This window comes from Melospiza georgiana, chromosome 1, assembly GCF_028018845.1.
Source record: "Melospiza georgiana isolate bMelGeo1 chromosome 1, bMelGeo1.pri, whole genome shotgun sequence".
Lineage (NCBI taxonomy): Eukaryota > Metazoa > Chordata > Aves > Passeriformes > Passerellidae > Melospiza > Melospiza georgiana.
The window spans coordinates 130,509,232-130,652,733 of NC_080430.1; the positions used below are offsets into that span (position 1 = coordinate 130,509,232).

The window sequence follows — 143,502 nt, forward strand, 5'->3', positions numbered from 1 at the left end:
AAGGGCCATCAAGCTGTAATTATCTTCCAAAAACAAGTGGCCAAAGCAGTTCAATGCTTGCCTCTTCCTGGTAATGCAAAAGTCAACCAGTAAGATGCAGCCTGACATCCCTGAGCTGGAACTTCCTCCATATTCCAAACTCCTGTCAGAATAACATCACCAGCTGAGCACTTGGCTTTGTGTCCTCTCACCTGTGCTTCACTGCCATTTTAGACACTTTAGCAGTGTAAACTTCCCGTGAACAAGAGCTGACACTTGCACTACTCCAGTTTATTCTGGCTCTGAATACAAGTTCCAGTGGAATCCATTTTAATTTTTTTTTCAGTTTTGGTCACACTGAGTGTTTGCCTTGGCAAAGCCACAAGCAATGCTAAAAGTGGGGTTTAGACACAATGTAAAATAAAGCTACAGAAAAGGATTGCATGGAAATGGCCAGCAGCAGAATGCTGAGGCCTAACAGATGTGCACCCCCTTAGGACTTTCCCAACTCCTTTCCTGTATCTAGCAGGTTTCCATAACTCATCAACTTTTAAAGGCTGTGTGCTAATGGTTGAAAGGAAAGAGCAATGGAAATCTCTTCCTTATACTCATCCCCTTGAAGCATTCCAATGAACAAGTCATTGCATTTGGAAATGTAAGGACTTTGGAGAGCTACATCTTGAACAGAAAACCAAACATAATTATCTGGAACTTCCCAAAACCTACCAAAAATTCCTGACAGCATTCAGAAGGGCTCTGTGGGAATTCACATGACCCATCTTCCTACTGTTCAATGGAAAAAAGAAATAACTGCCAAAGGGAAATACTTATTTTTTCATCTGGGAAAAAAAAATCAAGTTGAGGAGCAAGGCTTTTCAGGTGCTTATCAAAACATGCAAGTGATTGTGATAAAATAACTGAAGTCAACATAGCTCATGAGAATCACTGTGATAAACACCACAAATATTTTCAGGGAAAACATTAAGACTGATTTCAGGAAAAAAAAAAAAGTTAGAAAAACACCTAACAAACTTAGGTACAGTCAAACACAGAACTAAATAATAAATAATCTCTCTGCTCTGTCCTAACAGGGAAAAAATGTAAAAAGGTAAACACGAACCTACTAGTTTTTAAATGCACAGCTACTTCACTGTCTCACTACCAAACAGAATGAGTGCTATTTCATGCCTTGTAGATTCCAGAAATCTGTTAATATTTCCCTCCCAGGATAAGCTAAATTACTTATTTGTATTCTTGAAGGCATTCGAGTACCAGTGCCACTTGAGAACAGAACATATGGGGAAACTTCATCTAAGAAATCTGGAATGCATCAATTGAGTATTTCTACTCTCTATGACATTTCCTCATGTTAATGATAGTTTGGAAAAAACCTTCACAAACGCCCCAAATCTCTGGGCAGCAAGCAGCTGCATCAGCCTATTCTTGGATTAGCTCCTTGCAGCTGAACTGGAAAAAGAGCCTAGGAAGAAAGGGGAGTGGAAGATGGGAAGTTACAAAGTTTCTTAAGGTCTGAAAGCGGGGAAACAAACTGAGATTTTTAGTGTTCATGATTATACAGACACAGAAATCAATTCTAACTCACTGAACTAGCTTCCAGAGGCTTTTTGCCACCGCTATCATGTGATTACCATCATTCCTCACATGCTAAAAAATTCCAAGTCAGTTTTCCAAATTTCTGATTTCCTGAAAACAAGCAAGAGCAGGCTGCAAAAGCAGTAAATTCCAGTTAAAAAAAAAAAAATCACCAAAATCAATGCTTGGTACAATCCCTGCTAAGGTGCTTAGTTTCTATAGAAACAAATGGCTGTTTTATTGACTTTGCTACTCAACCTTCGGTACATTGAGATGTTAATTTGTTCAAAGCAGCTCCATTGGCAAGGTGTGGAACAGTTGAAGCCTGTCCAGAGGGAGGGCATGCAAGGCCAGAGGCAGCGGGAGTTTCACAGCGTGGCAGCTCTTTTTATTCTTATATACCACCAACCCACTGCTTAGCCTGGAGAAGACTGAAGAGGGACCGCATCAAAGATATTTATGTCTTAAAGGAATGTGTCAAGAGGATGGTGCCAGACTCCTTTTGCTGGTGCCTAACGATAGGACGAGGACTAAAGGCCAGAAACACAAGTGAGAAAACAAGTTCCACCCCAATGTAAGGTAGAGCTGCTTTATGCAGAGAGTGGCAGAGCAGTGGAATTGCTGTGGGGCTGCCCAGGGATGTCGCTCCCTCTCTGGAGACATTCCAAAGCCACCTGGCCACGTTCCTGTGTCACCTGCTCCAGATGACCCTGCCTTGGCAGAGGGGCTGGACTGGATCATCTCCAGAGGTCCCTTCCAACCCTAATGATTCCGGGAACCTCCCTGAAATACGGTGAAAAATCCCGGCTGCTGCAGGGAAGGCTGACTAGAAACGCATCAAGAAACGCAATTCGAAAGGAATGCATCTCCGCAGCGGCCGCGGAGAGCGGGTGCTGACGGGCGCTGGGCTTGAAGCACCTGCGGGCATCGGGGGAAATCCCTGTGCCCCCTACAGGGCACCCCTGGGACGGGCACATTGCGGCCCCACACGCCGCCGCCCCCGCTTCCTCCCGGGCCCAGAGGAAGCGGCTCCGGCTCCGCTCCCGCCCCGCGCCTCAGGGGAAGCCGCGCGCGCCGCCCGCCGGGGAGCCGCTCTGGGCGGGGGGGGGGAAGAGAGCGGGGGGAGGCACGTGGTGCTTTACGTCCCTCTTGCGCAATGACGTCATCGCGGCCCGCCGCGACGAGGACGCACCGGGCCAATCGGCGGCGCGCTTAGTGGCAGGGGAGGGAGCCGCGCGCGCCAGTCAGCACGAGGCTTGCACGCGCGCCGCCGCGCGCGCCGGTCGAGCCCCGCCCCTTCCCCGTCGCGGCGCACGGAGGGCGGGGGAGGGGGGAGGGAGAAGGGCCCGCTGGAAGCCAAGATGGCGGCGCGTGCGTGAGCGCGGCGCGGGCCCAGCTCCGAGCGGCGCCGTTGCGGCCGTTCCGCCCCGCCCCGCGCCCGCAGCGCCGCGGCCGCCGAGCGCCCTAGACTCCGCCGGGCGGCCCCGAACCACCCCGGGGGAGGGACGGAGGCCGAGAGCCCCCTCCCCCGCCGCCCCCATTGTGTGCCCGGCCCCCGCCCGCCCGCCTCCCGCCGCCGCCGCCGGGGGGGGCACCGGCGCGGAACATGACCTCGATCCACTTCGTGGTGCACCCGCTGCCGGGCACCGAGGACCAGCTCAACGACCGGTGAGGGGGGGCGGAGGGGAGGGGCCCCCCGGGGGCGAGGGGAGGGGCCCCGGGGCAGCGGGGCCGGCCCGACCCCCCCCGCCGGGCCGCGGTTCCGCCGGGTCCCGGCGCGTCCCGCTCCGAGCGGCCTCTCCCGGCCCCCGGCGCCGCCGGCTTCGCCCCGCGCGGGGCTGGGGGGCCGCCGCTTTCGCCGCGGGCCCGGCGGGGGCTCCGGCCGGCCAGGGAAATCCCGGCGTCCGGCCGAGGAGGGGGGTTCCCTGGCCGAGGGAGCGGGTTCCCGGGGATCCCTGGCGGAGGAGCGAGAACGTGTCCATGTTAATGAGCGATGGAGCGAGGCAGACAATGCGGATGGGGGATCGCGGTGTGAGAGAGAATGACGGGAGCGGCGATAAAGGCGGCAGCGCTGTCACACGCAGCGCCGGTGTGCGCTGCCTTCCCTGCTCACGCAGCCGGTGCTCCATACAAAAGGAGCCCCGATCTCCGAATCACTGGTGGTGTGCGGCTTGGCTGAGATGGGGATGACAGCTGCCAGCCTGGAAACCACGCAGCTAACTTTATGTAGGATTGGGGGAGAGAAATTGCAGGGAAACTGGAGTGCTTTGAGAGAAAATGAATCCATGAACCAAATTTTCTTCACTGCTTGACGTTTATTTGACAGATCTGTGTGGCTGTCAAATATTTCTTCTATAGCAATTGGTAATGGTGTGTGTAATAGCTTGCAAATTTTACTTCTGCTCTTTTATACAGGAATTCTTAAAAACTTAATCTTTAATTTCTCAGAAATTTATGTGTGAATAAATCGTGATGTTTAATCATCACTGGATAGAAACCTAAAGTGTTTTTGCACTAAAGATAAATGATATTTAATGATTCTGAACAATATTTAAGTATTTTTAAGTCCTAAAAAGCATGAGCTCTTGGTTATACTCTCCTGATTTTGATACTACTGTAGGTCAGGGTCCAGGTTGCTTCACAGTCGTTTGTAGTTAGGTCACTTTTCCTGGAGCAGTCTTTGCTGAGATGCCTCTTAAAGCAGGTGAGGTTTGAGTGTGTACAATGAGGAAAATAGGTAGTTTTGAAGACAGAAGTTCTGCCTGACTACATAGTCTATATGTTTACACAGGGAGAAGATAAAACAAATCTAACACTTGAAGTGTGTTAGTGTGGACTGTACTTTTTTCCCATAGCCTGATAATGCATTTTACAGAATCCTGCTTCCTAGGAGGCCTAGCCATTCCTACAGAATCGATTTGCTTGCTCCATAGGTACTGCATTCAAATTTGGCATAGACCATCTTCCTTTAGAGTGACAAACTGAGAGATGATGCTGTGTTAGGACTTATTGCTTGCACTCTTGTGGTTTGGAGTAAGATCTAGGCCTTTGAACTTGAAAGGACCCCAGTGGGTTTTCTTTTTTTTTTTTCTTTTTATGTTGATAGGCCCTTAGAAAACATTTAGCATGTAATTATCACACTTTGCTCCAAGTGAGAGAGCTCATCTGTTTTTTCTTTAATGTTACCTCTTCTGTGGACATATTTATATAAAATACCAGTCCCTTTCAGTCTTCATAATGCTTTCTTGTTTTTTAAATTTTTTTTTCTTACAACAGCAGCAGCTCTTACATCTACTTTTTGATACAGGAAGCTTCAAAATGGGTGGTAATTAATATATGGAGAAAGCTGCAGCAGGGCTGTTAAATAGTGACTATTCTGAAAAATAAAGTGACTCCTTGATCTGAGCTGAAAGTCAGAAATTGCGACTTCATAAATGTAATTTTACTAAAAGTGCAGTCGCTGTGTATCAGAACTTGTAATACAGTGAAATCAGAATGATTCATAAATAGGGTTGAGGCACACACATATGTGCTGGAAATGCCAGTTCAATTTTATCAGTAGCATTGCTGCTTATTACTATTCTGTCAATGTTGATCAAGATCTAGATAGCGTAATAAATTCTCATACTGATAGAAGTTAGGATCTTGGAACATCTCGTGTCTCTGTGCTGGTTCTTTTCTCTCTCACTTTATGGGCTTTTTTGAGTCTGTGCTGCAGCCAGTGGTCAGTCAGGGTTTTTTTCTGTCCGTATTCTGAAGGATAGTTGTTTCTCAAAATCAGATTTTGGGATCATATTTCTGTATTGTATGCTTTCAGTGATGGATTTGTGTTCTGCTCCTGAGGAGTAATCACTTAAAACCCAAGGCATTTATTGCTGCAGTTCCATGTATTCAGGATCCAGGACACTGTTGAATTTTGTAATTAAGTATTTAATGCATTATGCTTAATAACCAGTGTAGATGTGTAAAGGCAGTAGTTTTTGGAAACCATCCTTCACCTGAAGTGTTGCCCTGCTCTTAAGTAGTCGAAAAAATGTGAGGAAGTAGTTCTTTCCAGTTTGGTTTGGTGATTTTCTGCCATTCTGTTCCACAGTTCTTACTAGGTTTTCTGTGTAATTTGTTATCACATTTATTCATGCAGCAACTGTGAGAATGGCAAAACACTTCAAAGAAAAGAGGAGAAAGTAGCTGTAGAACCACAAATAATCAGAGGACTCCTGAGCACATCTACTCATCATCTGAAAATACTTCTTAGCTAGTGTTTTTGAAAATGTAGGTTAATATTGCACCTTGATGGTAATTATTAGTCCTCTCTTGAATAAGCTGAAACACTCGTGTCTGGGAGCTGTGACACTGAAGAGAGTTCACAGAGGACAAGGTCATACTTAATTTTGTAGTTGTATTAGGATTCATCTTTTGAAATGGATACTAGGCTAAGCTTTTGTTTAGGATGAACTGAGGTAATTAAGGTTTTTCTAGTAAGTTTATTAAGGAGGACAGGTAACTTGGAATTTTTTCCCCAAGCTGTGTGTTGTCTCTAAATTGAATAAGAGGAGTTTAACGGGAGAAAAATTCAGTATGGCCTGCAGTTTGAGAAACGACTCCATAGGGTACTTGGGATGTAAATAATTAATGGCTTCAGTATTTGAAAAAGAGGTGTCCAGCTTCTGTTGCAATGGGTGTTAGGTATATTTTGTCAATTATCCACCTCTTTCAGGGTGGGATACTTTGTGCTTTGTGAAGGAAGTTTGACACAGTTTCATAGATAAATTAATCTGAGTAAATTCTTAGTATATTTCTTAATTTTATATTGGGTGAGGAAGTGGGTGTAACCATGACAAATAGCCTTTTCTTGGCTGTTATGAAACCTCACAGGAGCAGTTTAACTTGCTTCTCTGGGAAGGAGAAGGGGAGTCTTTCACCTTACAGAAATGGCTTTCCATACATGAACTAACCTTCACTAACAGGATTTATCTCAAAGCTTTGACTTTGTTTTTACCTTGTACTAAAATAATTCTTGTCAGCTAAACCATTTAAGTCTTAGCATAGAGTGAGATGTAATTTTTGAAGTGGTCATTGACACAGTGTTAATGTGGTCTTTTCTCTCCTGAAGATGAGATGTAATGAATTTGGTTAAACAGAGGGTATTCTGAATATGAGGGTTTAGAACTGTCATGTTTTAAGTTTTCTGGCAGTGACATCTTTGAAACCAGTAGCACACCTGAGAAAAGTTAATTTGAAGCTTCAGTGAGTTTGTATATAGAGTCAGCTTTGGGGGAAGAAAGGATGATCTCGTTCTTTACATGACTTTGTTTTCCCTTAATAATACATTCAGTGCCTGTCTCTGTTATTTAAACTTTACTTACTTTAGGCCGTGCCTGAACTGAAAATTTAAGTTGTGTACTTTGCATTGCCTGCATTGTTTGCACTCTCTGAATTTATGTGGAAAAAATAGCTAGCAAGAACATACCTTTTTAATCTGCACATCAATTTAAGGTACTGTGCAAGTGATCTGTGGATTTGTGGCTGCTGCCCTGGCAAACACCACCCCCCTTGCATTTACTGATGAGCAAATCTGTTAAAAATCTCAAGCAGATGTTGCTGGAAGGAGCTGGCGGAGGGTGTGGTGTGGCAGTGCAGGGAGCCAGCAGGGATGTGGAGCTGCTGCCCTGGCCCCACACGTGTGCAGCAGCCGTGCACAGCGAGGGAGAGAGTGCTGATGATGGAAGTGTTCCTGTTGCAGTGATACTGCACGGCCTGAACCCCCTCTGCTACCTCTGGGGGAGTCCCTGTCCTCTTTGCCCAGGAAGGCAGCCTGAGCCCAAACTTCTCTGCTGGTACTGATGCGTGATCTGCATCGCTGCCCCGAGCTGGGGAAAAGAAAGAATTGACAGATGTGTTCTTAAATGGAGAATCTGCAAGTTTTGTGCACATAATACAGTACTTCTTTTATCTTAAGTGATTTACTTTGGTGTGCTTTGAACTCTTCTTAATCTACTTAGCAAAAGTGCAGGTAGCCCACCTCAAACAGGAATAGGTGGTTTAATTACTGGGAAGCCATAACTGATGTATTAGTTGAAGCCCCCAAGTTACAGCTGCTTGATAAACTTTAGGAACAGGCAACGTGTTGAACTTGGTTTTAGGATTAATTTCTTGAAAGCATAGCCAAATTTAGATTGTGCTCTTTCAGAAGAGAAGAAGGGAACGGTATGACTGTCATGACATTATTATTATAATCACACTCTTAGATGGAAACACTTTTTAAAATATCAAATAGTTTGGCTGCCTCAAAAGATTTGCACCACCACTATAGTAATATAGACTGTTACAGGATTCATATGTGCAGCAGTGCATTAAGATTTGATCTTAGTATTGTTATTTAAGAACGGTAATTTGGGAGGTTAAGCATCAGAATGTACAGTGTTATTTCATGTCCGGTTGAATGTGGAAGGTTACTTTTACATAGGCCGGTATTCTAGGCCTTTTTGGACTTTGCTCTGCCAGGGTCCTCTTGTGATTACAGCTGCGTGCTACACCCCAGATGCTGCTCTTTAGAGAGCACGTATGTAATTGTCTGTGAATGTTCTTGCTGAAACTTTGCTGAGATGTTGTAAGTCAAAGTAATTGCTCTCCTCTGAAGGCGGAGGTTTGTTTTCCCCGCCTCTCACATTGCACGAACTGTAAGTTTGTGATCCCGGAGGAAACTGACTTCAGTTGCTGAAATGATACAAAGATAGCCCTGGTAAAGTCAAGTAAAGATAATTTAGTGCGTTAAGAAGTTGAACTGGTTTATCTCCTTGTTGGGTGCACATCAGAATATTTTGTAAAGTGCTGCAGGAGGGAGAGTTGGTGGTGAAGAACGGGAAAGAGGAAGCAGGGTTGAGGTCCTTCCATTTTGAAAGCAGCAAGTTTATTTTGGCTACTGTAATGTGAAACTGTACTGTGAATGTGATCTGGGCTGAGAGTAGTTGTGACCTGTCACATGGAATTTGGTAAAATAGTAATTGGGGCACAAATGTTGCTTTCTTTTTCCTTCTCAAATCGGATATGTAAGGTTTGAGCATATTTGTTGGACCAATAATAAAGTAAGACTAATTGACTAAGATATTAGAAGCTGTATTTTAAGGTTGGCACTGCAAGTCAAAGCTGTCAGAGAACAGCATTTTAAGTCAACAACATTTATAGACTAAATATTTGTAAAAGTTAAAAACTATAAACAATGACATGCATTTGAGGTAATTTTGGTATACTATGTATTTATGAAATATTCTGATTTCCATGTAGGATCTTTGTCACATTTTTGATTCAGTCAAAAAATAAATGTGAAGGGTGTGACGCTTTCTTTCTTAAACTATCTAAAGTAGATAACTGTTCAGTACATAATTATACTTACATGAAAAATGACTTGACACTTGAGGAAAAACAACCAAGGATGTACCTAAGCTTGGCAAACTGCAAGGTGTTGTAGCTGCCTTTTCACATTCCTGGCACAAGTAATAATTTGTGACTTCAGTAGGTGACATTATATATTTGAAACTTATATGAAGAAGAGAAGGGGGTTCAAGGTATTTTGTTTTAGTGATTACACTAGCAGCAATCTAATTTGCAGTTACTTTTGCAAGATACTTAGTGTAAAAGCTGCTGTTTTGTCTTTCTTTGCATCAACAGCCATTTATACAGGAAAAAACATATACAGAAAAACTACTTGTGCTTTTCAGTTGTACGGATTTTTTTTTTAAACCTTGAATTCATTGAAGTCCGCTAAGGATTTGGTTCTTAGCAACAACTCCACATAGGAGACTGCAGTAGTTGGCATCTGTGTGCCCCAGAGAAAAGGTGAGGACAAGGCCTGGTTGCAGTAGTTAGAGGATTTTAAATTGGGAGGAACAATTTGGAGAAAAAAGATGTTGAAATAAATGCACAAACCTGATTTTCACAGTGCACACATGTATTTTGTCCAAACCCTTAAGCTTGACAGTTTAAGTGAGGATGACACAGCATTAGTTACTCCATTACAGGAATAATTATCCAAACTTCAGATTGTATTTGCTCTTTCTGGCATAGAACTATTTTGACAATAAACTCTGTGATCTATTTCTAAAAGTCTTTCTGTGCTTAAAATTGCAGGTCACCAGCATTGCTTTCTTTTCTCTTACCCTTCCCCTCTAGGGAAATTAGTATTTTGCTTCAATTTAAAGAATGTTTTAGTTTTATAGGAGAGAGAACACATACTCACTGATACAAAGGCACGAAATGTGACAATTCTAAGCAGTTGAAACATACTTAAACCTAAACAGAAAGGTTTAAGGTGGGAGCACTGGTTGTCTGCATTTACACCTAAAACTGCACTTGGTTTCCAGGTGAGGAGTGATGTAACCATTCCATTTGCTGTCTTTGAAAATTTCATCTTCATCTCGCAAGTCTCACTGCTACCCCCAGCACTTGTCAGGGGAATTTCTCATACTAAATATGTTTCACCCAGTCTCTCAGCAAATCCCAGCTGCTGCACTTTAAAGTGCAGTGTGTTTTATAGCAGCAATCCATGTTGGTACAGTGAATATTTAACATCCCAACTTGATCATTTTGTTGCAGTTCTAAAAATGATTTTTGGTGTAGCATCTAACAGTTTGTCTAACTGGCTGGTTTTTGTAATCCCTGGTTTTTGAGGTGATTTCGCAAATTGCTTATATCTACAGGGGAGGTGAAACATGTATTTTCTGTAATGTTGTTTTGGACAGCTTTTGATCATTGAACTGGTTGATCATTGAACTTTTATCAGAAAAGATGCCTGAAGATATTTTGGTCTGTCTTCCTGATTTAGTTTTTACATTATGGTGTTTATGAAAGAGTGCAGAATAAAAACTTTGAAAACATTTCCCTGATTAGTACTATTTTGGACACTAGCTGTGTTGGGATTTCTTGCTATCATTGTTTTATTGCCAGCTATGGGGTCTGCCAGTTTAGTTTGTGGCAGCAGTAGTGTAATGCAGCAGATAAAGGTACCAAGGCTGCTGGAGATTTCAGTAATCTTACGAAATTTGTCTTCAGCAAAAAAAAGCCCCAAAAATAATCCACATTTTAGAGAGTGTGTTTTTTGTTTGTCAGAGGAATCAGTTCAAAATATCTCAAATAGCTGAGGGTGATAATAACCATGCAGCTGTCGTTTGTCTATTCATTAGGAGCTAGCCCAGAAACTGCTCTGTACCCAGGTCCTGCTGGTGTTACTTTCTGCAGCATGTTTGCCATCATCTCTAGTTAAACTGGATGCTAATTTTGTCTTTTTTTTTCTATAGAAGTAGTAGTTGACTACTTGAATCCAAACCTGTGATAAAACAGCATTTTAAAAATTTGCTTACCATCTTTCATTGTGTTTCATTGTCTATTATCTGTTATGTTTCCTCAACCTCTCACCTTTTTCACCTTTGGGATGAATTATCTCTCTATACAGGCAGCGAATTCTGATACAGAACTCTATATAGGTAGGGAGTTCTGAAATGAATCTTGGTTGTCATCTCTGGATTCTACTGAAAATTGTAATTTCACTGGATAGGTGTCAGGGTAGAGTCTGACATTGACTCTACATAAACAAATGTTTGTGTTACAGTGTTTTTCCAAAAACTTAACTGGAGAATAAGTATTTGCCTGTGGGAATAATTTGAATGTACACCTTACTCTGCTTTTGCTTGAAGCCATTGGAGTTTGTCACTTCCTTCAGTAAAGATGGTATCATTTTAATTTTTTGTTCATTTTGCAAAATTAATTTTTTAAAATGTCTCTGTATTTATTCTTTCATTTATTCTATTTAATTCTTGCTATTCTCTATCTAGCCTAAAAATAGTCAGAGCTGTATTTTTTTCTCTCTAGTAAATATCAAGATACATTCTTCTAAAGAGAATTTATGGCTTTTAATCTATTTCATATTTTTTTAGCGTGAGTTATTGTTGTCTGATCTTTAATGAAGATCTTTCTTAGGTTGTTGGAATTCTTCTGCTTTGAACACAGTATATTATTAACAGCCATTTTTCTTCTCTCATTTTTCATTTTTTTTAAGTCATGGTATACACAGTTCACTGACTTTCACAAAATGTATCTGTCTCTAGAGCAGTAATTTAAAGGTACTTAATTAAACCTTCAAATGAGATGGATCATTACATCTTGTCATTGTGGGGCAGATTGGGTAGGCAGGAGGTGATCTGGCAAGGAGTGCCCTGTTCCTCATGGGAAGGCTCGGGACTAACAGGCTGTTTTGCTGGAATGGCTAAAGTTAATTTTTTTCTCTTGTGGTGCAGAATCTGTATCTGGCAAGATTGTTACCAGAAATACTGTGGCCCTAGGCAAAATGTGATGCAGGAGGTACTCAGTGTGCTGCTTCTTCTAGGGGAACCAAAACACTGGTTAGTTACACTGAGGGAAGCACCTGGGGTTTCATGGCTGGGGTACAGGCAGATGGAAAAAAGAATTTTTTTTTTTGGCAGTGCAAAAAAGTATTGGGATGAGCTGTGCACCTCAGAAGCTGGGGTTTCTTACTTTGCCTGCACTGTGCATCAGACAAAGCGATTTGGCTGCTTGTTTTTCTGGCGTGGTGCATGCTCTTTACTCTTTATTCCAGGCCTCAGTCCATTCCTAAATCAAAGATGCAGAATGAGAGAAAGGTTTTGAAGTTGTGTTTTTAGTGGAAGACAAAGCACTCTTCAAAGTCAAGAGGAGGTCTGGTATTTAAAAGGCAGTTTTTAGCAAGTTTGCAAAAGTGACATGCAGATAACACTGTGATATCAGAGTTTTGTTTAATATTTCAGGGCTTGGAATTGGAAGAATTGGCAAGTAAAGGACTGGACATGCTAAGTGATCTTTCCCTGTTGCTAAAACTAATTCAGAATGAGAATAAGGGTTTGGACTTCATAGCAAAGCAATTAGAATTCAGTTCTTGCTTGTGCTTTGTTTTTAATAAAATCACTTGTACAAAACATACAGTTGCTTTTCTCTAGTCAAGACACTGAGCATTTAACAATGTGGCAGTTCTTACTTTAAAAAATATTTTTATAGCAATTGAATGTTCTAATCAAAGAGCATTTTCCAACTTTGCATAAAAAGTGATCACAGCTCCCAAAAGCTTAGAGCAAAGGAAAATGGTGAAGAGTTGATTTGGGTTCCTGCAGTAGCCTCAGCTGGGACCAGAACCTGGCTCTCCAGGTTTAAGCTGGTAAATTCACAGCCTCCCTGATGCCTCGTCATGAGCTCCTGAAGGAACATCAACAATCTTATCACAGTGGGACACAAAGAGATTCTGTGATTTTCAGTGACTGGATTTTTATTTTGATAGCATTTTTTAATGGAATCAATACAGCACTGTTCTGACTGTAAAAATGGGATTTTTTCTTTTCTTTGCCTTAATGGGGTCTTTTAATTTTCACTCATTCTAGTTAAACAAGTATACAGCTTCCTAGCTGTGTTTTGATAGCTAGCATTTTTTTGTTGTTCACTGTAGTAACACTGCTCATGCTCTTACCATGTGTGCATTTTCCAAGTATCCTTGAATTTAGAAGCATGGGGTTCTAAATTCCCATTATTCGTGTTTTAGTATCACAAGAGGATATACTTCCTAAAATGATGGATAGTTGAATAGCTTACAACCTTAGTTGTTTTAAGAGTCAGAACTCACCCAACTGAGGTGGTTAATCCAGTTATTTAGCTCTGGGGTTCTGGCTAAAGAAATGGTCTTCTGCTAAATGTTAAACAAAACAGCTGCAAGGACTTTGTGCAGTTGAACAGAATGTGGGACCACAAAATGATGATTTGATGCATTCTGCACCAGAGAATGGATTTCTGTCTGGATTTGCAAACTATACTTTTGGAAATCTACTGCCATAGAAGGACCTCAAATTGAACCTGACTCATTCTCCTATAGTGTATTTTTCTATTTTTCCCCCCAGAAATGATATTAGGTGTTTAGGCAACTTGTAGCTACAGATATACTTCACTACCAAATCCTCTAGATAAAGTGCTAAATAACATGTAGCCATGATGTTAACTCTGTGGCAGTCCTGTCAGGATCATACCATTTGTGATTTCTTCCTGTTTGTATTCAGATTGTTAGCAGAAATGGTGCCATGCTGTTTCAGGGTTTATGGGTATTTGCTTATTTAAAAAGCATGATTGACTTTGTATTCCCCTTGAGCTAGGCTATGGCCATCCTCTGCACTGTGGTGTGGGGTTATGGTTCTCTCTTTTTTTTTTTTTTTTAATTCAGTATTCAGAGGGGTTGTTTTGAGTGTCACTGAAATCTGAAGAAGGGGTGTAAGTAGTTTCTGAGCTAGAGGAACCAGTCACCCAGCTTAAGAATTCATCACTAGATAGAAGCACAAATTCTACAGGTGTCTGCCCCTGGAGCTGCTGTTCCTGCTAAAGAAATAGAGTACTTCCAGCTGGATATTTAAGTACCTATGATTTTTTTTACTGAATGTGTAACTCTCTGACACTTTTCTGACTCATTGGTGTAACTTTTTTCCTGTGTTACTGACCATAGAGGGATTCTATGCAGCAAAACGTGAGCTCCAAGCTTTTCAATGGCAAATCCCCTCCTTTTGCTGCTGTGCCTTCAAGTCAAATAGATGGAAATCACATCCTGAAAGCATTAAGTCCTCAATATCAATTGCAGAATGGCTGAGGTTGGAGAGACCTCTGGATATCATCTAGTCCCATTACCAGGCAAGGCCATTTACAGCTGGTTGCCCAGGACTGTGTTCAGGTGGCTTTTCAATAACTCTCAAGGGCTGGGACTCTACAACCTCCCTGAGGAGCCTGTGTGAGTAATTGGTCACCCTCACAGCAAAGAGAGTGTTTCCTGATGTTCAGAGAGAACCTCCTGTGTTCTGGTGTGTGTCTGCTGCCTCTGGTCCTGTCACTGGGTGCCACTGGAAAGAGCCTGGCTCTGTCCCCTTTGCTGCCTTTGCTTTAGGTGTTCATGTATGTTGAGAAGATTCCCTGCAGAGCTTTGTCTTCCCCGTGCTGAAGTCCCAACTCTCTCAGCCTTTCCTCTTGAGAGAGAGTCCCTTAATAATTTTCGTGTCCCTTTGCTAGACTCTTTCCAGGATGCTCATGTCTGTCTTGTAGTGGGGAGTCCAGAAATCCAGATGTGGCCTCATGAGTTGTGAATAAAGAGAAGGATTGTGTGCCTCAGCATGCTGGCAGCACTTTCTTTCTCTATTGCAGCCAGAATGCTGTTACCTTCTTTGCTGCAGGGCATGTTGGCTCATGTTCAACCTGGTGGCCACCAGGACTTGCAGCTCCTTTTCTGCCATGCTGTTCTCCAGCTGGACAGTCTGTGGCATGTGGTTGTTCCTGCTGAGGTGCAGGGGTTTGTGCCTTGCCTCCCCTTGGTTCTCATGAGCTCGCTGTGATGTCCTGCAGTTGGGTGCCATCAGCAAACTGGCTGAGGTACCCACTGTCCATCATCTGCATTGTTAATGAAGGTGCTGAGCAGGACTGGACCCAGTACTGACCTGGGGCACACAGCTTGTCACTGGCCTCCAGCCAGACCTGGTGACACTAATCACCACCCTCTGGACCCAGATGTTCAGACAGGTTTTAGTTCACCTCACTGTCTGCTCATCCAGCCTGAACATCAGTCACCAGCTTCTATGTGAGGATTTTGTGGAACACAGCACTGTAAGCCTTGCTAGGCACTCTACACTGCTCTCCCCTTGTTCTTCTGTACAGTGATACAAAATCTGCCTTCTTTCCTTAAAACTGGAACTAAAATACATGTTCTATTTTTGCTAATTTTTCTTGTCATGCTTTAACCTTTTTGTGGGCTGTCTTATACCGAACTTAGGTCATTGTCTGTATCAGTGTTGTTATTAAATAGTAATGGTCTACTGTTGGAGAATTTTCATTCTACAATCACTGTATTACCTGAAGACTGTTCAGTGACAGAAAGCTGTTTTCAGGACATTGTTTGGTCTTTTCCATTAGCATTCTACTGCAGGTTCAGCACAGTATGTTACCATTGCTCCAGAGAGAACTGTGAAGTGATAAGAACTACCTATCTCAACCAAACTGACAATCCTGCAAAATAGGAAATAAAGTTTAGGAGCCATGTTTCGTAAACCTGTGCTGGCTGATACTATGAAATAAAAGAACAGCTGTTCAAGTCAGACAGGAAGTCCATCTTATTTTCCTCTTGTTTTCTGCTGACAGAGACCAGTGCTAGATGAACAGGAGAACAGTGTTAGAATAGGGCAAACATATAGTGATGCTTTTCCAACTTCTAAGAATTTGCAGCCTGGGGGTTTCCTGAGGAGCAGGTGTTGGTTTAGTATATAATAACCAAATAGTCCTAATTTATAATTCTTGAAATGTAGAGAGGACACAGTGTAAGTATCGTGGTTCCCCTGAGTACTAACTGAGTAGAGCAATGGGTTTCTTTGTCATCTAGTTAATTTCAGTGATCTGTGTATTATAGTCTAAACACATTATCCCACTGCCCTGATGAGCAGTGTAGGTTACCTTGGAGCCTGTCATTTTGTACTTCTGCTTGGGATTTCTTTTTTTTTTTTTAATGTGCATTACTTTATTTTTACAGATAATCTTATTGCCTGCTTTTGTGTGGCACTTTAGCATTTGATTTTATGGATTCTTCCCCCTTTCTACCCAGAATGACTTAAAGCACACTCTAAATCTTCATTTATTCCAGCAGTAGAAAGGTGTAGCTGTGGAAGGCTGCCTCCTTGGAAGCTGCTCTCTGATGTTTGAGATGGCAGTCAGGGTCAGGATCCTTTTGTATGCTGTATTGTGGCACAGAACATAGCTGGGTGTGACTTTGCATCAATGACAGTATCTAGTGTCAGAGTGTTATCCTGGGATTAGGAAACAAATGTATTTGCTTAAACTTTTCATTGATGTCCATTTTCTGCATTTTTGAGACTTTTTGTGACACTGATAGAGTGGCACAGGAGCTCATTTCCCTGTGATTGAGGGCAGGCAGGTGAGAGAGGTCCTTGATCTGGAGGCTGAGCAGCTCTGCTGGGCCAGGTCCTGTGAACTGGCCCAGAGGGGCTTCCCTGGCTCTGGCTCCCTGTGCTCAGAGCACTTGAGGATCAGGGACAGGGATGAAGCTTGTATTCACCTTTTAAGTGTTGATAGGTGTGTAATACTGTTCTCCACTGCTTAAGTGGATTGTGTCATATGGGTGTGTCCCCTTGGCTATCTGCTTGTTATTTTTATTAGTATTAGTGTTGGCCTTCCCTTGGAAAAGCTTTGTAGTGGTACTTGAATACTTCTGCCTGCTCTGGTGTGGAAGTGCCATGTTTGTTGGCATACAGACGTCATTGACATATTGTTTTAAAGATCACTTAAAAAAATCTACCAGGTCTGAAGTAGCTTTATTTCTTTTTTCCCTACTTGAAGTTGTTCATCATACCAAGCTGGTTTTGGGGGTTTTAGGGTTTTGAGATGTGTTGTTTTTTTTTGTTTGGTTGGTTCTTTCTGCGTGTGCCTGTGTGGTGTTTGTTTGGCTGGTTTATGTTTTGTTTATCTGGTTGGTTTTTAACAAAAGTACCTTTTCTTCCTCTGCAACTCTTACCTTCAGTATTTTGAAATTGAGTTTCTCTGTAACTCTTTTGCATTTTTGAGCCTAACTTGCTTTTGTAAAACCAAATATGGTGGCAGGATGGCTCCTGAGATGAACTTGTCTGGAAATAGAAATCTTCTTTGAGAAAAGTAATGTCTGTGATGAATAAAAGTGCCATGTCAGAAATCTGAGCTGTGTAGTCCTGACCTAGAGCCTTTTTGGTTGCTTAGTGTGAGCATAGATCTCTTCTATTCTGATCAGTTTCTAGAGGCTAGAAATAGGAGCTTCAAAACTTGAAATAAAAGAAATCTCTCCTTGTCTTGGACAAACGGAATTTATTTTCCAAAAACAACTGTTTTTGGATTAATTTCACTAATAATATTTAAAGAATGTGTGTCTTGATAGAAGCCGTCATCACTAAACTTTTTGTCTAAAAGTGTTGCCAAGCTAGTGTATTTCTTCAAAAATGTTTGTGCTGAAAATGCTTGTTGCTTCTAACTTTGTCCTTTGAAGTAGTTTAATTGCCTTTAATGAGACCTTTTGAGGTGTAGTCTGTCAAGGCATTTATATTGGAGATTTCATTTACCACAGAAAGGTCTTATGACCTTGATGTGAGAATTGACTAAATCATCTCTGCATTTACCTCTTCCTCCAGAGCACCATCAGTTGAAATTACTGCACTGTATAATTAAGATTAACCTGATCTTAGATAAGCTTTTCCCTTCAGAGGGTCAGTGGTACAATACCCTGCAACTGTGCAGGTAGAAAGGCTTAGATTGCTGCAGGAAATGATTTCAAGTTTTTATTTTCACAGAGAGACTCTCCATAGAGAGTATACAAACACATCTTTCTGCTTTGTTCTTGTTTTCCTGCTGGTTTGGTTTTGTGATTGGTGTTCATGTGAATGCTGATGCCAGCACAAGAAAGGGGAGGAATGAGGGTGGAACAGCAGCTCAGCAGGAACAGCTCCAGTGGTGTTCTGCATCAAATTCAAGCCCTCGTGGACTTACAGGAGCATATGAGCAGTACTTGATAATTTTGCTGTTATAGCAGTTGCATATGAGGTGGTTGAGGCATGAGATAGTTTTTACTTTTATTTTTCTTTCTATAGAAGAGTTTAGTGCTTTCAGCATTGTTACTTATAGCTTTCTCTGTTCCCTCCTGTTAAAGATTGACAACAGCCTTTTTTCAGCACTATTAGATCTCTTTTGGTTTGTGCTTGTTGCAGATAGACCTGCTCTCTTGAGATTGATGTTACTCATGGATTCATTGCCTATTCAAGTTTTAGCTTTCTGAGCATATTTCTTTCCTATTATTTCATTTTTTACAAGTATAAAAGGAATGGGATGATATTTTTCAAATTTTAATGCTGATTTCTTTGGCAATGGTCTGGTCTTGTGACCAAGGCTCAGTAAGGAAGCTTTAAATGTTTCCCATAGACTAGTCTAGTAACCATCTCCAATAAAGGGCTACTTTTTTTGTCATCAGCTTTTCTTGAAGGCAGTGCAGTGAATTTAAAGGTAGATTTTCCTATTCTGTAATTATTACTCCTGCTTGCCAGGAGAGAAATGTTAATGGGAAACTGCTCAGGATTCCTGTGGGAAATTGTTAGGTGATAAACTCAAGACATGGAACTTCAGGGATGTTTAACTTGTCAGATATCACACAGCAATCCCTGCTTGCTGTATAAAACCGTATGATAAGGTGAGGAGTGTATGCTGTTCAACTCGGGGTTCATTCCATAGTCTCCCACAGTAGCTCACTCTTGTGGGGTGCCTTTTGCACAGATAGCATGGGAAGTTTGTGTTTTCTCTTGCTTTTGTGCGTTATCTTCACAGAAACCTTGTCTGCCTATGTACTCTTGGCCTGTGTGAATTAGTTGTGGCTGGAAATTGGGAGTGTGAAATCGCCTACTTACAGATTGGCAGCTTGGCTTGGATAGCAAAAGGCAATTCTAAACACATTCAATTCCATCCTGCTGTCTTCTTTTCACTTCTCCCTTCTTCTTGGGCTGGAAGTTACTTGTATCACTATAAAATACCTTGTTTCTCAAACAGATTTAGAGATTTATTTTCTTTTTTTTTCCCCTTAGGACAAGTACTTTGGAGTTAAACACTGTTGCTAATGTTAAGATTTCTCTGTTTGGACCTCTAGCTTGTTTTCTTTCTCATGCTCAGGGTTTGCCAGTAGCTGAAGTCTGATGTCCATAGTCTGTGTGTAGAAACTGAAATTAAGCAAGTAAAAATGGAGGATTTTAAGGCATGGATTCAGAGGAAGACAGTGCTGGTGTGCCTGTCTTTTTGCTAGGTTTAGAAACATGTTCCTGATTTATGCTAGGATGAACATAGTACCAAAGCTGAGATTTTTTAAATCTTATTCAGAAGACCTTACACAATTTTTACCGAATTAGTCATGGTTTTATATCTTGATAAAATGCAAGTACTCTGACTATAATTGGAAGCTCTTTGGGGGTTTTTCAGCTTGCTTGTCCTCTTTGGAGAGAAAGGGACCCAAGCTTTAATTGACATGCTTCCTTGATAGTACTCCAGTGTCTTTGCTGCCCACAGAGGATCTTTCCTCAGTGGATTGGAAGTTACCTCAGAAATCACTCTGTTCCTTTCTGGTTTTGGAGGCAGTATCCTGTAAGCAGGAGTCCTATATGGGTTGGCCCTTTCTTGTGCTCTGATATTTTGAGCTTTTGGAAGCACTGTCTACCTTAAGTAAAGGTAATGTTCCACATAACCCTATAAATAGTGATGCTTCTCTGGTTTCTTCTGTTAGTCAGAATTTGTTTTTGTCCCTTTTGCTGTTGACTTTTGTTCACCTATTTCTTTGTGTTTTCTGTTTTGAGGAATATACTGTCATATTTTTGGCTCTCACGTGCCACATACTTGGATTTCCTAGAAGATTATAATCCTTTCTCCTCTGGGATACTGTATTCAATCTTATACAAGGAAATACAAGTATATCTACAGTTCCTGGTCATTGCTTTTAATGTTTATTTTGTGCATGAAATTGTAAATGGTTGTAACAAGGCAAGAGTAGTGTTTTTTGATAGTGACTTGCAAAACACACAGAAATGCAAGCAAACATTGGTTCTGTGGCAAGGGTTAAACTCCAAAGTAAAACAGCCTCCCAGCACCAAGTAGTATTTATATTAAACTTCAATAAATGTGGTGGTAAGTTGTTCCTATAACATCATAAATATGCTGTGTGAGTGGATGTTGTGGACTGTGGAGTACATAATCAAATAACAGCTTTGTTTCTTTCTGTTTCAGGTTAAGGGAAGTTTCAGAGAAGCTGAACAAATACAATTTAAACAGGTAAGGCATATCATATGCTGCTGTAAATAATTTAGGAAAGTACATTTTTTCCAACAGCAACAAGAAGCAGAAGATTTTACAGTAGGTGATGGAGCCTTAGAAATCCTCAGTGCTACTGATACTGAAGTCCAGACATGCTTCAGATAACACAGGAAGAAAATGAGGGGTTCTCAGTTATGATAAATTGTATTATTAAATCTTCATTACAGAATGACTTCTTAATATGAGGTATAAACCCTGTTGTTTATTGCTGATCAGATTAAGTGAAAACTATCATCTTTTAAGATCTTTTCCCTGGATTTTATGTGCTGTGTGCTTCAATTAATGCATGTTTAGTAATTTTTGAAAGTTTCTTTTGTATTTGTAGCCACCACTGCACATTTTTTCTTTCATGTAGAGCTTGATTTTTTTTTTCCAGACTTCAAAAGTTCTAAAATACTATAAATTCTCACTTTTTATTTTCAGCCACCCACCTTTGAATGTATTGGAACAGGCCACTATTAAACAGTGTGTGGTGGGACCAAATCACGCTGCATTTCTTCTGGAGGTAAGTTCCTGAAATCTTCTCAGATAACAAACTTGAAACCATACAGTTAAATTAGTTATTTTAACATTAAATTGATTAATACTCTTCAATAACTGAGGACTCATGTTTTAATTTTTTGGGTAAACTTGACTTACATTTCAATTTTGAACACTTGCTTTTCTTTTTCTAAATACAGGATGGTAGAGTCTGCAGGATTGGTTTTTCAGTTCAACCAGACAGATTGGAATTGGGTAAACCTGAGAATAGTGATGGGTAAGGAATGCTTTTCTTCTAAGATATTTTTTGAACTCGCTAAGCAGCTCAGCTGCTTTTCTGGTTTTGTTTTTATTTGTTTGTTTTCAAAGTAGATTTTGGAATGGGTACTTTGAGTAGAGACACAGTGGTTATGGTGATGCAGCCAAACAGCCTAGCTTGACAAACTGGTGTAGGAAGAAATAGTATATGTGATTCTGAAAGAAGTGAGACAGGCTCTCTTTAACTTGAAGAAACAAGCTACTCCAAAAATAATCCTTAAGAAAGAAGCTGTGTTAAACTGTTAAGCTTAATGTAGAATCCACTCTGAAAGTAGTCCCATCTGGCAAGGCTCACTTTCTAGATCTGTGGTCCTTAGTCCAGGTAAGTCCCCCTTAACAGGACTAATTAATGGTTCACATTTGAATTTAAACCACTTAATATTGAAGTAGCATACTCAGGCTCAGGTTTATAGATAGAACACCTGCTGATTACAATTTGTACATATACACTAATGGAGAATTTAGCACAGTGGCTAAGTCCAATCACTAATTAGCTTAATATGTATTTGCATCTGTGCTATTATGGATTGCTGATGTACGTAAGGTCTGTTAGGCATGCTTTCCACTTTCTTTTTCCAGTGTACTTCTTAATATACAGTTAGATTAGTTTGGAATATTCCCCAAGGGTGTTGCTTAAGCTGGTATGTTACCAGAATAAGTCCCTGAGAATTTCAACCTGGGATTCCAGGTTTTGTTCTTAACCCATTTGGGATTGTTTTGTGACTGATTTACCATCTTTTACTTTCAGTTCAAAGTTGAGCAGTGGCTCAGGGGCAGGAAGGACATCCAGGCCAGGCAGGACTAGTGACTCCCCATGGTTTCTGTCTGGTTCTGAAACTCTGGGCAGACTGGCAGGCAACACCCTTGGGTAAGTTTTGATAGGATTGAGGCTGCAATCTGTTTGTTCCATATTTGAGTATATGTGTATACACATATATAAGTTGTATGCAGTATGTCTAAGGAAACGTATAACCACAGCAGTTGTGTAGGTAGGGTATAACAAAAAAAAACTTGATTGACTTGGTTAAAATAACAGACATTTAAGTGACCCTTCAGCACATAGGATACAGAGAATTTTTCATATATGTGCGAAGAATAACTTGGCTTGGGCTGTGTTGTCTTCTTTTGAATGTTTTTTTAGTTCCTTGATTTTTGAAAAACAGTCTTTTAGAGGGACACTATCAATTTAAACCATGATAGGCCAGGAGAATGCAGTGAAATGAGTGCATTTGTGCAGGAAGAACCTTCATTATGGGCTCCATTGTTTTGTGCCTTCCATTCCCTTGCCCCAAGTCATAAATGGTGTTTTGATAGCCAGGGTCCTATACATAGTAATGAAAAAGGAACATTTGGAAAAGATTGTTTCTCAGAACGTTTAAAATTGTACTGTATGCAAAATGTACTGTATAGATCCAGATTTCTTGTCATTACCTTTAAATTGATGGTGTCCCTTTTTATAGAAATGTGATTTACATTCCATAATGACAGTGATCTCTTTGTTATGTGTTTTTGTAAGACATGTCTAACTATGCTGCTTCCTAATTTTACTGACTACAGTAATAAGAACTGTGGTTTCTGCATGTGAATGATTTGTTAAGAGGAAGGAACTACATATTTTCCGTGATTTTCCAGAAATTTTTTTGGTTTTTTATTACCAAATCAACTAATTTCATTTGGGCCTTAGTTGCATGAAGAATAACCCATAACCTTCCCATTTTTTTTTCTGAAATCATTATGCATCTGAACCTAAAAATCCATGTGTTAAACATCAAAGACAAACTAGTATTGTCATGTTTAAGAACTTATTGTGGGACATGTAACACTTTTCTTTCCCCTCCTTATTCTTAGCTAAGCATAATGTGTTAAAATTGTTTGAATCTTAGAGATTAACCCTAAAGTGTTCCTAATGTCTTCTCTTGAATGTCTCAGAAGTAGGTAGTTGAAAGTCACTGAGCTAGTAGAATAGCAGTAGGCACTATAGCTACTCTGTTAAATGGAGGGAGTAATTATCTTAATAAATTGAATCTAAACCCATTCAAACTGTAGTGCCATTAGAGTAGGTAACTGGATTTGGAAAATTGCCAGCATGCTGCTGCATAGTAGAGAGATGTGGTAAACTAGTAGGTGAACAGAAATGAGAAAGATTTCTATTCTATATTAATGTTTATTTTAGGTTTAGATGGCTTTAATAGCAAAGTTGTTTGCCTTAACAGGGCCAGGGTAGGGCTCACAGGAAATGTTTGGATTGTTACATAAATAGAAATGGTTTTAACTGTTAGATGTCTGAATGATGCCATTGATAGTTTATAACTTAAACTAGAAATCTCTAGTGAGTATTAATATCTAATATAGAACTTTTTCTTTAACCCCACACCTCCCTGCAGAGTGTTGAATTGAAAGTTGCTCTATAGGTAGAATTTGACTTCCCCTCACGCCAGTTCTTTTCCTCTCAGCCACCTTCCCACCTTTGGAACAGTTTAGGTGGCTCATTTTATTTAAAATGTCACATTCTTTAGTATTTTTTCTTTCTTTTATTCTGTTTTCAGTAGTATTTTTTTATTTTTTAGAATTCTGTTTCTAACTCTTGAGACAAGACTTCTCCTAAAGACATAATTGAACTGCTTTTTGTCTTGTCATTGTCTGTGGTTGCTAGCTAGAATTCTGAAAATGTAGATGTCTGACAGAGCCTTGTCTTAAGCAAGACACTCGAGTTACTCTGTGATTGCAGGGGGGTGTCAGGAGGAAAAAGAAAACTCAATTAAAAAAGGGTGCTAGTAATCAACTGAAGGCATACAATGCAAGACAAGTATTCTTACATAATTAGCTTTTAATAGCTTTTGATGGACTTTTAATATAAATTTATTAGATACTGTTTCAGAGAACGTGTCTTTATTTTCATGTCTGATTTTAAATGTATTTATTGAAAGGAGTTTGAGACTTCAGGTGGTTGATAGCAGGAAGGGTCTGCTGATACAGATTATTAAGTAGCAGTAATAGCATATCCAGTAACCTTTAAGGTGTATTACAAGATAAAGCTTAGCTAACCTTGAAGAACAAGCTAGAGTCTCTCGTCTTTCATGGCAGCAGATTATCTTGTCTTAAATTCAGAGCAGATTCAATTGACATAGTTCTGTGGTGATAATTATTAATGGATAATTGTAATGAAGGTGAGATGTCTATTTCTACAAATCACTGTCTTTTTGTTGCCTTATTTTGATGCTGATTTGTAGAAACAAAGAAACTGTTCAGTGAGTTAAGGCATGTTTTTGCAATGTGTGCAGTTGTTGATTTCTGCAATAGGAATATGTAAAAAGTAGAGTATCTCTTGAAAACTATTCCTGAGGATCAGAGAACTATCTAGTGTCAGATTTCTTTTGCTGTAGAGAGGATTACTTGATTTTTCTAGTATAATCTTAGCCAATTTCTTAATGTAAATCAAGTATCAGAATCTTTAGAAGGTCCACCTAAGCACAGTGATGTTCTGTCAGAGCCACTGACAGTGAAGTTGGTGCATGTGTGCTTTTATAGCAGGAAATTGACAGATAAGTGTTAAATGTTATGCTGCTGCTACTGCTGCTTTTAGAAAATCTGGGAATTGATCCTTTTATGTGTTCATGTGTGTGTTCATCCACACAGCTATATGAGTAGGAAGGAATGCAAGTTCTAGCTGGAGTCCTTTTTTTTTTTTATTCTGCATATTTCAGAACTTTATCAATTTCCTGGCGTTCTTGTTCTTTCTAGTTTTGAGAGTTACTTTTATAGCGTCTGTCTGTGAAATCAAGCTGCAGTATTTTTCAGAGGGTGTTAATAAGTTATTAGTAATAAAACTAAAGATGTTTGAAGTAGTCCCCAAGGTATGCTGCTGTATTAAAAAACCAAATAATCTAAATCTTCTAGAAGTCGCTGGAGTTCAGGGGTTGGTGGAAGTGGAGGAGGATCTTCTGGTAGATCATCTGCTGGAGCTCGAGACTCTCGAAGGCAGACCAGAGTCATACGCACAGGACGTGACAGAGGATCTGGACTGCTGGGGAGTCAGCCACAGCCAGTGATTCCAGCATCAGTCATTCCAGAGGAACTGATTTCACAGGTGTGTGAACTAGAAACTGCTTGTTGCCCAAAACTTGCAGAGCTTCTCAGAGCATGTGTACCAGAATGTGTTGTAGTAGTACCTGTTCTCCAAGGAGTAATGGCATGCAATTGAAGAAATTGACTTTCCTTATCTGACTTGGTTTTTTTCTTAAGTACGTAGTGGAAGTGATAGACTTTTGGATTAGAATTAGAATTTTCATTTCCAAACGTCACCCAAGACAAGGTATATGTTTAATGTAGATGTGGAGGGCTGTGTTTGATTGCAGAGGGGAGATTTAGTGAAAGAATCAGATATTTGAGAATAATATCAAATATTAAGTTTCTTGAAGGAATGTAATGAAGGAAGGCAGATTGACTTTTTTTTTGTGATTGATAGAAAGAATGATCCATTTCAGATGTAAATGAAAGATAGAAAATGTGACTTTTATGAATGTTGGGTATATATTGCTCTGCTTTTGCCTTTTAATGCACTAAAGTCTGAAGAGGCGCTTCAGTCTATTAAAACATTTTCTTCTATATTTGAAGAAAAGAATACGTTCAAAATATGTGACTAGTTAATGCATTTTAATTATTAGATTAGAACTAGTTCCTGGTTGACATTTGAAATGCAGAAGTTAGTTGCTAGGCAAAAGATAATCTGCTTTACTTCCCTTGCTATGATATTTTGCCTTCTTTGTTTAATTTTATTTTTAAATAGCGTACTTTGTTTACCTTCAAAATAGAAGGCGTCTGAAACATTTTTGAGGTAACTTGAAAGCAGAACAATGGAAAAGGAAAAGATCCTAGCAGATGGTCTGTAGACTCTAGGAAGTCTCAAAAATCTGTAAACTTCTGGCATAAAAGTTTATGACAAAAAATTTACCTTTGCGTGTTATTAGAATTCTTTTTTTGCTTGCCAGCAGACCATTTTATTTGGTGCCTTATTTTTACTCTGTTGTTAAAGTACTCAGTACTTGTTTCTTACATTTTTTTGTTTCTGGTCTTTCAAAACTCTTATAATCTCTGACATTTGGTAGAGGCTAGTCTGGAAAAACAAAGTGCTCTGAGTCCTAGGGTCAGTGGAATAAATCAGAGTTTCTCTCTTTTTTTGTAAATTCGTTGCACTTGATGTTTGGGAGGTTTTATCTACATTTGCACTTTGTTAATAAAAACTTCAGTGTTGCAGAAACTGCTGATGATAAGCCGTTAGAAACAGAATGATGAGGAAAATAGAGTCATTAAAGTGGTTTTGTTTGAAGGACAGTGGAAAGAGAAACCAGTGTAAAAGGGATTGAAGTCTAGTTTTGGCACAGCAATTGGTTGCAAACACTGTTGAGTGACATACTAAGTTTAAACACTTTTATAGAAACATACATAAACTCTCAAAACCAGATTATACTTATTATTTAGCTGCAGCATTAAACATTCCAAGAAGTAGATTCTAAGATTCTCTTAGAAAATGTAGTGACAAAGTTGGGGTTCAGTGACCTAACTGGAGCTGAGAGAAGGCTGGATATCAAATACATGATACTGTGAAAAATTGATAGGAGCCTTTGTCTGTATGTACTGTTATTGACTTTTGATTCTTATTGGACTTTCTTTAGACTTCAGCATTTTCTTATGAATAGGGGTTGCTGATCTGAGAATGGCCAGTAACCAATTCACTCTGCTCTTCTAGGCACAAGTTGTTTTACAAGGGAAGTCCAGAAGTATTATTATTCGAGAACTCCAACGAACAAATCTTGATGTAAACCTTGCTGTAAATAATTTGTTGAGTCGTGATGATGAAGATGGAGATGATGGGGATGACACAGCAAGTGAATCATATCTTCCTGGAGGTTTGTATCCTGCAACTTTTAATAAAAAATCACCAACATGTTCTTATTTTTCTGTATTTAAGTACTGACAGTGAGTTCTGTGCTGTGCACGGTACACAGTGAAGACAATTGTTGCTTATAGAAACAAAGTCTAAAGATGTATAAAACAAAAGATGGACTGGGATGTCTTGAGGGATTAGAATAGCCACAGAAGAATAACTGTTGATAGTGTTTGTTGAGGGGCATGAAAGTTACGGGGTTTTTTAGGATCCCAGGCTTTGTAACACTGGCATTACTTTCGTTTATTTTGCTGCTCAGTGAGATGCTGAGACTGCTGTGTGGCTTGCTCATAAAAGCTAATTCTAAAACTTTCTAGTGACTTGCATGTTTTTTACTACTAACATATATTCTTAATATTCATAAAAGTTTTTAGAGCAAAAATTAACGTGCTTTTCTGAAATTAAGAAGCCTTAATAGAGGGCAAAACACTTTACAGTGGTTAGAGTTAGATCGAGAATTTAGTCTTCATCTCAGGTTCCCCTTATAAATGCTGTTCTGGCTATAATGGCAAAATCCTGTAATGTAAGTGCAGCTGTTTTTGAAATACTGCCTGTCCCATAAAATTGCTTTTTATAAAAGACTTTGAATCTTCTTTTACATTGGCTAAATAATTTAGGCAGTCTTTTCTTGCTGAGTGAACAGATTGGAAAACATAGCAGCCAAATCCAGGGTTGTGTTAGTTGCACTGCACGAAAAGAACACATCTGAACTCTGACTACATAGTAACTTTTCTTCTGTGTGTCAAAATGATGTTTTGATATTTTTCTAATAAATGGTTGTATTTTGGTTTTTTCTTTCTGCTCATCTGGTTCACCAGGAAGGTTCATGGGCTTCGTCCATCTTTAGTTTGTCAGTCATGTGATTAGAGAATGAGTTTTTTTTAATTTCTGCAACAAAAACTTTGCATTTCATTTTGCTTCTTTTAGTTTTAGTTGCATCTGTCAAACATCTTTATTTTGCTGTAGAATCAAGACTCTTTTGGTGAAAAGGGTGAAAAATCTTTAATCTCAGTCTTATTTTTTGGTGATCAGCTTAATAGGATTAGACAGATGCACTGGAGGAAGTTAAATCTCGGAAGTTTCGAAGTGTTCAAAGCACTTCTCAGTCTTAAGGATACCCAAATGCATTCCTCCAGAACTGACCTTAGGAAGATAAATCAGTTAGGAACTTCTACTGTAAATTAGTGCTTTTAACCATACTAACCAGCCTTCAACAGCATCAGCTGTTCTCCAAGTACCTCTTGTGATTCTAAGGATCAATTAATAGGGACTGTCTGACAACCCGTGACTGGTAACATTTATTTGAAGGTGCCTCCACTACAGTCTGAGTCTCATCTATTTGAGATGGGTTAAAGTGATATGCAGAGTTTCCTTGTCCTCACTGGATGTCCAGAGAAAAATTTTCTCCTTGGCTTAATCTTTAAATCTTCTTCCCTGTTCAGAGTAAATTTCCTGTAAGAGATTGCAATGTCCTAAAATTAGGCTTTTTCCCTGTTTTGCCCCACAGAGAAATAGGGTTATTTTTTTTCCCAGTTTTTATGGGAAAACATATGGAAATGATGGCTGAAGTGACACTTGATCTGTCTTAATGCCACTCTTTGGAGATGTAATTTCTGATTTGTAGAATGTGCATGCCTTGTCTCTCCTAAGTTTTACGGGTGTAAAACAGTTTGTTGCACAGAAATTAATTAGTTTGGTATGATCAGTTTGAAACTGATCAGAAATCTAGCTGAACACTAGGCAGTGCTGTTTCTGTTGAAACATTGAATAGTAAAAATTAGCAGCTTTGCTTGTGTCACATGACCGTGCAAGCTAGTTTTCAGGAAAACCAAAATGGCCAGAGAAAGTTGCCTATAGCTCTTTATAAAAGTATTTTTGCTCTAGAAACTTTGCAGTCTTCCTGCTTTCACTTGCCAACTCCCATCTGGGTGCCCCTTTGGAAATAAAACATCATCAGAGAAAACTGTGGATAACGGATACATGCTATATGCATTCAATTGTTAGGCTTTTTTATTGTTCTGAAAGATAAAGAACCTTTTTTAAAATTATGCCAAATTATGCTTTAAAGCTTTTTGATTTTCATTTCAAGCACAAAAAAAGCAAGCAAAAAGACAGAATTTGCCTCTGGACTTTTGAGGCTCTTGCATTTCAATTAAAAGCATATGTTAATTTTGTCTTTCTGCCTTTTGCATGTCTGATGCTTTGTGACCCTTAAATTTGGGGGTTAGTTCTCTAAGCTTTCCAAGCTAGAGAAATTTTTTAAAGCACTTTACATGTAATTAAAAAAAATAAATCATTAATAAGCTGAGATACTTTCCAAGTACTGTGAAATTAATGTACTCTTGTTTAATGGATTATATATTATTAGTATTGTAAACTTTATGCATCTGACTTTTTTTTGAGGTAGCAAAGAACATGTTTCAATCCTTCCTGAATTCTCAAAATGTCTTAAGTGAAGAGCAGAATGTTACTTTTCTGTACAGATTGCTGTCAATGAGTGTCTCTTAAATATTTATTTTTGAGTCCCAGTGTACTTTGATTTTTGGCTTTTCTAATCTAGTCCTGTTTCTTTTGTTCTATGATAGTTAGGAGAGAGGACTGTGGGTTCATTTGTTTCATAACAAATACATAAGGAGAATAATCAAGATAAAAATATATAGAACAAGTTCATTTATCATAGGAAAGACTCAACAGCCTGTGTGAGGCTCATACCAGGCTGTATTAGAGGGTTCTTGTAGGCTTTATGTTCTGTTAATGGTTGGGATAGAGATGCTGTAGGTGTTAAAAGTTTTTGTTGTTTGTGCAGTTCAGAGAAGTGCATATTTGCTCGGTAACTTGTGCATGGTACAATGGGTTCTCACTGGTGGGACTTGTGAAGTGTGGGTTTGACAACATCCAGGCTGCTTTGCAGAGGAGAGAGAGATGAGCTGATGTTGCAGCAAGGCTTCCTGTGCTGGCTTCCAGGGAGGGGAATGGGAACTGCAGCCTAGTGTAGGATCAGCTCAGTGGTTTGCCTTTAGGGAAAACAATTAGATGATGGGGTTGGGGGTTTTTGTGGTTTTGTTGTTGTGGCTTGGTTTTCTTTGTTGTTGGGTTGGTTTTTTTTCTCTCTGTTTTTGTGAACTTCAAGTTGGGTAATATTTTGAATAAATATTATCTTATCAAGAATGAATTCTGGAGTTCTGTTTTAGTCTAGTTTCCTAGGAAACCAAAACAAATGTTTCTCTCCCTTCACTGTCACAGTTTTGCCAATTTAATCCAAACTTGAAAGAGGAGGAGGAGGTACTGAAGACATTGAATACTTGAATATTTCATAAAAGTGTGCAGCTGAGAAGAGGGGAGAGAGCTTATGATTGCACCCTTAAGGGAGAAGGTTTAAAGGGAGCTCTACTTGAGATCAGAATTGATCTAAGCAACGCCTTCAGTTAATGAATCCGGTGATAATGTTATTTGATGTTTTGTTTTTTTTCCTCTGATCTGGATATCTTTTTCCTTCCAATTTTCTTTGGTATTTAGTAGTGAATCATAGATATTTTCTTACAAAAATAGGTTCATGAGAAGTATCACACCTAGATGTGAAGGGAGCAGTCTGATTCTGGTCTAACACTGCACAAGATGAATGATATAATCCCACGGGATTTGTCTGAAGAGCAGGAAAATAAAGACATAGAGAATGTTTTTTGTTTTTTTTTTTTTTTTTTTTTTTAATTTTGTTTTGTTTCATTTTTTTAAAACTCTGGATTCTTAAACTGGATGTAGCCTTGCAGTATCTGTGTTTTCACAGCGCTAAAAAAATTCCAGTGATGTTTGAAGGGGAGTGGATTTGGCTCCTATCCCTACTGGTTTTAGCACCTTTCTTTGCTGATATAGAAAATGGAAGAAGGGGGATCTCTTTCAGAAATACTGGAAGAAAATTAAAATCTGATTTGAAGCTGAAATAAGAGGGTAAGAAAAGGCTTCATTTCGTTACTCATCTTAATGCGTATTTAGCCCAAAGCCACATAGTTTTGGTTCTTACGTCTGATACTTGAATTTTTACTTTTTTTTTTGGAAACACAGCTAAACTCAAGATGCCTGAGCTGGTGGAAGGTGTGTGTGTATGTGTGTGTTAAAAGTTAGTGTGTTTTCTGTCGAGAGGATTTCTCACGTAGCTTACCTTAAAAAATCCAGTGTTGTCTGTTTTGAATGAGGGCAGAAAGTTCTTTTCTGTACTGGGCAATTTGGTTCCTAGAAAGAGGTCAAAGTTCATTGCAGTTTTTTTTCCTGGACACTGACCAGAAGATATCAGAACTAGTTGCCTAGAGTATGGAGGGGTTGGAGCTTACCTAGGAAAAGATGGTTGTGGGAGGAGGGAGCAATATGTCAATATTGGGAAATACAGCAGAATCTCATCTGTGTTCCCAGCTCTGAAAGTCTGTTACTTACAGGTTGACGCTGAAGGTGAGGTGTACTGCAGGTTTATAGTTGTGAAAAGCCAGTAGCAGGCAGGGTAGGGGTACTCTCAGTGATCTGAACTGTTTTAGATAAAGCCTGTTTGCCAAATGTGAATTTTCTTTCTAAGATCTCCAAGCAGCCTGTCATGGATGATTTTGTAAAGTGTACTGTGTGAACTATGGAGTCCCAAATGGTGTGCTTTTAGAAGCCCAGCCTACACTTGAGTGGATTACTTAATTAATGCAAAAAACATTTATGTAGGTCTTGCCTTGAACCCACTGTGCTCGCTGGTTTGCAGTGCTGTTTTTCTGTGGACGTTTGGTGGTATGTGTTACATTTCCTGTAGATGAGAATTTAGAAATACAAGGATGAATATTCTGATGTGCAGGCATGTGAAAGTCTTAAGTGAATTAATACCATCTCTAAGAGCAGACTTCTGGCTCCTTTCAATTTTTTGATACCCTCTACTTTGGGTTCCTCCCTCCATTTCATTCCAGACACTGAGAAAAAGACCCATAATAATCAGATTCTGCTGTCAAGAATGCTTGTTTTCTAGCCACTGTTTCCTTTTATGCCTATGAGATAGAGGCTGAGAACTGGAAGTGCAGGAATCGTGCTGCTGCCAGGTTTCCTGAAGGGAGTCTCTGTATAGTCTCACATGGGATTTGTGGGTGGTTTAAGCTGATGAGGTTGTCTTGCTGCCAGAAGGCACTGTCCTGCCATTCCCTTGCTTGGGGATGAGATTTTTGGGCCTGTATAGGCTAGTAAAACCTAATTTGGGGAGCCTGAGGTTTTTTTTTTTGGTTTTGTTTTGTTTTGTTTTGCTTTGCTTTGTTTTTTAAAGTCAGATTTGCTTGAAGGTTTGGGAAGGGCAGAACTATTTCCTTTAGCAGGAAGCAGTAGGGTCTGGTCAGCTTTGCAGCATGTGGTGAAGCTCCACATTTGGGGCTCTGATTACTCCATTAAGTCAGTCTGAAGATCCATCCTCACCTTACTTCTAAACCTAGTGAACTTGTGTTTCAAGCCAGGTGAATGCCCTAGTTAGATTTAGAAATCCCCCCTTGTCCCAGGGAGGTGCCTGCCACAGGGATAAAGGAGGAGGGAAGTAGGACTGACCTTTTGTGGTAAGATGGTGGTCAGGTTCAGTTGTCTTGACAGTCCATACTGCTGGCCTTCAATAAGTCACATGAATTTCCAGTAGCCTCTTTTGTGTGTGGATAGAAGCTTTAGGTTAGTTACTGGAAGGAGATTGTTTTGCATTTTAATGATGATCATTACTTCACGGAAACTCAAGTTTTCCTGCACAGAAGCGAGGGTACTCACAGTATTGAAGTTCAACCTTTAGGTTTGGTTAGGTCTTTTTTTTAAACTGCATGGTATTACAACATTGTGCTTTTTCCAGATAACTGTTGTTGTTCATGTAGCTACCATTTAAAGATTTGTATTGAGAGCTGCAAGTTGCCGGCTTGTGAATTAAATGAGTACATCATTCTCTGAAAGAGACATTGCATGGGGAAAGGTGCAGTCTTTGGCTCAAAGACGTGGCTGTGTGAAAGCTGCCTTTCTCTGTCAGCTCTGTCCTCCCTCCATTCTAGGTCATCCTGGGAGTTCTGCATCGCATGCATGAGTGTGTGTGCACATGTGTGTATATGTCTCCATCTTACTTTAGTGCCTTTAGTTCTTTCAAGTGACAGTCAAAAGTTTGAATTTCTGGGATACAGAACAATATGTTTTGAGAAAGTCTTGTTTGGGGAATGTAGTTAGGTAAGTGACAGAGCAGTTCTTGTAGGGAAGCTGGTATTGTTCACTAGTTCACCAAGCTTGATTGTAAATGTGGTTGCATAGGAGGCACATGAGTTTGCACTGGTGAATCTGAAGAGCAGAAATTCAATTAATAGATAGGATTTTTTTTTTTTTGGTATTTGTTTAGTGATGGTCTCTCTAGCTGATGTTTTAAGTAGCTGATTATTCACTTAAGACCCTTGTCTCCTCTTATAGAGGATCTTATGTCTCTTCTGGATGCTGACATACATTCTGCTCACCCAAGTGTCATTATTGATGCTGATGCTATGTTTTCAGAAGATATTAGTTACTTTGGTTATCCATCCTTTCGGCGCTCATCACTTTCCAGGCTAGGCTCATCCAGAGGTAATTTTGCACCTTTTTTCTTTGTAATATGTAGTTTGCTGTGGGAAAAGCTAGTGATAGTAGACACTGGTGGTTTAGATGCTGATTTAATGTGAAAGTAGACTGTGCTATGTTGTCAAATATAGAGTAGACAAGTAGATTGCTGCTCATCAAAATTTTTATGAATTCTGACTGTTAGCAGGTAAGTTCTGCAAGAACGTTGGTAGTCATATATTAAAAATATAATTGTTGATCATTGTAAGGTGTTATAAAATTATTGCATGTCAAGTTTAAAATAAACTGTAGTGTATGTACCTACTAACATAGATTGCCGTATAAATATATAATTTGGCTCAAAAATTAGTAATAATTGATGACATGCAGCATTCTTAATACTTCCTTTTTTTCTTCTTCTTTTTCTTCTTCCTCCTCTTCTTCTTCTTTCTTTCTTTCTTTTGGGTTGCTCTTTGTACGCTGTTCTTCATGTTTCCTTAGTTGTTCCATTACAGAAGTTACCTTTACGGAATGAGGAACTTTAGATAACAAGGAGGCAGAAGAAATCTATCTAAATTTTACTTTTTGAAGGATTTTTGTAGTTGGATAAGGAGAACTATTGGCAGGTGATAAAAAAAGCTCCTTGAGCAGTGTTAGGGCATTTTTTCTTTTAAGCATTATACATTTGAAAAATTTATAACAGACCATGGAGCAATTTCTTATATTTTTGAGGCTGTTGCCAGAAATACCTAGAGTATTTCCAAACTGTTAATCCAGCCTCTGATGTGATTGTTTATTTAGTACAGTTTTGTTGCCTTTCATGAACATGTTTTAATATATTAATTGCTGAATATGTAAGTTCCTGTTACAAAATTATTAGTCAAGGGCCAGTGTGATGTTTGCTAGAAAGTAAGTACAGTACTTATATGAAATACATCTGTAAGACAGGCTGTCGTGTTCGGCTTATGTAAAAACTTTCCCATTTGTCTAATACAGCAAAAGACCCAAGACTTGGTGTAATCCATTGAAACTATGACATAATAATGCATCATCTCATCAGTATATGTAGTTCCAGTTGATTTTTGTGAGCATAAGTGAGGTACTTCATAGGTTAAATACATTTATGTGCATGTGCGAATATTCAGCATCTGACATAACTCCTTCTAAATTCCTCCTTTTTTTTCCTTTCCTACGGTTATTCTGTATAAAAGGTTGTTCTGTATAAGATGTTACCATTCTTTTCATAGTCCTTGTTTTCCATGTGTAGTTGATTTGTGGAAAGTTAGTTTGATTACCTGATATAAAATAATTTTCTGCATGAACAAACTGCAGAGTACTGGCTTTAGACAGTTTATAGGTTAGTTGGAGGGGAAGCATTTTGGTAAGAACATTTTTCTGTCAGGATCCTTTTAAAAACTTGTCTGACTCTTGAAAAGTTTTCATTTAATCTACTCAAAGCAGATACACTTAAATTTATTAAATCCAGTCCTATAGTATATTGCTTTAAACGAAAGGGGTTGGATTCTCAAATACGTATGAGAGCTTTTTTTAATGCTTTCTTTCTTTAACCTTTTCAAATTACTGTTTTTTCTGGGAAAGTTGCTATGAAACTCTCTAATAAATACTCTTGTTTGGTTTGCATAAAGCTATCTGGCAGACTGTATAGATTTAAGATTTTTCTGTTATTGTAACTACATTGATAAAACTGCAGAACTGCATATTGTACTAGAAAACTTTAAATAGAAATGTTAAATGTATTTGGCCTCTTATGATGTAAGTGAAATTTCTCTAGCATTTTCATAGTGCAAAAAACTGTAAGCCTTTATTTCTAGCTTATTTTATGTTTAGTGACTCTAAAGTACATATTCTTGAAAGAGTTAATATGTTGAATGTTGCATGTCAGGACTATGTTTTTAATCTGTGTGAGTAGATTAAACTGCTGTTAGTTGCATCCTGAAGGGTCTTTACTAGAGAGTGGCTTACTTTTATCCCACTGGTGTGACCCAATTGCATACCAGTTCTCCTTCTTCCCTTAGAGAGAGACTCTGAGCTGTTGCGTGAACGTGAGTCCGTTTTACGTTTGCGTGAACGAAGGTGGCTTGATGGAGCCTCATTTGATAATGAAAGAGGCTCAACAAGTAAGGAAGGGGAACCAAACCTGGACAAGAAGAATACACCTGTTCAAAGTCCTGTTTCTTTAGGAGAAGACTTGCAGTGGTGGCCAGATAAGGTATGGAATTCTTAAATCTATTATTTGCATGCTGAGCAATTGATCTGTTTATTTTTTTTTCTGAATAAATACCCTGAGTTGCCTTTTTGACTATGACATTTTAGTTTTGTGAGATAATGTAATAAAGCATATTCCTTATTATGCACATAGTTAAATTACACATAATTATTGACACCCTTCTAACTGCCCTTCTGTTACTACTGTTTTAATTTTCTTCTCTGTGTATTTTCAAGATACTGCTGTAGATCATAAGGCTTAGGGTTTTCTGTTTCTTTCTTATATTTATTTAGGTGCTCAAAGCATTGGCAGTAGGGAACTCATGAAACAGTCTAAACTATGCTTCATCAAAGAAATGTTTTTTGTTAAGCATTATTATTCCTGGAGATACTTTCAGTTTGAATGGATTGGGCTTTTAAACTACAGTAGTAGAAATTTGCATTTAGTTGCAATTGTGTTTTGAGTTTATCAGTAACTTGGTTGCTCCTTCAAAGTCCTTTGGCTTTGATTAGCTGTTTTTCTTTATAACCTTAATTCCATTTTCAAGGCAAGAAATAATAACTGCAGGATATAAAAGTAGTAGAAACACCAGCTATATGTTGGTAGTTGAATACCTGTGGTCATTGTCTTTGTGAACTACCTAAATGTTTGGGGAAATGAGTATTTAAAAACCTAAATAAAATAAAACCCAAACCAACTAACCAAACCAAAGAACTTCCTAAGAATGGAAGTGATCATCGATGTTTAGTAGACCAAATTTTATTGACTTGCTCTAGTGTTCCCATTTCTGTCTGTCCATGGGGTCTGTGAGGTTCCTTTTTTGATCTGTCACACTTTCTTTCTCTGTGTGTCTGTTCATTTTGGACTAAATCTAGATAGAAAGCTTGAAAACAGAGGTGAATATAGAGGCTTATTTCTGCTAACAGCAGCAAGACTTCAGATGCAATTGTCTTCTTCTGGGCATTCAGACTGAGAAATTAAGAGACCTAAAAAGAATGTTTGTCTAGTAGTTACTCTTTACCAGATCTTTTATGTCTAAAGTGTTTTTCCTTTGTTTGTTTTGGGTTTGGTTTTGTTTTGTTTTTCTTTATCTAGTAACATTGAACTTCTCTGTCAGTGAAAGTTGGCAGCTTTCGTCGCCCTAGCTTAGAATGAGAAAATCTAGCTTGGTAGAGAGACATTCCAGGAATTTAACATCAATGAATAAATGTAGTTTAGATTTGGAATACTGACTCATCATCTTTGTTTTGGTAACGTTACTATGGCCGTTGTTACTAGTGTGGGTTTTTTTTTGTTTGTTTTGCTGTGATATCTGACTTTATTCCTGTGCACTTTGTGTACTGAACTGATTCCCACTTACCTGTTTGCATTGCACTCATATAAACCCCAGCTTCTGGGCTTCCAGATAAATCAAGGTGTCTAACTGGAAAGGCTTTCCATCTGTATTCAAAAGTAATTTAATTTTGCGTCATTTCTTTCAGTTGAACATTCATAAGAAATGGTTCTGTGTCTTCTCCTGCTGTAAATCCAGTATGAATTTTTGTTGGTAGTATTTTTCAACAGAAATTCTTCAAGGGGAAAGTCCTGGGAGAGACAGTTTAGCAGAGAGATCAGTTCAGACGTCTCTTCCACTTTGGAAAAATGAAAGCACACAGGAAACCACTACAAAAGAACCAGTCATGTTTGCAAATATTTTTCCTATGTTTTTCATTATTTGGACCTTTAGCATTTGGGACAGAAGTCTGTAGAAGGCTGTGATGAGGGTGGTTAACTTTTGTTTGCGGGAGGTGAAGTACCAACCTGGAAGGCACGGGTGAAACTTTTAGAAAGCTGATAGTGCTCCCAAGTGCATCAGTTTCACCAGCAATCTGAGGCTGACAGTGTATAGACATGTTGCTCATGTACTGCATTTTCTCCACCAAATAAACATCATCAACTGCTCAGGAATCCAAATCAGTGAGTACATTCTTCTGATATTTCAAATATCAGAATATTTGTTACAGTGTAGCACTGTCAGTCTGCACTTGCACTGTATCAACCTTGTGCCACAGGTATGGGTAGTGTAGTAAAGGCAAGTATGGCTGGTCTTTCTTTTCCTGCTTGACTGTAATTTAGGTGCAAACCAAGCCTTTAGTTTTTTCAAGTAGGTGCATTCTGCTTGAGATACTAAGATTTTGCCAGTAGTCTGCATCATCTTCATGTGTGTTAATTTCTCGGGTCTGAAATCAGAATTTGTTGTTGAACACGAGTCTCAGGTTTACAGAAACAGAGCTGTTGTGTTGTTTGTGCATCTTTGGGCAGTTGGCTGAATGGCCCTCTGGAGGTGAATGCAGCATTGATCCTGAAGCACTTAGGTCACAACTGCTAGTATTTTGATGAAAGGGAATGAAAAAATTTCAGTGGCAGGTCTCTCTAGTATTCAGCTTCTGGTACAAAGCTGTTTGTTTTTAAAAGATCTGTTAGCAAGATGAAAAGTCAAAATGAGAGTGTCTTGGAGCAAAAATGAATTGCCTTCCATACTTAATTGTGAGGCATTAGGCCAGCTAACTTCTGAAGATTCATCTATGCTGATGAAGTCAAATGCATCTCATTAGACTACAGTAGGTTCTGATGACAGTTCTTTCTCAGAATGTGCAATGTTTATGTCATAGCATGTATTAATAATCATGATGTGGATTAGTAGTTGTGTTACTTCTTTGCTATGTTGGTAGATGCCCTCCAGAACAAAATATTTCTCTAATGATTTAACCAATTATAGAGACTCTTATCAGGGTATAAAAGAAAATTGCTTGTGATTGCTTCTGTCTTTTCCTCCTGCTGCTTTTCTTTTTCCCAGAAATACTGGTGAGCATTTGGTAAGAGCTGTACTGAATGAATCCTGTGTCACTCAAGGACACATTCACACCTTTTGGAATGTGCACTTCTGGGCATGAACACTGTGAAAAAATAGTGTAAATCCAGCCTTACAAAACTAAAAGTGTTTCCACTTTTAAACTTCTGTGGTGAAAAGTCTGCTAATTTAGAGGACAGGTAAATGTACTAGATAGTGGGACTTTTTAAATAGCTGACTGAGTTCAGTTTCCCCTCAGATGGCTGAAGTACTTAAATGTGGTGAATTGTAATCAGAGAGTCAGTTAAAGATACTGATCTGGGGAGATAACCACTGCAGAGAAGACCAGATATCATCTTTCAGATCTGTAGCTGTAGAAGACAGCATTTGATTTTATGCTAGTTTAAGTTGGGTTTTTAAAAAAATTTTTGTGAAGCTGTAAGTGGAAGAAAAATTTGAGTTATTAGTAGTAAGGAACTTCAGAAAGAGCATGTGTGTCCTATAGCTGCACTTGCTGAGGAGCAGTGAAATGTTACACATGTTTCTCGGTAAACAGAATTTAATATTTTGGGAAATCATTCCAATTCTCTGTAGCTTGAGATCAGTTTCAATGCAAGGAGGAACAGGAATTTGCCGAGGTGAGGTTGTAACATTGTATAGTTGCCTTGATACAAAACCCAATCTCAGAGGGAGGAAATCAGACCACTGAAGTCCCTGTAGGTACAGGATGTAGCAAATGAACAAACTGATGCCATATAAATAGTAGGAAGATACCAGCTGAGTTTTGATAAAATGTTAAAAAGGAGGAAAGGGCAAGAGGAACAGCCAATAATTAGAAACTTCCCCAGCATGTCAGGTTATAATGATGCATTATTGAGATATAGCATACTGATTTTTTAAAAACTTGATGTTGTTTGCAGTTACTTACTTTCAGAAGTGAAAGATAAGAGTTAATTGACAAAACAGTGAATTTGATAATTGATTTCTTGGGTAGCTTGGAAGATACTTTCCTGACTATACTTAGTAATGAAATAGTGGAATTATGTTGCTTTTTTGTTAATTTCGAACAGCCAGAATTTCCAGCAGAATTTTTTTTTTCAATGTTGCAAGTCAAGAGATCTTCTCATTTCTAATTTTATGGGCTGTGTTGTGTTCTCAAAGCACCATGTAAGCTCTTAATAAACTGTCCAAGTTAATTGCCGTGTATATGCTATTGATAAAGGTCTTGGAAATAATATCTTTCTTTATTCCCTCACTTAATCAGAAACAATGATTTTTTATGTGAGGGGGCATGATGATCTTGAGACAGTCTGGATATATCTTTATTTTCAGGTTCAGCATTCATGGGTGCTCTGAAAAAAAACAATTCCAAGTTCATATTTTGCATTTATAGATATATTTATAATATCATTGTCTTAGATTTTGTATTTCTGTGTTTGTAGGATGGAACAAAGTTTATTTCTATTGGAGCTCTATATTCTGAGCTCGTAGCAGTTAGCAGTAAAGGAGAACTCTACCAGTGGAAATGGAGTGAATCAGAGCCTTACAGAAATGCACAGGTACTGTATAGCTTTAAATATTCCCCTTCAGAATTATTTATATGCTTTGAATATCTAAAATACTTTTTTGTTTCTAAAGAATCCTTCACTGCATCATCCACGAGCCATGTTCTTGGGGTTAACCAATGAAAAGATTGTGCTTCTTTCTGCAAATAGTATTAGAGCAACTGTTGCCACGGAAAATAACAAGGTATGAAATGTTTGCTGGTTGCTGAATTTGACAAAGCTGGGTTTTTCAATTGCTTGCAGTATATTGTAGAGAAATTGTTTCTTCAGCTTCATCTGCACCAGAAAGTACTCAATTCATTTGCTCATTCCTTTCCTTTTCCTGCCCATGAAATGCAAAATGTTTTAAAAAAAGATATCTATCAGATTTAGAGCTGAAACAGCGAAAAGGTTGCCTGATGATATGAAGCACTTGACTTTTTGCTCTTACAGTAGAAACTGACTGGTTTGAGAATAGAGAAGCTTGTTAATGTTCTGTAGAGATTTAGTAGAAAAGCTAAGGACATTGAAGCTTTCAGTGATGTAAAGTAAGTTAGCTAAATATGCTTTTCAGCCCAGTTAGAGTGAACTTGAAATTGATTTGGTAAAGACACCCACACATCCATATACTTTGACAGGTTTCTTCTTTGTTTTCAACGTTTTTTGTTAAGGTTGAGGACTGGAAATAGAGGGGAAAACTAATCTGGAAAGCTCTTCTGGGGAAAGAAAGATGGTAGGGGATAAATTTCTGAAGGGTATAATTGTTTCTTTGTTTTGTGATACCTTTTTCCCCCCCATTCCAAACCCAGTAAATATTACATTAAAGATGCAACTGATGTGCAACTTTCCTTTTTCTTTTTTTTTTTTTCCCCTCTACCTTCTTTGTTCCTTTCTTTTCCTCTCCCCTAGGTTGCTACATGGGTAGATGAAACTTTAAGCTCCGTAGCCTCTAAATTAGAACACACTGCACAGACATACTCAGAGCTTCAGGGAGAACGGATTGTTTCTTTACATTGTTGTGCTCTTTACACGTGTGCTCAGCTAGAGAACAACTTGTATTGGTGGTAAGTGAATACTTTGGTTGTGTACAACAGTGTGGATGCTCTGGATGTCTTCGTGTCTCTGAGAAGCGTTGCAAAACTGCTGAGCCGCCATTGTTGATTTTTGGTTCCCTTTATAAAATATATTTATTCTCTTTTTTAATGCCTAAAGCTTCCAATTATAACATCTTTAACAGAATAAGGTCATTCTTTTAGGAGATGTGTTTAAGTGCTTTAGCATTCAGATGTATCAGTACTACACAGGATCAGAGAGTAATCTCTGTGCCTTTTGGGTCATTCAGATTATAAATATGGAACAAACGTACCCACATATGAGGTCAATGTTCCTCTGTCTGGCTCTGTTAGAAGATTTGGTCTGTTAGTTTGTGGTCTAAATCTTAAAGAAGGGAGAAATAACATCAAATGCTCCCTCTGCAGTTTGTTGTTAAAATATAACCCTTTCAGACCCTTTCATAAAAAATGAAATGTTAGTTAAAACATTTTAACTAATAGCTTCATGATTAAGAAGCTTACACCAAAAAACCACAGACAACACAAAGCAGAAAACGAACCGTCAAAAATAATATTTCCAAAGGGCTCTGAAATGAGTTTCTAATTTAAGGGAATTAATTGAGTAATACTAATGCATTGTCAGCATGCATTATTTTTCAGTGTGTCAGGAGTCATTGCATTATGTATCATGCTTAAAGTTCAAGTGGCTTTGAGGCATGGAGGAGCTCAATACTCAATGATGAGCTGGAAATAAGAGCATTGAAAATTAATTGTATGAAACAGCTTTCTCATTAAATTCTACTAACTCTGGAAAATATTTAAGTAGACTTGAAGCTATACTTATACACTTCTGGTTCTTGGCTCTTTCGTTATTCCAGGCTGACATGGCACACTTTAATTACTCTTTGTAGAGATACTGCTAAGCTGTAGCATTGGAGATACTTGGCTATTGAACCTTCTATACTTACTGGAATAATCTGTGCCAAGTACAATAATACTTTTAGTGTTTACATGCAGTCTTTGGAAGCAGTTTATGATGTAATGTGTCTTTTTGTGGTTGAATGTCAGCCGTGGTGATTTTATGTTACCAGATTGATGCAGACAGAAGCTTTTGTTACTATTGATACCCTGAGTTACAGTGATCTGTAGTACATGAGACAGGATTTCAATTTCCACTGTTTCACAGGGCTGACGCTTTTTACATTTTACTTAACATGAAGGAGCTTCTTGAATCAAAGCTTCTAACTGCATAAGCCACTGACTGAAACATGAAGTATCAAAATAATAAGCATGCTTAGCTGTGTATGCAGGCATGATTTTCAGCTAAACCAAGCAAATCCAATTACAAAAGAAGTGGGATTTTCCCCCCCTCTTGCAGTGGAAGTTGTAAGAGCCCCAGACACTTTCAGCCATGTACCCAGAGAGGAAGTGAGGCTTTTAGAATTCAGAAACAAAAATCATGTTCCCCAGAGGTTGCAAATTCTGGAAATTATCACTATTTGTGGGAAAGATATCCTTAAGTTCATCTTGAAAGCTGTGACTGGAGTATACCACTTGTAACAGAGGTTTTGCAGCACTTCAGACTGGAAGGAAAGACATTTGACAATGAAATAAGTCATGTGCTCTGCCTCCTCCTCTGTGTAAATTGGGGTAGTCAAGATGAATTCGGAAAGTTGGGGTACATATGGAAAAAGATGGCATTTCTGCAGTGCTTTGAGATTTTGGAGAAGGTGGCACACACACTTGAATGTTTGCTCATGATTACATTAAGCAGAAGGAATAAACTGTTCAAAGTTCTGAACAAAGCTTTTCTTTCACAGCCTTTTAAAAATAACATGCATTTTTCCACAGGGGTGTAGTTCCTTTCAGCCAAAGGAAGAAAATGCTAGAAAAGGCCAGAGCAAAAAATAAAAAGCCGAAGTCTAGTGCGGGTATCTCCTCTATGCCAAACATAACTGTTGGAACCCAGGCAAGTACAGCTGTCACCAGTGGCACTTTCACCATGCTATATGCTGAGTTTACAACGTCCTCTTAAAAAAAACACAACAAAAGTTATTAGCACGAAAAGTTATGCACAAAAGTGATAGCAATTATGGGAAATTAAAATAGTATGTTTGAATTATATGGCTGTAAATGGATGTGTCCTATTAGTATTGTTGCTGTTCTACAAGTGTGACTCTTGCTGCACAGAAGAACAAGCTGTACTCATGCAAAGTACTTCTATTTTAACTTACCTACTGATACTATATTTTGAGAGAAAGTAAGTATAGAAATACAATTCCCTGTAGAACAAAAGGCTTTGTAAATGATGAGGCATTTAAATGCCTGCAGTATTAATAACTGGGTTTGATTTATTTATGCAGTGTGATAGATCTTTGGTTTGAAGACTTTACCTTTACCAAAAAGACTAATAACTGATACAGAGGATTTTTTTTTGATAAGTACTAGAACTAATATGAGACAAAGCAGCCCTTTCCCAGGGAGCACATTTCTTTTGATTGCAGAGCCATTCTAATTGACACTGTGATGAGTCTCTGTTATTGGGTTGATTGTTCCTTTTGTAGTTGAGCATCTAAATATTGTATGTTAAACAGTTTCAATGCTAAAGCTGTTGCCTTCAGCTGTGAATTTCACAACAGCTTCTTTTTTCATACATAATGCTGACTTTCCTCTTCACCTGATTCCATAAGTTTTCTATTTTGACTACTGCATATGCCAATGCGAAAATAAGGTACATATGATTTCCCTCAGTAGAATTCATTTTTCTAATAGAAATTAATATTTCTATCTCTAGGTGTGTTTAAGAAATAACCCTCTCTATCATGCTGGAGCAGTTGCTTTTTCAATCAGTGCTGGCATTCCTAAAGTTGGTGTGCTAATGGAATCTGTTTGGAACATGAATGACAGCTGTCGGTTTCAGCTTCGGTCCCCTGAGAGCTTGAAAAACATGGAGAAGGCCAGCAAAACTACCGAGGCCAAGTAAGTGTGGAGACCATGGGCACATAGACATAGATTGTTCATGTGGTAGGTACTCTTCTGAACTGGGGAGCAATAATGGAAAAGGAGGGTCAGACTTTTGTAATTTTGAAGATTTTGTGATCTTTATGAGGTATTAGGTTTCTTGTAAACTTGGCTCGATGTGCAGAAAGGCTCACTGCAGGAAAGGTGTCTCACTTCTGTGAAAGCACTATGTACATGTGAAATGCAGGAGGAGTATTAAATGAAGGCCTCCCTACAGTGTTTCATAAGGTTTCCAAGATTTTATATTTTAATAGCTGAAAATGGAACCAGCTGTTTCTTGGCTCTTCATGAGATTAAACAGATCTCTTTCAGCCCCTCCATAGCTTGAAAAAAAAAATCTTTTGAGTTGACAGTGCCATTTACATGTTTCTTAAAACAGTTTTAAACAATTTCAAGTAAAACTTGAGAATGTTTAGCAGCTCCGGAGTTTCAGGTTTCTGTATAAAGCTAATAAAAAAGTTCAAATGTAGCTCATCTTGCTTATTTTCTGTAATAGTGTGTCTATGCTCATTTAATGTTAAAAAGCTAATCCCTGATTAAGCAGCATTGTACCATCCCCAGCTTCAAGGTTTATAGCCTTGTCACTTCGGATGGTTGTTTGCAAGTGTGGAGTTACTTCTTTAAGGTATTGTTAAAGGAACAATGCTGGGATACCCTGGTGCTTTGTCCACTGTCACAGAAAAGATTCCACTTTTTTCTTTTTTCATTTCTGAGTGCTAACTTTTGTTCTAGACCTGAAAGCAAACAGGAACCAGTGAAAACTGAGATGGGTCCTCCACCGTCCCCAGCTTCCACTTGTAGTGATGCATCTTCAATAGCAAGCAGTGCATCAATGCCATATAGTAAGTAATGTGTAGCTCAGAGTAAACTTAAATAATTATGTAGATAAGAAGTTTCCATAAAAGGCAATTCTACAGTGATTCTGTACTAATTTCAGAATCCTTTGGTCTTTCAGTCTGTACTGCAGTGTAGGTGAAGGCTTTTGTAATAGACTTCGAATAATCTGTGAATTGTCAGTGTTAAATAAATGTATAAGCAGTGACTCCTTGATGTAAGGTGTGTCTGTGCAAGCGTAACAGTTCTCAGAATCAAAAGGATCTTTCAGGAGGTGATGAAGAGGAAATACTAAAGATAAATTTATTTTTAGTTGCAATGTGATAATGAGTTTCTTTGCAGCCAGGAAGTTGAACTTGTTTTGGAAAACTTCTTTAAAGATTAAGCTGCTGTCGAACAGCTTGCCTTGTTGTTGAAAGTCAGTGCAGAAAGCAGTAGTTTGTATCTATAACAGAAAATGTCTAAAAGGAGACATTCTTTACTAACATACAAAAGCAGTCAGGGAGGTTTCATAGTACAAGTTGTGCTTAAAAACCTGAAAGGCTACATGTGAATTTGTGCAACTGGACTCCTTTAAGCATTTCTTTCTCTCAATTTAAACACATAAATAGATAAAATGCAATTACAATGCCATCATTTGAAGAAATCTTCTCTCTACAGCTTATTCTTCTAATTGGTCACAAGCTGCAGTTTTAAGCAGCATTGACCTAATGACTCAAACGGCATTGTCAGTGACTGAGAATCTCATCTGCTCAGATCTGCAGTACTCACTTATTTTACTAGAAATCTTCTACTATTGATTTCTTTTATCATTCAGTTCGTTCAGCTGTAATTTTCCACTGACTACAACTTTGCTTGGGCATTTGAACTCGTGTTTGGAATTAACTGTGCAATTAGCTTAGAAGTTCTCTGCTTCTTACTTAAAATATGTTGGTAGTATTAATTACACTATATACACAACTTGGAAGATTAAAGGTTCTTGTCAGTGTTTATTTAGCCATGTTATGTATTTAGATTTGACTCTAAGTGTTCTACAGTTGCAGATAAAGTCTGCAGCAAATCTAACTGTACTGCAATTGCCATTAGCCCAAATAGCTATTTTCTGCCTCATTTGCTGTTCTTCTAGAAGTTTACCAAGTAATCCAAATGTGGTAGGCAAGCAGACTTTTTGTGAGGTTGATACAAAGCGCTGTAGCAGGGGTGACTGAATGTTCTCAGTGTCAGCCATTTCACTTACAGCATGAGTATGTGTGAGCCCTGCCAGAACAGAGCTTGTTCCTTGTATTTTAATTTTTTGTATTCTAGTTACTGTATTATTTAAGATTTTAAAAAAATACTGTACTCTAATCACTTTTCTTAAATATCTTTAAAATTGCATTGCTTAATATATAGGCTTTATTAGTTTCCAAATCCATAGAAAAACATGAAAGTCACATGATATACTTGTTAGGTAGCTCTGACTCCTAAAGTTGTCTTCTTATTAACCTCTTGTTAATTTCTACATTTGACTGCTGATAATCTTTTTGGGGGAAAGGTTTGGTGTTTACTGAACATTGGATTTTGATGCTTTGATGGAGTATATCAAGTCTTTCTTTTTGGTGCTAACTTTTCTGTGTCAGAGCGGCGACGATCTACTCCTGCCCCAAAAGAGGAGGAGAAAGTGAATGAAGAACAGTGGTCTCTGAGGGAAGTTGTATTTGTGGAAGATGTTAAGAATGTTCCTGTTGGCAAGGTTTGTCTAAAATACACTGCCCCACTGTTTTTGGGGAGGGGGGAAGAAAGGGTTTTTCTTTTAAGTAAGCTAACTGTTAAAAAAAAGCATACTTTCAGGGATGCTTGAGAATGTTTCTGATGAGTATGATTTTAGCTGTGTTTATAATGCAATGATAATAATAGAGCGGGTGTGTTGTGAGTAAAAGGTGATAAATCTTAAAAAATTCTTGTATTTTAAGTTGAACCACAATATTACAAAAAACAGACGTGGTTTTATCCAAAATACTATTTTGTTGTCTTGAGAAATAACTCCCACATGTCCAGTGATAGTGTGAAGGGTTCCACCTGTTATGACTGACTTTTACACACACATAGGTAGAAGATTTGGATGAATCTCATGTTCTGGCAAGCAAAGAACATAAATATTTTTGTTAGAAATTATACGCTTCATTAATATGATTAAAAAGTTATTTGATTTATTACTCCAGAAAATCCCTTTGTTTAATCCTTGTAATATTTTCATTTTTTCTGTAATAAACCTTTGCTCTGACTCAAGAGCCACGTAGAGGAAAATACTCCCTTTTCTCCTTTGGCACTGTTGTGTGATGTTAGGAGGGATTAGGTCCTCTAGACGGTTCTCTGGTGTGCTTTTCAAAAATAAAAGCAATGAGAAAACTAATAAGGTTTTCCTCAAAAGGAAAAGATTGGGTTGCTTTCTACTTGATTCATAAAAGATTTTAAAAAATGTTATCAGAAGAGGATCAATAACTGTCCAACAGAAGGCAGCTGAAGTTAGTAAGAGTTATTTTACTTGCATCCCTAATGGATTTACTTGTGTGGCAGTGTAAGATTTGCCTTCAGCAGTATCTTTGAAAGGAGCAGGCTCACAATGAATTTTCATTATCAAGTTTAGGTCATTTCTGCAAAAGGGAATATGGAGCAACTTAGCTCATTGTAACACTTCAATTTCTCAAAATAAGATTTTGAGATCTAGTTGAAGTTGCCGAATCCATTGTTTTCTTCTGACACCATCTTTGGGAAAGTCCCTCTTGTCCTTATTCTGTCCTTCTTGTTTTAGATCCTAAGATTTTCAGTACAGAGACTGTTCCTCTATTTCTGTATACAGTTGCAAAGCTGTCTATGCATTGCATCAAGAACTACTATGATCAGTATAAAAGAGCTTGAATTTTTATGTTTACATTTTCACTGGAGTGCTAAAATCATTATGGGGCATGTCTTCTGAACAGAGTTCAGTGGTGCTGAGTCTATTCTAGATCAGTCATTTATGGCAAAAATGCTTCTTTTCCTTTATAAAGCATGCTGTCCTTTTCCAGTGTTGTATACTGCCCCTCATGTTTTTCCTTTTGCAGTTTTGTAATACTTAATCTTTAGAGCTTAGGTAGAATCCAGCAGACAAAATCAACCACTATTTTTTGTCTGGTGGTGTCCAGGTTAAAGTCAGAAATGCAGTTTATTACAAGGCATTTAACAAGTTTGAGCCTCGTTAGATGTTCTGTTCGTAATTTGGATCAGCTGTGTGATTGTAAGAAGGAAAACCAGAGGCACCTCAGTCTGCAGAAGAGTTATCCTTGGCAGTTTTCTCCTACAGATTCCAGAATAACTTGTTCATTATGGAACAGTAATGTTTGTAATTGAGCTTGTTGTGAGCTGAATTATACACAAAGAGGATTTGAATTCTGAATAATCTGACTATTGTATCTATAAGTAATTTTTGAATGTGTGTGTACAGAGGTTCGGACTGCAAAAACATGGTTAGATGGGTTTGGGCTCTTAGGACTTCATGAATTAAGAAGTTCTACCCTTTTATAGTCCACCCAGATATACATTGGTCTGGTCTTCCGTGGTCTACTCTTTACTGACTGACAGTCTGAAAGGTCAGATTTTGATGTTTTGTTATGGGAGGCTTCAGTGGTATGAGCATCTTGCACGAGAATATACTATTGCAGTGTAACCTGGCAACATGTTAGCCTTGGTGTTTCAGAAAATTGGAAAGGCTTTGAAACAACTTTGAGTTTTAAGAACTTGATGTTACAAATTGTGGTGTCAGTGGAGCAGCACTTAGCTTCTCTCAAAGTGTCATTCAGTAGAATATGTGGTCATGGAGCATTTGGATACTTGGGCATCTTTGAGAAATACACACTGGTAATTTGGTGGATATTTTTCGAGCACAGTATGAAGTCAGTTGCACTAAACAAATTGATTTCTGAGGCCAAAAATCTTGCTGCATGTAATGATTCAGATTTGAAGGAGTAAAAGGAATAAAGCAATTATTTTTGTCCTTTTACCTGCAAGAGCATCCCAAAGTTTAAACTTTTATATTCTTTAAAATAAAATGAATAAAGTGTGGTAGCAATGAGCTTCTGTCAAAATGTTTGCTGTCTTTTAAAATTATTTATATAATTCTTTGCTTTACACAAATAGAAAAAATTTCACTTAGTCTTCAGGAGGTGGAATTTAGAGGTAGGAAAGGAAGGGGTTGAGATTTATTGATGTACAGCCTGTGTTCCTGAAATGGTTTTGTTTCTAGAAATTTTATGTCCCCATGCTTTTGGATGTATGCAGCAGCTTCATGAAGTCTCTAAAAAATGTCTGTTTAAAATCCTTCCATGACCCTTGCTGTGTTCTGTAGAATGATGGGCAGGTAGAAGGTGGTGACTACTAAAGTGCCCCTGTCTCTCTGGGCGCTTAGTTGGTAATGTAGCAGCTCTCCCCTGTGTGCTGAGATCCAAGATAAGTGTTTGTGATCATTCTGATACCAGTAGATTGTGCAATCTGCATTTTACACACTGCTTTGTAAGTGTGGATTTCATATGATGCCAGAGTAGCGAATGCCCAAAGAGTCTGATGAGAGTGCAAAGTCTTTACACTGAGGAAAGGGATTAAGAATCCATGTCTGCTAGATTCTCTCTTGTAGTTAGTCATCTCCTTGCTCCTTGGAATTTATTACCTTCCAATCTCATTTCAATTTAAATCCTTCATGGCTTGGAGTGAAATTAAGTCTTTATTCCTCCACGTCCATCACTAGATGGAAGAGATAATCATTCCAGGATTATCTACCTGATGGAAAGACTGATGGAATGGAATAGCCTTGCACTTGTCCCATCTCTTGTCTGCACTGGTGAGAAGTCTGATGGAGTGTTCTTTAGTGTTGTTGAGAAAAGATATGGCTGAAATAAGCCTTTGTTACTGCTCACTAGTATCAGAGGGATAAAAGCTTTTTTCTGTTGATCCCGTGCACTTTGGGATATTCTACTTCACCACATTAGCTTCTGGATCTGTTCTGTTGAAATGGCTTAAATGGTGTCTGAAACCACTGCTAGAACAGAGGGATGGGGAACCTGGGTTGGAGCTGCTTTTTTCTTCTTTGGCAGCTGCGGTTCGTTTTGGTCTGAGGCTTTCCATTGGCAGTGTCCAAGGCCTCCCCAAACTGCTTCTGGTCATCAAAGTTATCCTCAACCAGGTGAGAATCCTGTGTATTGCCAATTTTGCAGTTCCTATACCCAGTAAGCCTATCAGCTCCTAGGAATTTTTTAAAACATAAATTTGGATTTAGTAGTTTATTCTTACTTTGTATTGCATTTTTTCAGTCAGTCACTTTATTTTGTTTGTTTTCCTTTGATTCCTGTCTGAGATTGAAGCCTTCCAATGATAAGGATAAATTGAAAGAGATCAGACTGGATCTTGCCCTAGAACAGTTACCCACTCCCTATTATGAATCTGTTTGTAATCTTTCAAAGTTAAATATTTTTTAAAATTGTGTCAGTGTTTCTTTGAAGGTGAAGAAATATTTCTTTTTACCTTTGGGGTCGAGATAGAAGCCTTTTCTGTGATGTTAAAATTTCTTCCATTTCAAAAAGAAGATTGGATAGGAAGTTAAAAATTTATTTTCCCTGGTCTTCTGCTGCTGTGTTTTGAGGAAGAATGTGGTGATTTTGGAGAGGGAAAGATTCAATGATTTCCAGTGGCATTCTGGTGTTAGGGACTGTGGAAGTGGATTGATAGTAAAGATAAAGGAGTTAACAACTATGTTCATCTTTCAGTTTCTCAAGTATTTTTTTTATTCTATTAAAAAGACCAGGTGTTGTTATCTTGTTGTTGAAAATGCACTAAAAAGGTATTCTGCTTTTCAGAAAAAATTCTTTAGTTTTCTGTTTTGTTGCGTGCTTTTTTCATTCAATTCATTCTCTTAATTAAGTCCTAGTAAGGCACACACTGTGTATGTAGTTATGTAAAATGCTTGTTTCTAATTGGTGAAACTTTTGCATTAGCAGTATCAGCAGTACATTACTTGTGCAAGCTAAAGCATCTCAATCCTTTAAGTTTTTGCATTTTATTTTTGTAATGAGTTTTAAAATTATCTCAGACTTGCATAAATTCAATTAAAGAGGAATGGTTACGTTGCATATTTATCTTGTTTGGTGCTGGCTCATTATGCCACATCTTTGCTTTGGAGCTTTCTGTGTCCAGTTGCTATCAAATGCTTCACTCAAGCTCATTGCTCACCACATCAGGAGATAGTTTTATTTTCCTTCTGTATAACAGCCAACAGCTGTAGTAGTAACTTTAACTAAAGAACTGATTTTAGGTTTGAAGAGGTGATTATCTTCTTAGCAAAATCTTAATAAGCATATTTTCCAGTTTTTAAAGGTACATGGTTTTCCTGGCGAATGGGAAAGAAAAAATATTTGTCATGTGGATGCCGTAAGAGTTCCAGCACTTCAAAACTGTTATCATTTCTCTGAACACATCAAAAGTAATATAAATGAAAAATGATGTAGTTGGTAACACTAAGAGCAGCCAGAAAGTATGCAGTGAAAACCTTTTAATTATGGAGCTATGTTAAAGATTGGGGAATTGTACCTTTTCTTATGGTGTGCTTCCATCAGAAAGCAGCCCAAATTTATAAAGGTCTTGTAGCAACATTTAGTCATTTAAAAAAAGAAAAAGATTCTACATGTTGGACTAGAAGCTCTGATTGAACCATTGGCATCCAGTTACAGGCCTATAACTTAGTCTGATTATCTTAGAAACATCTAAATGTACATGGAATAAACTTTTTTTACTAAGCCACAGTTTTCTTCTAGAGAGTTGTCTTGCCAATCTCAATAGAATTCTGCCTTTGCATAGTCCAGATGATGGTTAATGTTTGTGAATCTTTTGATTAGGTCTGAATTTTGAAATTTTTGGGTAGTATTCTTACAGCTGTTAGTGATGCTCTACTACTGGAACTTGTAATTCTGCTTCCAGAGTGAAGTTTCAGCATGTAGGGAGCAGCTGCTGTAACTCTGTCCACAGTAATCTTTGTTACAAAAAAATCAGCTAATGCTTTAAGGTTGTCAGTATATCATTTTCTCTAGTGCACTTGATAGGCTGAATTAGCTAGAAAAATTGGCAGAAAACATAGATTTTTTCTTACATACAGTATCTTGAAAATTTGAGACATGCTTTTTATTGTTGAAGACCTTTTAGATAAGTTAGTTACATCTAGACTTTTGTTAAGCACTTTCTGTGTAGAAACTGTTGAGAAATTAGGGCTTATTAATGAGTGATGGTTGCTTATATCTAGTTTTGATCAAGACTGAGAGCATACAGAGTTCTTATTTCTGCTCATAATTAAAACATTGTCTCTTCTTGCCCCACCTCCTTCTGCCTTAGCTTTGTTTTTGTTTTGGGAAAATTATGGTCAGCTGGAAATTCAAAGGGCCTTGCTGTTTGGTGATAGCACAAGTAGTTCCTGTATCAAGGAAGCCTGTTTTGACATGATTAGATATGCATGGCAGCAACTCTTTATAGATGCTTACAGTCTTGGAAATGCCTGTGTCAGTGTAGAGTTGAATAGCTCCTGTGTCCTTGGGGGGCCAGAGAACAACAGACACACACACACACACACACATGAAGAACATCTGGATACACTTGTGTGAATCCTTCAGTCCTAAGGGACTGAGTGAAGAACTTGATCATTGAGTGTACAGAACAGGTACTAGACCAGTAAACTAACAGGTCTTTTTTTCCACTGTGTACAGTCCTTTTGAGGAAAGAGCACAAAAAATTTTCGAGTGGGGCTAAAAAAAGTTTTTTTCCTTTATCTTGTAATATAAGATCTAATGGGCACTTGAAGAAGGAGACTCAGTGTAGACTTTGTTGTTGTTGAATTGTTGGCTAAAGTTTGGAATTCATTGCCACAAGAATAATGTTTATTTCCAGAAGTGATTGCACAAGTCAATAAGAGAAAGGTCTATCCAGGCCATTCAACATGAAGTTGTCCTCCAGGAGGTGGAAGTTGTAAAGAGACCAGGGGAGTACCAGCAGGGGCTTCTCTAGTCAGTTGATGTTGGCTTCTCTTGGATGTAGGATGCTGAAATGGAGGGACCTTGGATATGAGTCAGGATGCTTATGAAGTCATTGGGAAATCCAAGTTTTTCAAATTTCGGTAATTTTAGCAAAATGACAAGTCTAATGACCAAGAGCTATACAATTTTATCACTGGATATTGCAATTTTTTTCCTCTCCCTGAAAAGTGTGTGGTTTATTTTGAAGCAAATCAGATTCTGTTCAGCCTTTTGGTAAAACTCTAATGTGTTCTGCCTGTAGGTGCTAAAAGTGGATGGTGCATATGTTGCTGTGAAATTTCCAGGCACCTCCAATAATGCAAACTGTCAGAGCAGTTCTAACTCCGATCCTGATCCCTCTTCTCTCCTCCAAGACTGTAGGCTGCTCAGGATAGATGAACTGCAGGTATGTGTTTGTGAAACGTGGAGGAAACAATCAGTATTTACAAGTGTCAGCACTGTGTGTGCTTAATTGCAGCTTAAAATTTTACATCTGTTTTCAGGTTGTAAAAACTGGTGGAACTCCAAAAGTTCCTGACTGTTTTCAAAGAACACCCAAAAAGCTGTGTATTCCTGAAAAAACAGAGATCCTAGCAGTAAATGTAGATTCAAAAGGTAAGTAGGACTTACCATGTTAGTCCAGATCTTTGGTTCCTTCATTACCTGTCTCTCATCCAAGTGAAAAATACCTGCTTTCAAAGTGACGTAAACAGGTGATTCCATTGATATTAGTACTTTCTTGAAAGTGCTTTAGTTGGGAGTTCTTTTACTGGATGCCATCCATAAAACATTAACTTTTTTCTTCATGTGTTTTTGAAGGAGTGCATGCAGTTCTGAAAACTGGGAACTGGGTTCGATACTGCATATTTGACCTTGCCACAGGAAAGGCTGAACAGGAAAATAATTTCCCTACTAGCAGCATTGCATTCCTGGGTCAGAATGAGAGAAGTGTTGCTATTTTTACAGCTGGACAGGTTTGTGGTTTTGTGTCTCACTGCACCTCTGTCATATTTGAATGAGATGGTACAGCCTTCTGTAAGGCTTCTCCAAAATATGGCAAAGAAATGCTGCTACCTTTAATATTTTGGTGGCATAAGGGCAATAGCAAACAACTTACCTAAGCACATCTTATTAAACTCTACCTTGAATGTAAAAAAGGGGAGAAAAAAGGTGACAGAATGGTTCTTGGATTAGTATCAACTTGTTATCTAGCTGTGTTTTGGAATGTGATCTAGGTATATTTTGGAGCTGGGTCAGATATAAATCCACTCTTGAGAATAAATGGAAATATTAACAAAGAAAAAAAATTAATCTGTAATTGACTGAAAGTACAGATTCACTAAAAATGATTGAGGTTTTGTTCAACTCTTCCACACATGTGGTATACTTTCTTTAGGATAATTAAAAGAAACAGTTTTTGCAAAATAATTGAATTTGAATGTTTCATTTCAATATATTCAACTTTACTTGAAGCATTTAAGTAAGCTAAAAGTATAGTTACTATTTGTTTCACTGGTAATGTTAATCAATAAATGATTATCAGAAGGAAGATATTTCTAGTAATGTTTATTATGTTAAACATGTTTCAGGCACTTGCAAAAGGGAATTTCCTATTTTATGTTACACCACTTCCAATGATAGGAGTTAATGACATAAATGAGAATCTTTGGTAAACTGTTGTAATTGTTGTCAGTCAAGAACTGGATCTTTTGGGAAGGATAATATTTATAAATTGTGGAGACTTAATAATGAAACTTTTTTCCCAAATGTAGGAATCACCTATTATTCTTAGAGATGGAAATGGTACAATCTATCCAATGGCAAAAGATTGTATGGGTGGGATACGAGACCCTGACTGGCTTGATCTTCCACCTATTAGTAGTCTTGGAATGGGTGTTCATTCCTTAACAAATCTTCCTGCTAACTCGACCATCAAAAAGAAAGCTGCTATTATCATTATGGCTGTTGAGGTAAAATATTTTCTCTGCTACGGAATTGTGTGCTTTTTTTACCTCTTGTTATTATAAAGTTACGCTTAAAGCAGATTCATGTTTAGATACTGATTTATGTTTTCACTATTTCAAAGAAGCTAATTTCAACTGAAGATTCTCTTAGAAACACAAAAACACCAACAAATTTGCCAAGTAAAGTGAAAGACCCTTTTTGGGGGGGGGATGCATGACTTCTCTATCAGGCTTTTAATTAGTAGGGTTTTTAGGCATTGATTTTGAAATTGTTACCTTTTTATATCTGCTAACACCATGCAGTTTAATTTGTGTCATGGGTGTGCAGTTTTTCTCAGAGATCCAACAACTTGTTTTGCTTGGATCCCTGAGAATGCAATACTTCTTTTTTTTTTTTCTATTATTTTAAAATTACCTATTTGGAGCATATACTAGGAAACTAGGAGAGGAAAGTGAAGGTTTTTTCACTTGAAACACCTGTGGAGTTCTGTCCTCATCAGTAATGTTGTATGAGTAGTGCTGCTGTGAATTTATATGTCATACTTGTAAAATCTTGTCAGTAGTTTGTTAGCTCTGCTGTGTGTTCTGCTGCCCCCCGGAGGTACTGTGTACCTGTTAGACTGAGATGCATTTCACAGTGCAGTAGTATTCCATCATTATGGAAAAACTGGTTTTATATGGGGTGAACTTCCCAGACCTTCAACAGCTTCTAACCATTCACTTCTCAGCACATAAATCATATGTTTAAAAAGAACTAGGTTAGAACTCATTCATGTACATCCTTAAGCTTTTTCAGTTGTATCACTTTTCCCACGTTACATGGAGCTATGAAATGCAAGTAATCTATCTTAAGAATCCAACTGTGTAGCCAGAGGAATGCTTTTATGAGCCTGATGGCATCTGCTGCTCTGTTTCTTTTGCTTGTCTGTGCCTGAATGCACACAACTCTGTTTTTAACAGTGCTATAATTGAGATGATGAATAATCTGAACAGCTCCTGCAGTAACTTCCATCCAGTGCTGGAGATGAAGACCTTCCTATTAATTTCAAAATTAGAAGAAAATTAGAAGTATTTCTGGAGCTTATATCCACCTCTCGTGCTTCACATTTCTGAAATATTTTATTCTTTTGAATATAGAAACAAACATTGATGCAGCACATTCTTCGATGTGACTACGAGGCTTGCAGACAATACCTGATGAATCTTGAGCAAGCAGTTGTCTTGGATCAGAATCCACAGATGCTGCAGACGTTCCTTGGCCACAGATGTGATGGAAACCGTAATATCCTGCATGCTTGTGTGTCTGTATGCTTCCCAACCAGCAACAAGGAAACAAAAGAGGAAGAGGGTGAGCTCAACAATATAATGAAAATAATTTGAAATTAATATTTTCATGCATTTTCAAGAAAACACGAAATAAAGGCTGCATTCTTCATGTATGGTTATATTAAAATTTAGCACCTAAAATGTACCCTGGCCTTTTAAAGGTGCTAAGACAACATTTTTATTACTCTCATAAAGTTTTATGAGAATTTTTAAAGAATTCAATAGTTAGGAGCACTAAGCTGTTTAAATTGACTGTAAAAACTTTTGACATTCACAAGTTAATTATACATGAAAAAAGTATTCTTCTACCTTTGTATCATTAGTATCCCCTTTATATCACTAGTAAAATTTTTGAGAAATGGTATTTAATAATTTTGAAGTGTTGTAGAATATGTTAATAGCTTCAATTAGAAATGCTACTTGTCATTGATATGTTTTAAGAAATGTGGAAAAAAACCCTGTTAATGCCAGTTACTGACACAATTTTAAAATGTCTGTTAAATACTGTTATGTAAAAAGCATGTTAACAGAACAAGGTTGCTAAGTCAAGCACTCAAAAATTAGGGAATGGCAGAATTAAGTTTACCCAGGTGCTGTACACGGGCATGCATTGTGGAATGGTCTTTAATTACACCATCATACTATTTTTTCCACAGGACTACCTCATTCAGTGCACAAGATGGACGGTGCTCACCGAATGGGTAGCTATTCAATATTTCTTTTTATCCTCATCATTCAGTGTGTGGCCCCATTCCTTACTCTTGCACACCATACAAACCCTGCACTGAATAATGAATGAACTTCCTTGTGGGATTTTTGTATGGTGCTGTCATTGAATTTTAGTCATTTATAGACCTTAATTGTTCCTCATATCCCTATTTATAAAATGGGGGTAATGTGCAGCTTTTTCATCTCTTGCTTGGAGTTTTATTATAGCTTGAAGTTTTTCTTTATTCAAAGCTATTAACTAATTTTGAGCATTCTGTTTGAGAAGCCTAGGGCCTGATTTTGAGTAGGTGTTACTTCAAAACACTGAGTTCTATGACTGGATTAATCATAGTTTTAGTTGTGCTGTGAATGTTAATTATTTCTGTGAGTCAAGCACCTTTTAGGTGTCCAGAAATGAGTAAAATGTATCACGATCATCTGTAAAAACTTGTTTCACAAAGTTCTGTGTGCTGATAGATGTGTCAAATAGGTTCTGGTTTTCCAGAGCAATGTTCAGTGTCATTAAACACAACACAGTGTATCCTCCTCTCCTTCCCAAGCTGTTGCTGCCTTACACCCCTCCCTAAGGCTGCCGCAAACAAGGCATAAACAGCCTTCTCTCTGTACAACCCTTCATCTCCAGTGTGTCGTCCATCCTGTGCACTGACTGAGGCAGGGGTTTTGTTGCTGGGGAGACAAAACAATCTGAGGCAAAAAACCCAAACCAAAATAAACAAACAAAACCAAACTGTGTAACTGAAGATTGTGTTACTATAAACACACAAGGAAGTTGAAATAAGGATGCATGGGCAAACTTAATCTGACTTTTCCTAATTTGAGTGCTTGTCTTTGCAACCTTGACATTTTTTTCAGTAACTTCATTTGGGTGTAATCTAACTTTATGGAAAATGAAAAACATGAACCTGATAGACTTGTGACACTCCTCTGCCTCTCTCTTTCTCCCTCATAAAACTTGTCCTTGAAGGAGATTCGTGTCTCTTTGGATTCAGGTCACATTTAGCTTCCACTGTAACTGTTAGTGATGGATATTAGGACAAACTTATTTTCTGTTTATCATCTGGAGGGCAGTGGTGACTTATGTTGCTGTCTGTGAGTTACATGGTCATCTCTTAAAATGTAAAAGAAGTTTGATTTAGAAGTAAAGGCTGCAATTCCAGATGTACAGGCATGATGTTTCTTAAAAATTCCTTAACAATTTAGTTCCACTTCCCAGCTAGTACCTGCTTGAGATTCTTCGCTCTTGTTCATACAGATTTCTTCTTAAGAAATTTCTTCTGGCACTTCTTAAGTGCCAGAAAGGAAATACTGAGGGCTGGGATAAGCTTTTTTTTCCTTCTCTTCTTTCTCACATCCTGTGCCTAGTTTAGCTGTAGCTCCTGCAGTGTTGGATAAATGATAAATGAATTGCAGGAAAAGTGGTCCCAGAGCTGAAAAGCTGGGGGAAAGCTGCTCTGCTTCTGTGAATTGATACATCCTCAGTCTTGCCAATAGAAGGGATCTTGGGAAAAGCATCTATAAAAGAAATGTCCAAAACATGTGAAATCATAAAAAAGTTGTGATACTGAATTTCAGCTAATGTCACTGAACACATAAAAACTGAGGGGTTTTGCCTGGAGAACTGGGAGAGATTTCATTAGGCAACAGAACAGCAAATCACCCATTAGAGCCAAAGCATATACAATTGATGGTTCTCCAAAAACAGATGCTAACTTTGTTAGTGCAACAGTGAAAATTCAGTTACAGGTCCCTTTCTCCAGAACGGGTGAAACCTCTGATGCAGAGAGTGGTTGTATTGCTTGAGGGATCACTCTCCAGAGCTGTGACCCCCTTGTGTGAGAGGTCCAGAAGTGATGGGTTGTGAGTTATGAGAGCTGGTGGGTCTGAGAAAGGAGTACAGCACAAATACCATGGCAATTCATTTACAACTATGAATCAACTTGTAGCTAGGGGCACAAGAATAGTATTTTCTCACTGCTAACTGTTTAGTAGTTGTCTGCTTTGAGCAGTTGGTGATCTTTGTCTAAGAAACCTGCACATGCTTGTGAACAAGCAAAACCAAGGATATCTTTTACTTAGGGTAGTGGTGAGTGGAAATATTTAAAGAATAACCTTACTGTAACAGCTGACACTCACTGTCAGATTACCTTATTCTTTTCATTCTTTGACTGAAAGGTATTAATAGCACTTTCCTGTTAAAAAAGAAAGAAAAAGGGGAACTGTCCAGGCCTTAATACTGTCACTTGTGAAAATAAGTGTGCAGGGAATGGTGACTCTCAGTTTGAAAAGCCTTTGAATAGAAAGTGAGTTACAAGAGCATTAGCCCTTGCAACTTTGAGACATGTCCTGAAAGAACAAGCAGAATCACTTTAAGAATATACTTTTCTTTGTTCAGAAATACACAGTTTCTGTCTACTTTGTACCAAAATAATCATCTGTATCTTGCTTTAATATTCTGTATCATGCTTCACAAAATTCAGTCGTCATAATGAGTAAAACTGGTAGGTGTTATGATGCTTAGGGTTGTAGAAGTTAGAAGAAATGCTAGTTCTTTCTGATATAAACTGATTGTACTGCCTTCTTATACTCCAAACATCGCTCTCCTAAGCAGGTACATACCTGGAGTGTGTATATTACAAGCCCACACATTTGCATTGTTCATGGATGCTCACTGTGAAGTGTGGTTTGTTTTCTTGTTCTCCTGGTCTGGTGTTTTGGTGGTTTTATTTCTTTATTTGTTTTTGTGTACTTTTTATAGTTGTTTTTGTTTGTATTTTGTTTTCTTTGTTTTTTATAATTTTTATCAAGGCTTTTTTGAAGCCTTGACTCAGCAAGTGTCTAGAATCATTTACATGATAGGACCTTGTCTGTTATGATGCTGAAAGCTTGTTCAGAATCATGTTAAGCTCATCCAAAATAAAAATTTGTATATGAGCCTAGTTTGTCTCTCTAAATGGGGAAAAATAATAGTGACGTTCCATATTTTATACTCCTTTCTTATAATTTTCCCAAGTAAAATTTTAGCACTGAATTTTCTTAATTTTTCAGAAGCAGAGCGCTCTGAGAGGAACACGTTTGCTGAAAGGCTCTCAGCTGTGGAAGCTATTGCAAATGCAATCTCTGTTGTGTCAAGTAATGGTCCAGGAAATAGGGCAGGATCATCAAGCAGCAGGAGGTAAACTGAGTAATGGCTTTCTTCTTGTTTTCTGAATGCTAATTTCTGTATTAATTACAATCTGTTATTAATTCTTTTCTTCAGTCTAGCTTAAGAATTGGCCTCTGTTGCTAGCCTAAAATTGGATTTCACTTCTTTAAGCACAAAACTAGAGCTCTAGTGTTTTTTTGAACCTTTTTTTATATGAGAACCAATGGTGGGATATTTCTAAACTAATCCTCTTTTCTGGGGTTCATGCTTTGTCTGTCAGTTGTGAAGTAGAAATGTTCCTCCTTGTGGAGAAAAGGAATTTGAGGATAAGCTTTGGTGTTCTTTACCAAGAAGTATTAAGTATGACAGAACTACTGTGGTGGTGGCCAGGCTTGTTTTAAGAGAATTTCTAAGGGAGATGGTCACTTAAGCAGATGAATAATAGTGAAACCAACAGAACACCACTGGGGAAGAATTTAAGTTGATTCATTTTATTCTAAGCAGTCATTAAAAAGAAATTCTATCAAGGCCCATTTTTTTATCCTTTCATTAACCTCTGTTTGTAGTTAGATTTTAAAAAGCAGTAGCAATAAGAGCAAATCCTTGCAAAAGCTTAACACTCCTGGCAATGAGCTTGGGCTAAAAAGAATGTCAGATAGCAGTAAGAATACCCACTGTCTGCAAGAGGCAGTGCTGTGGTGCCTAGGGATGTGTTCTGGGTTCAGATCTGACTTGAAGCGTTGCTGAGTGACTCCTCTTCCAGGGCTAAAACATTCTGGTGCAACAAAATATAAGCAAAAATACCTCTTGGCTCATTCTTACTTATGCTGAAATAAAATGGTGATAAGAGGAATTTAATTTCCTTTTTCAATGTGAATTTTTTCTTAAATGTGTTCTAATTATAAATGAAAATGTTAATATTTCTGCCTTGGTTTTGTATTTAGTTTGAGATTAAGGGAAATGATGAGAAGATCCTTGAGAGCTGCTGGATTGGGCAGACATGAAGCTGGTGCTTCATCAAGTGATCACCAAGACCCAGTTTCTCCACCAATAGCTCCTCCCAGCTGGGTTCCAGATCCTCCTGCAATGGATCCAGGTAAGTCTGCTCATATATCACATTAGCCTGTAGAAGGAGAGATTTGATAAAGAATTGATGGCTTTTAAGGTGAATAATAACTTATTTTAGTCTCACACTGTGATCTGTCCAATGCCATTAAGGTAACAAAGTGTTCATTGAGATAACTTGAAGAGTTTACTGAAGATTTAACAGCTGATTTTTAATCCAGAATATGTGTTCTTAATGCTGGTGTCAAACTGCTGGGAAGTCTGCTTTGTAATGCTGAGTTACATTACAGACCTAGGAATGTGGCCGTTTGTGGCAAAGATTTCCAGTTAATACAGAAAACCTGCAGTGTGTTAGACATTGCAGCAAGAGCATATTGTTAGGGATGTTTTTATGTATTGATATACATCCTGCTGTTCTGTTTACTGAAAGATGGTGACATTGATTTTATCCTGGCCCCCGCTGTGGGATCTCTTACCACAGCAGCGACTGGCACCGGCCAAGGACCCAGCACCTCCACAATTCCAGGTGAGGACATCCTGCTTATTTGATTATGCTTTAGAATGGAAATTAGCTCAAAAGCTGTCTTTGCTTGCACAGACTTTCTGCATATGAAAATGCCTCTTAACAGATGAAGATTGGATTGAAGCAGAATCTCTCAAGTGTGCAGAAAGTAAATGAAGCACCGTACTATGTTTATGTAAAAATATACATGGAGAGTGACAAATATGTAAAACTATGGAAATTAGCATGGAATTGGGATTACCCTCTCTATTTCAAATATAATTTGGAACTGAAATTTACAGTACTTCATTGAAGTATTGCTGAAACCACTGAATAGCCAAGTTACCAGTTATTCACCACAGTGAACTACCTGCTTTTAGCAGGTAGTCATTTTTTAAGGAAAAACAGTTTCTCTGCAATTTTTTTTTCTTACTGCAGGTCCTTCTACAGAACCATCTGTAGTGGAATCGAAGGATCGGAAGGCAAATGCTCACTTCATACTGAAATTGCTGTGTGATAGTGTTGTTCTACAGCCTTATCTTCGAGAATTGCTGTCAGCTAAGTAAGGATTTTCATGAGAGTTCTTTTGTAATGTTACACTACCTTAAATCAATTACATAGAAACCTTTTTAAAAAGGTTACATCAAGGCCTGTTAGTTAAAATTGAGAATGTTAGAATACACTGTGTTGTGTCCTGCCATCCTTTAAAAGTATGTCTGTTTCAGAGGAGTAAAATATACAAGACTGCTTATTCACTCTGTGTTTTTTCTGTTTGCACAAACTCAGTGGTGCTAAGTTTTCGTGTATTTGCATCCTACTTCTCCTGTTACAATGAAAAAACTCGTTGTTTTAACTTGTCTGTTGGGGTTTTTTTTGCCTAGGGATGCGAGAGGCATGACACCATTTATGTCAGCAGTTAGTGGCCGGGCATATCCTGCTGCAATTACAATTCTAGAAACTGCACAGAAGATTGCTAAAGGTACAACAGTTTTAGTGACTGCAGGTGTGGGGCTTCCTTCTAAACTTTGGCATGTGTGCAGAGTCATTACTAACACTATAGATTGCTGCATGTTTTGGAAATTTTGCTATTGTGGATTATCTTTCTCTTTTGCAGTTTGTATATTGCAGTAGATTTCTATGAATATTAGCTTTTGTGTTCTTTGTAGTATTTTTGGCATGTCACTGTTTTATAAGTGGATTAAGGTACTATTTTTTGGTAGCACAGTTGTATCACATGAAACTTCTTTGTTGAAATTCAAAAAACCTGCTGTGATACAGTGATATGCCAAGCTAGATCCTGTTCCTGAAAAGGCTTATATACAAACAAATATTTTGTGACTCTCTTGTAATGTTGGTATTTAGTTTTTTGGGAGAAATACATGAAATTGACTTTAGGGAAAAACTTAAGCACATTAGACCTTGTCATACCGCAGTTTCTGTAGGACTTGGTGTGGGACAAGAATACTTCTTTTAATAATATGGTTCATAGTCCTTCAGAATGGTGATTCATTGAATTGACAAAAGTATTAGTGAATTTAAAACTGGGGAAGAGGTAATGGTGTTTTTCAGTCAGGAATTTGCAGGGGCTTCTATAAGAAATAATGTGACAAGCAGAAAGTTTTCTCAAAAAGCTCTAACAGGTTTTATTCAAACTTCTAATGCTGTATGAGATTTTGTAATGGCAAACATCCACCAAGAATAGATTCTTTTGCTGGATATTTTTTGGGGTTTTTTTGGGCGGGGTTGTTTTTAACACTGTTATTCTATTATTTTAGCTGAAGCAACTTCCAGTGAAAAAGAAGATGATGTGTTTATGGGAATGGTTTGTCCTTCTGGTACAAATCCAGATGACTCTCCTTTGTATGTTTTGTGTTGTAATGATACATGCAGTTTTACCTGGACTGGTGCAGAACATATTAACCAAGTAAGTTTTTTTTTTTTTTTTAAGCAAATAGGCATGTGTTTCAGCCATGTATTGTGTTAGTCTACTAATCTGATTTTTAAATTATTAATTGCATTGTTTAAATTTCTGTGACTTTTAAGTCTGGTGTAAGTACTGCCTCCCCAAACTGCTATGTAGTGTCAAAGCTGACTGTATTCCTCACAACATGGTTGTTACTGGGTGTGGCTTTTCCCCTGTGGCTAACTTTGGCAGGAATTTTGATGGACATGGCTCTTTGAAATCACTGAATATTCTAACGTAACAACTAAGTTTCACTTTCCAGAACTGACCTACTTCTGAGTTTAGGCATCAATTTAAACAAGTGCAGTTTCATTGTAACCTGAACTAGCATGAGATTGCAAGCACTGTAAGGAAAAAATTATACATAATATTCCCCCCCCGCCCATTTTTTAGGATATATTTGAATGCCGAACATGTGGCCTGTTGGAATCACTTTGTTGTTGCACAGAATGTGCGAGGGTCTGTCACAAAGGACATGACTGCAAGTAAGTATTGTGTTCTATTTCTTAAAATTAAATCAGTATTTTGTGGTTTCCTTTGTTTACTGATGCTTAATAAATTTTTTCATTGTTTGAAGTGTTCCAAACTTAGAGAACAGAAGATAAATGAAATAGTTTTGTATCTATTGTGTAAGATTTATTTAATAGGTCAGAATTGAAAGAGTAACCTGAAGTGGTTTTGTACTTCCCATTTTGTAGTATTTAGAGTAAAAGAGTAATTCTCAAAGTGCATAATATTGTGAGAACATTATATCTAAATAATGCTGTGTTTTCATTTTGGGTGCCCCTCAGTGTTTTATGAATCCTGGTGACAGATCATTCTTAGGAATTTTTGGAAAGAAATGTAGGATATTAATCTTCTAAAAATCAACTGTAACAGAGGGAAAAGTGAGCAAACAATCAAGAAATCTCAGATCAACCTGGCCCAAAGCTTTGAAGCTGTTTGTGTTCTGTGCTGCTGTTGCAGGGTGTAAAAGTTACAGCATTAATATCCTAGCTATAATGAGCTAACAAATACAATTATAAAGATATTCTCAGCAACATAACAGTTACTGAGATTTTACTGCATGTCATGAGTATTTTCAGCTTAACTTTCTTGGATGGAGGCTGTTTTAGGGAAGAATAAATGACCTTGGATGTGTTTTACTAAGACAGTATGAAAAGCTGTGTAGTTAAACTGCCCTCTTAAGATGAGTGTAGGAAATGTGGATGACAAACGTCAAGTGCTGCCACATATAAAACCCATATTTCTCTTTTTTAAGCTAGGTTTTGGCATTTTGAAACAAATTATTATCAGAAACAAAAAACTGCAGAAAGAAATCTAAGCATGTAGACTAACACCCTCAGGTTGTGTAGAAAAGATTTGGTATGTTACTGGACAGTGTTGCAGTTCACCTTTTCTATTTCTTGTAGGCTCAAACGAACATCTCCAACAGCCTACTGTGATTGCTGGGAAAAGTGCAAGTGTAAAACACTAATTGCTGGGCAAAAGTCTGCTCGCCTTGATCTCCTTTACCGCCTGCTTACCACCACAAATCTTGTTACCATGCCAAATAGCAGGCAAGTTCATGTTGGCATTGACTAGGGCAGAATTAAAAAAATTATTTTCTAAATATATGTGGTATATTGTATTTCCACTAACAATTTTTTCATTACAGGGGAGAACATCTGCTGTTGTTTTTAGTACAGACAGTTGCCAGGCAAACTGTAGAACACTGCCAGTACAGACCACCTAGAATCAGGGAAGATCGCAATCGTAAAACTGCAAATCCTGAAGGTAAGAGCTGTTTCAGTGAAATAAATGGGAGATTCCATATTTCAGTATCGCTTCCTTATGCTTTCTTGGTTTTTTTGTTTGTTTTGTCTTTCTAGATTCTGATATGCCTGATCATGATTTAGAACCTCCTCGTTTTGCCCAGCTAGCTCTGGAACGTGTTTTACAAGACTGGAATGCACTGAAGTCCATGATCATGTTTGGCTCCCAGGAAAATAAAGACCCGTGTGTATCTACACATAGCTGTTGATGTAAAGTTTGATCTGATACTTGACACCTGCTGGCTTACATACATTTATTTCTTTTCTTTTTGTTTTTTCCAAGTCTTAGTGCAAGCAGTAGAATAGGTCATCTTCTGCCTGAAGAGCAAGTTTACCTTAATCAGCAAAGTGGAACTATTCGCTTGGACTGTTTTACACACTGCCTTATTGTCAAATGTACAGCAGACATTTTGGTAAGCACTCTTAGCCATGTTTTACATAGACTTTCTGGATAATAGGATATTGTAAGGTATCTCAGGTCATTTGTTCGGAAACTAATTTGAAAGTAACTTCAAGTTAATCATGGCTTTGTGAATTTATACTGTTATGACTGTGATCTCCTTTGAGTCTTAATCTCTCTTGTTTGATGCTTCAAAATTGCATGCAACTAATGAGTTGTAATGACCTCTTTCTTCAGCTGTTAGACACTTTGCTGGGTACTCTGGTGAAGGAATTACAGAACAAGTATACACCAGGCCGCAGAGAAGAAGCTATTGCTGTTACAATGAGATTCCTGCGTTCTGTGGCAAGAGTCTTTGTCATTCTTAGTGTGGAGATGGCTTCCTCCAAAAAGAAAAAGTAAGTGACGAAGATGTAGGTTGGTTGTGGTGGTTTTTTTCCTTTATTTACTTTTTTTCCCTATATAATGAGTTGATAAAAATCAACAATAGGCAGAAACATCTGAATTATTTGGATTCTGTAGGCAGACTTGGAAAGATGCACAATAGCTGCTGGTATGTCATGTAATTTCTTAATGCAATACTTGTTAAACTTACATGTTCATATCAAACTTTTTGTTTATAGTGTATGAGTTTTTGGAAATAGTTTTTCGAAACATATTAAAATGACAGTGTATGGTTGGTTGTCAGTAGTAGATTTAGATATCAAGCCTCAGTCTTGAATTATTGAATGATAAACGTTTTTCACTGACTTGAATTAGGTGCATATTGTTTCTATACACACAAATGCATGTATCTCTTGAAATTTATTTTTTGAGAAAAAAATTAGGACAATTAATATTGCCACAAAGTTTTTGGGAAAAAAATTATGTGTTTGACATTTATCTTTCTGTATTTTATCCCTCAGCAATTTTATTCCACAACCAATTGGAAAGTGTAAACGTGTATTTCAGGCATTATTGCCTTATGCTGTTGAAGAGTTGTGCAACGTAGCAGAATCTCTAATTATTCCAGTCAGGATGGGAATTGCACGTCCTACAGCACCCTTTACCCTTGCTAGCACTAGTATAGATGCCATGCAGGGAAGTGAAGAACTGTTTTCTGTGGAGCCTCTGCCACCCAGACCATCATCTGACCAGTCTAGCAGGTAAAACTTATTAAAGCTTACTATCTGTACTTCTCAAAGACTTCCTAAAGGTGGTTTTATTTTGGAGTTTTTGTTAGCTTTGCATTAAGTGATAACCACAGGTCCAAATCGACTTTTTTTTGAGGATTTATTTTTATATATTTTTCTTTTAAGTTCTAGTCAATCTCAGTCATCCTACATAATAAGGAATCCTCAGCAAAGACGAATCAGCCAGTCACAACCAGTTCGTGGCAGGGATGAAGAACAGGATGATATTGTTTCAGCTGATGTAGAAGAGGTCAGTTTTATTTTTGTACTTTTTTTCTTCTCAATATAGCAGACCTAATACATTACATTAGCCCATGCTTTGACATCTGAATCTGAAGTCTATGCATCTGATTTGAAAAAGATATTAAGTAGCACTTCATGAAATCTTACTGTGCTGTAAGCATTTTTAATAGAACTTTGTAATTGTTGTTTTCTATTTTATTTCTCTCTGTTAAAAAAGTTTTAAAGTCTTTCAGCACATGACAGCTATTATGTAGGTTCTGTTAGAGAGCTAGAGGGTGTTTCAGGAGATGATAGCAGGTAATACCTCTTCAGTGTTTAGAAGCTAATTTTTGATTTTGTAGTCAGTTTTATCCTTATAGCATTAAAATCTAATATCCAAAGCTGTTTTATTTGTGATTTTTTTTTTCCCACAACATTGTAAACTGTACAGCCACGTACAACTACTGTGGCTGTAAATTAATTTTTTGTTCATATCAGCTCAATTTTGAGGTCATCTTCATCTTTCTAAGATGGGGTTTTTTTAAATCAAACTTTGCACTCTGTTTTGGAAAACTCATAGATTCTCTGATATTGAAGATAGTCTGGCATAATATTACCATCTCTTTCCAGGTTGAGGTGGTTGAGGGGGTGGCGGGTGAAGAAGACCATCATGATGAACAGGAAGAACATGGTGAAGAAAATGCTGAAGCAGAAGGACAGCATGATGAACATGATGAGGATGGTATGTATAATGTACATCCTGCACATTTACTGCTTGAGTGAGAAAACTATGCATCAAAAAGAAAAGCAACTTTGGGTCACCAGTGATAATGATTTGGGAGATTTGCAGGAGTAGAGAGAATCGAAGGGTTCCAGACTGTTCATCTTACAGAAGGAGATGTATAAAATTAGAGAATACATGTAGTAGGCAACTACATGAACTTTTTCTGGTTGAGTAGAAAATATTAAGTTCCCAAAGGTATCAGATGTTATTATATTCTTGGTTAACAGTGTATTTTACCTTTTGTATTTACTACTGAAAAATGTTGTCGAGGTTGGGCCAGCGTCAAACCATGACAATGGTAGATGTGTTCTCAAAAGCAGTTTGAATCCTGGCAAGCTAATTCTCAAACTAATCACAAAGTGCTAAATTATGATTCAATAATTTGTAGACATAATTAATCAATCCTGTATGAAAATGTTTGAAATTATTATGACTTGTCTTGTATTACTTAGTTTGGGGTTAGATGGCCCAAAGCTATGATTTAAAAAAAGTTATCTTCTTTCTGTCTGTGCTTTGTGTTTCCAGTCAATCCATTTACAATATAGTAAATCTGTTTACTGATTTGGTGAATATTCAAACATTTAATTCTTAAAGCTTAAAACTGGAATAGAAGCTGTATATTGAATAAGTTTTTATAGAGTTTTCAAATATTCCTTAAATACTATTGAAACAGCATATGGTAAATTGTCCTAGTACATGTGTATGAAAAGTTGTGGAATGTTGTGGTTGGAGTGACTTATTTTGAATCCTAAAAGCCTTTATTTTCCCTGTGTGTTGAATGTACATGTGCAGTGCAGAGTGAGAATGGATGGCTAATTGCTGGAAAATAAGAAAACATGCTCCAGGTATTGCTGGGTGTCTGCACTGCTTTTATGACCCCCCCTGCATATCTATTAACTTCTGCTGTAGTAAGAGTGTCTGGGTTTGTTTCTGACTTATATGAGTCACCACAGTAATTATAATTTTATCTTCTAAACATGAGATGCTTTGTCCATTGTTTTTATAGGCAGTGATATGGAGTTGGATTTGCTGGCTGCTGCTGAAACAGAAAGTGACAGTGAGAGTAACCACAGTAACCAGGACAATGCCAGTGGGCGCAGAAGTGTTGTCACTGCAGCTACTGCTGGGTCAGAAGCAGGTACACCACATCTTTTTGGGTCTATTCTAGCTGGTTAAATTTAGATATTAGGAGTAAGTACTCTCCTCCTTCCCTAGATTTCCTGCTTTTCCTTTGCTCTAATAGTAAGGTATCGTGCAGATTTTTTGGACAAGGAAATGGATTAAGATGTGACCTACATTTTTTGCTCTTTTGGAGCAGCTGCATGTGTTTGAAATTATCATGTGCTCTTGTGTAGTGAAATTAAATGGTCTCACTTATTTTCAAGTGTAGTAGTTGAAAACAATGGTTTATGGTTTAAATCAATACATAAAACCTGAGCATTCATTGTACAGGTGTTTGAGAGCAACTACCTTACTTTCCAGTTTGGAAACATAATTTTAGAATTCTTCTCCTAGGGGTAGAATCAGTAAAGTATTTTTAAATCCAGTTACTTCTTAATTTGTATTTTGAAGTGTAAGTAATCATACTGCTTTTTCATTACACCTGTATATAATTAGCAGTATGTTATAATAATAATTTATTAAACCTTTTCAATAGTGATATTTGAACCTTTTTAGTATAGTGTCATTACTCATGGAAGAAGTCTATGCTGACATGATACACGTATATGTGCACACGTGTGGAGCTGTCAGTTTTTGCTTATTTTTCTCAACAGGTGCTAGCAGTGTTCCAGCATTTTTTTCTGAAGATGACTCTCAGTCAAATGATTCCAGTGACTCTGATAGCAGCAGCAGTCAGAGTGATGACATAGAGCAGGAGACCTTCATGCTTGATGAGCCCCTGGAGCGAACCACAAACAGCTCCCATGCCAATGGAGCCGCGCAGGCTCCCCGTTCCATGCAGTGGGCTGTACGCAACACCCAGAACCAGAGGACTGCCAGCACAGCCCCCTCCAGTACGTCAACCCCAGCAGGCAAGTCTCAGTGAACTGCATGCATGAATGCCAGCTCTGGCTTTGTTCCTTCCTCTGCTTCTGTTTATTCTCTTAAGGATGAAATCTTATCTCTTTGCCATACTGCTGACCTACCTTGACTGTTAGAGTTCTAGTTTTGAATTTGAAAAAAGGGAAAGATCTGTTGCAGTTAAGATCTGAGTATGCTTACTGTAGTTAGTAATTATTTGCTAGTTACAGTTGTGATGTGAGTAATATTTACAAGTTTATTTCTGTAAGTCTTGATCATGAAATCAATCAATACACAAATGACACAGCGAAGATTAAATGAGTTCATTAATGTAATGTTTTCTTTTGTATTTAGCAAGCTCAGCGGGCTTGATTTATATTGATCCCTCAAACCTTCGTCGGAGTGGTACCATCAGTACAAGTGCAGCAGCAGCTGCTGCAGCACTTGAAGCCAGCAATGCAAGCAGCTATTTGACATCTGCGAGCAGCTTAGCAAGAGCATACAGTATTGTGATACGGCAGATATCTGACCTGATGGGTCTGATTCCCAAATACAATCACTTAGTGTACTCCCAGATTCCAGCTGCAGTGAAGCTGACATACCAAGATGCAGTTAACTTGCAGGTAAGAACATGGAAATGTTCATCAAAAAAATGTAATTTCAATACAACTGGGGTTTTTAAGGTAAAATTATAGAATTGTTGAGATTGAAAGTGACCTCTGCATATTGGCTAATCTAAATTTCTTTGAGGGTCAACAGGAGCAGGCTGCTCAGGACTGACTGTTTAGGTTTTGAATATCTCCAAGGATGGAGATTCCACAGCTTCTCTATTAAATATTTGACAGCTCTCACAGTGAAAGAGGACTTTTCTTGAGTTTAAATGGATGTACCAAGTATTTAAATCGTTGCCCACTTGTATATTCACTTGGTGTCACTAAGAGTCCAGCTTGGTATACTTCATACCTTTTTGTCAGGTGTTTGTACACACTGGTAAGATCCTCCTGAGTTTGTTTCTTCAATCTAAAGTATTCCCAGCATTCTCAGCCTCTTCTTATGTTAAGAGAGAGTGTGGGCTAAAGTAACTCTGGTCACTTCTTTAATTGAATTGATTGTATTTCATATACATTATATTCTTTCAAAAAAAGGAACTTATGTTGATTTTGTTTAAACAATGTCTGACTGGTATGTAATTAGTAGTTAAGTGAGAATTGACTAGGGATTTCTGCTAGACATCTGTTGCCATATTCTAGTTGACATTAACTGTTGAGTCTATATAAGAAGAAAGTTAGTAAGGGCCAAATAATTAAATTAAAGATTTGTACAGGTAAATGTACTGTTCACTGTCCTTTCCTTCAGGGACACGATGATTATTTCCATGTTATGCATGTATTTTTTATACTGTGTTCTTGACTGACTGTTTTTGAAAATTTATGTAAAATGCATCTGTAGAGAAAATACATGTCAGTCTTCCCCTTCATGTATAGACATTAGTTTCAGAGACTGACAAGATTGAAGGGACTCCAGTGTGTTTAGAAAGTATGTATCAACTTGTACCTGGGCATAGTGATAGGGTAAAATTGTATAACACAGCTGCAGGAAAGGACTTCTGATTTGGGAGAGGAAGGTTAGAAAGATATTCTGGGATCAAACAAACAGGGAAAGAAATAAGAGAGTGTAGTTTTATTATGGAGGAGGCTAAAATAATTTTTTGTTCAGGAGATTTTTAATGGGAAAAGTGAACAGGAGATCTGTCCAGCTGAGGCAGCAAGAGGTTTGTATTAGCACAGGAAACTTGAACAGTGGAGGTTTCGTTTGGACATAGAAATAATGTTGAGACAGCATTTTGTTATTTTAGTAGATTAGAAGTGTGAGGGATATTTTTGAAGACCAGAATGCAGAGGAATGAAGAAAGCAGACTAATGTTGGATCAAAAAAATCCAACAGGTCAGTGGAGTTAGCAGATGATAAGAAAAGCACACTGCAGAGCCAGTAGTGGGAACAGGTGAAGCAAAGATAAGACTAGGAGGTGAGACTTGTGTGTAGACATAGTTCTCTGTGCAGGTCTTAACTTTGTTGTCTTCAGTGAGTAATTTGCAAGGGGTGAAGAATGCTACAAGAAAGTCAGGAATTAAGCTCAAATCATCAAGTTGTGCACACCTGGGAGATGCTGAGTGGGGAGGAGTAGAAGAGATGCCCAAAAGAGAGAGAGATGGTGAGAATGCTTTATAGATATCAAAGTGGTAAGCCATGAGAGCTGCATACCACCACCACTGTGCATCAGCAATCTCAAGAGAGCTTTCAGAAACTGATCATCAGTAATTCTTGAGCATGGTTTTACAGCAGTTTGTAGGGAATCAGGAAGATTTCATTCTTGTCACCTACTCCTATTGTTTGCAAAACCAATTAAATCTCATTTTCTATAGAATTATGTGGAAGAAAAGCTTATTCCTACTTGGAATTGGATGGTCAGTATCATGGACTCTACTGAAGCTCAGCTGCGTTACGGTTCGGCATTATCATCTGCTGGTGATCCTGGGCATCCAAATCATCCTCTCCATGCTTCTCAGAACTCAGCTAGAAGGGAAAGGATGACAGCCCGTGAGGAAGCCAGCTTGAGAACACTTGAAGGAAGAAGGTATGAAAATAGTTTGATTGCTGCATGCAGTATGAATTATCAGTTTTATAGTCAAATCTTATTCACAGACATCTTAGAAATCTTATTCTGCAGCTCTGGAATGCAGTTGCTGTTTTGATTTAAGTTGGCTTCCTGTGTTGTTGCTACTATTTGGTTTATTCTGACATACTAGATTTATCTTGAGCATTAACTGTTTACAATGTACTGCGTCTGACCTGCTTGTTCTATGCTTGTAGCCTGTTACCACTATTTTTGTGTAGAGTTCATTGACATTTTACATCCACATTTGAAATACAGGGCTTATAAATAAAACATGTGTTCTCCTGTGATGCCTGATGTCTCTGTATTCAATCCTTTTCCTGCACTAGACGTGCTACCTTGCTCAGTGCCCGTCAGGGAATGATGTCAGCACGTGGTGATTTCCTGAACTACGCGCTGTCCTTGATGCGTTCTCACAACGATGAGCACTCAGATGTTCTTCCTGTTCTGGATGTCTGCTCACTAAAGCACGTAGCATATGTGTTTCAAGCCCTTATTTATTGGATTAAAGCAATGAATCAGCAGACAACATTGGATACTCCTCAGCTGGAAAGGAAAAGGTACTGAGGTTGACTCCTAGAAACAAAACCTACATAAAAAAAAAAGCCCTTTTGTTTCAGTTATTGCTGTTGTTCCTCAGCATCTTACATAAACAGATGCATTAATCTGGATGTCTGTGTGTGGGTGTGTGTAGTAACATACATATCATAAATGTGTGTAGTAACATACATATTATAGAAAGAATTTCTGTAATGGTATATAATGTACCTGTGTTTGATAAGCTTGTTGCAGTACCCTATTCACTTCTTTTTATACTGTAAAATGTTTTCCTACTGTTGAAACTTGAGTTGGATTTTTAACTCCATAGCAGTGCCTCTAAAAGACATACTCAGGACAGTTTCTCAGTTAATGATGTGAGACATACATTTGGCATGATAGCAACTTACTTAGATATCTGTCAAACATGTTAGAGATGACATTGGAGAAAATGTCATTGTGTGATGTAATGGGCTTTGTGATTTTGTTTTCTATTTGGTTATATGCATTTGAGACTCATCTGATATTTAAGGCACAGGAGAGAAATTAATAGCTGAAAATGTCCTTGAGTTGGAAAGCTGCTATTTCAACTATCACATTTTACAAGGTGCATTTATTAATTTTAAGTTGTTTTAAGATTTCTTTTTTTTTTTTTTTTCGTTTCAAATGTCAGTTAATGCTAATAGAAATGTCCACCCGTTGGTATTCTACACCATCTGTTCCCATTTCTTAGCTAGGTTTTTAGGTGATGTACCCAAGCAGTCCTAATCAACAGTTAAATGCAGATTGTGCCCCTTTCTACTCCTAATTTTCAGTATTGCAGGTTAAGCTTAACATTGCATTTTCTCTACAAATTTAGTAACTGTAAAATACGAGATATTAATATCTTTGATATATATTGGACTGCACAGTTACTTACTGTGTTCTGTTTATCTTGGTAATGTTATGACCTCAAAGGTGTACCAAGAGAGTGTTATCAACAGTAGTTTCCTCACAAGTAAGAATGATATAGTACAGTAATCAACTTTTTGTACTGATTTGAGTAGTTCTAGCCACAGCTTTAGCCCTTTTCCAGGCAATTACATACTTCCAGAAGCTGCTTTAAAAAAAAAAAAAATTCCTGTACTGAAATCTGTGAAATAACTGTTCATAAAAGAATTGGGAAATTTGCATGAAATGCTTTTAAAACTGTGAAGGTCTAGACATTTTCAATTAAAAATGAGTGGTTCAAACAGTTGCTTCCATTACATTACATATTAGTAGTCTGTTATCAGTTTATCAATTTAATCTAGTTTCAGAACATGTTTCACAATGCATAAACTGCCAGAAATTAATAGTAACCAAAGTTCTTGACAGAACAGTAGTATAATATAGTGAAATCAAGTTTTTAATATGCAGCTTGCAGACTTACCTTCTGGAATTACCTCAGTGAGATTATTTTTAAATTTTGAAATGGTATTCACTTGTATATTTCTTCCAGTAATGCAGGATTCCTAGCATTTTATATTGATACAGTGTTTAAAACCAAACATCAATGCCCAAAGGTGATTTTGATCTTAACTGGTAAGATCAAAGTTGGTAGGTGGCTCTAAGGGTAACTGTGTGAGTGATGTAGTGAGTACATAATGAGAAGTTCTCTACGGTGCTTCAGTTTTAGTTTGTTTTTGTTTTGTATAACTCTTAAGTACACTTGCTGATTATGCTACAGATATAGATGTTTTGCCAAAAAATTTCTTCAAGATGATTGACTCTTTTTTATTCTTCTCTGTTTTCTTCTTGTTGTTTTGGATGTTTTTATTAAGAACTCGTGAGCTTTTGGAACTGGGTCTTGACAACGAAGATTCAGAACATGAAAATGATGATGATACCAATCAAAGTTAGTATACAAAAATTAACATAGCATACCAAAATGCCAGACTTTCTTAGTGCTTTTTCCCTTTAGCTAGCTGAAATTTTGAGTAAATTTTGCTGCTTGTATATGTAAAGTTGGGTTTAGTAAGATTTTCTTAGCATTGTTACTTCACCAGTTTTCTTCTACCACTGCCTATTTCATTGCTTCACATTTCAGGGCCATCTTTTCATCTTCTCTCTCACTAAACTGCAGTATTACTTATCTACCATTCTACATTAAAATTTGAATCATAGTTAAACTAATCTTTTTGATCTGATGAAAAACTGTGCTGAAAATGGTAGAATATTTACTCCTATATACAATGTAGGAGTGATGTTCAGTAAAGCTAGGTATAGTAAAAAGAATAAAAACTATAACTAAGCAAATTAATAAAGATACAGCATTTGCAGAAGCATCCTGTAGAAGTGCTAAATTTGCAGAGGTTCTCCTCTAGTCAGGTAGCTAAGAGGAAAGGATATTAATTTTTGGCATTTTAAATCCTTATTTTTTCTAACTGTGAAAACTGATTTGAAATATCTGATATTTAGGTGCTACACTCAATGACAAAGATGATGACACCCTCCCAGCAGAGACTGGCCAGAACCATCCATTTTTCAGACGGTCAGACTCTATGACATTCCTCGGCTGCATTCCACCCAATCCTTTTGAGGTTCCTCTGGCAGAGGCCATCCCCTTGGCAGACCAGCCACATCTATTACAGGTGACATCAGAGATGGTGTTTTGGAAGAAAACTGCAGTTTGCTTTTTCATTCCTCACTGAAGAGCATTATTGACCCAGAGCTCTTTTGTTGTTTTTCAGCCAAATGCTCGCAAAGAGGATCTGTTCGGCCGGCCCAGTCAGGGTCTGTACTCGTCTTCTGCCAACAGTGGCAAGTGCTTAGTGGAAGTTACAGTGGATAGAAACTGCCTTGAGGTAAATGTAAAGCTTTATTATTTTAAACAATATGGTAATTTAAACTAGAACCGTCATTCCTTAAAAAGACACTTTAATGTTTTCAGAGAGGATTTTATGTAGCTTTCAGAATGATAATTTAAAAGCCCAGTGCCTGTAAAAACTTGAAGTCTTTAGGGAAAGTGTGCTTAATATAGAAACTTGATGATTATTGACTTATAGCAGCTTTCAGGTAGTATTTTTAAATGCAGCAGTACAATTCTGAGCTAATTTTAGAATGCTAATTATATAATTATTTTTGATAAAAAGATTTAAATCTTCCTTTAGTCCATCCAATAGATTTGACTTGCCTTCAGACTGAACATTAATTGGCAAGCATATGAAATGCAAACACACAGTGGGGAAAATAGGTTTTTTTTGTATTTATTGAAATTATTGTGGCCACTGTGTTTTAACAGGTCAATTACAATGTTCATTTTGTGTGATTTAAAGTATACACCTGTGAATATATGTGCTTCAAAGCTTCTACTCTGCTTTGAAAGTGCAGCTAAATTTTACTTCTCTTTTAGGTTCTTCCAACTAAAATGTCTTATGCAGCCAACTTAAAAAATGTTATGAGCATGCAAAATCGGCAGAAGAAGGAAGGGGAAGAACAAAATGTGCCTACAGAAGAATCTGAGAATTCAAAACCAGGGCCTTCAGCTCATGATCTTGCAGCGCAACTGAAAAGCAGCTTGTTGGCAGAGATAGGATTGACAGAAAGTGAAGGGCCACCCCTCACATCTTTCAGGTAGCTGAGTTTAAAATTACAGTTTGAAATGTTGCTGCTCTTTTAAGTGGCTCTTTGGGAGTCTGGAAAGTATTTTTGAAATTAAAATGGATAGCTTAATTTAGTTTACATTTGTAGTTTGTAGTTTAGATTAGTAGCTTCTAAAGTGAATAGTTGAACGTGAACAGTCTTCAAAGAGGTCTGTGCAAACTGTAGGCAAATTCCTTTACTCCCTGACTTCCTGCTGCAGGCCTGCTGTGATGTCCTGGGTAGCCAGGCTGAGCAGTTGGAATCCATAGCTTGCCATCTCTGTCTGGTGGTGCTGCCCACACTTAATGCAGTTGTGAATTAAACTGCTCTCTCTTCAAATTACAGCTATTTTAAAAGAAATTAAGGTCTTGGTTGATGGGAGACCAGTAACAGTGCATTCCACATAGCACGAAAAGTTACATGCTTTTGGAGTAATTACCCTTTGGAAGCAAGGCTTGTGTTTCTGCTGAAACAAAGCAGCTTCATGTGCTTTTGTGCACAGACTTGGTGTACTGTGTCATTGTTTATCAGGAATAAAAAGCTTAGTTGAATGCAGAGGCTAAGAAAAGGCTGAAGTACACAAAATGTGTCTGAAATTTTACTTGATTCCACATATCTGTCATTTTTTTCTTCTTTCTGTCAGGCCCCAGTGTAGCTTCATGGGCATGGTTATTTCTCATGACATGTTGCTGGGACGCTGGCGCCTTTCTTTGGAGTTGTTTGGTAGAGTATTCATGGAAGATGTTGGAGCAGAGCCTGGATCGGTATGTATTTCTCAGTGTAAGGACAGTTCCTCTTACAACTAAGTTGTGACTCTCTCTAATTATTCTGATTTTGGGGTTAGTGCTTGTTTTTTTTTATTATTTTTAGATCTTGACTGAATTAGGTGGCTTTGAAGTCAAGGAATCGAAATTCCGCAGGGAGATGGAAAAACTTAGAAACCAGCAATCAAGAGATTTAACATTGGAGGTAAAAAAAATCTTCTAATGAACTTTCATTAGAAGTTGAATTACTACAGTAACTTGATAGAAAAATTTGTATTTCAGAGTCTGCAAGCAGGTGTCTTAAATCATACTTTGTGAGTTATGTTGCAATTACTCTGTAGTTTTTCCCACTCTGATTGTTGTTTTTTGAATCTGTGGAGCACTGTCCGGAAATCTGTTGTGAAGCTGAAAGTCTCTTAGAATGATAGTTGGTAAAGAAAGAATTTTTTTTGGTATTTTTTACTAGGTTGATCGAGACAGAGATCTTCTGATTCAGCAGACCATGAGGCAGCTGAACAATCACTTTGGTCGCAGGTGTGCTACCACTCCGATGGCCGTACACAGAGTGAAAGTTACTTTTAAGGATGAGCCTGGAGAAGGCAGCGGCGTAGCACGGAGCTTTTATACTGCTATTGCACAGGCTTTTCTGTCAAATGAGAAACTGCCAAATCTAGATTGCATTCAGAATGCCAACAAGGGTACCCATACAAGTAAGTGATGCACAGCAGTTAATCTACAAAAAATATTAATAAAAACCTTGGGTGCTTTATTTACATAGAAATACTTGGCCTTGTGCCAGTGATGTCTCTTGTTAGTTTAGCCTAGAATCCATAAAAATTATGCATTAGTTCTCTGGAGCAAGGAAATGGCTTTCCCCCCCTCCACGCATTTTCAGAAACAGGAACTTCTTGTTTTTCTTGCAACAGGAGTCTGCTTTAGGTGTGCTCAGATTTTTTGAGTGTCCTTCTCTCCAGCAGGTAATAATTGTCAAGATTTTAGCTACTAAGAGCTTATATATTTTTTTACAGCTGCTCTATCTGACTTGCCACAAACACAATCTAATGGTTTTGAAAATATATATAAGCTCTTAAAGTATTTTATCATTTTTAAGTTGGTAGAAACACTTCAGGTCCTTTCTGAAGTTTGGCTGAACCCAATCACTGCTTCAAGTGAAATGGTTCTGTCTCATTGATGTCTGTCAAACTCTTCCAAACCTTAGTTTTCCTTACGCTGAAACTTAGGTAGGAGAGAGAAATCTAAAGATGTTTAAGTTTATGAGGTTTTTTGCCCTTCAGGTCTGATGCAGAGATTGCGAAATAGGGGAGAGAGAGATCGGGAAAGGGAGCGAGAGAGAGAAATGCGGAGAAGTAGTGGCTTGCGAACTGGTTCTCGGAGAGATAGGGATAGGTAAGTGATAATCTTTATCTTGATGAAGATATTTTGTCAAATAGAGTAATTGCCTTGGATATTGTCAGGAAAGATACTTCCTCCAGTTAAAAGAGTCTCTTTCAGGAGTGATTTGCAGGTTAATTTGTTGAAATTTGGTCTCTAGTTTTAATTCTTTACAGAATTATTAGGCCTACTTTATCATTAATCGGTTATGTTATTGGCCATCAGTTTCTTCTAGTAAAACAATAACAAAAACTTGTGTACTAGAATAAAATTGTGAGGTAGTGTAGAAACAACAGTGCCATTGGTGGCATGTCTGACTGCTGTATCCAAAACACAAGTAATACTAAAATCTCTGGTTTATTTTGATTCTCTCTTTCTGATTCATTCTCTCCAAGCAGCTATGAGCAACACTACTATTCCAGCAGTAAAGCTAATGCTAATATCAATCTGTGTGCAAATAATATTGTTCCAGAGGATTTTTGAATTTTTCCTCTGAGTACAAACCGCTCTGATTATCTTAAGGGACTTCAGAAGACAACTGTCCATTGACACACGGCCCTTTAGACCAGCCTCGGAAGGAAACCCCAGCGATGACCCTGACCCTCTCCCAGCACACAGACAAGCCCTTGGAGAACGGCTCTACCCTCGAGTGCAAGCAATGCAGCCAGTAAGACTTCCCTAATACATTTAATGATTGTTCTTGTCATCTTGTAATGTAAAAATTTATTTCCTTATAATTGAAATAATTGAAACATAATTGATAGTATTCAAACATGTAAGACTGATTTTATTTTATTTTAAATTTTGTTAAGATTTTGTTTCTCTAATTTGTTTTTTAGCTTAGGAGGTATCTTGTAATGCATTCTCTATTTAAAATACCAAAACTTTCATAAGATCATATTTGAAAATAAGAGAACTGGAGGAGAATAGTAAGACCTATCACTCCTTTATCCCCAGGCATTTGCAAGTAAAATCACAGGAATGTTGTTGGAATTGTCTCCTGCTCAGCTGCTTCTGTTACTAGCTAGTGAAGATTCCCTTAGAGCAAGAGTTGATGAAGCAATGGAACTCATTATTGCACATGGCAGGTAAAGTATCAAAAGTGAGAACTGACTTTGTGGCCAAAGCACTTATACTGTTCTACATCTAACTCCAATACATGCAGCTTATTTCTTGATAGTCTAGATATTTTTCTTTGGACAAGTGACTTTTTGGCTTTGGTTTAATCTATTCTGACTGCTTTCAGAATATGACAGGTCCTTATTGAGAGTAGCCCTGCTGAGAAGGACTTGATGGGTGCTGGTGGATGAGAAACTGGACATAAGCTGGCCATGCAATGCACCAGATGTGTTCTGGGCTGCACCACAAAACAGCGTGGCCAGCAGGTTGAGGGAGAGGATTCTGCCCCTCTCCCTGCAGAGACCCCACCTGCACTGCTGCATCCAGCTCAGGGGTCCCCAGCACAGGAGGGATATGGACCTGTTGGAGCAAGTCCTTAGGAGGTCACCAAGATGATCAGAAGAATGGAGTACCTGTCTTATGAAGAAAGGCTGAGAGAACTGGGGTTGTTAGCATGGAAAAGAGAAAGCTTATGGGTGACCTAATTGTGACCTTCCAGTCCCTGAAGGGAACCAACAAAAAGATGGCAAGGGACTTTATACAAGAGCATGTAGTGACAATTCAAGGGGAATGGCTTCAAACTGAAAGAGAGGATGTTTAGGTTAAATAACAAGAAGAAATTCTTTACTGTGAGGGTAGTGCAACAGGTTACCCAGAGAAGGCGTAGATCTCTGGAGGTGATCAAGGCCAGGCTGGGCCTTGCTCTAGAGGAAAGTACCCCTGCCCACAGCAAGGGGGCTGGAACTAGATGATCTTCAAGGTCCCTTTCTAACCCAAACTATTCTATCATTCTGTGAGTCTGTGATGGTGAAATTAAATCTGCCTTTTTATTCCCTTCTCAAGGGAGAACGGTGCTGACAGTATATTGGATCTTGGATTGCTAGACTCTTCAGATAAAGTGCAGGTAATGTATCACCTGTTGCACAAAATTTATGTAAGATTCAGTTTTATCAGTTGATTTTAAAACTGGAAGCAATTGGAAGCTTTATCATGCAAGACAACGTTCTGTTTAATCATTTCATTTTGAAAGGATTAACAATAATTAGTCAAAAGTATAAAATGTCATCATTAGGAAATAAATACCACAGGAATTCTTAACCAATGGAACCTGAATCTTTGGGTCCTGTAGCAAATAGCTTGATGTGTGTCAGTAAATAGAATGAAGTGTGTTAATTGCTGTTGTGACTTTGAAACCAGGAGAACAGAAAGCGCCATGGATCCAGCCGCAGTGTAGTAGATATGGAATTAGATGATACAGATGATGGGGATGATAATGCACCACTTTTCTACCAGCCTGGAAAACGAGGATTTTATACACCCAGACCTGGTAAAAACACAGAAGCAAGGCTGAATTGTTTCCGGAACATTGGCAGGTATTCTTCCATTAACTTCTTAGTCTGAAAAAATGTAAAAGACAATCATGCACAACACCAGGGAGAGTACCAATGATCCAAGCTGGAAAAAACTTGGTTCTTAAAATTTATTTTTAATGGTCTCTATTTCTCACACTGAGCCTAAGTAGGGGGCAATTTGCATATGTCAACTTGAAGTTTCTTTTCCTGTTAAATTTTAATTTTTTATCCTTCTTGTTAAAAATTATGTATGCCCATGATTTTCATTTCTGAGCAATACATTTGGAAAGCTGATTCTAGCTTAATTCTTAGATTATAAGAACTCTTAAATGTGAGTTTGCTGAAGGATCTCTAGTGTAATTTCTGCTGTACCAAGACAAACTCCAAACATTTTTTTTTTTTCAGAATCCTAGGATTGTGCTTATTGCAGAATGAACTATGTCCCATCACATTAAATAGACACGTAATCAAAGTTCTACTTGGCAGAAAGGTAAGTTGAACATGAAAATTTTGATTTCCTGTAATTTCTTAAAACTTCATCCATAAAACTGGGCTTTTCCCCCTAACCACATATGTATTAACTAGCTGAGCTGATACTGAAACTGTATGGAGGTGTTCAATTTGAGGACTGTTAATTTTTTCATTTCCTAGATTTTGAACAGAGTAGATGTACTAGAAGTCAGGTATTTGACTAAGATGTAATGATTTTGTAATAAGTTAGCCTTCAACTCTCTTCAGAAACTACATACTGTCTCTGCTTCTTTTCTTCCTTAGACTCAGAAACCATAGTGTTAGAAAATACTAGGCAATAGCTTACAGAAAAGCATTTTTGTGGATATTTGAGAGAGCTCATGGAATTAATTTGTAATTAAAATTTTGTCTCAAGAGTAGGTATAATTTAATTCAGAGCAATAATTACTTAAACTTTTGACCAAAACTGCTACCCTGGCCCAGTAAAAGCTAATCATGTACTGCACTTTTGATGCATTAGTCAATGGCATTGTAAGTTCTGTCTGATCCAGCAAATCTAAACCAAGGTTTGTTACTATTGGTCTTTCCTTAAATTCACTTTTGATCACATAATCAGTTACCCAACATAGTATAATCTTTAATGGAAAAGAGTTAATGGGAGAAATGGCCTTTAAATACCTCCTGGTGTCTTCCAAGAGTGTTTGCCTTCTAAATATTTTCTTAAAGTTTTTCTTGTTGAATATGTATTCTTTTCAGTATTCCAGTGTACCTTCTAAAGCAGACTGAAAGTAGGAGTTTACTGCATTTATTTCTGTGTGTTTGTATCTTCTGTTGCTAGTGCATAGATCTGACACAGGTCACATAATTTTGAATACACTCTTAAACACCTGTTGTGTTTCAAACTTCAAACTTGTGTCCTTTTTTTATAGGTGAACTGGCATGACTTTGCTTTTTTTGATCCGGTTATGTACGAAAGCCTTCGGCAGCTTATCCTCGCCTCCCAGAGTACAGATGCTGATGCAGTGTTTGCAGCAATGGATTTAGCCTTTGCAATAGACCTGTGTAAGGAGGAGGGTGGAGGGCAGGTAAGCACAGCTAAACTTGTGGCTCTCTAGTTTCAGAGTTTGACAGTGTATGCAGGGTGTAGTGTGTACATAATCCAGGCTCTTCTCAGATGGCAGATAAAACATTTTATTATTCTTGGCTTCAGTGCAGTGTTCTTAGATATTGAAGCCTGTATTTTTTTCTTTGGAAATGATCTGGAGTGTACCATAGACCCTGGTAACTGTAGTCAATCCTAGGGAATTTTTAAAACTAACCTGTAGTAGTGAATTATACTTGGGTTTGGAGGTATATTGAGCAATAAATCGCTCTGCAGCATACTGTGGTGGTTTTAATGATCTCATTTCCATTATATCCCTTTTCTTCTTCCCCTTTTCAAATGTTCCTTATTTCTTTGCCATAGGTTGAACTTATTTCCAATGGTGTAAATATACCAGTCACTCCTCAGAATGTATATGAGTATGTCCGGAAATATGCAGAACACCGAATGTTGGTAGTAGCAGAGCAGCCTCTACATGTAAGTCTTTAGTGGAGTTCTTTTAAAAAGAAGGGAAAAAAAATCTGTCATCTTTCCATCAGTTAATTATTCTCCTCATTGTGGTGTTGCTAATCAGGTTTCTTTAAAGTCTTGACAGCTTGATTAAAAGTATTTAATTTTTTTTTGTAATCATATAGCTGTTTATGTAGTACTGTGAAGACTGAGTGAGTAATTGATTTTATAGAATGAAAGATAATTTATTTTATTGTGGGTCTCCTTGGTTAAATATATATGTTTATTTCTTGAGCTCAAATGGCACAAATCCTCTTGTAATTTTGGCTTTGTATTTGGCAGCTACTTTGTTCTTAATAATTTATTACCTTTGATTTGTTTGTATCCTTGTTCTAAGGAAAAATAATTTATAAAATCACTTATACTAGCCTGTCAAGAAACATAAAAATTGACTAGAAAACCATATTAAAAATTATTTGATTTTTTTAAGCCCTTGTCAAATAACACTTACAGAATAATATATTTTTGTAGACAGTTAATGAAGACCAGTCTGTCATGATGCTGCTACATGTAAACTTCGTTTCTTGTGCTCATTGTGGTTTCCTGCTGCACATCTGAGATAGGGCAGCAGGCCAGATTACCTCTGTGCAGCTGAGGTCTAAATTCTCACAGAAAGGACATGTTCCTGGAATTAAGATACTTGATCTCCGTGTCTGCATATATTACTAATTTGGCTCTTGTTTATTTTAAGAGTTGAAAACCCTTACACTTGTATTCATTTTGAAATTTTCTAAAGCAAGTTAATTCATAGTACTCCATTTAGAATATGGAATTTCCTATCTTTTCATGATATTACTTATATAGAATATATGTGTATGTGTGTCTGTGTGTGTAATATTTTTGAAGCAGAGTTGGCATGTATCTGAGGAAGCAAAGTAAAAGGAACATGCAAGATGCATTTTTTTCGGTTTTTTAAAATTGCATCAAATTCAGCGCAGCTTAGCAAAATACCTGCACATTTTAGCATTAGAAGAGTTCATGTGCTTCTGCTCCTGGTGAAATACAAGCTCAAGCCAGTACTGCTTTCTTTGCTCTAGTAGGTAGGGTTTAAAAATTGGTGCAGCTCTTTGTTTCAGAATATTTGCATCTCAGATGATAAAGCTTTAAAAGAAAAGAGCAGCTCAGAGAATAATCTTGAGTTAAAGGGAATTTCACATGAAAATTTTAAGTAATGTGTTTAAAGTCAGTCTTAAGTTACAGGGTTACAATGTGCATTTTGTTGTTTTCACTTAAGGCAATGAGGAAGGGGCTCCTGGATGTACTTCCAAAGAATTCATTAGAAGATTTGACAGCAGAAGATTTCAGACTTTTGGTAAATGGCTGTGGTGAAGTAAATGTGCAAATGCTAATCAGCTTTACCTCTTTCAATGATGAATCAGGTATGAAATAACCTAGTCATAAACAGAGTTGCAGGTATAACTTAACACTGTTTTTTTTTTTTCTGTGTGGAGCAGTTACTAGCGTTAAACTTGAACTAGTAAGTCTGCCATTAGTTAATAAGCCAGTGAAAGCTGTTATAAAGTTATTACTTGGGATATTTTTTTACATTCCTTAGAAAATATTTACCTTCAGTTAAATGAGGGTGGAGAAGGCATGTTTTCCAACTTGACTGTCATAAGATGTTAAATACATGGACTGTATTACTGGTAGTATATCTTTTTGTGAAAATTCTCTAGAACTATAAATGTGATGGATGCAAGTTTAATACTTCTTACATAATTTTTAAACTGTGTTTAGTTGCAGTTGGGATTTTTGGTAAGGAGGGAGGAGTGGGAGTTATGTCAGTGTTGGCCTTGCTTTCAAAGCTATTCAGTTTGAAATTACTGATCTCCAGTATCAGGACTTTACGAATATGATTGTAGCTGAGATCCAGCTTGCAGCACATGTAAAACAGGTATCTTAATGTTATTGTGTAGTGCAGCAGCTGAATTGTTATTTCACCTTGTTATTTCACACAGGAGAAAATGCTGAGAAGCTTTTGCAATTCAAGCGTTGGTTTTGGTCCATAGTTGAGAAGATGAGTATGACAGAAAGACAAGATCTGGTAAGTTTTCCATTCCCATTGGCAACATGCAGGAAGAACTGGAATAAGTGGTGTCAATACTGTTCTTAACTGTGTCTACCTGCAGAGACTTTGTGCAGGGTAGTAGGGTTGGGTAAGACTTGGTTCTGGAAACAACAGGTGTGAATGCCAGACCTTCTTGTAATTGAAAGTAAGCATGGTGTGCTCTTCTCCCTGTTCTTAGGTCTCTTACAGAAGCACAGTTTCACTCTGCACAGTTGCTCTTAAGATGAGTAACTGTGGTTATTCAACTGTGTTGTGGGCTGGTAGGGTTTTGAGGTCAAGTTCTCTTCATGCATCATCTACTCACCTGACTTCTGTGTATCCAGAGGGCAGTATGTTTGTCCTCTCTGTAAGATGTCAGTAATGATACCATGTCCTTCTCAAAGCCTTTAGGAGTGAGAAGCTGATGAGAAGCTTGAAAGAATAAGATACTGTTCGGGGGATTTCATTTTTAAAAACTTGCCTGTAAATTTTATTCATTGTACACCTCTTAAAATGGTTTGTTTTTAACTTCCTACTCTGTAAGGTACTATCTCTCCCTTACAGGCTACTAAAAGGAAACAAAGAGTACTCTGAAAAGTGCAAACCCTAGAGCACGTTTTTCAAGGAGTGTCTATGCTTACACCTTGGTGGTGACTCAGCATTTCACACTTGAGATAATAAACCAAATACTGTCTGTTGCTCCCTTTTGTCTATACCAGTACTACATCCTGTAGTCTCAGACTGGTTTGTGAGACGTTCCTGATTCAATTTGTATTGATGGCAGTCACCACTTTCCCAGATGGATATTTGGACATGCCATTTACTGAGGATTTGTTGATACAGGATAATTTTGAATGCTGCTTTTATCAATTTTATGCATGAGCAGTTGATGAAGGAAGTGAAGGAATCTACTAGAGAAGAAAGTAGAATAACTGTGGAATTTAGTTTGGCATATTGAAGAGAACGTAGTATTATCAATCTTGCTGTGATTGTGCAATTCTTTTTTAATCTATCCCTACACAGTCTGTAGGCAGTATGAATCTTAATTTTAAACACTGTCTTCTTTTTTCAGGTTTACTTTTGGACCTCAAGTCCATCATTGCCCGCCAGTGAGGAGGGGTTCCAGCCTATGCCATCCATCACAATAAGGCCACCAGATGACCAACATCTTCCAACAGCAAACACTTGCATTTCTCGCCTTTATGTCCCACTCTATTCCTCTAAGCAGATTTTGAAACAAAAATTGTTACTCGCCATTAAGACCAAGAATTTTGGTTTTGTGTAGAGTATAAAAAGTGTGTATTGCTGTGTAATATTACTAGCTAAGTTTTGTAGATTTTTCCATTTGTCTATAAAAGTTTATGAAAGTTAATGCTGTCATACCCCTGGTGGTACTTCAAAGATTTAAATACAAACATTCCTGTACTAAATTTGTAACATAAAGGCCTAAGGAGCACTAGCAATACGTGATTGCAACAGTTTGCTAGTCAAGAACTCCTTTGCCTAACCCCAGCCAAAGATGACAGCAGAACAATATAATTTACACTGTGATTTATCTTTTTGCTGAGGGAGAATATGTAAAATGTTCTGAAAATTCACTGCTGCCTTTGTGGAAAGTGTTTCAGCAAAGGTTCTTGTATAGAGGGAGTAGGGAATTTCAAAATAAAAAATTAAGTATGTTCTGTGTTTTTAACTTTTTCTTTAATGGTGTTTAATTTGTGGTTGGCTGCAGTTGTGTATCATGTATATTGAACTTGTAAAAAGTTCCTGACAGCTCAGATCCCAGAGTTGGGATTGCTGACTTCTGAAACCACTTCCATTGCAATTTTTGTTCTATTGCATTGAACTCTGGCACATCAGTTACCATCACTAATATTTTGCATGTAATCTGTACCTTTAGTGGGGTTTTTTTCCCCTGTACATATTTGATGAGGCCAATGCACAGTATTTCATAGTTCACAATCAGCATTTTTGTATCCTTGTTACAGTGAACAGACAGTCAGGAGATTGTTCCACTACCAGTTCTAACCCAACACTTGTACTACATTATCTAACTATGTAAACTCAGCCTGGGCACTTTCTGGTAACTGTAAAATGTTTATAAGATCATGATTATTGAAGATACATTTTTTGGAAAACTTTAATGTTCGTGAGCTGCTTAACTTCTTTTGTATCTAGCCTTTTTTTAAGTATCTTGTTACAGTTTTTTAATAAAGAAATTACAGACAAAATACCAAGTCATACTGAAGAAACAATAGTTTTTATTTATTAAGCCATTTATACTTTAGCTAACAGCATACACTAAACATAGTTGGTCATTAAAAATCTGAATTTTGTAGCTGAAAAATTGACATGCAGAAGACATTTAGCCCACATTTTACAGTTAGCAGAGAATCCTGAAAGAAATGGGCCAGGCAACCCCTCCTTTTAACAGAATTGGTTTTAAGGAAAAGTGGCTTGTTCTGAAAAATCTCAAGGCAATTAGGTTAGAATAAAATTCACAAATTTCATTGTAGTGAGTTTTACTGTACGTTAACTTATGAAGTGCTTGGTTAGTTTTGGGGAGGGCAGTCTTTGACCTTGATGTAGGATTTCTTTTCCCTAAGGCTTGAGAGGTTTTAAGTTAGAAGTTGGTTGATGAAGAAAGGAGCTACTTTTTCACTGTAAAACAATTTATGAAGCTTAGCAGACTGAAATATTGAGGGATAAGAACTTCTGTGGTGGTGATGTTCTTCTTTCTTGCTTCTCCATTAGTCCATGTTAATGATTTTTTTTCTCCCTTTTGTTGGGAAGAGCTTTAGTAATGTTCCGTCCAAATCCTAGCAGAACTCACCTCTGCCAGAGCTCCTCTGGGTTTTCCTTTCTGTCAGCTAGTTGTAGGATGACCAAAAGTTACCTACATCTGATTTTCAAAAAAGCCTCTTCATTTTTTTAGTTGCTAAAGGTATGGAGTACAGTTGATACCACAAATTCTGATCACCAGTTGCCAAATTGATGCGGAAAATCCTCTCTTCTAAATAAGGTGGATTGTTTCAGGCTTCTGTAGTTAAACTGCAGATAAATAAACAGATGTAGAATTATTTCTGCAGGTACTAATGCTTCCTCTAAATCGATCATCCTAGAAAAGGATAGTTTGTTTCAATGTATGAGGATTGGAGCTAGATTTCCTGTTGTGACCTCCAGTGTATCTTAAGTTCAAAACTGATTTTACTATGCTAAAAAGAAAAACCAGTACAGCCTCATAAATCTAGCTAGAGGCATTTTAGTATAGTGGTGTGGCTGTTCTCTTATACTAAGGAGGATAAGTTACAAAGGTACAAAGCAACATCTACCTTATGCCTGGCTATCAAACTGCTGTGATTATTTCCACTACCAAAACTGCCTCTAACTGAAATGTGCAAGGTTAGTAGAAAGCAACAAAAGAAACTGTTTAGAATAGCATCAAAACTCCAGTCTGTAAAATAAAGCTCCCTCCCTCACAAAGCTTTGTGAGGCTTGATGTACTAAGAATTATCCAAGGCCCTTGGATGAAAGGCCACATATACATGTAAAGTACTGTGTATATATATATGTATTGTGTGTATATGTATATAAGTGTATGTGTATGTATAACATATAAATATATGTTATATGTATATATATTTCTGTATATAGATTAAGCATTTTTTAAGTCCTGTAATGTATAGCTAGACAAAAGCTTTGCAGATAGCACAGTAGCTCACCATATATACACACACAAGGCATTCTGGTAAGCAGAGAGGGAATTTAGAATGATATATACTGTCGTCATTGACTTGAAATATGTATGTAGCTTTATAAATAGCTTTTTTTCCTCTGTATGGTATATTTCAACTATATCAAGATTTTAATAAGAAAAATGTTTATTAAAATCATACACCTCCTCTCCCTTTGACTTAAGCCCTTCTGTTAGTTCACTTAAAGTGTGGTAGAGAAACTAGTTAAATTCTGTAATGTTTACTCTTTTTAATAGTCTAAATCCTTAGCTGTTCACCATTGCTGAAAGGTAATAAAGGTAGCTACTAATAAAATATTATGACCAACTACTAGAGTAGGTCCTAATCTGAATCTAGTGAAACCTTGATACTTTAGTGCTAATTTCTGTGACTAATTCCTGGCTTTGGTTTCTTTTACTTAGCTAGCCGTATCCAACACAAGGTAAATCACTTGCTCCAGCTTTGATAATTTTCTGGGAAGGAAAAATTGTCATCAAGTGGTCTTTCCCACCTGTGTGGTTTGGAGGTGGTTTTTCTTTCCTACAAGTGAGTAATTTGGTCCCTAGATAACAAGCAGTGATAAATCTGGAAACTGGCAATCTTATGAATCCAACACCATACCCTTGCAGAGCAGCATTCAGGGAGGCAGAGGAAAGGAAATTTTCCTCAACTCTTAAACAAGGTTTATCCTTTTATGCAATTGTGCAAAGCATACAGACTTGCTGGTTTTCAGAAGTTTACTTCAATGCATCTGAAGGGAAGTGTGTAGTGAGCAGGGCTGCACCTCTCCATGGCAGTTGGAGTGCAGGTGGGGGAAGTTGCCCAGCCACCACCAACCGCCTCCTGTGCAGTTGCTTCTCAGACAGAGCCGGGATTCAGCACAGCTCCTGGTCACCCTTAACACCACTAAGTGTGTGCTAACCTCCTCCTTTCTATGCTAACTGCTGTGCCCTAACTCCCTCTTTGTAGATCCCACAGCCTGTGGATCATGCCTGTGTGCATCTGTAAATACCATGCTCTTCGCTTCACTTGGATTTTTCTGGCTTCCTCTCTGTAAGGCAAACTGTGGCTACCTTGTTTAGTCGCTCTGATTCCCTTCTTTCAAGCTTTGTAGGATTTGACCTTTTTTCTGAACTCTTTTGTTTGCCTATTCAGTAATAGATCTGCTAAAACCAAATAAAAAATTCTGCATGTCCAGATTAGCTGGATTTCAGCATGTGTGGCATCATCTTACTCTGAGGTAGAAGGCATGTCCACACTTTAAAATGTGTCAGTGAATGGGACATGAGAAAGCTTCAGTGAGTGCCTGGAACTCACAGTGCTGGAAGTTTCCACATGATCTCCGTGGGGAGGACATGAACAGGCTTCACAACTGGAGAGTGGCCTCCATCACAGTGCAGTCACTGCCCATCAGGACTTATGGCATTATCAGGAGCTCTGATGGATCCTTTGCTAGTTGGAAATTGCTTTTGTGGCTTTCATTTGCAGCTATTTCAGATTTGCTGATCTGAGAAGTATGGAGGGCTTTTAATTTTTTATAAATTTTAATGGATTTTTTGTGGAGTTGTCTTAGAGGATAACTTCATGTCTTGCTTGAAACACAATCCTGTTAGAGAGTATTTTCCACAAACTACTTTTTTCCAATTATCACCACAAACTGCTATTATAGTAATAGACTGTTTAGCATAACAAGAGGCAGCTGGTTGCTCCCAGGGGTTCCAGGACTTTTCCATCATGGTGAAACTCTTCAATATCCCTTTGTCCAGTGGCAGTGGCAGCTAACCAAATGAGTATGCTTGAATACTGTAGTCATGTTGGAAAACAGATTGTTGCCACAACCTGTGGTAAAGTTTCTCTGCACAGAGACTGCAAGGAGACTTAAAATATTTTAGGCTTTAGACATACTGAAATAATTCACAAATTGATTTTCTGAGAGTGAACAGTGCTAAGCTGAAAAGCAGATTTCACTTAAATTTATAAATGAAAATTCTTCAACTTACCTGAAATGGCATTTTCTTATACAAAATTAGAATTATAATCAATTTTAAAAGGCATCTGAGTATTCCCCCAAAAAGTAACACCTTTTGGAGGAGGGAAGAAAGAGGTAGGATGGTTGAAGCAGTGAAAACTTCATTTGCCATAGCAGGACATCTGCCATAGCAGTGAGGAACTAGGGGAGGAATACAGCTTCCACCACCAGTCAAGGAGCTTTTTCTAAACAGGACATTGTAGGTACAGCTGAGTAATCTGAAATCTTGCAAAATTGTGCATAATGCTGTATTCCATTTGTATGCGCTTGTCTGTATTTTACTGTTGTGTACATGATTTAATTTTTATAAAACAAAGCTAACAGAAGTTGGCAGATTTTTGTGGAGGTGCAAAAACAGCCACATGCTGTTTGGTTAATCCTTTCCAGTATTTTTCTTTTTCTGTGCATCTTTAGGCACCATGTAAGTAAACATAAGGGCAGGCATTTAAGAAGTTATCTCCAAATTCTTGAACAATTTTCTATTGCTAATTATATTAATTTATAGTAGATCTTAATCCCTGTCAGGACAGGGCATTTCCTTATTTAGGGAATTCTAAACAGTAGGGCCAGGACAATGAGATTTGGGGCTAAGACAACTGGGTAGACCAGTCAATGTCATTTAACACGAATAGTCTGCTGCTTGTTGGTTTTGGTTCCACAAACTCATGCATCTCCCCCTTAAACCACCAGCAAGCTCTGTATTGCACACACCAATAGAATTTGTCTGTAAATGGGTCAGTTGGGTCTGCTCTACATCAGTCAGTGTTCCTCTAACTGCTCTGGACAAAAAGCTGGAATCCCTCGTACTCCATATACTTGATATAAGTGGAGCTGTTGGACATAAAGATTAAGGAGCTTGTCTAGGTATCTCTGGGAAATAAAACTTCAAAGATGTCTCAGAAATAACAGTACTCAGCTAACAGCAGATATTGTTAATGTGAATCCACCTTTTCTCCTTTACTTTTTATGTATTCTTGCTGTGCTTTTAAGTAAGTTGCTCAGTCACGTGTTTCTGCTCCTCAGAAAACTCCATGGAAGAAAACCAGAACTGTTTTTGTGCTTAGTCACAGATCTCACCACAGAACTTTTCTTATCCCCTGCCCTGGTGAGGCTTGGGCGTCTCTCACAAGGCATCAAAAAGCCGCAGGAAACAGATGTATCCCAGAGGAGCGCAGTTGGCCTCACTCCCCCTTCCCGTGCTTGGGGATGGAGAGAGGGGAGGTCTCAGTCACTGTGGCAGCCAGGTGCCTTTAAGAAAAATACCCAAAATTCTTACCGCCACACGAATTCTTAAAGCAGCATCGAAAGTTACCTTTCTGGAAAGGGGACATCCGAATCTTTTGAAGCTCCCTCTGCTCTCAAGAAGGGAGACAAACAAGCATCCATCGTACCGCCACTGACGGGCCCTCACGGAGCGTGGCCACCGCTGCAGCTGTGTTTGTTACACAACTGCTGAGTCCGCCCCGGGGCGGAGCGGCCTTGGCCATGGCCGTTCCCCCTTCCTCCGCCGCCGCCGCCCCTCGCGGAGCAGTCCCGCCGGCCATGGGCGAGCGCCGGGGCCCGGCGGCGCCGCAGGAGGCGGAGGGCCCGGAGCGGGTAAGGCCAGGCCGGGCGGGGCGGGGAGCGGGGCCGGGCCGAGCGGCGGCTCCGGGAGCGGCAGCGGCAGCCCAGCCCTTGCCCGGCCGGCCCCGCGGCCTCCCCGCCCGGCCGGGCGCTGTGCTGCGCTGCCTCCCCCCGGGCACGGCCGGGCCGCCGCGGGGGGACTCCGGCACCGGGGACCCGCTGCTTCGGACAGCCCTGGAAAGGGCAGGGGCCCGTCCCCCCGTGCCCTTGTCCCAGCCGGGCCGGAGCGCTCGGACACCGCGGCCCGGGGAGCACTGGCAGCACCTGCGGGAGATGCGGGCCTGCGAGCGGCGGCCGCGGGCTGCGGCACGGGGCCCGGGCGTGCCGCCCCTGCCGCCCCGGCGGCTCTGCGCCTGCCGGGGCCGGGAAGGTAGAGCTCGTCCTCCTGCCCCCAGCCGCCACGGAGGCAGGTGTGGGTCTTGGTGATGCTCCCGGCTTCCCAGGCCCTGCTGACCAGGGAGGCTGCCCCTGGGAGGCGTCTGAGCTGAGTTCTGGTGTCCTCAGTATAACCATGCTAAGCCAGGCTGAGGTGTTCAAGGAGAAAGGATCATCATGGCAGGGAAACCCACGTGGTCTTCCTGAGCCCTTGTGCCTCATCAGCACTCAAGTATCCGAAACCAGGTGTGCCATGTTAAATACGAGTATAAGGAACCCCTTACCGTGTCTCCCTGAAGAGTGATGTCCTGTACTCATGCAGTGCAGTGCATGGTAGTCCTGTGATCCCCTCAAGCATGTGGAACCAGCAGGTGTTGTGCTCCTTGGACACTGTGCAGTGCAAACCATCTCTCCCAGGAATGGTGATGGACTTCCCAGTTTCACTGCTGGCGTGGCCTGTGCTGCCCAGGGCTGACCTGGATGCTTTGGGAGCTCGTGGGATGCATGTGCAGCCTTTTCTAGGGTGTGAGAGGGTTCATGGTCACAGACCACTGAGTGTATGTTCCACATCATAGTGCTGGCTCTGCCAGCACCTTTAGTTTTTTCCCTGGCTACAGCTGATGTAACTGTGATGCTTGCACATGTAGCCCAGCAGCTGTAGCTGTGGGCTCATGGTTGTATGTGTGTATATATGTTAATTATTTCCTGGTTTGCTGAATTTGAAATTAATGGAAGGTGTTTCAGTACTCCTAAGCAGTTTTTGTTGTCCATTTGGTTTATTGTCATCACCAGAAGAGCTTGTCTCTCGCAGTTGCAGCGTAACTGGGATATGATGTACTGAAGTGTCCCCAGCAAAGGGCTGATGATTAAGAGACTTCAGCATCTGTTATATGAAGAGAGGCTGTGGGTGTTGGGACTGTTCAGCCTGGAGAAGACTCCAGGGGATTTTGTGAGTGGGTGAAAATACCTAGTGGAGGCAATAAAGGAGACAGAGCCAGGCTCTTCTCAGTGGTGCCCTGTGGTGGGACTAGGGGCATTGGTCACACACTGAAGTACAAGAGGTTGCATTTACGTGTGAGAAAACACTTGGTTTTTCTGAAAGTGGTCAGATGCTAGCACATCTAGGTTGTGTAGAGGTTGTGTAGTCTCCATTCTTGGAGATACTGAAGCCTCATCTGGTTGACCCTGCTGGTGCAAGGGTTGGCCTGTTCCCACCAGCTTCAGCTCTTTTACACATTTAGATCATGTTGTCTGAACAGAACGAAGCATGTACACTTTATAAACTCAGTGCCCTTTGTCATTATGGTGAGTCTTCACTGTTTTATGCACCATCATAGCATTAAGAGAAAGATCTAGGGTGCACATTGAAGGTGGTGTTGACCTAGTGACTTCTACCTTCTCCTGCCCCTCACACTCCTGCCAGTGCCTCTGGATCCAGGAAGGCAAGGCAGGAAATGCATTATGCTCCTTCAGCACAAGGTGGTGACTGCTCAGAAGCCTCAGCAGTGATCAGAATGCGCCACACACTTGAAATTGAGTTAAAGAGGATAGGATTGCCTTGTAGCCACTGCCTTCCTGCCAGTTTAGAGCCTGTGAAAGGCTCCTTGCACAGCAGCCTGCCTGTGAAACTCCTCTGCACCCTGAAGGTGATAAGGGAGGTGGGATGTAGATTATGCAGGAGGTTCCAGTATGGTGTAGCCTCTGTGACTGTCCTTTCCTTTTTTAAAATTAAAAAACCCTAAACAACCAAAACCATCTATTTAACAAAATACTGGTACAGTTTTTAAAACCTTGGGCCAGTCAGCCTTACCTGAATCCCTGGAAAGATGATGGGACAGTTCATCCTGCAGTGGAAGGACAAGAGAGTCATCAGGAGTAGTCACTGTGGATTCCCAAAGGGAACTCGTGCTTAACCAATCTGATGACCTTCTGTGATGGGACAGTTGGCTGAATGGACGAGGGAGAGCAGTGGATTTTGTCTGCATGGGCTTTAGCCAGGCTTTTGCCAGTGTCTCCCATGGTACCCTCATAGGCAAGCTCAGAAAGCGTGAGCTGGATGAGTGGATGCTGAGGTGGATTGAGCACTGGTCTAGTTTCAAGGCTGTCACTGGTTGTGTCCCCCAGGGTTCAGTGCTGGGCCCAGTATTCTTTCACTTATCCATCAGTGACTAAGATGAAGGGGCAGGTGCCTCCTCAGCAAGTTCACTGATGGCACAAAGTTGGGAGGAGCAGCCACTACCCCAGAGGGCTGTGCAGCCCTTCAGAAGGACCTGGGCAGGCTGGAGATGGGCAGAGGAATAGTCTGAAATTCAGCAATGACAAATGGGGAGGAAGGTCTGGGGAGGAATAACCCTGGGCACCAGTACAGGATGGGGGTGACCTGTTGGAAAGCAGTTCTGCAGAGAAGGATCTGGGGGGTCCTGGAGGACAGCAAACTGTCTGTGAGACAGCAGTGGCTGGGATAACAGGGAGAACTTTTGCAGTGTTTCTATTTTCAAATGGTGCAAAACCAGATGGAATTGGCTTGATGCCATTCCCTGAGCAGGTGTGTGCTAAGTCAAGGTGGTGAACCTGCCAACTCCAAATTCTCCAAATTCCAGTGAGTTATTGAAGCCATCTATGGCCTGGGAAGTAAAAAAGGTCTTCAACTCTCATGACCTTCAGCAAAAACTCAAGATGATGCTGGGAAATCTATCTCATGTAATCGAGTAGTATTTAGAAATAGAATAAATTGGTAGAATTGTAACCCAGAATGTGTTTCAGTGCTGTATTCACTGGGCATCTGGGGGTATCTATGCCAGCTGTGCAATGTGAATGGATGTTTGGGTTTTGTTTGTTTTTTTAAAATGTAAATGGCATTATTTGTTTGAGAGTATTTTCCAAATTGAAGTAAAGGAATGCTTTTTATTATGTGAGTAGTTATAATCAGACTGGGTAGGGAAAAGACTGCCTGATACCTCCAGGAAGGTAGAAATAATGGTGTTCAAAACCTTCAGCTCCCCTTCTCTGCTATGGAACACCTTGTATACTGCCTGTGGTTAGTTATCCTCTCCAGCAGTGTCAGTGGCATCTTGGAGCCAACCCAGAAAGGCATCCTGCTTGCTGGACTTGTGATCAGTGTGTCACCAGCCCTTCTGCAGAGCTTGCACCCTGCTGTCCTGACAGCTCTTCACAGCAGTTGTTTCTGGTAGGTGCTTGGTGACATGTCTGCAGGGATGCAGGGACTGATCCTGGGAGCAGATGTCTCCAGCCAGAGGTGAGGTGAAGGCCCTGCTCAGACCAAAAGAGCAGAGAGAGTGCTCTCTCTGCTCCTTTCCACTGGCCTGTTTCCTAAATGTCAGCTGTCCACACCTCCCCAGTTTGGTTGGGCTGGAGCTCTGAAGAAGAGCTGTGTGCAGATGTCCTCTGGAAGGCCACACAGAAGGATCAGTGTGGGATGGGTGACTCCAGGCAGAGGTTTTCCTGCTGCCAGCTGCTGGGTAGAGGCACTTTAGCTTCATATTGAGGGAGAGCCTCCAGGGCAGCCTCCAGACCACGCTGTTGTGTGGGCTGCCCTCGCAGACTGCATACACAAACCTCCATGCTGAGACTCGCTGTGGCACAGGGCTGTCCTCTGCCAGTTGGGATTAGTTACTGTCATCTCCTGGCTTTCTTAAGGCAGTCAGTCCATCCAGGCCCTACTGGTGAGCATAAAGCAAAGCTGGGAGGTACCTGGGCAGTGAGCTGGGTGGAGCTGTGCTGGTGGCAGCTGCAGCACCGTGCCGTGACCTCACTCGTGTCTCCGGGGTGTGGGACCGCAGCGGCTGATGTGGCCCCGGGCAGATTTCCCCCGTGTGCACAGGGCTTTGTGTGTGGCACACGGGGCTTTGCCTCTGGCACACGGGGCTTTGCCTCTGGCGCACGGGGCTTTGCCTCTGGCGCACGGGGCTTTGTCTGTGGCACACAGGCGCTTCCTGGGAGGGGGCGCTTGCTGGTAGAGCCGGGCGGGCAGCGTTCCGGGAGCTCTGATGGAGGGCGAGGGGACACCGACCCCGGGGGGCCAGGTGGGTGTCTGTGTGACACGGGTGAACTTCAGACCACACCTTTGGGATAGTGTGAGCAGGAGGAATAAATGGTGGTAACTTTAACCAGAACTGTGCTTTATTTTCAGAGCTCATCGAGTGCTGCTGAAAATGGCTCTGACCTTGATGAAGAACCTCTACTCAGAAAAAATCCCCGCCGGTTCGTCATCTTCCCCATCCAGTATCCAGACATATGGAAGATGTATAAGCAGGCTCAGGCCTCCTTTTGGACTGCAGAAGAGGTGAGCCCTGGGCCAGTGGGTTGGCAGAAGACAGTCAGACCACTGGGGTCCTGGCACATCTTTCCTAGCTCCGCTGCTGGCTTCTGTGTTGCAAAGGTTGGAGTTAATTTCATCACATCATTCATGGAAAGCAAGCTGCTTTCACAGGGTGATTCAGCAGAGCTGTTTTACTTGCTTAGTTTAGGATGAGATGGAATTGTGTCCTGGGTTGTTTCTCTGGTTATAGAGAAATCCTAAGTCAGATTGCTCTGATTTATGATCAGACAGCTCAGTACCGTGCTGTGGTCTCTGAACCTGCAACTGACTCCTTGCCCATGTAAGATGCTTTGGGAAATTTCATGCTGTTCCTTAATATTAGGTACCTAAATTTCCAGACAGACAGTGTTAGTTTTGCTAAAAATGCATTTAGCTGACTCCTGATTGCCCTGGTGATGTTCTTGCCCTGGTGAGGTGCTTGTCCCATGTTACAGTGCAAGCTCTAAGTTCTTCCCCAGGGTTGCTGGTTAGCTGGACCTGAGCTCGTTTGTGGGCAGTGGTCTGCAACTGCAGAGGAGTGAGATGAAAGCACTGGCAGCCTCTAAATAGAACAGAAAGCATCATGGGATGATGAGGAGCTGCTGTTTGTGGAGGTGGTATTTCATTGCCTGGCTGGGCAGCTTGCTGCGCTGTTGCAGCAGATCTTCATTTAAACTGTTAAAGAAAAAGCATTTGAACTCCTGACTTACCAGCATTTCCCTTTTACTGTGTTACTGGTTCCTTCTTACACTATCCTACCATCTGTGGGTGCTCTGCATTTTTCACATCTAGCTCTACTTTAGTGCTGTTTTGGTTCAGAAATCCTACAAACAAACAGAAAAGGCCAATGTGAAGGAAGCTGTGGTTTTCTCTCATGGCTGGGGTTTGATCTGATAGACAAGAACAGTTGCACAGCATTTGCTCCACACCATTCTTTGACAACGTGGAGGCTGAACACCTGCCAAAGGCAAAGTCCCCTCAGTCCATCTTTTGACACAGTTGGGTTTGGCTTTCTTGGAGTATCAGCATTTATTTCAAGTGAAGTTTAAGTGTCTCAGAATGAGCTCTGGTTACTGATGTGTGTTCATACTTGTAGCAAAAAGATACTAAGGCTTTTCAAAATCTCATTTACTTATTCAATAGACACCAATTTTTATTCCAAAATACAAAAGTATAAACTGTGAAACAAGTACATGATGTTACTGTTGCAGAGAGAGGCAACAGTATTGCAGTGTCTCTGTTGTATTTGCAGTCACAAGTATTTAAATTCCCTACACGTAAAGATTTGAAAACAAATGCCAAAACTCTGCCTCAGTCACTTGACTGGACTGCTTGTTTTTACAGAATGATAAATGCAGAAGGACAATAATGTTTTCCTTTTTTTCTTTTCATTAGGTTGATTTGTCAAAGGACCTTCCTCACTGGAACAAGCTGAAAGCAGATGAAAAATACTTTATCTCTCATGTTCTGGCATTTTTTGCAGCCAGTGATGGAATTGTAAATGAAAATCTGGTGAGAAAGACTTACAGAGGGCTTGAATATTTAGTCATGTTATTGTCTTATTAACTTTTCATTTTGGCTTTTTCACATTAATTCATAGGTTGATTTAATGTGTACTTTTTTTTCTTTCCATCTCACCTTTGTCAATGGAACAAACAGCTTGTTTGTCTGGGAACAGTGTTTGAGTTAAAATGAGTAAGCTGTGGTCATCAGGACTCCAAATCACATCACCATTTTGAAGTTCAGTCCCTGGTTGGCTGTGGGATGTGCATTTCTGAATGAATTTTTTCTTGTACTCATGTTAATTGAAAAGCAGGGAATACAGATCATGGCTGTGCCATGTATCCCTCATTTTGGTAAAATCTGGTTTGTTCTCACTGAACAGTACCCTAGAATCTCTTAGGGCTGCAGGTGGGTGCTGCTAAAAAGGTGGGGAATTCTTCCTGTTGATATCTGTTCTGGGCTGGAGAATATCTCATCACAGGTTAGCAGTGGTATCTATCTGCAAATGCCCAGTTTAAATCTGAAATGTTTGAATGTTTATAACATGTAGTATTTATGTGCATGTATTGCATGAAGATGCCTTATGTCATGCTGTTTATGTTTTTAGTGATGAACACAAAGGCTGAGGCTTTGTTCAGTACTAAGTGTTTAGTACTGCATTATTTTGTTGTTCTTCCCCTTTGTGCCCTTATGCTTCAGCTCTTAAATGTATTTACTTCTGTATTTACTTGCTTTATTTTCTTCTGCAACAGCTATCCTGTTGACATGTCTGTGAGCAAAGCAGGACAGAACTGCTCCCATCCTGTCTCTGTAGCAGAGATCTGTTGTCTCTCCTGTTGAGCTCAGAGTAGTGACATGCAGGGCTGTGTTGTTGTACTCATTGCCTGCGTTCTGCTTTTGGCAGGTGGCACGTTTTAGTCAGGAGGTGCAGATCCCAGAAGCTCGTTGTTTCTATGGCTTCCAGATTCTCATTGAGAACGTTCACTCAGAGATGTACAGCTTGCTCATAGACACCTACATCAAAGATCCCAAGAAAAGGTAAACCTGGATGTGTTACAAACTGTGGGAAATCTGTGGCTGAAGCCAGTGCCACTGTTGTAGGGCAGCATGGCAGCTGTCTCCTGTTTTCATACTGGCTTTCTTGGGGAATTGGGGAAAGTTCTGTAAAGCTTTTGAGGCCTGCATGTCCTACCCCCAAAATGGAAAGGGGTATTACTGACCAAGGCTTATTGTGGGAGTATCAGAAGGTTAGTTAATATGTGCATAAATCTTTTATTGCTGGAAGCACGGAGTATGTGAAATATTAAAGGTTGGATGAGCTCCTTGAGGTTATGGTGCTCCTGCAGTGCTTGCTCTGACATCAGCAAAGCATCAGCCTGAGGAAATTGAGTGCTCATGATCAAAGTGGTGTTTCCAATATACAGCAATCAATGTATTGCATCTGTTTGGCAGGTGGCACGTTTAATCAGTGCTTTTTAATGCAATTTTTGAACTGCTTATTTTTGAATGATTGACTTCACCTTTTTTGTCTGAAGAGCTTCCTAGTCCAAATGGGACACATTTGAAAAGCAGCACTTTCCCTCAGAGACTCCATGGTGATGGTCAGGCAGACATTGCTTCCCCACAGTGCTTTCCCATCATCATGTGTTGGTGATGGTGGCAGGACTGCAAGGTTTCCTTTCAGGTTTTCAGCATAGGAACAGAGTCTGTGCATGTGGGACCTGTCCTGTTTCTTTGTGGAGTTGGGCAAGATGAGGTTTTGCTCTATGGATAGTCTGAAGTAGCTAGCTTCAAGTCTGAGAGAGACTGTGATCTGATGGGTGAGCACTCCTGGGATGGGATGTTTGAGTTCACAGCCTTCCTCCCCTGAGCCCGTGGGGATGTTGCATTCTGCACATTTGCCTCCCTCTGCCCTTTTTATCACAGATGACATTGTGGTTTAACCTGGCAGGCAGCTAACAGCACACAGCAGCTCACTCACTGCCTGCCCCTGCCCAGTGGGGTGGGAGAGAGCTGGGGACAAAAGTAGGAACTGGTGGTTTGAGGTAAAGGCAGCTGGATAGGACAGGAAAATAACAATAATAATACCAATAATAAGAGTAACAATAATAATAATAGTAGTAGTAGTAATAATAATAATCAAATGATGCACAATGCAGTTGCTCACTGGCCCCTGGCCAGCTTTCCCCTAGTTTATATTCTGAGCATGACATCAATGGAATATCCCTTTGGCCACTTGGGGTCTTTTCTTCTGGCTGTGTCCCCTCCCAGCTTCCTGTTCCCCCCAGCCTGCTCACTGGTGGAGTAGGGTTAGAAGCTGAAGAGTCCTGGACTTTGTGTAAACACTGCTTAGCCACACCTAAAACATCAGTATGTTATCAACATAATTCTCTTTCCAAATATAAAATATAGCACTGTACAAGCAACTAGGAAGAAAATTAACTCTATCCCAGACAAAGACAGGACAGATCATCACCTCTTTGGGGTGGGAGTGGTCTCTTTCTTGGGTTACTTCACAGCCTTGCATAATGGGATCCTCTGTCTGGTGGAGCTGGAAGGGACAACCAGGGCAGATTTTCCTAAATCACTATTATGATGTTTTGTCTCTGTTTTCTTCTATAGGGATTTCTTGTTTAATGCTATTGAAACAATGCCTTGTGTTAAGAAGAAAGCAGACTGGGCTCTGAAGTGGATTGAAGACCGAGAATCCACTTTTGGTGTGTAGCTTTTTATAAACTTGTTTCTGTTGCATATCACAAACTGACCTTCTGTGAGTAAGCTGCACCCCTGGAACAAGAAATTAAATTCTCCACAGATGTAGTAACTTCTGGGTCTCTGGTTTAACTAAAGAACTAGAAGTAAATTCTGGGGAGCTTGTATGTTTTTATCTTCAGGTAGAGAAATAAAGTAATGGCAGTGCCCCCTGAAATCATGTTATGAAAAATGCTCTTTTTTTATCTTTATACTGATACCCAGTATTAATTTATACTGAATAACTCTGGTTTCCTCAGTTTTTGCTAGTAGACCTTATTTTCTGGTTTTGATTATTTCTTCTAGTTGGTTCTTATTTTTCACTCAGTGTTCAGAACTGGGCAGCTGAAGTTTTTGCAAGTCCAGGTATTTTCTGTGTTCATGTTCCTATAGAGAAATCCATGGGTTTTTTTGTAACTGAGGCATGACTGAACCTGTACAAAAAAGATTCAAGAACCATCTATTTCTGGTGTTTCTGGTTTGCTGTTGGGACTGGGTTTCTAGTTTTTGCATCTCATTTCACAGCTGGGACAGTGGCTCAGTTTCCATCAGTGTGCTGCAGGACATCCTTAGAAATGTTCTGCATTCAGCATTACAGTCTTGACTTGGAAGGGTTTGCTGTAGCTGAAATGCATAATGGGTGCACTCTGGTGAATTTTTTAAAGCAAACATCCTGTGTATTTTGAGAAAGTGTAGGAGATGTAGAGATTCAGCCTGGTGAACAAAATAAATCTGAACATTGTTCTTTTGCAGCATCTGTTCACAGCTCTTGTTTGAGAGAGGTTCTTGTTTGTAGCTGTACATTGTTCTGTCCTGGCTCCCACTGCCTCCCTGGTCTGGCTTTGCTTGCTGTGTGTGAAACCCCTTCATCATCCCTTTGTTTGGCTCCCAGCAGTGTGGGGTGTGCCAGGAATCAGAAAGTTCCCTGACTTGTTTGAAGTAGTGTACATGGAGGGATGTGGCTTCACTAAACAGTCAGATGGTCTTGTAGTCTGAAGAAATACATTCATGTAGAGAACAGGGAGAACTGGGACCAATAATGCCTTGCTTTCCTTGGACTGAAGGTGGGATAATACAAGTAGTTATTTGTGTCTTGACTTATGTTCTGTGAAAGGACTTTCACTCCTTCAAGAATATGGTTTATGTAGATTCCCAACAAGAACAAATTGTGGTGTAGGGTTTCTCATGTAATTTATGAGATTGGCCCTTTTCTCAGTTTTGGCTTTCAGCTACACAGCTGCTTTCCTCCCTTTCAGGAGAAAGAGACAGTGGAGTACTAATGTCTAGGCCACTTTGGACAATTACCTTCTTTTGCTTCTGACCTGTGGCAGTTCAGTGGTTCAGTGCCCTGGTTCTCCAGTTCAGTGCCCTGGTTCTCCAGTTCTGCTGGGGTTGTTATGGCTGAGTGCTGTGGGGTGTGTAGACCCACTGTGCATCAGGATCTGCTGACAGATGTGGTCAAAAAGCATCTGGTACCACGAGGGAGATTGCTTTTCTCCAGCATCACTCTGTCTGATGCAAATGGTGCCTCTTGCTGATGAGCAATAGAGCAATTTGTGTCTAACAAAAAATGTGTTATGTTAAACAGGTGAGAGAGTGGTTGCCTTTGCTGCAGTGGAAGGCATCTTCTTTTCGGGTTCCTTTGCTGCTATATTTTGGCTGAAGAAGAGGGGCCTGATGCCTGGATTGACTTTCTCCAATGAACTTATTAGCAGAGATGAGGTAATGTGACATGTCCTACACACTATTTGGGAAGAAAAGTGAGTTTCCAGGGCAAGGGTAGAATTATATTTGTGAAGAACCCATAGTCTTGACAGAGGAAGGGGAAGGAAGCAGACTTTTACCAATAATTACACAATCATAGAATCATTTTGGTTGCAAAAGACCTTTAAGATCACTGAATCAAACTGTTAACCTGCCACTGCCATGTCCCCTGCTAAACAATGCCCCTAAAGTACGATATTCATATCTTTTAAATACCTTCAGGGATGGTGACTCAACCACTTCCTTGGACAGACTATTCTAATGCTTGACAGCAATTGCCATGAAGTTTTTTGTAATATCCAGTCTAATCTCCTGCTTGATGCAACTTGAGGCTATTTCCTCTTGTCCTGTTGCTTGGAAGAGGGTGACCCACACCTCACTACAACCTTCTCTCAGGCAGCTGTAGAGAGCTCAGGTCTCCCCTGAGCCTCCTTCTCTCCAGTCTAAATACCTCCATCTCCCTCAGCCAGTCCTCCTAAGACTGGTGCTCCAGACCCTTTGCCAGCTTTGTTGCCCTTCCCTGGACTTGCTACAGCACCTCAGTGTCCTTCTTGTAGTGAGGGGCCCAAAACTGACTACAGGATTCAAGATATGACCTCATCAATGCCAAGAGGACAATCACTGCCCTGATCCTTTTGCCATGCTATTCCTCACACAAGCCAGGATGCTTCTGGCCTTCTTGGCCACCTGGGCACACACTGGCTCATGTTCAGCTGCTCTCAACCAGCACCCTCAGGTCCTTTTCCACTGGGCTGCTTTCCAGCCACTCTGCCCAAGTCTGTAGCACTGCATGGGGTTGTTGTGGCACAAATGCAGGAGCTGGTGTTTGGCCTTGTGGAACCTCACACCATTGTCTTCAGTCCACTGATCCAGCCTGTCCACATCCCTCTGCCTTCCTAGCCTCCAGCAGATGAACATTCCTACCAAATTTGGTGTCATCTGCAAACTGACTGAGGGTGCACTCAATGCACTTTACCACTGATAAAGGTATGAAAGAGGACTGGCCACTCAGGCCAGTAACATATATATGTATATATAGTGTACATAACGTAGCACAACTGAGCCCTAAGCCCACTGCCTGTGGCAGCCACCAACTGCCTTTAATTCTTACCATGTTTTGTGGCCTGGCCATCCAGACAGTTTTATATCCAGCAAACAGCACTGATGAACTTAAAGCCTGGGTGCCACTGGGTCCCTCAGCAGAAATACCTGTTTTTAAAGGGAGTAAACATAAACACTGGTGTCCCAATTGTGATTTGACCCCAGCCCCATGTAACCACTCTCTCACTCCCCCACCAGTAGTATCAGGGAGAGAATCAGAAGGGTAAAAGATGGAAAACTCATGGGTTGATGTGAAGACAGTTTAATAGGGAAACCAAAAGTCACACACACACGAGCAAATCAAAACAAGGAATTAATTCAATGTTTTCCATGGGCAGGTGTTCAGCCATCTCTAGGAGGGCAGGGCTCCATCAGGTGCAACAGTGAGTTGGGAAGGCAAATGGCATTACTCCAAAGGCACTCCACCCCCTTCATTGTTCCTTCTTCCCCCCATTTTATATACTGAATGTCACATGGTCTGGAATATCCCTTTGGTCAGTTTGGGTCACCTGTCCTAGCTCTGGACAGGTGTTGTGTCTCCTCCCAACCTCCCATGCACTCCCAGCTTCCTCACCTGGGTGGCAGTACAAGAAGCAGAAAAGGCCTTGGCTCTGTGTAAGCCCTGCTCAGCAATGGCAAAAACATCTCAATGTTATCAGCCCTGTGTTCAGCACAAATCCAAAACACAGACCCATACTGTACTTGAAGAACACCAACCCTACCCCAAAACAGCACACCAGCCAAAACCAGCACACCAATGTATATAGTATTATCAAAAAGAGGGGTTTTTTAGATTGAAGGGGATGTTTGTTTTCCTGTGCTGTGAAGGGAGGCGAAGGCCCAGCTGCTCAAGGGGTGGGGTGGAATTGCATGGTCCCCAGCTGCAGGGGGGCTGGCTGGAGCAAGGACCTGGATAGTGTGTGACTGAGACTTGCTGTGCCTCAGCTGCTTCAGGCAGGTTCAGGTGGGCTCCAGGTACCACTCCTCACTTGCTTCTGGTTATGGGTCCCAGAGCTTGCAGACAGCCACCTGCATCCCTCACCAAGGCAGCTGTGTCAGGTTGCTGCAGAAGCAGCAGATACCACTCCTCTCCATGGGCTTGTGTTGCTGCACAGCAATAAAATCTCCTGGGAGGGGGCAACTACAGATCTGCCTTTGAGGAGAGTGCATCTTAACTTAGGATGTGAGGTGTGTGAGGGGCTGCATGTCAGCACACCAGATATGACAGACCACTTACAAGTGCCCCTTCTTTGCACTGCTTCCTTCTTTCTTTTTCCTTTCTCCCTGCAAGTTGGCAGCTGTTGTTTATGGCTGGGGACTGTGCACTGCACTGCTTACATCACTGTCAGCACTGAAAAACTAGAAAGACCAGTTTTATATGCAGTATAAACTTGCTAGTGGTTGTAACTTAGCAGAGTTGGTCTTAATGTGTAAAGAGCTTTTTTATAATGGAAGTAATTTTCATGGGTTAGATAAATTGCTTTGAAATGAGACATCTTATGATCTTAAAAGACACTTTTGAAGACAGTGATATGATGACTAAGGAAAACCAAATAGTTCTTCACCTTCCTTGTGTCTTTTGTGAGTCATCATGAACTGATCCATTTGAGTGAGGCAGGATTTGTCTGTTACAGGGATCACTTGCAGGTGAGTGAATGTAACTGTACTTTTCTGCAGAGTCAAGCACCAAAAGACTAAAATTTTCTTGAGCTCTGCTGGCATAATCCCAACTGCAGTTCTGTTATGAAGGTTAAAGCTTGGTGCACAGAGCACCTGCATTGAAACCCAGTGGCAGTAAAAAGAATCCACAGTGGAAAACTACAAACTGTTTTTTGATGCACCTGGACAGATAAATGATCAACGCTCAAAATGTGTTTTTTGAGCTGCTGGCTCTGCTCCCAGGCTGTTCTTGAGCTGATGCTTAAAGGTGCAAAGCTGGTAGAAGCACCAGTCAGCAAAGCACATGGGTTCATGGGGAGGCCAGGCATGTCCTGCATCCTGCTGGTGGTGCTGCCCTGGATAAGACCATGGGAAGCCTTGCAGCAGGCAGCTAATGCAGTCACTAGAGGGGAGGATATTTCCCAAATTACATAACTTCAGGGCTGTTTCATGACCTTAATCAGAAGGATTTTATAGACTTTCCAAAAAGGTTTTCACAGAATCACAGTGTTGTTAGGGTTGGAAGGGTCCTCTGGAAATCCAAGCAGGGTCACCTGAAGCAGCTGACACAGGAAGGTGTCCAGGTGGGTTTGAAATGTCTCCAGGGAGGGAGGCTCTGCAATCACCCTGGGCAGCCTGTTCCAGTGCTCTGTCACACTTGATGTGAAGAAGTTCTTTCTCATATTGAGGTGCAACTTCTTGTGTTTTAGTTTACAGCCATTGCTCCTCATGTTGTTTCTGGGCACCACTGATAAGAGTCTGGCACCCTCCTCTTGGCACCTAGCTGTCCTGGCTTCAGCCAATGACAGGGTTAATTTTTTGCAGTAGCTGTGAGCGGTAGACCCTGAAGCTGTGTGGCTAAGACCCTACTGTTATTGGGTACCATCTCAGGTCATTGACAGGGGTGGGGAAAAGAAGGTACTCCCTCTCTTGCTTTTGAGAAGAAGGGTGTTCCTACCAGTGGGAAAAAATGTAGTTGGGAAAAGCAGGGGTATGTGTCATGGGTTTCCATGAAAATAGCTTCTTTGTCTTACACATTTTGTTGTTCATATTGCTGTTACCATTCCTTTTGTAATCTCGTTGTTTCCAGTAAATTGTTCTTACCCATCCTGTGATTTTCACCTTTTGTGCTTCCATTCAGAGTAGGAAGGGGCAAGGGGAGGCCAAGGGTGTCTTGGTGGTGGCAGGGAGCAAGCAAGTGGCATCTGGTTTGGGAGAGTCTCGGTAGGGGCACTGAACTGGGGAGTACCATTCCTAAACCACAACACCACCTTTGAGATAAGTATATGCATCAATGAGATCCCCTCTCAGTGTTCTCCAGATTAAACAGACCCAGCTCCTGCAGTCTCTTCTCATTAAAAGATGCTCCAGACCCCTCATCATTTTTGTGACCTCTGCTGGACCCTCTCCAGTAGCTCCTTGTCTCTTCCATACTGAGGATCCCAGAACTGGACGCAGCAGTCCGGGTGCGACCTCACCAGGGATGGGCAGAGGGAGAGGATCACCTTGCTTGACCTGCTGGCCACTGTTCCCAGTGCACCCTGAGATAGCCTTGGCCCTTCTGATCACATGAGCACTGCAGGCTCAGTCACCTTGTTACCCACTGAGACTCCCAGGTCTGCTGCAGCAGAACAGCTCTCTAGTAGGTCAGCCCCCAGGTTTTTCTTTGACCCTTGGTAGTGATAATATTAGATTGTCTTGCAGCCCATAGTCTGCCAAATTGTTTCTGATTGGTTTTCACTCTGGATGTGCTCTCTTGGTGTTTATTGGCTGTAATCACCACCTTGCAGTTGAGAGGAGAGACGGTAGCACAGTTCTCCTTTAGGCTGGCAGTGGTAGGTGTGGCTGAAGCAAGTTAAAGAGAAGCTGAGGTGTCTGTTGGAGCAGCTGTCTGGGGTTGCTTGTCTCCTGATGTTTTCTTACCTTGGCAGGAGACTTTTCTGGAAATCCTGGAAAGGAGCACAGTTTACTAGGCTCTGTGCAGGATAGCTGAGCGAAATAAGAAGGGAACTTTAGTTGGAGAAGAGATGATTTGTTAATCTTGAGTTTGGTGACTTTAATCTGAATCTGCCTTTCTGAAAGTGCTGTTGGGAGAAGCAAGGGAAGAAATGCTACTGAAAGAATTTAAATCAAGTATCTCAAAGCAAAGGGCAGGTAAACAGCCTGTTTTAACTCACAAGTAGTTTTGCAGATCTTGATGTAGAAGTCTTTAAGCATAATCATCCCTGACAGGAGGCAGAGACCAGCAAGGCTCTGTGTAGGATCACTCACAGTAGAGCAGCCCTCAGAAAAGTTTTACCTGAGAAACATGTATGCTGAACATTATTTTGGCACAAGTGGCATGTGTTAGATTTGAGATGTTACTGGATTGTAAACTACAAGTGGTAACATTAAGGCTTTCATAAAAGCAGGAGGCTGGGAAACTTCAACCCAAATGACACTGCCTGAAAATAAGAGCAAACCATGTGGAAGAGCAGAAAACTGACTGTGTTTTTCATTGTTCTCTTATTTCAGGGTCTGCACTGTGATTTTGCTTGTCTAATGTTCCATTATTTAGTGAACAGACCATCAGAAGAGCGAGTGTGTGAGATCATCGTTAATGCTGTAGAGATTGAGCAGGTAATCCTGGCTGTGACAGCATTGTGGCAGCACAGGCTCAGTCTGAGGTGTGAAAATAAACAAATTAACTTCTAACTTTTGGGATTCCATTTTTGATTCTTGGCTCAGGCTTCATTCCTGATGCATTATACTGTTCCTTCCCTCTTCCTTAACGGTGACAATAAGAGTCAGAGACTTTCTGATTCAATTGTCAAGCAACTGGGGCAAGCTGAAGCTGGCAGCTGGTTTTCTCCTTAATGGCAGAAAGGAAGAAAAGCTGTCTTATTTGATGTTGAATAGAATAGTTAAGAGTTGGAAGGAACCTACAGTAATCAACTGCAGCTGTCTCTTAGAGAGCAGTTTGTTTACATCTGTCCTTTCAGGATCTTTGTCTCTCCCTATTGTATTCACATCTCTGCTTGTCCTCAGGAGAAGGCAGGGTCTGTTCTGGCCGCGAGTATCATGCTATCTTCTGGCTTTTCCTGAGGTTGATGTCAGGTTCTTTCATGTGAAGTGCTGCCCTTTCTGCAGGCACAAGTTTCTGCATGGCTGAGTGCTTGGCAGGATTTTAGTTTAGCTTTCTTTCCTGTTGTTATCTAACTACTGTGATGATGACAAATGCCCTGCTTTGTCTCACAACACTGAGACAGGTGTGCATTGGTGCCTGAATATACACATGACTGGGTTCAGCACTCATATATATCACTGCCCTCTCATCTGTCACTGTAATGGCTGGAAGCCAGGAAAACTGGTGATTTCTTGATCTATCCCTGCTCCCACTTGTATGGTCTGTAGGTTTATTGAAGTTGGAGCTTAAGTTTACACTGAAGCTTATGCTGGGGGATTGGAGAAAAGCAGATTAGAGGGAGGGGCAGTGATAAAAATCTTATGCCTTTTCCAGAGTAACAGGCTAAAAATAAAGGAAGATACAAACAGTTACTGAAAACAGAAGGTATTTGTTGAATTTAGTAATGCAAGTTATTTATTTAGACAACTTCCTGGGGAGCCTGGAACATCACAAATTATGTTACTGTGAAACACAGGTGTCTTCTCTCCTTTTCTCCTATTTTTTTCTTAAATTTCATTTCTCTAAATGTCATCTGTATTTTAACTTCTAGGAGTTTCTAACTGAGGCATTACCTGTGGGTCTGATTGGAATGAATTGCACCTTGATGAAACAATACATTGAATTTGTTGCAGACCGGTTACTGATGGAACTTGGGTTCTCAAAGGTAAGAGATGCAATTGCCCCAAATGCTGGCCTGCCAGTGCAGCCCACAGGAACTGTCAGTACAAAGCACTCCCTTGTCATGCTGGGGAGCAGGTCATATTTAGCACATGGACTTCCTGTGAGTGACAGCTGAAACCACAGCATTCATACCTATGGTTCACTGTAAAAGAGCAAGAACAATTTAGGCCTTTGTTTCCCTTCAGCTGCTCAGCAGGTTTGTAATGAGAAATGTAAGCTGTGCTCAGATGCTGCAGTGCTTGAAGAATAACATGCACCTTGCACAAGTGAGCTAAACCACAGACCAAACTCCTGGGAGTGGCAGTGCTGAATTTGCTTCAAGAGGGGTCCATGGATCCTATAGGATATTGCAGCCTGAGGTGGTCTAGATGGAAACAGTTTGACAGTTTTGTTTGTGGTGGGGTTTTTAAAGCATTATTTCCCTGTCAGAATCACCAGTGTGTTTTCCTTCCCCAGGTCTTTAATGCAGAAAATCCTTTTGATTTCATGGAGAATATTTCTCTGGAAGGAAAAACAAATTTCTTTGAGAAACGGGTTTCGGAATATCAACGTTTTGCTGTTATGGCAGAAACAATGGACAATGTCTTCACTCTGGATGCAGATTTTTGACCAATTGGCAAATGAATGGTGACTGTTTCCCTCTCCTCATCTCCCTTTATGCTGTGAAGCTGACTTAATTTCTTCTCATGGAAATCAGAGTCTACTGGGATATTTTTCCTGGGTTTTCATGTTGTTTGTCAGAGGAGTAAATATATTTCTCTCTGTGTCATTTGAAAAAAGAAAAAGGGGGATCATTTGTAAGAACTTCTGGCTTTGTAAAAGGATGGCCTTTTTAAGATTCCCTTGGTTCATCTGCTGTCAATGCTGTCTTTAAAAATGACATGGAATGGTTGCTACTACTTTTTTAAGACTTTGGTAGTGTTTTAAGAAAGCAAACTGCATATTTACCTCATGTTATGGTATTTTAATCTGAAAACCAGCTGAGGTATCACTCCATGTAAAAATGTTGCTATAAATTATTTTCCTCTTTCCTGTTTTCATGTTTATAGGTTTGGTATAGAGTAAAAGCTCTTCTGTTTCATCCTGTTGCAGATACAGTAATAATTGAATGTGGGGAAACCTTAATGAGTCTGAAATATAGAATGTTATTAAACCTGGGAATTATGGGCACTCTCCCCATTAACCTGGATTCTGGTCTGAAAAATTTTTACTCAGGTTGGAAAACTGATGGGTCTTGGTAGGCATTTAATTCAAATGCATGAGATTCTTGTGTTACAGCTGTTACTGAACAGGTCAGTGGACTTTGAATGGTCCTTGAAAAGGCACACCTGTTAACAGTGGAGAAAAAAATACATCCTGTAGTTCTTTGGCTTGTGCTGCCTGTTTTCCCATGCTTCACTGATCAAGTGCCTTATTAAGCAATCTGTAGTTGTATTTGTAATCATCTGACACTGGAACAGCCAGCTCTGGGTGTTGTCCATCTCACCTTGTCGTGCTGGGTGGTTTGATATTCTCCCTTTCTTGGTTGCACTTGTGCACTGAAGGGGTGAGAAGACATGTCATTCCAAGGGATTATCCCTTGAGGTGCTACAAACAGACTCCTGGGGCTGTGAGGAAGCACCCAGTAATGTAAGCAGGTACATCAGGTTGTGTGTCTGATGTGAATCATTGGAACCATTGTCACAGAAGAGCTTCTGAAAGAAGGTATTAAACATTTCAAAAACAAACCAGAAGTAGTATGGAACAGCAGCATCTTACAAAGGACTGTTAGGTTTTTGATTGTGTGCCTGAAAACTGTTTGTAATTTTTTGATACCACATGGAGAGAATAGAGTGATTGAAGAGTGGTTAATGCACTGCAGTGGTGCTTGGGGTGGAAGGGATACTATTCAGCTGTACCTGGCTTATCTGCAAATAAATAGTCTCTTTTTTCCAAGATGAACTGAATATACAAGAGCTAGACAAAGGGTTCTGCTTTATTAAACCCAAGCATTTTTCATAATACTCATAATTTTGTGGAAGAGCTTTTGTAACTCTTACGGTTGCAAATATCTTGTGCTGCTTTTGATATACCTGGCATGAGCCAAACTGACAGCCCAGGGTTATCAGTGATGGGGTAGCACAAGTGTTATTTCCTTGCCAGCCCAGACCAGCCATAGTCCTGGGTACCTGAGTTCCATGGAACAGGTCCACTGCCTTAGCATAGTTCCCAGTGAAGAACTCTCCCTGCTGTAAAAATAAGCAGCAAAATTCACTCTGTTTTTTTTAGTCTCTTTTTAGTAAAAGATCAGGAGTATGTACTGAACATGGAAATGGAGCAGCTTTTTTTTTTTTCCTAGAGAAGAGCCTGCATCATTTGACATAAGGTACTTGGAAGAGAGCAGAGTGGAACATTGAGAATACAGAGAAAAGCTGGAACTGGTGGCCCTCACTAACATCCTGGAACTGCAAGAGAGCTGTGGACTCAGAAGGAAAACTCAGTGCCTTTTGGAAATTCTGAGTTGATAGGGCAGAAGGAGAAAATACTGTAAATGGGTCTGTTGTTGGAGTAATGGAACCTATTATGTCACTGAAAGTACTAAAAAGTATTTATTTTGAGTCTTGTGAATTATGATGAGAGTATAGAGAGTGTTCTAATATGAAACTGCAATGTGCTCAGGTTCTGTAAATGTCTGTGAGATACCAAAGTCTGGTACAACGGCTCCCACTCGATTTGTGTGTAAAATATGTGTGTTGTTCAATAAAATCTGAGTGTGGGGAAGCCCATGCCTTCATTTACAAATTACATGCTTCCTTGTGAAATCCAAAGTGATAAAATTGGGCTATGACAGAGTAAGTCAGTATTCACAGCTTTTGGATTGTGGGAGAAAGTTGTGAGTGCTCCGTATATTGTCTTGCACTTTTTGGAGCTCTTGACTTGCTCTTTCTTGTTCCTGGAAATAGGTTTTGCAGTCTAGTGAGCAGACAAGTGGGTTTGGTGTTTGTTTGTTTTGTTTTGTTTTTAATTGGGATTTTCTGGCACAAGGAGAAATCTTTTGGGTGTCTGTAAGGTTCAGTGAAGAAACACTCCAAAAATGTATTGTCAGTGGGTGGTACCTGATATATCAAGAGCATCATGCCCTTGGGCACAGCATCATCAGGTTCAGGCCCCGAGCTGGGGCCAGCCAGGCGCTGCCTGAAGCCAAACTCTGATCACCTGGCTGTGAGCTGGCACAGCTTCACACCTGCTCGTGTAGGCACTGTCAGGGCTGTTGTTTCAAAAGTCTTGTCCCTGCAGCCTCCTTGAGACAGGCATGACAGGCAGAAGGCGCCTTCTTCCCCCAGCACTGGGCACTGAGCAGAAACCCCATGGGCCTCTGAGGGCTCTGTGTATCTCACACTGTGGCCATCAAGCTTAAGAAAGCCTGCTGGGTGTGTGTGTGGGTGAGAAGGTGCAAAGCATTCCTTCAGTGTACATGGTCTCTGCGCCCTGAGTTGGAATAAAGCTGGTGTGTGACTTCAGTGTGACAGAGAAGGTGCTTCCTTGGAGGTGCTTGTCTCGTGGTGAAGAACATCTGCAAGGGTCAGATGAGTAGAAACCTCCTTCTAGGGCTGCAGTAGGAGCTGTAGCTCATGGGAGGAATCCCCACTTTTAATTCCAAAGTGGCCTCTGTAGTTCCCATTGTTCCCATTGGAACAGACATGTGCCTCCCAGCAAGTCCCTTGAGTTGGTTATCAGAAGCCACAGGCAGACATGGTGCTCCCAATGCTCTGCTCTGGCTGTGAAACCACTGCCCAGTGCAGTAAGTCAGTGAGTATTCCCAGCCCTTGCTGGGAAATCAAAGAAAGCAGGGGAAGGCAGGGCAGTTAGCAACCTCTTTCTTAGTGTTTCTGGACTGGTAAGATTTTTGCAGCAGATGAGGATGCTGTGTGTGTGGCAGCACCCTCAGAACTGCTGCCAGCCTCTGGCCAGCTGACGCCGTGCTGGTCCAGTTCCACCACATTTCTTGTCCTTGTCTTTGAGTGATGAAAGCTTTGAAAGAGCAAGCGTGGTCACCCAGCCTGCCAGAGGAGCATCTTCCTTCTGGCCTTCCTAGGGGGATGATCTGGGCTGCTTTTGCCTCCTGGTGGAGCCCTTGAGTCAGCAAATATTGATGTTTCTGTCACTGCTACCTAGCGCTCCTTCTGGGAGTCAGTCCCTGGCGATGCTGATGCGTTGCTATTTCATGCAGCCGGGTCTGCCAGAGGCTGCTCCTGTGCCTGGGGCTGCTGTCAGCACTGCACGCTGCAGGGCTGCTCCCGTGTGTGCCCAGACCCTGTGTGTGTGTGCGGGTGTGCTTGCCTGGCACACGGGTGTGCGTGCACACCATACACACCAGCACAGCTGAGGGGGGGAGCTGCTGAATGGCAGCTTTTAGCAAATAGGGCAAGGTGGGCACTGTAATATCACTGTTAAGAGATGCTGTTGCTGGTTTGCCAGCAGCTCCTGCCTTGCCCTGCTTCCCGTGGCCTGGGCTCAGATGGGCAGTGCTCCCATCCCATTGTATGTAATCTGGCTCTAGCAGCCAGGGCTGACCAGAACATAGAAGCACTGTGCTCTGCTAACTTCAGCTGAAGTTTTCTCAGCTTGAAACACAGGCAAATCTCAGGAATGGCTGGTTTTGGCCAGTGTGGAGCACACATTTCTGCTTTGAACAGTAATTTTGGCATTTAGATATTTGAGTGTACTCGTGTGGGCAGGCTGGGAAATTCCCTGATGAATTTTGACCCTTCAAATGAAATAAAGGGATTTGTGAATGACAGACATGAGATTTCCATGACAGGCAGCAGTGCTGCCAATATCACAGCTTCTTGTGGAGTGCTGCTGACTGGGGACTCCTGCCCTGCAGAACCTTTTTGACAAATATGCTGAAGGATTTACCTGGGAAATCGCCTTCTTCTGTTGCTTTGGCCAGCACCTGCTGATGGGTTCACAGGAGCGAATCTGTATCATCCATCCTTTTTTATGCTGTAGCACTGTTTGTTACTGTTACTCTGGGAGTGGCTCCCGTACCTGCTGCAGCATCTCTGGGAGAGCTGTCACAGAGAACTGCCCGGCATTAGGGTGAGCTGTTGACTCCTGCCATGGGGACAGCCCATCTCTGGGGCTTGTTCCAAGGCCTTGCCTGTTCCTTTGGGAAATGCCTAAATGCCTCTTGCTAAAGAGGCTGGGGGAGGTCCTCACCAGCAGATAATGAAAAGAGATCAACAGACTGGTGGAAAGTTATTTTGGATTCTTCTGTGTCTTCATCAGCAGGGACCGATTTTGGATTCTGTCCCTCTGGTGCTCAGTAAATGTCAGAAAAAAAATCTGTGCTAGCCCAGTGACAGCTGGATGTGATTTGCTCAAAGGCCATCCTTGAAAGTCTCCTAAATGCCATATTCCACTCCTACTCCTACCCAAATCAGGCCACTGGGATGCCATAAGCAGCTCTGCTGCTCGCTGCTCTGCCCACTCTGTGATGGCTGGCAGGTGCTGCTGTGCCCTTCCAGCTGCAGCTCAGGCTGAAGTCCTGCCTGGCTTGGGCTTGGCTCCTGCTGGTCCCAGCGTGCAGTGCCAGAGCCAGAGGAAAGGCCTGCAGTGAAGCACTGGCCTCTCAGACTGGGGCAGATGCTGACCACAACCTTGTTTGCTTGCCCCAGCCTGGGCTCGGAGGGAGCTGCATGCTCACAGGCTGGTGTGGTTTTTATAAGCCCCTCAAACAAGGCCCTCTTTTAGGTCATCCCTAAGTTACTTCTTTTAGTGAAGAGGCTCCCAAAATCACACTGGAGGCTCTGGGTAGATACCAAAGGAGTTGGTGGAGTTTTTTATTTCTTGTCAATGGGCAGATCCAAGAGAAGTGTTAAGAACAAGTCTCAACATGCAAATACTTTTTACTGATCTGACAAATGCCTCTGGCAGTGCAGCCTAAGCTGAACTTGAGAGCTTCAGGGAAAGTCTGCCTCCCCATCACTGCTCCTTAGCCCACAGACATGGCTCTGAAGAGATTATACTTGGGTTGCTTTATGAGGAAATGCAAGAATCCTTTTCACAGCTGGTGGCCTTACCATGCAGGAGGTTGTCCAGGCTCTGCAGCTGGGCTGTGTCTGCAGGTCTGTTTCCAAGCAGCCTGTCCAGGGCCCATCGTGTGCTGATGATGGTCACCAGTGCTGGCCTCTGCCATGGGGGTCTCCAGGATGGGATGGGCTGCTTGCTGCTTCACAGGCAGTTTTGAGAGGTTAATTGAAGGCAGACTCCTGTGGCACATCAGCCACCTCCTGGGAGACTGGGACCACTCAGGGAGGGCTGGGGAATCCTGAAAGCAGTGACATGCCTTGGGTAGGAAAAGTATGACAAGCAAAAACTGTGCTGGTGGCAGTGGGAGTGACAGTGAATTCACTGCTCATTGCTCAGATGCCAGCAGCAGTGCCCCAAAAGTGATCATCATACACAGACTGGTGTGCTCACTCATGTTCTGCAAGAGCCTCCCTGAGGGCTTCATCACCCAGCTCTGGGGAACTGAACCCAATGGTGAGCAGCACAAATGCTAACTAATAAATATCTAATAATAGTACTGAATAATCACACTGGTGCTACCATCTGCTCACTTGGAACTCATGGCAGAAGTAGCTTTTGGGGCCTGGAAAATCACAAGTTCTGGGAATATTGGCTGCCAGTGTTAAACATGAGGAGCCCAGAGCAGACCTGGGGAGGCCTGAGCCCTGCAGTTTCAGCCCCACCATGGCTGTTGCTGTTCTGACCTTGGCAGCAGCGATGCTGAGGACTGAGATGCCTCTGCTGTGAGCCACAGCCCCTCAGTGGGGAGATCCTCCTTGCCCAGAGCAGGGCCTGTGCATGAGGACAAGCTCTGGCAGACACAGGAAGCTTTAGAGGTAATTTACAGCTTTGGAACAAGTGTGGTTCTCTACTGAACAGAATGTTTCATTATTAGGTCTCTAGCATTTGAAAACATTTCTATGGGCCTTTACTGGTTTCTTTGCTACTGAGTTAACTTTTTCTGAGCTCAGGCTTGCTTTAATCCCCACAGTATGGAGCAGGACTTGGTGTGCCCTTTGGAAAGTGGCAGCTGTGGAGCAGCTCCTCCACACCAGACCTGAATCCAGGTGCATCTAAACCATATTTTGATGCCCAGAAACTCCTCCAATACCTGCTTCTCTCTCAGGCATCTCAGCTCTCCAGGTGGGAGGAAATCTGGGTTGCTGGGACTAAAGGGGAGAATGGGCATTAAATGAGGCTCCAGGAAAGCAGGGAAGCATCTTTAAAGTTTACCTCAGCAGTTGAGTTCCTCTTGGTTAGGTAACTATGGAGAAGAGTTTCCATTAATGAATGTAAGCCAGGTTAGTGAATAGAGGCTGTTCCAATCTTGGTTGCAGGGTCCAAGGGCAGTGTTAAAACCCATGGTGCAGAGGAGTACCAGTTTAGAGTTGTTATAGCAAGCATTTCTGCCCCGTGAGAAGAGGCTTGCCCATCAGTTATTGATTTCTTTGTTCTTTCCATTTGAAGGGAAATAGATTTAGATTACAGCTTATTAGACTGACTGGAGAACTGAATGTTTTTATCAAATCACTTCATTCACAGTGCGTGCAATTGCTGGCTTCAGAGACAGGTGTTATGATAAGCCCTGACAGAGCTGCCTTGCTCCTTGCTCAGTCATCCCTCTGTCTGCTGCTCAGCCATCCCCATGTGGGCTGATGGGATGGTGCCTGGGGGTTCCTACAGCCACTACCACGTGCCTTGGTTTTGGATTAACATCATCATGGAAAAAAGGCATTGCTTGGTTTGTTTCTCCAAGGCTCCTGATGTTAGAAGCCCCTTCCATGAAGTTGGTCCAGTTTGCTTAATGCCTCGTTAGCAGAGCAGGGTGTAAAGCCAAAAAGTGTTTTCTCAACTTCTCCCACACTGAGCAGGGTTTGAGGGCAGAGTGAGGATGTCGCCTGCCTTTGGAGCACCTTTGAAAGGACAGCAGCTGGCCAATGCCAATGCCACAAGCCCTGCAGCCAGACAGAGGGACAAGGTGATGAATCTTCCTCCTTGCAACCCCTCATAGCTCTTGAGCTGTGAGGCCGTAGGGTAGTGGCCACAGCCATGGGATGCACATCCTGCATCTGGTGCAGGCAGGAAGTTTTATGGCTCTCCATAGGCCCTGGGGCCAGACAAACTCATGGGGAAACATTGCATGCTGCTGAGACAATTGCAGGGATTCTCACAGCAGGGCGTGGCCTACTGCAACACTAACTCACTGGATAAGAATTCCTCTGTATAATTAAAACATTTAAAAAAATTAAAATTATTATTAAAAATAATTGTATTTTTAGCTGTCTTGATTTTTTCTTTTTCTCCCTCCCCACTGGCTGATTTTCTTCACCTTAGGCCCATTAGATGCGCATACTTTAAAAACATGAGGTTCTTGAGATGTGTGTTAAAGTTCTTCTGTTACTTCGAATATTAACCTACATTTAGTCTTGGTGTTGCTGTACCTTGTGGTGTGATACCTGCATAAAGCAAATCTTTCTCTTCCACATCCATTAGATGGAATTAGCAGCACTGGCACATGCTGACTGTATTTTAAGCTCAAATGGTGTTTCCCAAAGTCCATAAAACAGAGACCAATTGCTGCCACTCCTGTTTCATTTGTGTCATGCTAATTCATTTCCCTGTTGCTCCTGAGTGTAGGTCCAAATTAACAGGGTCTGGTTAGTCTCACGTTGACCACACAAAAAGTCAGGGGTTTGGCCAGAAGTAGGAAGGCAATTTTTCCCTCCAAACAGGTACTTTAGCTTGTGAGGCTGAAGAATGGAAGTTTACTGCAGTTGGACATGCATTAGTGGTGCTCAACACAAATACTGCTTGTGCAGATGGAGGGCTGGGGCTGGGGTGAGGAGCATTTTCCATAGACCTCAAAGATGGGAAGGCAGATCCTTACACAGGATACTGGTGAGTACAGAAGCACAGAACAGTTTGGTTTGGAAGGGATCTTAAAGAGAATCTAGCTCTAATTCCCCTGCTGTGGGCTGGGACACCTTCCACTAACCCAGATGGCTCAAAGCCTCACTCAGCCTGGCCTTGAACACTTCCAGGTTGCTTCTCTTGGCACCCTGTTCCAGTGCCTCACCACCCTCACAGTGAACAATTTCCTCCTAACATCCAGCTCAAGACTGGCCTCTTTCAGTGTCATGGGAAGCCACTGGAAGCACTGCACCCAGTCAGTGCCTGACAGATGTGAGCCTGGTGTGCTAAGCACCTGTAGAGTCCCATTCTCTGCTCTTTCTGCATAAAGCAATGCTTACACACAGGTGAGGTGTGAGTTAGAATGGAGTCTGTGCCATGCTGGGCAGGTGTTCACCTTCCCTGAGGGCCAGTGGTGTTTCAGACTACACTGGAACAAGCATCCAGTGAAAATAAACTGAGAAACCTATGAACTGCAGCCCATTGGCAGAGAGTGCCAGCCCTTGTGCTGTGCTGGGCTGTGCTGGGCTGGTGGGGACCCAGCCCTGCAAGCAGAAGCCAGCAGAGCCCCTTGTTTGACTGCCTGGTGCCTCCTGGCAGGGTGAGGTCTGGCAGAGATTGCCAGGGGCACTCAACAGTGCTGGCTTAAGCAGCATTCATTAGTTTCCCAATGACCACCCTGAAGACCTCATCCAAAGCTAGTTAATTGTCAGCAGCAGCTGTCCTAATTTAATCACAACTGCCTGGATTTTGCAATGAAAGGCAAGAACATGAGATCATGAGAGGGTGGTAGATTTTGGTTCAGGGACATCAAATACCTCCAGGGCAGCGTCCATCCATGTGGGACACCCCAGCTGCCCGCTGGCCTGGGTGCCACCCCAGCAGTGGTGGCTGAAGGCAGCTGGTGATGCTTGTAGTGAGGAGCTCAGCCTCCCTGTTCACAGCTTCCCTCTCTGTAGCCCCTTGGAGCAGCCTGTGCCACATCTCAGCACTGCTCCTGTTGAAGGGCTGTGGGAAAGCCCACACAGGTCATCCTTGGCTCCCGGGGCCATTTCATGGCAGGGAACATTTACAGGCTCATAAACTTTATTTGAGAGCATTTTTAGATTAGCCAATAAACTTTCCAGGAGTGAAACATGATTCTACCCAGGGAGGGGTTTTGCATCCAGAGGATTTCCTCAGTGCCAAATGTGTGGTGGCCTGGGACCTTGCTGTGCATGGATCTGTCAGCCAAGATAAGCAGCACGGGCTGAAAGGTGCCTGTGGGGCTGCCCTGCAGACTCTCCTGCTTGACCTTGCCCTGGGTGTGAGGAAAAGGAAGATGTCTCTGTGGAGTGCAGGTGGGTCTGTGAGACAGTCACAGCAAACACTGTGATCTGCAGCAGCTCCTGCTCTGGCTCAGTCTCTTGGGACCTGAATGTGCCATTCACTGTCTCTATTTACATGTGCTGGGAGAGGAAGAATGAGAGAATCATGTGGAAGGCAAATATACTTTACAAAATCAAAAATAAACCACAGCCCCCTGCTCAGCTGTTCTTTAGCATCCACTCCTCCATGGTAGGAGCATCTCCTGTGGCTCTCCATTAGTGATTGATGAGTTGTTTTTCCTGGAGCCACTGGCCTGCGTGATGTGGCATCCTCCCACGTGGAAGTGGATGCCAGCTGCTCCCGGGTGCCAGTGGCTCCTCCTGCTCAGGGATGAGTTGTGCCCATGGGAGGGAAATGCCACCAAGAAACCTGGTGTCTCCTTCCCTCCCTTCATCCCCTTGAGCAGGGCTTTCTGCTCCTGCCCTGGGTGAAAACCAACCCCTAATCCTGATGGCCCCTGGGGTGGGTGCTGACCATTCCTTCCTGCTGTTGTGCCACTGGAGCACTTGCTTTTTGCCCAGAGAAGCTCCCTGAGGAAGCAGATGGGCACTGGTGCCATAGCACTGGGGTGTGCCATGCACCACTTTTGGTTTTGCAGGGCACTGGGCTGTAAGGTAGAATGGAGCATGTCTGCTGGGCAGTCATTCTGTAATGCAGTAAAATTGTATTTGTATTTCTGCCTACACATTAGCATGAATCTTGCTTTAGGGGTCTAATTAGTGTAAGTTATGAGCTGGGGTGCTTGAGGCAGAAGCTGGAGTGGGGTGGAAGCCAACTCTGCAAGCACTGGAAGAAGTAAATTAGAATAATCTTGATGTGACCTAGCTTAATTTACACCTTCCTCATATCCTTGCAGCTCTCTTCCAAACCCACAGAGTGTCAGCCACACAAGTTTAGGCTGTTGATTAAGAAAATTCTTGGAATCTGTTATGTGAAGAAATCAGAGGAAGTTTTCACTTAAATGTGTTCCCTTGGGATACACAATATCCTTCTGGACTTCTGGTAACACTCAGGCTGTAGTTCCAGATGATGTTCATGGTACAGGACTCCGGCTCCAAGCTAAGAAAAATGTCATGAGGACTGGGACATTGGTGGATGCAGAGCAGGTTTGACCATATAAATTTCCTGGTTTTGCTGCAGGACCTGTGTTATCTAACCATAAAGTCAGAAGAAAGCAGAAACTGCAGAGTTTTCAGAGTACTTGAGGTCCCCTGGGTAAACTTTGCCTTTCCTGAAAATGGCCTGAGGGAGCAGTTCAGTCACACTTTCTGTGTTAAAAGCTCCAGAGGTGAATCATGAAAGGTTTCCCAAGCACACTGCTGAGTAGGAGCTGCAGATACCAAGTGCAACAGGTAACTTCAGCCACGGCTTCTTTGCAGCCACTGCATTGTCATTTGTTTAGCATGTGCATTCTCCTTCTCTTCTTCTGGGGCCATGAGACAGCCTGCCCCTACAGCCTTCCCCCCTGCACCCCACAGCCCACGGCAGTTTGTCTGTCTCTGCCCAGCAGGCTCTGGTGCAGAGCAGCAGCTGGAAAGGTGCTGGTGTGGCTGACAGGAGCAGGATCCATGCTGGAAGGCTGAACCCTGCACATGGATACAGGATAGTGCCTGAAGTTGATTCATCCCCTGTACACACAGGGACATACAACTCATATGTCTGGCATTGGCTCAGCACTAAATTTGCCTTTCAAATGTGGAAGTGGCTTCCTGAGGAACAATTTGGGTTAAACCACAAGGTACTGGACCTGTTTGAGTCGTCCTGGGAGCAGTTTTGGCCAGTCATACTGGAAGTTGGAGCAGATGATGAATGTCTATCATTGAAATTATTAGTTCATCATGAAGAACCTCCAGAAGTAGAAATGGTTCATTCTACTTCTTCAGTCAAGGCGATCACAGCTGAGAAAACACTTGGTAGATGTGAGGGATAAAATAATGTTTTGCTTCAGCCATTGTAACTACCCACAAGAACACGTGCTCATGTCACCTTTGCAAAGGTGTAACTAGCACAAGGCCAGGCCTCATGAGAGTGAGGGGGAGGAAAGGGGAGCAAACGAAGCTGGCTGCTGGGGAGAGAAGGGAAAAAGGAAGAAGGTGTTGGTCTGAGCACAGTGGATGGTTGGATGTGAATTCCTGAGTGCCCAGCCCAAGGGAAAAGGGACAGGGACCCCCATGGGCCAGGGAAGGGCACAAAAGTTTGTGCATTTTGAGGGGAGGTGTGCCTCCTCAGTGAGAGGCACCTGACTCAACTGACTTGTTTATATTAATAAATAGTCTTCCTTTGACAACTTTTGTCTTTTTCCAACTTTATTGGTGAGTGAGCATTTCTCACAGTAGATGCCCAGCTGCAGGTCCCTTCTGAGGAGCACCAAATCTTGAGTGCAGTCTCATGTCTCTCAGGGAGTAGTACCTGGAGGAAGCCACTTTCTACCACACTTATCTCCTGCTTTGCTTGGGAGGTAGACTATTGTTCTGGAGATGGGTTTGTCCTCTCTGCCTTGCAAAGCAAAGGGGGCTTTCCAAGAAAGAGGAAAACCAAACCAGCATGAAACTTCTTTTTGGTTTTCTAAGCTGCACCCACACAAGACCAGGCCTCATTCCCCAGTTACCAGCTTCACATCTTGGTTCATTAGCTCTGTCACATCTGCCTTATCTGGTCTGTCAAACCAACCTCTTGGGGTGACAGATTTGCCTCTGCTTGGTGCAAAGTGCTCAGGGAATTTATTTTAGCTTACGTGGTCTTCAGTGCCAAGAAGCCTGATCTGATCTGATCTGATCTGATGTATCTGATCTTTTCATGTGCCAAGTGTGTCTCACATTGTGGTGTTAGGAACAGCTCTCACTGCTCTTGATCTTTCTCCCGACTTTTAGCACAGTTTCTTCAGTGGCTCCCATGTTCTGGTTTGCTCCTCTGGGGCTGGGAGGGGAACTGGGACATCCTTTGCAAGTGATGAGTTAGCTATCCCTACTTCCTATTGTTACATCCATCTAAGGAAAAAAGCTCCAAGTCCTCCCACCTTCTTGGAAGGTGGAGATGGTAGTGTTCTATATACTCTAGCAGGAGAAAATAAGTGTCTGTAAGAGACATCAGCTGGGACCTGGCAACCTCTTGTTACACCAGTGTAAGCTGGGGGAGAAGGTGATGGATGCTGGGGATGTCACTGGAAGGGATTGATTTCTTCCATATGGAACTTCCATTCATATAAAAAAATCAATCCCAGCTCTTTTAAAAGACCACATGCATTACTGCCGAGTCCTGTTATGAAACGGCAAGTTTAGTAATGTATTTGAGCTCTCAGATGTTTTTTATTACAGTCTCAGTGTCCCTTCTTTCCCTCTGAAGTGTCCTTTTTGCAAACAATGTCTTTCCCATTGCTGTGTGTCCCTTTTCCTTCCCAGCTCCACCTGTGCACCAGGAAGGCACCATGGCCAGGCACAGATAGGCTGATGTTGCTGGGATGTTTGCAGGAGTGAATTTTCTTCAGTAAATTGAAAAAGGTCTCAGGTAAGTGCAAGTTGTCTCCTACTGTGAGGAATTGACAATCTCAGCTGGAAATTTCCTCACTGCCTTTAGGCTGGGACAAGGCAGTTTAGTCTTGCTTTTAGGGTCATCCTTGTTACCATTCACATAGAACAAGCTATCTGAAAAATGTGTTAGGTAAAATAAAGTGTATCAAGGAGCTATAGCTATTTTCATGGTGGGTAGCAAAACCACTGTAACTTAAAGTATAATCTCAATTTAATTTTTAATAAATAACATCCATTTAAAAAAATTCAATGCCTGTTCTTGATTAAGGTTTGAAGAACTGTGTGTACTGGATAACAAGATGGAATTGCATTAACATCCAGAATTTAATTTCTCATCAGAACTTCAAAAGAATTTTCTGCTCACGTGAAGCAAATTTCAAAGTTGTTATGGTTCATCTTCCAAGAGTCCCAACTTTTTGATGTTAGTGTAAAAATGTATTGCACAGACCATGGGACAAGCAAAGTATGAAGTAATTTTCTTCAGCATCTTTCTTAAAAGGCCATAGAATTCTGACTTGTTTGTGAACAAGCATATACCTAAAGGAAAATCCAATGATTAATCTGAGTAAAAATGTTTATTTGTATTATCCCTTTTATCTAAATAGTTTTGAAATATCTTACAAGCAGGCTAAAACCTGTATTTTAAAGTAAAACTGCATTAGTTGAAATGTAACTTCATCTGTAAATTATGGCAAAAAGATTGGAATTTTCCAGAAATGTAATTCAACAGTTTAGTGTTGGTCTGAGCTTTAGTTACCATCAGGAAATTTAAAGAGGTTCAGGAAGGCATGCCTCAGATACAATTTCAAAGGATTAAATCTAGGTTTCCCAGGTTTCCAATGGGTCTGTAACAACCCTGCTGGACAAGAATGTGTCATTGCTGATGCTGTCGTGCCCAAAACTAATAATTCTGTGGTTGGATTATATTAAAGCTCTTATCTGTCAATTGCTATCTTAAAAAACAAAAGTTTTTTGTTCTCAGCAATGTTCTGAGGTGAAAATAGATGACAGGAAAGATAAACAGTCTCAGACTGCAATAAAATCCAGTGAAACGGGAGAAAACATCAGACCTTGTATTTTGAAGGAAATAACATGGGCAGAAAGTAATATGTAAAAGAAAATAATTTTGAACACATTTGTAGGATTATCACTACAATTTGCTAATATATTATTCAATAGCTTAGTCTAAAGGCAATGTCCAAACCCATAAAATGTGTAATTGGAATTTGTGGGTTGATTGAGACCTATTTCAGTCTGTGTGAACTGCTCTTGTTGTATAGAGAAGATAAGGATTTTTGAGAACTCCTAACAAGAAGACTCATGAAGATAATTCTGACTGGCTCTAAATAGCCAAGAAAACTCATCAAGATAATTCCAGCTGACTCTAAATAACTGGGGGTGTACCAGTTACTTTGCTAATAAAGGTCATGACCATGAAGACTTCTATAAACTTCAATGGAGTGTGATTCAAAGAACATTAAATTTTCATTACAAGCAGGTTATACAGTGAGTCAAATTTCAGCTTTGGCAGTCTGTGCCCATGCAGCATGGGTCAGTCACCGATGCTGCACTGTGGTGCTGTGCAGAGGATGTTTAGCTGAGAGCCAGGGTGTAGTGGCACTGCATGGAGTGGGGTAACAGCCCCTTCAGCAGACACTGAGAACCTCTTCAAATGTGTCAGGACAAGGTAAATAATCAAAAACCTGGTCCTTGTGGCATAAAGAATGTGTGTTTTGAAGCCTTTAGGGTTTGCTTCATATGAAGTCCAGAAAAACCTTTTTGCTGCATGATCTCATTTTTCTTGATTTTCTAGACACCTTATGTTTAACTACTCAGGTTAAATAAACACAGAAATTCTCACTTTTCTTGATCCTGTGGTGGACATTTTTCACTGTGTTGCTGCATAAATCTTTTGGTTTTGTGAAAATCATCCATTCCATCTTAGACTTCCAGGCCACATCTACAATACTAAATTAAATGTGCCCACGGTTTTTAGCTGTTCCAAGATCAAGTTGAATGGGGCAGCCTGGTCTTGCCCTGTTATCATCTCACCCTTGGAGCAGGGCTGCATCCACAGCACCTGCTGGGACAGCACTAACTCCCACATTTGGGGCTTGTTTGGGAGAGTATTGCATGGTGTGGGGCAAGACCCTGTCAGGGACTCCAAAAATAATTGAACAGTGTTCACAAGGCATCCCTCATGAAAGTATCTTGAAGTTCTTTCTATTTCCAAATAAAAGAGCAACCTCTTGGTCTGAAAGAGAGTGATCTGGAACAAGGTAAAGATCAAAGGATGGTCAAACCCATCTGAGGAGAAATGAGGCCCAACTCTTGCAGTGTTGCATCAATGATGTTTTCAGTTGCTGCTTAATGAAATAAGTTTTGTATGGTATTTAAGGCATTCCTCCTACCCTTCATGTTTTATGTATTTGTGTATTTGCATATGTGTCTGTGCCTTTTTTGTTTGATTTGCTGCCTATCAGATGCTTTCTGATGTCCTCCACGTGACCAGATTAAAAAAAACTATTTTCAGCACTTTTCTTTAATTTTGTTACGTCTTCATCATTGCACATCTTCCCCAGATGTTTTGATTGGTTTAGCACATTATTTAAATTCAAGAAAAAAATGAATTTGTTACTAAAGACATGAGAAATAATAGTTCAGCTGGACATGGTGCAGGGCAGTCTGCTCTGGGTGGGCCAAGCAGGGTCTGGGACCAGGACACTTCCAGAGATCCCTTCCCTCCTCAACCATTCTGTGAGGGCATCTGTGTGGCGATTAAACTTCATTATTGCTCCCCAGATTTGCCATGGCTCATTAAAGTCATGGATCAACATGTCCTGGGAGAGGACCTTGGAAAGTGTTGAAGGTAGCCCAGTTCCCATCAGGCTTATCCCATGCTGACCCCAAGTGCTGTTGCAGATCAAATCCTGTCTTCCTGCTAGGGACACATGGCTTCACTGCCTACTGATTGCCAAAAATGCAGCAGGGTTTGGCCTCATTTGACAGCCTTGTGGGTGATTATGCTATATATGTATTGATTGTGTGAATAATGACTATTTCTCCAGGTTTTGTTTTGCTCTGGACTGCAATCTGTTTCCAGTGTGTAACAATATTCCTCTACATATGGACTTCCTATAAATACCTTGCTGCAAGTCTTTTCTGCAGTACAAACACAGCAGAGTCCCACTGATATGCTGGCCAGTCTGTGATCAGCAGAGGCATGATTTTAATGCTGTTCAGATATGGCACAGGAAATATGGCAGCTTAAGTCAACAGTCAGGAGTAGGATTTTCATTACTGTAACTGGGCAAAAGGGACAGAAATAACAATTGTGAGACATGGAAGAATAGCACTGGAGGGTCCTCAGAAGACCACCCCAGTCATTCCTGTTGGCTAAGGCAGCACAAATCACACTTCTGTCAATCCTTATGTAATAGTCAAGCCTGTGCTTGATCCAGGCTCTGGTGCTGGATCCCACCATCATCCCAGCCAGTGAAACCCAGTGTGTCACCTTAGGCAGTCTCAAACAAGCCTTCCTTCACAATATTTTAAAATTCTTTTACTTTTTCCTCACAGGAGTGCAAAACAAACCCCCCAAAATGTAAGAGGCTAACTCATTGCCACTGTGTGGTTTTTGTCTGAATAAGTTGCCCTGCCTTGTCTTCCTTGGCTTTCCCCATGGGTTATGGTGAACGACCCAGCTGCCTCAGCAGTCCTTCTGGGTCCCCTGGCCATGCCTGTCAGCGTTTGGTTCATCACAAACCACGAGTCTTAGGGATAAATGTCACAGATGGCACTGCTCAAGGCATCTGGCTCCTCTATCAGCACAGACAGTGCTCTGCCCACATGCTCTGGCCATGGTGGTTGGGACCCATTTTCTGTTGGCCATTGCCAGAAGAAGCCTTGGAGCAGGAGAAAAGGACAGGTAATTTTCCACACAGAGCAATGAAAAAGACAGAGAACTCAACAGGGACAGAGGAGAAAAAGCATCTCAAATTTAGACTGCCCAGAATGAGTTTCTCCATAATTACAAGTGACCTAATACTGCTCCTAGGGGAGCACCTGCCACCTTTTGCTCGTTTTCTTGAAAATATGTTATTTTCTGCAGAAGTAAGTCAGCTTCAAGTGCCCTCTGTTGAGATCCTTTGGGAATTGAGGGCATTTAGGCTGTTTCAGACAGAAATTATCATCCTGTTATTGGCTCCTCACCACTAACTCACTTCTCCTAAAGCTGACTCAAACCATCGGTACCCCATGAACAGAATGTGATTTTTGGAAATGGATTTTTGAGAATGTTTTTTTGGAAAACCTAATTTCAGGTATTTTTCTGGAAGGATTTCTGAAGGAAACTCCCCAAAGGCCTTCCTCTGTTCCCATGTCTGCCCCTTGTGCAAGGACACTGAGGTAACCTTAACTGCTGTCCCTTGCCCCTTTTGCCAAAACACCCTGATTGCTGGAGTCAGGCTGGCTTCCCACTGACATCCCTGCTGAATTCAGCTGGAGCCGCAAGGCATCTTTGCTTTACTTCCCTGTTCCTCCTCCTTGCTCCTGCAGTTTTGTCTTGCCCAGATGGCCCAGTGCCATCTGTGACCATGGCCCCACACTGCCGTGGGGCTGCAGGGCGCTGCCCTGGGAGGGGGCCCGTGCTGCCCGTGGTGTGCCAGCAGCTTTTCCAGAGGGAAAGCACCACGGGCACACGAGGGGTGCTGCTCTGCGGGGTGTGCCACTCAGCAGCTTTGTTTTGTCATTCTAGGGACACTATTGGAGATGACATTCATTGTAATGTGTTCATCCTACTGGATTTAATTAGAAACATTCAGCTTTAATTAAGTGTTTGTTTTGCAGTCCCAGTAGTTCCATTTTGATAAGGCTCTGTCATGCAAATGCCAAATGAAGCTGAGGAAGTAGATTATTGCATGTCATAGTTCCTGAGTAATGATTAAAGACAATGCAGGGTGAGATACAGTTGCTGAGAGTGGGAGGCAACTCTGCTTTTCTTCAAGTGTTTGCTTCATGCTTTCCAGGAAATTTCCTGTACTATTAGTTCTCTGTGTCCTCAGAGAGGCTGTGTCCTCATTCTTGGCTTTCCAGCATCCTCCTCCCACGACATTTTCAGGGACTGACAGGGGTGCAGTGGGGACAGGGAAGGTTGTGCTGTGCCACTGACTCCTCCATCCTTCCACCCAGGACAGGGGGAGCAGGAACAAAACAGAGCTCCATGCCAAAACTGTAGCCTTCTTTTTCTCTCTCCTTTTCTCAGTAAACCTGCAATTTTTCCTTTTTATACAAGAGTTTGTGTGCTAATGCTGCAGCTGTCTGACTTGCCCATGCATGGGCCACTCTTTATATATAAAAAATCTGCATATTCTGTAGCTGCTGCCTCTGTTAATGGTTTTCTCTACTTACCTACAAACCTTTATTGCTTGAAGTGTAATTTGAAACTTAGCAGAGAAATAGGTTCCAGTTATAATAACACATAGGGAACAGACCTAAGCAAGAGTTTTCCCACGAGGCCATACTAATGCATGAACTCTTGCTTTACTAAGAGTTCATGTAACACAACTTCACAGATGAAGATGTTTTCCACATCAAACATCCTAAATACTATTTTGGGGTTTTTTTTGAGAGTGTAACAATGAGCAGAGAAAAGAATTCCACACCTCAGACCCAGGAACATAAATCAGCTCTGACTGAGGAATTTCTACCTGTGAAGAGCCACACCACTCCATGATTACAGTCTCTCTTTCCCTAGATTAGAGAGGCCATCATCAGAATGAACCCTTTGTTGTTGGCCTTGTGTCCTCTCCCTCTGGAAGTTCAGTCCTGAAGGAGATGAAAGATTATAAAAGGAAGACAAATGCCCACTCAAACAGATTTTGCAGTCAAACTGTGATTTGTGAGCGGATGAAGCAGCTTTGTGCAGAGCTTCTGAACCTCTGGAGATTGCTTTTCTGGGGAGACAGAGCAGGTAGAGCACCCAGGGCAAGACACCCTCCCCAGTGCAGTGCCCTGCAGGTAGAGCTTGCCCTTCCCTTGGAAGTCCCTCTGTCTCTGGGTAGGTACACAAACAGACTGTTATTTGTCTTTTCTGCTCACTCTTTTCTGTGCTAACAGCCTCTTGCTCAGTCTTCTTACTTCCTACTCTCACCCTGTCTTTCAATCTCTTCATTTTGCTCTTGGGAGTTTTTCTGCTTTCCTTCTGTCCTCTCCCTTTTCCAGCTTGATTTTCCCAAGGTGATCCACCTTCAGTAAACAGCTGCTGATCTCAAGAACCTGCTGTTGTTCCTGGCAGAGACATCCCATATAAACCACAGAGAGACATCCCATATAAACCACAGACAGGAGTTCCTCAGCCAAGAAATTTCCACAGTGGGAGCTTCATGACATTGTTCAGAGCCAGATCTCCAAATGTTAAGATACTCAAGCAAAAACCATAGTTTAATATGTGAAATGTTAACAGTATTCACATTTTATGCCATAGCATAAAAGAATTTGCATTTTAAAAAATGCAAATATCCTTCCTTGAGTTTATTGTGTCTTCTGTCTTCCAGCAATTCATCATGAGAAACAGGCATGACAAACAGCCACAGAAGTTCCCATGGTGGTTTGAAGCCTGCTAAATCCACCACACACAGCAACAGAAGCCTTTAGAAGTCAGCTTTGTCTCCAGATTTGAAGTGCCCCTTTGTCTCTGCAGTGCTGCTGGCCAGTCTCCCAGCCCCTCTGGAGAGCAGCCTGATATGGGTCACATGCAGGAGCCAAGCAGGAGCTCCTCCTCGTGCAAAATATGGTGGAAAGAGAGAATCTCCATGCAGGGGGTGCTGGGATGAACACATGGGTTGTGCACCATCCCCACCTCACTGAAACTCATGCCAGGAAAGGAGCTGACCTTGCCTTGGCTGTGGCTTCCCTCCCCACAGGCAGTCATTGAGAAACATCCACACTTTGAGGTAGAAACAAGTGAGAGAGAATGTTTTGAAAAGTGGGAGGTGAGGACTACCACACAGCTGCTCTGCCAGCTCAAAAATGTTTCATTGCAATGATAACAACAGCCTTTGAGTGAAGCTTTTTCCTTTCCCTGATGGAGCCTGAAGCAACTGTGCAGCTGGTCTGGGGAAATGGAGGAAGATGTAGGCCTGGGCATGGGCAGGGGTACCTCCCCCTTCTCACAGAAAATGGGATGCTGCAAACCTCCCTGGTGGGTGTGTTGCAGCTTTGTGAGGGAGCGGCTTGGTGCATTCCAGGAGTCACAAATAGCAGGTGACACACTGGAGGGGACCTTTGCCACAAGGCAGAGCAGACCCCCTGCTACTCAGTGAGAGCAGGGGAACAGGGAGGGGACCTGCGTGGAGGCTGTGGCACAGCTGAAGGATGTGCCACCCAAAGGGCAGAAAACAGTCATCCATTCCCACCTCCTTCCACTAATTTGGGGAATGGGTGCTTGGGCACCCACCTTAGGAGAGGCTCAGGCTGTGTGGCACTGTGGTTCCAGAATCTGAAACCCTGAACTTAATAGTGAGGGCAAGTAGGACCTTTCTAAATAATATTTGTTTTCTGGAGCTGACAAGTGATCTGAAAAAAACATGAAGCCTTATGTAACTCCATCTGGGTAGGTGAAAGTTTTCTCCTAACTCCAGCCTTAAGCAAATTGCTTGCCATTTACTTTCTTTTTGGTTTGACAAAGTAGCTGTTATTAAAAGCAGATCTTAACCATGAAGAAATGCCCTTTGCACTATTGTCTACCCCCTTCCCATGCTGCAGAAGCTGGATGGGATTTCAACAGCATGTTCTGGCATTCTGGGGCACTGGTAATGTTAGCCTGTCTCTCCCTTCTCACACTGCCTTCTTTGCTTGTCTGTGGGACACATTTTCCTCAGCACTTCTTCCCACACACTTCAGATTTGCTCTCCCAGCATTGTAGCAGTGATTTATGTGCTTCTGTGCTGGCAGCCCACCACTGTGTATTGGTAGGATTACATAAAGATGGGTGACAGGGAGACTCTTAATCACTACATGAAAAAAAGCATTTAACTGTTACCTGTCTCGCAATGAGGAGCAGCACCTTTAAAGCACTTGTGACATTTCCACGCTTTCCATGCTTCAGAATTTTATTTTAAATTTTTTGTCATCACCTATAAGCCTTGATATTTGGTACAGGAATTAAAAATATTTATGTATCAGCCTTCAGAGAAACAACATGCAGGGTGTTAATGGCCTTTTGAGTTCAGGTTTTGGCTCCCATTCTGAGTTCTTATTCTCTCTGGATGTCCTGTATCAAAAACAAAGTCTCATTTTCCTTTGATATGCGCATAGACACACACAAACACTGAAAAGCAGAAGCAAACTGACATGCTGCCTGTTTATGAATACCCATTTCTCAAAAGCATTCTGGAATAACTTCCTCTGTTAACTTTTATTCCAAAATAGTGTTTATACAGTGGATTATAACCAAACAGTTAAAATACAGCAGGGTGTTCTTTTGCCTCATAACCAGACTTAAATGTGCTCCCTTTCTATTCCTAATGTGATTTATTATGTGTACAGCCTCCCCCCAAGGCAGACACCTCATCTTCTTTTGTGTCTTGAGCACACAGCAGATGTTTAGGAAGTAGCAAACTTATAGTATAACAGCAAGAGCTAGAATATAAAGATTGTAATAAATGTTGTGGTAACAATATTAGGTTTTTGTGGTTTGCAGTTTCAACTTTGACTTTCAGAAAGTGACATTTATATGTGCTCTGGGAGTGTGATAATAATCTTGGTACTCCAAAGGAGTTTTCCAGTTTGAATGGTAATATAAAGCAAATGAATTTGTGTTCTTAGATTAAGCATCTCCCCTTCCCTAGATGGTAATGAGTCAAAGCTACTACAATAAAATTTAATGTCTGCTGTCCTGTATGTGAGGTTTTTCCTGTAGCTCATATGCATTCAGTAAAACTAAAAATCCAGAACTGTTGATTAAACATCTTTCCATACAAAAAGCTCCTAATGTTGACCATTCTGTGCACTCACAAATTAATTATCAAACGGTAGTGTTTAAGAAACAAAACAAACTAAACCAAAATAACAAAAAACTTTATTGTGCCACACCGCTGTTTGCACAGATTCTACTTTCCCCCCTTCAAAATATTTACAAGGACATTTTCCATTCAGTATTTTCAGTGGAATGCTGCCCAAGAAGTGGTGCAGAACCCAGTGGGTGCTGACTGCAGATGGCTCTGAATTTGATGAAGGTGGAAGGTGCATTACTGGCTGGAAATAGAAAGCCCATTTGAAACACTGATGTTCTTTAGCCTCTCATCAGACAATTCAAATCTGGAGCAGCCGAAGGGATGACAAAGTGTCCTAACGAAGTATCCAGATGACTATGTTAAAAATCTGATCTTGGTTTCCAAGGAAGCTTTTTTTTGTTTCAGCTATTAGAAAGATGCTGTCAGAAAGATCATAAAATTGTTGCTCCATTCTGGAATGAAATAGAGATGTTCTGTCCTGGGGAGAAGTTCAGGTTGATGTCTTTAGTCTGGAGACCCTGCAGGGAAAGGATTGGTCCAGAGGTGTGTGAGACTCAAGCTCCTGCCAAGAGAAGCACAGATACATTTGAGTACATTCTAAGGTTGTCATATATACACACAGACCCCTGGAATCTGCTGTTCACTTTTGGGCCCCTCACTACAAGAAAGACATTGAGGTGCTGAAGTGAGTCCAGAGCAGGTCAATGGAGCTGGTGAAGGGTCTGGAGCACAAGTCCCCTGAGGAGTGGCAGAGGGAGCTGGTGGTGTTTAGCCTGGAGAAAAAGAAACTTGGGATGACCTTTTTGCTGCCTACAGCTGCCTGAAAGGAGGCTGTAGCCAGGGGGGGATCAGTCTTTTCTCCCAGGTGACAGGCATAGGACAGGAGGAAATGGCCTCAAGTTGCACCAGGGAAGGTTTAGGGAAAAATTTCTTCATAGAAAATGTTACCAAGCACCTGAAGGTTGTTCAGGGAAGTGTTTGAGTCACCATTCCTTGAGGTATCCAAAAAATGTGTGGATATGGCATCTGGGGACATGATCTGTTGGCAGATTTGTCAGTGTTGGCTTAACAGTTGTACTTGATGATCTTAAAGGTCTTTCCCAATATAAATCATTCTATGATACTGTGAAAAGATGCTACTTTGGATTGGGGGTCTGACATTGTCTTACTGATGTGCTTCCCAGTATAAAAAACTTGTTTATCAGCAGAAAAATGAATATTGAGGGTATTTTATAGTCATAAAGAAGAAGCCTAGCTACATTAATAAACACAAGTATCCTAGCCAAGGCACACAGGGAAAGCCTAGTGTTTTGTTTACAAAGAGATAGCTGCCCTTCAAATATTTACAAAGAATGAAGGCAAATTCAAGAACAGTTGGCAGAAGGACTGGAAGCAGTATTGAGGATCTTCATGCAAGCTTATTATTCTTGGGGTGAAAAAAGATTTAGACTTTACAAAAATAGTTAAGCCTGAAATTATGAATGTAACTATGAAAAAAAATTTGAATACAACAAATGCCAAACAAGTTCTGGATCTGCAGTCACATTACTTGATATTGCCCTTTCAGTTTCTTTGATCAAGGAAGATTATGTGCTGGAGGGAATAAATCTTTGTGTTAGCAAATGTGAGTTACAAAGAGGTTAGGAATGTTCACACCTACCTGTGGACAAGGACAGTGTGTGCTACACATTTTATTTAAAAAGGCATGGCAGGTAAGAAGAGAGGAATGTCTATTTACCACAGCCTGACTGAACAGGTTGAGTTTCCATGCCTGGGGATGGAAAGCTGTGCCTCAGCTGGAAGGAGTGAGAGTAATTTAGGACAGGGCAGAGAGGAGTGGAGAGAATGAGCAAACAGGGAGCTCAAGTGCATGGATGGACCAAGGGACCTGGGGAGGAGAGGACCATGTCTTGGCCTCTGGGATGGTGGAAAGGAGGGGGCCTTCCTAGGGGACCATGCAGACTAAACTGCTGATGGGCACAAAACAGAAGACTTTCTTCACCAAGCCAGAATGGACTGGGGGAAATTTGTTTTCTGGTCTTACTTTTTAAACATTTTACTTCCAGCAATTCTGATTATTTGCTTGTTGCTGTTTTTGTTTACAGACAGCAACTGTTTGCCTGGCTCTAGTTCATGATTTTGCCTCCTGATGAGTCATTCCTGCAGATGTCAGAGGCATTTCAGTGTGCCTGTTTGAAAGCACAGGTGAGCCAGGTCTGCCCTGAGGCTCTGGCCAGCACAAGACCTCACTGAGGTGTTTTGGCCACGCTCTGCTACCCTGTGTGCAACTTGGCTAACGTGGTGCCATCTCTGCCAGTCTTACTGTGGGCATTTTGCAGTTGTGTTCTCTTTCAAAGACTTTGCACCATGGATAAAGGGAGTGATAGTTATCTGCTTTCCACCTCACATGTAGATATTTCAGGGCTGTTTCTGTTCTGCTTTGAATGTGAATGGAAAGTGCTTGGCCATTTCATGTAGCTCAGGCTGAGCTTTTTTTTCCCCCCACTGGGGAAATATCTGCATCTGATGGCTCTTCACACTCATGGGCATGAAGAGCTGATGGCCACAGCCTCTTTTATTTCTGCCTTGTGACAGAGGATGCCAGTGCATGCCATTTGTCAGAGACTAGCTTCATTTATGTTGTTTGAGGATCGTTGGACTTTTCCCCCAACAGATTTAGACGAAGAGCCTAATCTTCCTCCTCTTGATTTCCTTGAGTTTAAATTGTTGGAATGAATTAAGGACAGAAGGCATTTTCCTAAATATTTAGGCTGTGAGATTAGGTACTTTACCTCAGTCTTGCTGGTGCCAGATGCTCATGACTGCAATGGTTGAAAACTCAGTTTCCATCCTAGAACTATTTGAGGCCCATTTATAACCATTTGTTCTTGTTCCAAGGCTGTCTTCCAGTTTGAATAGCTCTTTTAACTCCCTGGTATTCCCCTTCCTCGAGGGATGTTTATAAAATCTCTCCTATCACCTTTCAGCTTTTGCTTAGTTAGAGGCAGAGCAAGGACATCTTTCTTAATCTCCCCTGACAATTCTTGTATCTTTTTTCCTGCACCTCTTCCCATTCGAACTCTTCTTGGATATGGCTGATTGGAGCGATCAGCAGCAGTTTACTATCTGAGCTGCTGTGGATTGAAGAGTGCTTGATTTAAGATCTGTCTGCTAGAGCTGCCTCTTCACTTTGAGCCCTGTTGTGCAAGTAACAACAGGAGTTCCGTGGGAATGAACAGCCCCACTCCCTGCTCGAAGGCAGATACATCCATCTCAGGTATTGGATAGAGGAAAAAGGAAAAAATAATACAATACAGCTGACACAAGCAGATCTTCACAGAAACATCTTGGAGACATCGGATCTTGCAAAAAATTATCTGAAATCCGCACCCTGATAAGCAACCTTTGGGCAATGCACTTGATAAACAAACAAGATGAGCAGGACTGTCTCATCTGACTGGAAGACCCAGAGGTCTGAAAATCAAACTCTTAACACAGCAGCTCCAGCAAGTCTGCCTCTGCGGGGTCAGGAGCATGAGACAGCCTTTTTAGGCCAGTAACTGGTGAAGCACAGACCTGCCATGGAGCAAGCCAGACCTGTGTCCCACTGACACCGCTGCAAACACCAGAAGTCCTGTCAGCAGACTTTGGCTCTGCCCTTGGACAGTGGCTCACTGTGCCCTGCTCCAAAGAAAGAGCTGCAAAGGTCCAGCAAGACCAAACCATCCTCTGCCATAGATACTTATTCCAGGAGGCATTTCATGTACTGAGCTCTGAAGGTACAGCACCATGGCCAGATTCTCACACTGCCCTACATCCTACTCTCCAACATATCCTTTCCTGCTGCTTGGCCTTGCTGCTCCATGTCCAGCTGCCTGTTCTTGCCACTGAGCCTCAGGTTCACACCTAATGCTTGTGATGCACTATGGACCCCTTCCAGCCACTGCAGGGAAGACAGGTTTGGTGTTGTGAACAAGTGGGATACAGACCAAGGTGGAGAGTGATGCAAAGACCACTGATGACTGTTGCACTTGGAACAGGCCAAGTTCTTGGCTGCCTTCCTGGTGCTCAGCTGTCATCTTGGGATGCAGTTGTGCTTGGTCTAATATTTGGTGGCAATATTTTTCAAGGTTTCCTTGTGCCCAGAAAGCTACAGTGAGAGATTTTCATTCTGTGGAAGAGATACTAAACTATTTTTTGAGAAGCTGCCAAACATTGCAATTTAACTGCTTGATCAGTCCTCAGATTCAGGGGACCTAGGCTGTAATTTCTGTTCAGTTGGTGCATTTCCCCAACCCTCTCTGCAGAAGAAATTGTATTTGCTAGAGGCAAAGTGCTGCTGGATAATTGAAAAAACAGTGGCTGATGAAGTCAGTGTTTTCCATTGCAGTATGGACTAAGTTCCCATTCTCTCTGGGATCTGACAAACCAGAGAAGAGCAGATCTTAAACAGGCTGATGTCTACTCTGATAAGCTGCTTACTGTACTGCCTGCCTTGCAGCACGTGTTGTGAGTTCATAAATGTAAGTTATTACTCTCCTGTACTGCACAGTTTCTCTTGGAAATTGTTCTCAAAGTTTCAATGCCATGAGCTAGAGTAAGGCTGACCTGTCCCTATTACACAACTTTTTGTCCCACTGTCCCTCCCCACCATACAAGAGAGCTTATTTGGTCTCAGGGTGAGGTGAGATTATCCCAGCTTGAGCACCAGTTCTTACATGGTTCTGGCCCTTGGTTGCTGTGCTCAGTATATTTCCTCTTTGCACCACACCACACACTTGCTCATTCACTACTTCTCCTTTCCTCCTTGCTCCTTGTCTTTCTGCGCTGTATCTTTCCACTCTTTCCTGTGTGTCTTTGACAATTTGTGCTGTCAACCTCCTCTTCCAGGTCCTCTTTTTCTTCGTGTTTTCCTCCATTAAATTAACATTAGTTTTGCTTGCCTTGGTGTCTTTCACTGCACATAATTTCTTGGTTCCTTTATGTTCTTTTTTTTTGGCGGTTGTTTTTCACACATTGAGGGATCTGCTGCTGGCTGCCACACTCACTTACCAATTCCCATGGGCATCTCTTCTTGGATGCTTTTTACAGAAGTGGCCATTGGCCACTGCTTTTGCAGGAACCTTCTGTTCCAGCACAGCAAAAGCTCTGGCTGTCTCTGTGCACTGTCCCAGTTTGTGGATGGTCAGGCATCTCCCCTCCCCTGCAGGGGCTGCTCAGGGCTGCACACCAGAAAGGCTGAAATGGGGGAGTAGAGAGCCCTGTGAGCCCTGCCAGTGCATGGCAGCAGCAATTCTTGCAGCACCATTCCTGCTGTCTGCAGGGGGTGATGGTGCTGCTCGCTCTGCTCACCCTCTGCAAAGCTGCTTCACAGGCTGACACAGGGAGTGATTTATTGCCAAGAGACAGACTGTGGGGAGAGAAGAGACTGTGGCTGGTGGACAGAGGATGCAGGGGGAAGGATGGTAAAGAACAGCTTGTGAGGGTCCTGCTTGCAGGAACAGGTTGCTCTGGAGCCTTATTTCAGGCAAACAGAAAAATAAAAGGGTAATTCTGGTCATATTTATAGAAAAACACAGCAAGGCAGAGTTTTACTGGACAGAATGTTGGATACATGTTGGAGTGGGAAGTCTGGTACTAAGATGCTCCTATTGGAGATGTGCAAAAATTTTAAGCAGCATGGTTAGGAGCTCATGCAGTTTGCCAGAAGAGACACGTGTTCCCCTAAGGAACAGACCTGCAAACTGTGGGCCTGCTGTGCAGAGTAGCTTTTCCTTCTGCTGCTGGTTTTCTTGACTTTATTCCTGCCTGTCTTCACCTCTACCCTTTGCAGCTCTTGGTCACAGCTTATCCTGACTGCTAAAGATTAAATGCTGTTTCACATTGGCCTGTGCAGGTCCCTTATGGTCTTTTCCTTTCTGTTACTGTTTCAGATGGAGTGGACATAAAGCCTTGGCAGGAATTTCAATAGGATTGAGGTGCAGACAGAAAATGTCCATTGGCTTCAGGGCAAATCTAGAAGCAGGATCTGCTGCAAGATTTCAGTCTACATGTGAATGTGGCCTGTTCCTGAAATGGGGATTCTTGTCTCTGCACTGGGAAAGATAGGAAAGTGGGTATTTTTGGGGTGTAGTAGCAACTCTGATTAAAACCTGTGTATAGAATTGGATTAAACTTGAAGTGATCACCTGAATCAAAACCAGAATATGTTGCCATCATTACTATTTCAACCCAGTCCCTAAGAGTGGGTGGCACATCCAAACTGAGGTATGCATCTGGTTTTTTTAACATTTTAGCAGAGGCAAGTGGTTTTCAGATTTTTTTTTCTGATTATAGCTATCTGCTGCCTGATATCAAGGTTTTAGGTCTGTTTGTTCTGAAAAAGAAATTATGGACTCGAAGATGAGATTTTACTTGTTCCCACTGTTTTTCATTAAATCTTTGACAGGACTCTTGCTATTATCAACAGAAACTGTCTTTGGGATTGCTCCAGCTTTTTTTTATGAAAAGTGTTTTGTGTTTCCAGGCCAAAGTATGACATGATCCTGAGTCATGCTTAGAAGTCTAAACTGCCATCATTTTAATAAGATTTCAAGGCATTCATCACTTCACCAAAATTAGTAAATAACATAAGAAACATTTACAGTTTTACTCCATAATTTCATAAAAGTGCAGTGATTCCTTCCAGTGATTTCCTAATGAAAACACCCCAGAGTTTATGTATTTGTGCTCAAATCTCATCATTTCAATATTCCTGATGCTGTAACTACTGTCTGCCCCAATTTAAATGTAGGAAGAGTTTCAGATTTTATTGTGACAGCTGCCAAGTAGAGCCTTCCAAGAAAGGTGAAGCATTTCAGGGTCTCTGTAAAGCTTCTATCTCAGTTGCTCTCCTCTCTCCACAGAAGCAGTTGCAGAGAACACACATTACTAAATGTCCAGACACATGAGATTAATTTCTGACATGTGCAAATGGACCTCAAGTTTTTATCTTGCTGATCTCTGAATCTCACCAATTATTCTGAAGCTGGCTTAGGCACATGTTAATTTGTGGGTATTTTACAGCACAAAGAATTGTCTGCAAGTCCTATCAAAATACCAGTTAGGCAAAAATGTTCTTAAAGAGAAATCTCTATTAATTTTGATGCTTCAATGTAAACTTGCCCATATCTGCAAGGGTCACCATGTGATTGTGATATTTTTTATTCTAAAATCTGGCAAACTGAAACATAAAGCATTTGAAAGTTATTTTGATTTTAAATTTCTGGTAACATTTTAAGAGAAGAAAAGAAAACAATATCCTTTAAATCTCTATAAAGCAGGGTTATGATGGACTTTTGTTCAAAAGCCTTTGTTAGTATAGTACAAAATTCACTTTTGTATCCTCTTGGGAGGAAGGACAATCTGAGTGCACCAAAAGGCTTTGGATAGGGAAATACCACTCTCCCAGAAGTTACAAACCATGATGTGGGCATGAAAATGTGTAGGACTGCACATCAGTAGGGATTTTATAGTTTTTAAATACTGCCACCAGTAGGACTGGGCTGGATTTTGTTCTTGATGAACAAAGAAAGATTAGAAAATAAGGAAAATTCTAAATTCAAAGGAGTTTTTAAAAATATCCACATCACCATGCCAACCCATGAATTAATGGGACACCTTCACCTAAAATATTTGTTTCAGTTCTAGTTGTCCTCAAGAAAAAACATGCCAAACTCTTCTGGACATTGGAGGTGGTGAAAATTATTTAAAAGACTAGAGAAATTTCTGTGGAACCAGACTGGACTTTTCAAATGTGAGTGGCATGAAAAAGGACTTAGTAAGGATGCATAGAAGAACAGATCACAAGGAGAGGCAAGCAACACCTGACCTACATGAAATGGAGTATGACAAGGCATTATATGTCAAAAAAAGTGGTAAGAAATACAGAACCCAACCTAACTGTGGTTATGTTTGTAGCATTGTGCTGTTGATGACAAGTATCTGTACTTGGTTTATACAGCTTGAGACAGAGCGTTCACAGAGTACGGACAACAGAGCAGAAGGGACGTGGGAAGTCCCAGAGCATCCCTTTGCTCTTGTTTTCCTCCTAAATGAAGCTTTGAATATTGTATTGAATAGCTGCCATGAAGTCATAGCAAACACTGTGTTTGCCTGTTTTGACAAAGGTGTGACAAATGCAATTCAGTGTGAGCTCTGGCATGTCCTGTCCCCACCCAGCTGCTGCAGCACTGCAAGTGCCCCTCACAGCAGGGCATCCCCACCTGCCCCTGGGTCCGATGCTGACCTCTGCCAGGAGAAAGGCTGTTGGATTGAATGGACCAGGAGCAGGGTCTGTGGGATAATATGACAAAAAGAGGAGCGGGAGTACTGCAAAATGAAATCCCTTAATCAAAATAAATATATTTCAAGCAAGTTTGCCCCTGTTCCTGGCTGCAGCTGAGCCTGAGGAGCTCTCTGAGTGTGTGTGGCTGTGCATGCAGGGTGTAACATTCGCTCTGCATCAAGCAAATTGCCTTGGCAGCTCCTGACAGCCATGCTCCTCGTGCCTCTGAGGCCAGGTAAGGAGCCTGCTCTGTGCAGCAGCATCAAGGGTAGGCTTTCATTAGTGACTGCTAAAAATATCAGTGGATGCCTACAGGTAGTGGTGGTATCCAGTCACACATGAGTTTGTTTTTCAGCTGTTTCTTCCTGGCGTGGATACTGGCTGGATTCTAAAATTATATATGTTGTATATTATCTAAGTGTCTGTGTATGGGTCTCTGAACTGTAAGTTACTGTTTTTTAAAGTGTAATTCTTTCTTTCTTTCATACAATGGGGAAGGTTTTATACAAAAATGATAAATAAAATTGTTTTAAAGCCAATTCAAACATAATTTTTATTTCCTAACTTCTACATTTCCATATTCAGCCTCCACATCTGTTAATGTATGAATATGTAAAAGCAGTGTAGTATTAACAGTCGTGGGCAGGAATGCAAAAGCAGAGCTAGCAGCAAAGGGCAGCTACTCACCTACTGACCCAGACCTCTGACAAATTCTTAGTTTTTCTGGGCCTGAGAGATATATTTCTTTAAAAATGGATGACTTCCTGCTGTATTTCTTGATAATCAACTTCACCCAGCACTGAGGTGAGATGTTCGCACTTCTGTTTCCCCATGTCTGTTTGTAAAGAACATATCTGCAGAAGAGAGAAATTAATCCACCAGTGCCTCTCTCTCCTCTTTCCTGTCTTTTCCTGACCTCCCACTCCCTTCTGCTTTTCCCTATGACAAGACCCATGGACTGAGAAGCATCCACTGGTTGCTGCCTGCCCTGGTGCCTCCCGGGCTCACAGAGCAGCAAGGAGCCAGGGTGAGGTGTGCTCTGGCTGTGGGAGCTGCGGGTGCCTGGCTCCTTCTCTTCCCTCTCACCCTCCTGCGTGCTCACAGGCAGCTTCTTTCCCTGCCTGTGGTCCCCAGAGCCAGGCAGGGAACTGTCCTTAGCTGGCAATGACAAAGCAGTGCCTGCAAGGTAGTATCTTTCTGGAAAAGTTAATTAACATCTTCCTATATAGAGTATTTTCAGCTACTGTATCTGCCAAGTGACTCTCAAAGCAGCTTAACCTTCAATACTGCTGAGGATTGGGGATTTCAGTTTAAAGGGGTCCAAATACCATTTTCTGCCTAGTTTCTGTCACAGAGCTCCACTGTCCCAGAGGTACATAGTCATTGTTTTGACACCACCGAACACAAAGGAAAGAAGGAAAATGATTATTTCTGGATTTTTTTTTAAGGATTTTAGTGTGGAAGCAAAAATGCAAGGGAAAGCTTCCTTTTGCTGTTTGGTAGTATGCTTCCGTGGCAAAAAATAAAGATGTTATGAGGCTTTTGCAAAG

The 143,502-nt window shown here is 40.6% G+C and overlaps 2 protein-coding genes across 13 annotated transcripts; both read left to right on the forward strand.

The window, feature by feature from the left end:
• Positions 1-3,166: 3,166 nt before the first annotated feature.
• On the forward strand, positions 3,167-89,962 carry UBR5 (ubiquitin protein ligase E3 component n-recognin 5). 11 transcript variants are annotated; one of them, XM_058036185.1, is made up of 60 exons: positions 3,167-3,240; positions 20,419-20,463; positions 20,929-21,010; positions 21,186-21,262; positions 22,052-22,171; positions 25,201-25,390; positions 27,050-27,209; positions 33,680-33,829; positions 35,821-36,032; positions 40,302-40,418; positions 40,498-40,608; positions 41,313-41,467; positions 43,307-43,424; positions 44,250-44,434; positions 45,209-45,318; positions 46,930-47,042; positions 53,636-53,779; positions 53,877-53,988; positions 54,193-54,347; positions 55,146-55,343; positions 56,475-56,685; positions 57,320-57,364; positions 60,438-60,564; positions 61,479-61,630; positions 62,030-62,125; positions 62,540-62,663; positions 62,983-63,104; positions 63,877-64,025; positions 64,458-64,549; positions 65,477-65,623; positions 65,722-65,840; positions 65,936-66,062; positions 66,162-66,291; positions 66,516-66,676; positions 67,184-67,423; positions 67,577-67,700; positions 68,303-68,414; positions 69,463-69,594; positions 70,232-70,493; positions 70,837-71,101; positions 72,902-73,113; positions 73,482-73,712; positions 75,492-75,565; positions 76,129-76,301; positions 76,401-76,514; positions 77,063-77,283; positions 77,936-78,056; positions 78,163-78,261; positions 78,523-78,766; positions 79,352-79,463; positions 79,971-80,115; positions 80,406-80,536; positions 81,411-81,471; positions 81,765-81,940; positions 82,325-82,409; positions 83,320-83,475; positions 83,856-83,969; positions 85,237-85,381; positions 85,961-86,046; positions 87,122-89,962. In XM_058036185.1, the coding sequence occupies exons 1-60, from the start codon at positions 3,179-3,181 to the stop codon at positions 87,332-87,334; spliced, it is 8,466 nt and encodes a 2,821-aa protein (XP_057892168.1). In that variant the 5' UTR covers positions 3,167-3,178; the 3' UTR covers positions 87,335-89,962. The 11 variants fall into 11 exon arrangements, with proteins under 11 accessions (XP_057892168.1, XP_057892177.1, XP_057892194.1 ...); XM_058036194.1 differs by having other exon boundaries at positions 66,168-66,291; XM_058036211.1 differs by having other exon boundaries at positions 62,983-63,080.
• A 3,318-nt stretch (positions 89,963-93,280) lies between these two features.
• On the forward strand, positions 93,281-113,534 carry RRM2B (ribonucleotide reductase regulatory TP53 inducible subunit M2B). 2 transcript variants are annotated; one of them, XM_058036291.1, is made up of 10 exons: positions 93,281-93,408; positions 97,961-98,113; positions 99,524-99,640; positions 100,536-100,669; positions 102,254-102,348; positions 103,971-104,104; positions 109,421-109,525; positions 110,623-110,736; positions 111,210-111,380; positions 113,092-113,534. In XM_058036291.1, exons 1-9 carry the CDS (start codon positions 93,298-93,300, stop codon positions 111,360-111,362), a joined length of 1,116 nt encoding a protein of 371 aa, XP_057892274.1. In that variant the 5' UTR covers positions 93,281-93,297; the 3' UTR covers positions 111,363-111,380; positions 113,092-113,534. The 2 variants fall into 2 exon arrangements, with proteins under 2 accessions (XP_057892274.1, XP_057892266.1); XM_058036283.1 differs by having other exon boundaries at positions 111,210-113,534.
• Positions 113,535-143,502: the final 29,968 nt, after the last annotated feature.

Coding starts and splice junctions, on each gene's coding strand:
- RRM2B (XM_058036283.1), top strand. CDS start 93,298: ATGGCCGTTCCCCCTTCCTCCGCCGCCGCCGCCCCTCGCGGAGCAGTC. Junction 98,114..99,523: donor CCTTTTGGACTGCAGAAGAG/GTGAGCCCTGGG, acceptor TCTTTTCATTAG/GTTGATTTGTCAAAGGACCT. Junction 110,737..111,209: donor TGGAACTTGGGTTCTCAAAG/GTAAGAGATGCA, acceptor TTCCTTCCCCAG/GTCTTTAATGCAGAAAATCC.
- UBR5 (XM_058036185.1), top strand. CDS start 3,179: ATGACCTCGATCCACTTCGTGGTGCACCCGCTGCCGGGCACCGAGGAC. Junction 60,565..61,478: donor GGATCATCAAGCAGCAGGAG/GTAAACTGAGTA, acceptor TTTTGTATTTAG/TTTGAGATTAAGGGAAATGA. Junction 78,262..78,522: donor CAAGAGATTTAACATTGGAG/GTAAAAAAAATC, acceptor ATTTTTTACTAG/GTTGATCGAGACAGAGATCT.